Genomic DNA, 144,179 nt, shown 5'->3' with positions numbered 1-144,179 from the left:
GTTCAGTCAACGTTTGGACCCCCTCTACAAGGCCACAAAGCAATACCTTGTGCCTACCGATGGTGGCTCCCTGGGAAGAGATGGCGTTGCGCATTTGGCCCTGGTCTGCTGGGTCAGTAATGGCCAGCTCGTACTATCAGGAATCAAGGTAGGACCGAGATGCAGACATGTCGAATTGACAATGGTTTAATATTTCAACAGGGGTAGACAATAGACAGGTCAAGGCAGGCAGGGGTCAGTAGACCAGAGGTGGGGCAAAGGTACAGGTCGGGCAGGCTCAGGGTCAAGGTAGGCAGAGGTCAACAATCCAGAGGTGGGGCAAAGGTACAGGTCAGCAGGTAGGCAAGGGTCAAAACCAGTTTATGGTCCATCAGCATCACTTCAGATGTGTCCTTTTGGCAGGTAGCGTTGTCTTCTTTAGACATGGGAATGTTTTAGATAACACCATTCCTGCAAGCAAGCTAGAAAGGAATGCTCCATTTTTCTTTGGAAGAGCAAAAAACTGAAAGTACATTACAGATTAATTTCAATTAACATAAAATAGTCTGTTTTTTTATTGGATTGGTCAATAGCAACTTCAGAAGTACTTTTATCAAATCAGTCAGATGAATATAAAATATATGAAAGATCACTGCGTCATAGAAGTAGATTTTAAATTAAAACTCTCAAACTCTCCTCCCTTTGAGAGAAAATAGAAAATAAACAAAAGAACCATGCATTTTGAAATAATCAAGAACAATTCTTGAAGCTAAATCAAAACAACAATCGAACACATGTTTTAGATCTAGCATGTGTGTGAGAATTACAATGTAGGTTCAGAGTGGTTTCACAAGCTATTTGAAAATTAAATGTATCAGCGTCTCAGTTTACAGCACCCAACATTAGCATAGCAATGGTGAAAGTTCTAAGGCCATTTTCTAACGAATAATGACTTTTCACAGCACACAAACATTTTTACATTCAGATGGACTTAGCCATATGCACCACGTATAAGAAAACAAACTATTCTTTAATAATACAGAGAAGGATGAATTCCTGAGAAGACAATAAAACCTTTTGCATAGTTGTTGATAAGAAGAATCACTTTGGGGGCTGCCCAGCAGTATACAGTATGACACCCAAATTACTGATAGGCCTGTATCAGCCAATACTTTGCACTCACAGAATTATACACCTATTTTTTTATGTTAAAAAAAATTGATTTTAGAACTTTACTTTATCTGTCTTGTTGCTGTTTATTGCCATATAACGATGAATAACATGTACATAGGGTATAATAACACATCAATAGCCTCCACCTGCATTTTGAACTTTCTGACAATCATGTAAATTAATCGGTGGTCTGAATCAAAGAGTGAGACCAGATCAAGACAAAGGGCCCTGACAACTGCATGGGAATGGATCTGGCCCAGCCGGGTATTATGACAAATCTCCTTCAGAATGAGAGCTTACTGTGCAATGCATCAGAGAGGAAGATTAGTGGGCCACTTCAAGTCTGAATTTGATTCAAGTTACAGAGTTTCTCTCTCTCGCTATCTCTTCTTTCAAAGTTTCTGAGAAGATAAAAAGCCAAACACTAGTAAAAAGAGCATTAACCAAACCGTCTTATCTTTTGGATGGAACATTGTCAGTGAAGAAGTGCTATCCCACAGGCAATAATTGGTTTTGAGGAAAGGGGCCATTTATTGTTTTATTTTATTGTGTTACGTTATATTTTTTGTTGGTAAAAACAATAGTTTATTATCTAGTTTTCAATGTAGTTAGTGCAGAGAACACAAGCATATTAGGTTTGTGTATGCTACATGCATGTGCTCTTTCCCCTTGGATGCTCTAACAAGCTTTCTACCTCTCTCAACACGGATATTCCCACCCTGTCACCCATGTCATATCCTCTGATAGGTCACATGAACATTATATTGAGTAACTGTCAGAACCTGTCATCGTGGCATTAGCTATGTGAGTTTAGATTGACAGCTGTATGCAGTGAGACTCCATGTTCTCACTGTTCCTCTATATCCTTTTTGAAATAGTTAAATAACCTCATTGATTCATGGCCTGAGAATCTGATCTAGTGTATGTTCTTCTTATGAAAGGTGTCATTAAATAAGCATATGAATCCCAGCCTACTGGGAGGTGAGGGCTCTTGGAGTGGGGTGCCACAAAAATAACCTCACTCAACGTCAACAAAACAAAGGAGATGATCGTGGATTTCAGGAAACAGCAGAGGGAGCACCCCCTATCCACAGGACAGCAGTGGAGAAGGTGGAAAGTTTTAAGTTCCTCTGCGTACACATCACTGACAAACTGAAATGGTCTACCCACACAGACAGTGTGGTGAAGGGGCAACAGCGCCTCTTCAACCTCAAGAGGCTGAAGAAATTTGGCTTGTCACCTAAAACCCACAAACTTTTACAGATGCACAGTTAAGAGCATCCTGTCGGGCTGTTTCAAAGCCTGGTACGGCAACTGCACTGCCAACAATCGCAGGGCTCTCCAGAGGGTGGTGCGGTCTGCACAACGCATCACTGGGAGCAAACTACCTGCCCTCCAGGACACCTATAGCACCCGATGTCACAGGAAGGCCAAAAATATCATTAAGGACAACAACCACCTGAGCCACTATCTGTTCACCCCGCTATCATCCAGAAGGTGAGGTCAGTACAGGTGTATCAAAGCTGGGACGAGAGACTGAAAAACAATTTATATCTCAAGGGCATCAGACTGTTAAATAGCCATCACTAGCACAGAGAGGCTTCTGTCTATTTACACAGACTTGAAATCCTTGGCCAATTTAATAAATGGAACACTAGTCACTTTAATAACGTTTCAATATCTTGCATTGCTCATCTCATATGTATATACAGTAGAATAGTATAGAATACCCACACAGACATGGGTGACAGGGTGGTAATATCCGTAATAGTCTATGCCGCTCTGACATTGCTCGTCCATATATTTATATATTCTTAATTCCATTCCTTAGATTTGTGTGTATTTGCTACACTGTCGGAACTAGAAGCACAAGCATTTTTCTACACCCGCAATAACATCTGCTAAACACGTGTACAGTTGAAGTCGGAAGTTTACATACACTTAGGTTGGAGTCATTAAAACGCGTTTTTCAACCACTCCACAAATTTCTTGTTAACAAACTATAGTTTTGGCAAGTCGGTTAGGACATCTACTTTGTGCATGACACAAGTCATTTTTCCAACAATTGTTTACAGACAGATCATTTCACTTATAATTCACTGTATCACATTTCCAGTGGGTCAAACGTGTACATACACTAAGTCGACTGTGCCTTCAAACAGCTTGGAAAATTCCAGAAAATGATGTCATGGCTTTAGAAGCTTCTGATAGGCTAATTGACATCATTTGAGTCAATTGGAGGTGTACCTGTGGATGTATTTCAAGGACTACCTTCATACTCAGTGCCTCTGCTTGACATCATGGGAAAATCAAAAGAAATCAGCCAAGACCTCAGAAAAAAATTTGTAGACCTCCACAAGTCTAGTTCATCCTTGGGAACAATTTCCAAACTCCTGAAGGTACCACGTTCATCTGTACAAACAATAGTACGCAAGGATAAACACCATGGGACCATGGGACCACGCAGCTGTCATATCGCTCAGGAAGTGAGGGAAAAAGTATTTGATCCCCTGCTGATTTTGTATGTTTGCCCACTGACAAAGAAATGATCAGTCTATCATTTTAATGGTAGGTATATTTGAACAGTGAGAGACAAAATAACAACAAAAAAATCCAGAAAAACGCATGTCAAAAATGTTATAAATTGATTTGCATTTTAATGAGGGAAAGAAGTATTTGACCCCCTCTCAATCAGAAAGATTTCTGTCTCCCAGGTGTCTTTTATACAGGTAACGAGCTGAGATTAGGAGCACACTCTTAAAGGGAGTGCTCCCAATCTCAGCTTGTTACCTGTATAAAAGACACCTGTCCACAGAAGCAATCAATCAATCAGATTCCAAACTCTCCACCATGGCCAAGACCAAAGAGCGCTCCAAGGATGTCAGGGACAAGATTGTAGACCTAAACATGGCTGGAATGGGCTACAAGACCATCGCCAAGCAGCTTGGTGAGAAGGTGACAACATTTGGTGCGATTATTTGCAAATGGAAGAAACACTAAAGAACTGTCAATCTCCCTCGGCCTGGGGCTCCATGCAAGATCTCACCTCGTGGAGTTGCAATGATCATGAGAACGGTGAGGAATCAGCCCAGAACTACACGGGAGGATCTTGTCAATGATCTCAAGGCAGCTTAGACCATAGGTACCAAGAAAACAATTGGTAACACACTGTGCCGTGAAGGACTGAAATCCTGCAGCGCCCGCAAGGTCCCCCTGCTCAAGAAAGCACATATACATGCCCTTCTGAAGTTTGCCAATGAACATCTGACTGATTCAGAGGACAACTGGGTGAAAGTGTTGTGGTCAGATGAGACCAAAATGAAGCTCTTTGGCATCAACTCAACTCGCCATGTTTGGAGGAGGAGGAATGCTGCCTATGACCCCAAGAATACCATCCCCACTGTCAAACATGGAGGTGGAAACATTATGCTTTGGGGGTGTTTTTCTGCTAAGGGGACAGGACAACTTCAAGGACCTTCAAGGACCACGCATCAAAGGGACGATGGACGGGGACATGTACCGTCAAATCTTGGGTGAGAACCTCCTTCCCTCAGCCAGGGCATTGAAAATGGGTCGTGGATGGGTATTCCAGCATGACAATGACCCAAAACACACGGCCAAGGCAACAAAGGAGTGGCTCAAGAAGAAGCACATTAAGGTCCTGGAGTGGCCTAGCCAGTCTCTAGACCTTAATCCCACAGAAAATCTGTGGAGGGAGCTGAAGGTTCGAGTTGCCAAACGTCAGCCTCGAAACCTTAATGACTTGGAGAACATTTTTACATTTTACATTTTAGTCATTTAGCAGACGCTCTTATCCAGAGCGACTTACAGTAGTGAGTGCATACATTTCATACATTATTTTTTTTTTGTCTTTTTTTCCCCTCCGTACTGGTCCCCCATGGGAATTGAACCCACATCCCTGGCGTTGCAAACACCATGCTCTACCAACTGAGCCACACGGGACCAGAGAAGATCTGCAAAGAGGAGTGGGACAAAATCCCTCCTGAGATGTGGCTCAGTTGGTAGAGCATGGTGATTGCAATGCCAGTGTGGTGTGTGCAACGCCAGGGTTGTGGGTTCAATTCCCATGGGGGGCCAGTACAAAATATATATATTTTTAAATGCATGAGATGTATGAAATATATGCATTCACTACTGTAAGTCGCTCTGGATAAGAGCGTCTGCTAAATGACGTAAATGTAATGTGTGCAAACCTGGTGGCCAACTACAAGAAACGTCTAACCTCTGTGATTGCCAACAAGGGTTTTGCCACCAAGTACTAAGTCATGTTTTGCAGAGGGGTCAAATACTTATTTCCCTCATTAAAATGCAAATCATTTTATAACATTTTTGACATGGGTTTTTCTGGATTTTTTTTGTTGTTGTTCTGTCTCTCACTGTTTAAATAAACCAACCATTAAAATGATAGACTGATCATTTCTTTGTCAGTGGGCAAATGTACAAAATCAGCAGGGGATCAAATACTTTTTTCCCCTCACTGTATATCCACAGTAAAACGCGTCCTATATCGACATAACCTGAAAGGCCGCTCAGCAAGGAAGAAGCCACTGCTCCAAAACCACCACAAAAAAGCCAGACTACGGTTTGCAACTGCACACGGGGACAAAGATTGTTCTTTTTGGAGATATGTCCTCTGGTCTGATGAAACAGAAATAGAACTGTTTGGCCATAACAACCATCGTTATGTTTGGAGGAAAAAGGGGGAGGCTTGCAAGCCGAAGAACACCATCCCAACCGTGAAGCACGGGAGTGGCAGCATCATGTTGTGGGGATGCATTGCTACAGGAGGGACAGGTGCACTTCACAAAATAGATGGCATCATGAGGCAGGAAACTTATGTGGATATATTGAAGCAACATCTCAAGACATTAGTCAGAAAGTTAAACCTTGGTCGCAAATGGGTCTTCCAAATGGACATTGACCCCAAGCAGACTTCCAAAGTTGTGGCAAAATGGCTTAATGATAACAAAGTATTGGAGTGGCCATCACAAAGCCCTGACCTCAATCCTATAGAAAATGTGTGGGCAGAACTGAAAAGGCGTGTGTGAGCAAGGGGCCTACAAACCTGACTCAGTTACACCAGCTCTGTCAGGAGGAATGGGCCAAAATTCACCCAACTTATTGTGGGAAGCTTGTGGAAGGCTACCCAAAATGTTTGACCCAAGTTAAACAATTTAAAGGCAATGGTACCAAATACTAATTGAGTGTATGTGAACTTCTGACCCACTGGGAATGTGATTATTCTGACATTTCACATTCTTAAAATAAAGTGGTGATCCTAACTGACCTATGACAGAGAATTTTTACTAGGATTAAATGTCAGGAATTGTGAAAAACTGAGTTTAAATGTATTTGGCTAAGATGTATGTAATCTTCCGACTTCAAATTGTATTGGTCACATACAGTTCATTAGATGGATTCTGTTAAAATGTAACATGTTTTAAGTTAAACTGTAGTTTGTTTGTATCCTGTTTAGTGAATGATTACTGTGAGTATTAATGAGTTTAGGCCATGAAACTGTGTGTATGCTAGTTTGGACAGTTTGACCTAATCAGATAAGACGAAATTGCCTAGGATCAGAGAGCAGGATCAGACCTAGGACAATGAAGATGGACAGAGTGTGAGTCTGACATCTAGCTCAACAAAGTAAGGGCCATGGACATTCCACAGGGGAAATAAGGGAAACTCACTGGGGTCATAAAATGTATAGCTGGGGAGGTTACACCTACAAGAGTGTGACCAAAAGGAGGGAAGAGTATAAGATATGCTGTCAACTTTCTAAATGTATGCACACTGACCGTATCCTCGTTAATAAACACTTGAAACTTCTCTTGAGCTTTTGGTCTCAATACCTTATTGCAAAGAGGTTGCAATAGCATTTTTCTGTTTAACGGTTTGATTACATGATTCATACAGTACAATATCACACAGCAGTATTGAGGCCAACAAACAGAATGAGAAATACAACATCAAATCTACAGTAATCAAATAAAATGTTATGTGTCACATGCTTCATAAACAACAGGTGTTGACTAACAATGAAATGCTTACATATGGGTAATTTTCCAACATTGCAGAGTTAAAGATAATAAATAAATAAATACATTGAAATGGTGACACGTGGAACACATACACAGAGAATAACGAATCAATAACGAGTAAAAAATAACATGGCTATATACAAGGAGTACCAGTACAGAGTCAATGTGCAGGGGTAGGAAGTAATTGAGGTAGCTGTATAGATATAGGTATGGGAAAAGTGAGTAGGTAACAGGATAGAGAATATACGGTAGCAGCAGTGTATGTGGTGTGTGTGTGTGTGTGTGTGTGTGTGTGTGTGTGTGTGTGTGTGTGTGTGTGTGTGTGTGTGTGTGCGCGCGCGCGTGTGTGTGGCCATGCTTTGTCCAGCATTTTTCATTTCCTTCGTCACTGTTCTTTTAATCAGGCCCATTATGTTGTATTTATTTAGCCTACCCCACCACTAATGCGCTGAGATGTTGTCACGTTGTATAATGATAGGAGACAGGCGCAGGAATATGAAATAGGGTTTTTATTTCTCTACCCAAAATAGCGTACATCATGAACATGACGAGGACGAAGTCCAAAACAATTACGTATATATATATATATATATATATCACAGGGCTGTAACCCAAACAAAGAGCGAGGTGTAAACCTCTAGTAAATACATGGGATGAGACCCATAATAACAATACACGGGATGAGACCCATAATAACAATACACGGGATGAGACCCATAATAACAATACACGGGATGAGACCCATAATAACAATACACGGGATGAGACCCATAATAACAATACACGGGACGAGACCCGTAATAACAATACACTGGACGAGACCCGTAATAACAATACACGGGACGAGACCCATAATAACAATACATGGGACGAGACCCGTAATAACAATACACTGGACGAGACCCATAATAACAATACACGGGACGAGACCCATAATAACAATACACGGGACGAGACCCATAATAACAATACACGGGACGAGACCCGTAATAACAATACACGGGACGAGACCCGTAATAACAATACATGGGACGAGACCCGTAATAACAATACACGGGACGAGACCCGTAATAACAATACACGGGACGAGACCCATAATAACAATACACGGGACGAGACCCGTAATAACAATACATGGGACGAGACCCGTAATAACAATACATGGGACGAGACCCATAATAACAATACACGGGACGAGACCCGTAATAACAATACATGGGACGAGACCCGTAATAACAATACATGGGACGAGACCCGTAATAACAATACACGGGACGAGACCCGTAATAACAATACATGGGACGAGACCCATAATAACAATACACGGGACGAGACCCGTAATAACAATACACAGGACGAGACCCGTAATAACAATACACGGGACGAGACCCATAATAACAATACACGGGACGAGACCCGTAATAACAATACACAGGACGAGACCCATAATAACAATACATGGGACGAGACCCATAATAACAATACACTGGACGAGACCCGTAATAACAATACACAGGACGAGACCCATAATAACAATACACAGGACGAGACCCATAATAACAATACACAGGACGAGACCCATAATAACATTACACAGGACGAGACCCATAATAACAAGTGCACACTAACACGGTAACACCAAAGCAGATACAACAGAGCACATGTACTCACAAGACCAACGGACATGGAACAATAATCAACAAGGACAATGTGGAACAGAGGGCACATATATACACATACTAATCAGGGGGAATGGGAACCAGGTGGACGTAATGAGACAAGACAGTCCAGGGTTGGTGGTAATGATCCAGTTCAGTGATGCCTAGAAGGCCGGTGACTTAGACCTCCGGAGCTGGTGAACGGAATGAGCAGCAGTACCGGGGGAATCCGTGACTGATGTTGATATGAGTCCACCAAGAAATAGGTCACACAGCCTGTTTATTTGATGGCAAGACAACGAATGAGCCTATGAAGCAGCACCGGGGATGCTTTGATTTCTATATAGGCTATTGTTTAAAAAAGCGCAACATAACCAGTTACAACTTAAATATCTGATCATTAATAGATTAGAAAAAAGTTAAGCCTATCATCTGGTAGGTCCTTGTTTAATAGCCTATGACATGCTGTTTGTCACGCTCTGACCTTAGAGATCCTTTTATGTCTCTATTTTGGTTGGTCAGGGCGTGAGTTGGGGTGGGCATTCTATGTCCTTTTTTCTATGTTTGGTATTTCTTTGTTTCGGCCGGGTATGTCTCTCAATCAGGGACAGCTTTATATCGTTGTTGCTGATTGGGAGCCATACTTAGGCAGCCTGTTTTCCTTTGGGTTTTGTGGGTGGTTATTTTCTGTTTAGTCATTTGTTACCTGACAGAACTGTTTCGCTGTTGCACTTTGGTTTTTTGATTCAGTGTTCATTCAAATAAATTTCATGATGAGCACTAACCACGCTGCGCCTTGGTCTACTCTTTCAGACGGCCGTTACACTGTTGAAATGTTGAAGCTTCTTATGATAACCTACTTCAAAACAAAATGGTAAATAGTCACAAAAGTAGATAAAATAAAAAATAAAAAATAAAAAATGAATGGAGCAAATTTGGAGCAGCAGATTTGGTAGGCTCATGTCGCTGGGCAGCTCGCGGCTTCGTTTCCGTTTGTAATCCGTGATATTTTGCAAGCCCTGCCACATCCAGCGAGCGTCAGAGATGGTGTACTAGGATTCTATCTTAGTTCTGTATTGACTTTTTGCCAGTTTGAAATACAGAAAGAAGAGTAGCATACATAGTGTAATGTAGCTACAGCGGGTGAAGTAGAAATAGTCGTGCATTCCTTTACCAGAAAGGCCAGGCGTGAATTCTTTAGAAGAGTGTTTTTTTACGTTGGATATAAATTTCACAACACTGGTTGTTGAAATGGTAAACATTGATGCAGTTTTGCTGACTGGATCTGTAAAGGGACTCTGTTGCTGCAGCAAAAATGAATTAATGTAGGGAATTTGTTACCAGTGGTACAGTTTATAAAGTGCAGTAAATTGAGATTTCCCTATTCCCTTGCATTTGAATAGTTTTCCACTCATCCTGATTATGTAATAATACCAATATGTAGATTTTATATTGTTTCAAGCCTAGGTCGAATTATGAGTATCTCCATTGATATTGTCCACATTTAAAACAACGTAGATCTGCATTGTCAGAGCAATACAAAATGAGTATAAATTATTCCGAAATACAATGCTTTCTCTCTGTGTATACAGTATGTGTATTAGTCACTGTTGTTTTCTTTCCCAGCGCCATTGTCTATGTGGAGATCCCCCTGGATGTAGAGGCCAGGGTATTCAGGGATCTGCAATGGACCTGGGCCAGGGCTTGGCCAATGACATGGGAGGAATGAATATTCATCATATCTACCCTGTGGAAGACGTATGGAGAAATGTGATCCCCAGTCTCGTCAGTTCAGCTTACTGTTTTCCTCCCCATCCATCAGAATGACTGCAGCCCTCCCCCCTGGGCAACTCCATGCAGTGGCTCTGACTCTGCCCTCTCACTCCAGTGCAGAGAGACAGAGAGGATCCAGGCAGAATCCATAGCTACTCATCCCAGAGTGTGCCATGAACTGGGCCAATGTGATATGCTTTTATAGAGACTGCAAGCTCTTTTTCTATTGCTAGTGCCATCGGTTACACATTCCTGATACCATTGTAAAGCATAAGTTACTCTCGAGGACCTATGTTTCAGTGAGAAACATGTGCTTTTGTTAAGCTTTGTGCCTAAATGGAGCTCAGGTGCACACTCTGTGGCGAGTGCTACCTCTCCATTTTAGAATAACGCATTTGCATCCACTTATATTAGGAACTTCATGAATTCAACAAAAGCTATTATTTTTTCTGATCAAAGCAGTTGAAATATAAAATGAACACACTCCCATCCATCAGGCTTCATAAGCATCTGGCTGTGGTAGACAGGAGCATACCAAATCAGTTACTGACTTCCTCAGTAGGGTAATTAAGCTTTGGGTACTGCCAGATCCTGTCACCTGTTCGTCGGCTTTGTTTACCCTCTCTAGCTGCACAGATGATGAGTGGTCCTCAGACGAGACAGAAATCCAATCGGAAGTAGAGATACAGAGGCTGAGGGGTTTTCAGAGAAGACAGCAGCCAATTAGAAGCACAGATACAGAGGCTGAGTGGTTCTCTGAAAGGACAGTCAGCCAATCAGAAGTAGAGATACAGAGGCTGAGTGGTTCTCAGAGGAGACAGACAACCAATCAGAAGCACAGATACAGAGGCTGAGGGTCCTCAGAGGGGACAGAGAGACAATTATAAGCACAGATGCAGAGGCTGAGTGATCCTCAGAGGAGACAGAAAACAAATCAGAAACAGGTGTGCAGATTAGTTTAACTTCTGTCACAATCAAATGATTGAGTCCAAGACAAACAGAACTAGAGGTCATTCCAGTATATCTAGGTCAGGCGCAGGAGCAGTTGCCCCTCCCTTGCATGCCACCTGCCTAGGGTTGCAAAGCTATTGGTATTTTACTAAAGTTATTTACTAAAGTTACATTTAAAAAAATGTATTCATATATAGTATTCGTTTTTGACATCTGTGTTCATGAGTTTCCAGTCGATATACCATGTGGTTCAAGAGAAAATAGCCTAATTATTGAAGAAAAAAAAACATCTAATCAATAATGTCATTTTTTCAATGAACTCTGCAACTCTTCCAACTATTTACTTTTTTTCTAAACTGCCACCAGTTAGGCTCCAAAACATTTACAACAAAGACATAAAAATGTGTAAAAAAGTATATTTCATGCTGGAACCCTTATAGTAAACCCCAATGGTATTCACTTAGTTGATGCTTTGTATTTAGGATAATGTTTTACAAATATGTCATTACATTAATTAGACACATTATACTTTGATGTTCCCAAAAAGGCCAGTAGATGTCATCTTTTAAAATTAAAAATACAAAACTTGAAAGCTACCAAAATATTGGTAGTTTACTGGTCAACTTTGAACTTTGTCCCTGACCTGTTTGGAGAGCTCCTTGGTCTCCATAGTGCCGCTTGCTTGGTGGTGTTGCAGACTCTGGTGCCTTTCTGAACAGGTGTATATAAACTGAGATCATGTGACAGATCATGCGACACTTATATTGCACACAGGTGGACTTTATTTAACTAATTATGTGACTTCTGAAGGTAATTGGTTGCACCAGATCTTATTTAGGGGCTTCATAGAAAATATTAATGCACCACTTTTCCGCTTTTTTATTCTTTTGAATTTTTTGAAACAAGTCATTTTTTTTTATTTCACTTCACCAATTTGGACTATTTTGTGTATGTCCATTACATGAAATCCAAAATAAAATCAATTTAAATTGCAGGTTGTAATGCAACAACATAGGAAAAACACCAAGGGGGTGAATACTTTTGCAAGGCACTGTATAGTCATGGGTGCCTAAATGGTTTATGTATGGTCCCGGGAATCAAACCCACTATCTTGGCGTTACAAGCACCATGCTCTGCCAACTGAGCTAGATGTTGCTGTGTGAGCTATGTGGCGGAGAGCAACTACAGCGTGGACATTTTGCAAATGCCGGACGATGACTCCAATATGTGTGTGTAATGTAATGTTTTGGGACAACCGGGAAAAGAGTTCTTTTTCAGCTATGAACCCAGCGTGAACCTGCAGGAGATCGCCCATTGGTTGATGCAATGGGGAACACGACCCTAATTTGCTCTCAATGTGTATGATATATTACCAGGATATACACTATATTATAAGGACATAAGGATTTGGAAGGGTCTCTGAGATGGCAAAGACAATGAAGTCCTTTATAATAATGTTAAACAACAGCTGATTTTGGAGTGCAGTGTCAAATGTCCACCATAAAAGTAATGAATAATAATATGGTAAATTATCATGCGTGCAGGTGTCTGGTCATTGACAGTCAGTTTGAACGGTTCCTCTCTAGCGCAGAATGAAACACCAATGTCCTCATTATGATTGCATATAACGCACAGGCACCATCAATGTGGGAGTCGTGTAATGTTTCATTTGTGTGATGGAAACTAAACCACCCACTTCATCAGCCCACAGGCAGAAGATAGCAGTGAGAAGGAACCCTGACTCAGTACATCAACCATTACATTCATCCCCTGTTCTAATCCTTGGAGTGATGACTCGACGGTTCTAACAGCCTGCCAGGGCAAATGGGGGCTCCCATCCCAGTCAGCCGCAGTTAGTGCCTCCCATGTTGAAACTCAATAATAGCGCCTTCATCTCATTGGCTCCCGAGGGATGCGGTGCCAGGGTCTATTGGCTCATCAATTGTAGCTCTATTGACCCACCCCTGGGTTTTAAAGTGAACTTTTGGGCAACCCTCACCCCCACCTCTATCCCTCCAGTCCTCTCCCCTTCCAGTCAGAACTGGTTAGCTGTGGCGGTGGCACCCATGGCAGGCAGCTGTTACAGGATTGGCCTGGATATGCCTTTAGCCTGTCTGCAGACTGGCCTCCCTGGAGGAGCAGCGGTGGGTTCAGCGGAGAAACGAGTGGCTGCTTCCTCCATCACTGTTTTTATGGAAGCACCAGAAACCTCCCAGAGGTAAACAATTTGGCATGGTTATGGGTGAGGGATGAGGATTATCCCTTGCGTGTTAGTTAGGGATAAGAGTAATTTTCAATCGAATAACTAATCATTTCTACACCAACGCATTCAGAGAAAAACACTAAAAGGAACAGAAAACAGAAGTGTCCTTGATTCAAGGATTTACTCCTACAGCACTACATTTCTGTTTTCACGTGAAGCTGGCATACTGTCCCGGGGTACAACACTGACAAGAAATGAGGGATGCCCTCTCTTTGTGTGACCCAGTGATCACCTCTCCACTGACTGTGCATCAGAGCTGGAGACAGAACCGTTCAATACCCGTCAAGTGTCTCCCTGTCTCTGTCTGGCCCGCCTGAGCACTGTGACAGCCAGAGAGGAGATGAGAGGAATACAGACGAAGCCGAGGCTACAGCAGACTTCAAACAGACAAAACCAAACAGAACAGAGGACCTCTGCCAACAAAGACATATACAGTAAACTGCTGCAGTTGATAACAGCCCCAGGTGGATGCTATCTAGCTAGCTAAAGTAAGTTGTGTAGGCCAAAACGGAATCTGCAGTTTTTTTCTATTTTCTGCAGAGATTTCTGCTGAAAATCTGCAGAATTCTGCAGAAAGCCTTTTTTGTTTAACCTCTGGTGTAAGTGTACATCATGCAGTGTAATGGGACATTTCATTTTATACAAATAAAGGTCACCTGTTTCATGTAAAACGACATTAACCCACTTACTTTCGATTTCGAACATTTACTTTACTTTTCTTTAAGTACAATCTGTGTAAACAGATACGAAAACAGTAAGTTAATGAATAAATAAATAGATGTAAACAGTTTCATATAAAGTGTCATGAATTAGATACTTTTTTGTGTGAGAGAGAGTGTGAAAGAGCAAGAGGGAGAGAGAGAAATGTGCGGTGGAAAGAGTCAGCTCTTTTCTGCCTGGAGGATGTACATACTTCAAATTGAAACAAAAAACAATAATACATTCACGTAGCCTATACAACACAGACCGCAAACTTCAATTCAATAACATATTATGTTTTTGTATGAATTAAGATCCAAGAATTCCATTGACAAAATAGGTGTTTGACTATAATACCCTGAGCACTTAAATCTGAATTTGAATCACTTGAATCACTTGTGTTTGAAGAGTCAATCAGGCCATCAGATAAATAAACAAAACCTGGAGAGGTGTAGACAGGAATGTAAAAGCGCCAACCAACATAATTTCCTAAATACCTGTTCAACAAAATAAATTTCTGCTTATAACATTCCATAACTTCGCAACCTGTTAGACCAAGGGTTCCTCAGAAGGCTCACCTTCCAGGGTCCTTCAGAAGGCTCACCTTCCAGGTGAGCAAGATACTTAAGCAATAAGGCCCGAGGAGGTGAGGGATATGGCCAATATACCACAGCTAAGGACTGTTCTTAGCAAGATGCAACGCGGAGTGCCTGGATACAGGCATATTGGCCATATACCACAAACTCCTGAGGTGCCTTATTGCTATTATAAACTGGTTACCAACATAATTAGAGCAGTAAAAATAAATGTTTTGTCATACACGTGGTATACGTTCTGATATATCATGGCTGTCAGCTAATTAGCATTCAGGGCTCGAACCACCCAGTTTATAATATACAATACACTCTAAGAGCATGATGTAAGTCTGACCTACAGTAATTCTGACAGAAATAGAGAGCGAGAGAGAGAGAGAGAGAGAGAGAGAGAGAGAGAGAGAGAGAGAGAGAGAGAGAGGAAAGAGGGAGGTGTGATGTCCAATGTTTCGAGCAGGGCAGGGGGAGGAGTGAGACCGCGTGAGAGAGTTCATTCTTCACTGCTGTCGTTGAACTTGGCATTCTTCTGTTCTGAGTTAACAGGTTCTGGTGACGTGAGGCAAGACCTCTAAAACAAAGCTTAGGAGATGTGCAACTTATGTCACATGGGTTGTGTTGGGAAAGAGGCCCTTCGGGAGCTTCTTAAAGGCCTTTTTCATGTAGCTGGCTGAATTTGATACAACGGCCCACAACTGATTGAAGCTCACCCCATTGCTCCTCAGACTTATCCAAAAAGGTCCAGTCTGCCATTATGGGTCTCTCCTCTACTGACTGAAGTAGAATGACCAAGGCGCACTGTATCAGCATCTGAATTCTTGATTGACCTGTAGGATAATAATAACAACGTGTGTTAATATAAATGAAAAATTAAGGATAACTTAAAGTCATAATAAGGTTTTGGTAAAACAGACTCTCTCCCTCTCACACACATACAGCACACAGAGAGCACACAGAGAGCACACACACACACACACACACACACACACACACACACACACACACACACACACACACACACACACACAGAGACAGAGAGCGAGAGAGAGACGGTGATCCCAACACCCCTAAACCCACACACAGCGCACAAAAGGACGCCCCATCATTCATTTTATTTTCATAACCTAGGCCTATTTATTGTTCTGGTCATTATTTCCTCCAAGTTAACTCTAAACCTATTTAGGTGAGTAAATACAGGCTAGGAAATCTAGCAATATTGGCCACTGTTGCCTTTGATCAATGTGCCACGAAGCTGTGCATAGCACTCTCTCGCCCTCTCACACATGCGGGCAGTACCCAGCTAACCTCGTGGGGACACACAATTCAGTCCCATTAAAAATCCTATTTTCCCTAACCCCTAATCCTAACCCTAAACCTAACCCTAGCCCATACTCTTACCTTTACCCTAACCTTAACCGTAAACCTAACCCTTGCTCTTAACCCTAACCCTAAAACTAACCCTAGCTCCTAACCCTAACCCTTAATGTAATTCTAACCCTAACACTAATTCTAACATTAACCCTAAACCCCCTAGAAATAGCATTTGACCTTGTGGGGACTAACAAAATATCCCCAGTTGGTCAAATTTGTGTTAGTTTTCTATTCTTGTGGGGACTTCTGTTCCCCACAAGAATAACTAAACATGTCCACGCACACACGCACGCACGCACGCACGCACACACACACACACACACACACACACACACACACCACAGCTAGACACTGTAGCAGAAACAGTAGCCAACCACACAGTGTAGATCACATGATTTCATATGTGCCTGGACTGATTTAATGACCATCAATAAAAAAGACAAACAGACTCTCGAACATAAGTGAGAAGAGGAAATGGAGGAGAGCAGGCTCATTGTCTCAACATTAGCTCTTGGCTCAGCCAGTGAAGGACATTGTCACGTACACTCACACACACACACACACAGTCCCCCGTGGACCTAGGGTGATACATCAGAAGAGATGAGACGTGCCATTAAACCGAGCTAAAGTTATGCCCAGTCACACAGTAGGGCTGGGTGAGATGTCGAGTTATACAGCAAGTCATGAAGTCAAGGATCCTCATGACAACGTCATCATTTAAAATGGCAGCCGTCTTCCATGATTATTAACAAGCTTTATTAGCTTGTGGTTCCTAGTTAATTCCAGACGTACTGTATACGCATTTAGAATAAACTGGATTTGAAGTGAGAAAACAAGTGAGAAAATAAGTTATGGTGGAACAATCTCCAGGGGGTACAGCATCAATTCAGCAAGTGTTGTGGCTTAAGAATATGATAATGTCATATGTAGACTACAGAATATCTATCTGCCAACTCCTCCATCTTCCCACCATGAACAAACAAGTATACTAGAGGAATGTTTCTAATTTGTTATCCTGACAATCATTTTATATACATGATAGTACAGTACACGAAATTAGTATAATTAAGAGACTATATACATGACAAAATACTATTGTTTTTGAGCAAAAACATTTAGTTGTAAGTGGATCAAGCTGTGTAATGATATCAATGTCAAAGTCAGGACGTTCCCAATTTCACTCTCATCTGATAAGGCTGTCAGTTCTATTCTCTGTGTCTGGGTTGCTGGGAAGTTTGGCTTGACAAATCCAGTGCCATGGAAACGCACGCCCACCGTGAGCCCTGTCACTTATTGCCTTTGTAACAATATTACTTCAGCTGAGGGAGAGGACCAGAGCTAATATGAAAAGGCTAATGCAGCCATGATTAAAAGAAAAATCTGCCCTCCGTAGCTCATATTACCTTCATATCATTGCAAATACATCTAATGGTGAGAAATTAACGGTTATTGTATCACAGCAGCTAATATGACATTTTAAGAACTCTGTGACTCAGATCTCTCCTCCATATTTGTTTATTTTCTGTGTCCGGGTAAATGTAATTGAGATCAAAGGAAAGGAACACCGAGATGACAACAAATTGAACACAGACAACTGATAGAGCATTTGGGACACAGAAATGAGTAGCACTGTGGCCAAAGGGTTGGTGGATCCTTATGGCAGCATTCTTTAAAAAGCACTGCTTGAGTTTTTTTAATAAAGACATAGGCCTGTGGTGATTGAGAAACGCTCCAGGGCATCCTCATCAGAATCACTCAGCCCTAAATGTGAGAGTTCTTTGCATCTGAGATCTCAGCCTCATCCATCATCCATATGAGTGAAACTATAGGCAGCCTCTCAGTTTCCCAAATTAAATTCTCCACAGTGGCTGCATCTGAGGATGTCCACAGAAGAGTAATGTGGCGGAGAGGACAACCTGAGAATGCAGCAATCAGGGAGGTGTCGGAGATCTAGGTGATCTGTGAGTCCCAGAAGGACATTTATTTTTTTTGTCAGATGAAGGTATTCGCCTGATTATGCCAATGATTTTACACAAGTCTACATAGCGGTTTAATGCAAATGTCTATTTCAAGCATCTGTTGCTGCTGGTTATAGTATCTTGCCTCTGGAAGGAAAATCCATCATAGAGATACAGACAGGGGCCCAAAGTGATTTTGGCTGATAACCTGCCAAGTTATGTCATTCCACTTTGCCTTCTAAGATTTATTGGATTTTTGTTTCTTCCTGATCCTTCCTCCAACAAGCATGCACTTGATGCGATTGTTTACAATCACTATTGCTGATATTACCACTATATTGAACTCCCAATTGGCGCAGTGGTCAAAGGCACTGCATCTCAGTGATAGAGGCGTCACTACAGACACCCTGGTTTGAATCCAGGCTGTATCACAACCGGCCGTGATTGGGAGTCCCATAGGGCGGCGCACAATTGGCCCAGCGTCGTCCGGGTTTGGCCTGTGTAGGCCGTCATTGTAAATAAGAATTTGTTCTTAACTGACTTGCCTAGTTAAATAAAGGTTACATAAATTATCTGAATGAATACCACAGCCATGATACTAGCCACAGTATGTAGCTTGGGAGATCATCAACCCATAAATCAATTGTTTTTACTCCAGAATTCAAATGTTGAGGCTAGCATTTCTCTCTGGGTAAAACAATACACTATGGAGAATATAGTAGATGAAATAAGAGGAAAATCCATTAATATACAACAATAAATGTTCAATTATTGATCAGGAATAATATTTCAGCAGTTCTGTTTTGTTTCATCTGCATTTTTCTCTTTATATTTTCCTCTCATAAAATATTTAGGAGCTCAATCTACTTATCCACATTTTCATTATCTGCAGATTTCCTCAAGTGGGTCCATTACTGCAGTTTAACATTACACCTTGCCAACAATTTAGGTGGAGCATCTGGGAAGCTTAAGGTTATTGAGCAAACTTTAACGGTCAACGACCCTCTCTATTGACTAGTGCCGTAACATGATATTTTCAAACGAATAAAACGAACAAACTTGCCCTTTGTGAAATCAGTAAACTTGAACACTTTCTCCACCTGAGTTAGAAACCTTGACTTACCACTAAACAAAAATATAAACGCAACATGCAAAGTGTTGTTCCCATGTTTCATGAACTGACATAAAAGATCCCAGATATGTTCCATATGCATCAAATGGCTTATTTCGCTCAAATTTTGTGCACAAATCTGTTTACATCCCTGTTAGTGAGCATTTCTTCTTCCTCAAGATAAACCATCCACGTGACAGATGTGGCATATCAAGAAGCTGATTAAACAGCATGATCATTACACAGGTGCACCTTTTGCTGGGGACAATAAAAGGCCACTCTAAAATGTGCAGTTTTGTTACACAACACAATGCCACAGACGTCTCAAGTTTTGAGGGAGCGTGCAATTGGCCTGCTGACTGCAGGAATGTCCACCTGAGCTGTTGCCCAAGAATTTAATTTTAATTTCTCTACCAAAAGCTGCCTCCATTGTCATTTTTAAGAATTTGCCAGTACGGCCAACCGATCGCTGTGAGCGAGCGGTTTGCTGATGTCAACGTTGTGAACAGTGCCCCATGGTGGCGGTGGGGTTATGGTATGGGCAGGCATAAGCTACGTACAACAAACACATTTGCATTTTATTGATGGCAATTTGAATGCACAGCGATACCTTGACCAGATCCTGAGGCCCATTGTGAGGCACATTTTGTTTAAGGTATCTGTGACCAACAGATGCATATCTGTGTTCCCAGTCATGTGAAATCCATAGATTAGGGCCTAATGAAATTATTTCAATTGACATATTTCCTTATATGGATTGTAACTATTAATGAACTGTAGAATGTTGCGTTTATATTTTTGTTCAGTGTAGATTTATGGCAGATAGAATATTTAAAGCTAGCGTCTTTGTACTTTAACATCTCAAGTTAGGACAGTTTTACAAAACATCTTTAATGAAAAGGACTCTGTCTTTGCTAATGTACTGCACTCCTAATGCTGCTCGTAATGCTCTACCTTGTAACCACTGAAAGTGCCAATATCCATTATGGTGTACTCTAATCAGTGGAGGGGTAGCATTTAGGTGCATTTAGACACAGACTGTTTAAACAGGCTGCTAATGAAAGCTAGTAAATTGTACAATTCAGTGGACTTCCATTTAGCTATAATACATGTGCAAATAATACTGTCAATACATGGCTATTCCTATAGCTATGAAATATGGTCATCAATACTTACAGATGTATGATCTTAATGGAGACAGTTTTCTACAGCAGGAAAATAATCCTGCAGCAGCAGGAAATGTGAATTATTATGTGGATTATAATTAATGGACATTTTTGTAGGGGTTGATAGATTTTTCGTTAGGGCAAATCAAGTCTGAAATTTCAAAGTGGCAATTACAAACTATAGAAGCATTTTTTAAACTCAAATACACAACAAGTTTGCATTTCCTGCTGTGCAGGAAAATTCTCAGCCACAAAAGAATGATCAAATGAAGATCCTACATCTGTATGGCATCGAAGCTCACACCTTCATTGTTCAGTGGACAATCATCAACACTCCTTTCCACACTTGACACAACACCAGGAGATATGTTCTATAAATATCACCACACTAATACAGTGTGTCAAGAACATGTAGGACTTTTCGGCTAGCCTAGTCCTGATTCTGCATTGATTAGACCAGACTCAGGTGATCTGCAGCAAAGCGGTAAAGTGAGGTAGAAGGGAGCGGTGTAGGACAGGTGGGGGAGCAGCTGTTCCCAGTGGGTACAGAGACATCAGCAAGACAGGGCAGATGGAGCCCCTCGACACCTCCAACAACACCCATTGCTTCAAACCAGAGCAGGGCACAAATGATGAATGGGTTTATTAATGTGTGACTATTGTGAAAATCAAATTAAATTAGGTCCGTAGCCATCTCTCTGATTACTATATTCATTATATTCAGTATTAGGTTTTTTCAATTTCCTTTGCAGTAGAACAGTCATTCACTAATGACCATTACCGGCATAGTGAGACGAGTCACTGTCATTAGTTCTACACAGCTCTTCAACATCACCCTAGTTTTCTCTATCCATTAGTCAATGATCAACCAACAAATCACAATTAGTCAATCAACCACCCAATAGTCGATCAACCAGCATTTCAATAAATCAAAAAGTCAATCTAAAATAATCTAAAATAAAATAATCTTTTAACTCCTTGAGGCAAGCCATTTTGTTTTCAGATCAGCAAAGAATTGACTGAACACCGATGCCTGACTGTGTGGTAGAATGGACCTACAAATGTGGTGATTTTAGGGCTTTTTGGATGCATGTACTTTTTACTCTCTCATTCAATATTCAATTTGCCGCTACCTTGGAGATCTTAAAAGAAAGTATACATTTTTCATGGGGCACTTGTCAAGTGGAAATGGTGTTGAACCCGGTACCATATTTGTAGACCTTAAAAAGGTGACAAATATGGCCCTGTAATTTAATAGCACTTTAGTGTAGGCCTCATATCTTGACACCTGACAAGAACCCCAGGGTTATGCATTGAGGAATAGGGGTGTTAGATAAATGAATGCTGCATGCACTTATGCTAATGGTGAATTCTGCCAGAGTATTCAGGGTGATGTCAAAAAGAAGGCAGACGGAGCAGGTGGACGGTTATGTGAAGTAAATTACTCTGAAATGGCTGTTTTCCATGATTTCACAGGACAATAATGCACCATAACAATCAATACAATAGAGAGGAATGTCTTATTCTAAGTCCAAAAGGTGGCCAATATGATCTAAACTGTGATAATATAGCAGGTAATGTGTAGTGCGTATACAGTAGATAGATGTAAGGTGGGATTTTCAACAATATTGATGCATAGCTGAACAATTTGCATCTACAGTATAGGTCTGCGTGTGAAAAGCCCTGTTGTGTTGAAGGTATTTTTTTCACAATGTGTTACCATGAAATAAATTACAACGATCGAGCTGTCACCCTACCTACCATACCTGACGTGAATATTCGTTGCCCAAGGATCCCCATATATTTCTCAATTATCATCCGAAATGGTCATTTGTTTTTAGATCAAATAATAGAGGCAGTATAAGTCGAAATAGACGGTAATCACGGCGAGACTGGAGGTTATCCACCGCTCGGTTACCGCCTGTGGGCAGAAGCAAATAAAGAGAAACGCGTGTGTTTCTTTGTACCGTCTCTGTAGTCTATGTAGTCTCAACATCTAAAACATACAGCCTGTGGCACAATATCTGGAGGGAAACTTAGAGAAACTGCAAAATGAAGCCAAACAAGTTGAGAGAGGTATATATGAAGTATTCATTTGAGCCAGGCCTGCTTAGCAGCTTGGTATTGTTTTGACTGCTGGCTGTGCTTTGTGAAGAATGCAGCATGCGGATCTGTCTATTGCTGTGAATGCTGAAATAGTGTGAGCGGTAAATGAGAGCGCGGCTGTAGCTCACGTTAGCATCCACCGAAGCCCTCCCCAGTGCCCATTCCTCTTAAATAAGCCATATAACCTTCAAAAACTTCCATAACTAATGCAAAATATGTCAATATTGCTATACCATTGCTTAATCGTGCAGAATGTCCAAAAATAAACTCGAAATGATTAAAGGCGTTTTTGTGTGAGAGGGCGTAAGAGAGAGAGAGAGAGAGGAGAGAGAGAGAGACGCACCGATGTGACGGAGATTTGGGAGCAGCAGCAGAGTAGAGGGTGTTGTGTGCGCGCTAGCAGACCTGCCTCGTGATGGTTCTGCAGTGAATCGGTGAAGTCGAAGCAGCTGGAATTATAAGACACTGCTCGGAAGTACGCGTCATCGGAGGTATTTTCACTGAGGATATACAGAAACCTGGATATCTGTGGCAAGCAAGGTGGAAATGTCATCTCTGGCCATCGCCTTTATTCTCACGGTGCTTGGCGTTGTCAGTGCTGCGCTGGCGGCCAGTCACTGTAAGTAACTTGATAATAATACAACATACATTGTATCGAGATTGTTGATTCTGTTTTCTAAGTTTGTATGGCATGTTTTCTCTCTCGTAATCCTAAATCAGCAGAAATTGGAGCATGGAGTTCCATACATGCCACCTCTTCCGTCCCCAACATATGATAACCTCAACTCAGTCGGATAAACTACAGAGCAGTTTTGCAAAACCTGTCCTTGTCTCTACAATTGCAATGGATGTAAACGGATCTAATAATACTCAGATCAGTCAACACACTTCCTGTACTTGGGAGACACATTTTAGCACATGTCACTTGAGTAAACATCTGTCGCATAGATCCATCTTTCTCACATTGCAGTGTTCTGTATTAACAGTAGGAGCAAAAATCGAAATTAAGTTTTCAACATCACTTTCCTATCTCGGGATTTGTGTTGTCCTTGCGAAAACCTAGAGCTGTGTAGGTTTACATCCCACTGGGCACAGACGTCAATTCAACTTCTATTACACGTTTGTTCAGCGTAATTTCATTAAAATGATATGGAAACAACGTTGATTCAACCAGTGTTTTTCCCAATTTGGATAAGCTGTTTTTATTTTATTTAATTGCTATAGGCTGCTGTTTCTTTCAGAGACCACACTCAAACAGAATGCATGTGCATTATACCTACTACCTATGTGAACCCTATTCGACTAGAGGCCTATGCTGCTAGAGAAACACATCCTACCATGGTCATCAAACTTACTAAGAGGAATGACATTCTCAAGTGCAAATGCTTAGGCTACAATCTGTGTTACCATGTCTGCACTGTCACTAGAGGTCAGAATTATTCTACTTAGGTGCAGGAAGCTCTTCGATCAGAGAATATAACTGTTCGTTTTGAAGTGGAATGAGAGTTCTGAACACTATATTCTCATAGCTAAGAAAAATATGACATGGTTCCTCATCTGAACAGTAGATGCCAGATGTCACCCATGATTATCAGCATAAAAGGTTCAGTAATCAGTATAAATAATATACATTCATAAGTCAAAGCTTTTTTTCAAACTTAAATAACACAATGGAATTAGCAATCGATCTCTGATATTGATTTGATAGCACTGTAGTTCTGAATCCATTTACTGTTCGTATAATTCTTTGAAACCTTGTTTCAAACAGGGAGTCTAAATGGCATTACTGTATGCAACCTTGTTTAAGGTTGAGGCCAAAACTGTGCATTGCGGGCTTTGCTACTAATGTTAGTGCCTGGGACCCATTTAATCTGTGACTTGGTACCCATTTTTCACCTACAGTAATGTATTAATGTGGTTGGTGGCAGCTCAATGTCTCCCGTTGGACAGGCATTGTGTTGCCGTAGCTCTACCTGGTGCTGGAAGGCAGCCTGGCCGAGAGAGAGAAAGCAGGGGGAAACACTACAGTGTGTTTGTGCCTCACAGTTTGAACAGCCTGCTGCTCTTCTCTATTTGGATCAGAGTCTCATCAAATGAGGCTTCTGTTCAATGGTCCTCCCAGACAGTGCTCTGATCATTATGGTTCATTCTCCCATCCATTCCCCTATTTTTAAAGCTTCAATTTCAACTCGAGGAAATAAATGTACTCAGCACAGGATGCATAGAAGAGTGGTTGATCTGACATTAAAATGCATATCAATGTTTTGATCAATGATTTGTACAGTATTTTATCTTGACATGGTGTCTAACGGATGATTAAAGATAGCAAACTTTCACATGGCGGTTTACCCTTTCCTGTGTGTGTGTGTGTGTGTGTGTGTGTGTGTGTGTGTGTGTGTGTGTGTGTGTGTGTGTGTGTGTGTGTGTGTGTGTGTGTAACTGTAACTGGTTGCATGCATGAGTACTGGTGGTGTGCATATGTGTGTGGCTCATTTCATTTCATGGCCTAACAGTCCAATGACCTCATCTATCAGTTGTGATAGCTGCTCATCATCTCATCCTGTATTTATTCAAAGGATATGGACTTGAGTCAACAGTGTGCATTGACCTGAAGCCTGAAACATCAAATGTTAGAAGTCCCTTTTGTTCAAGCAATTCATGGTTTACTATTAATGTATATATTTTGTTTGTAAATAAGTAATACAAAGTTATAACAAACATCAAAAGGACATAAAAATTGTGCTTTACAACAAAGCACTCCTTTTGGTAGTGCTTTATAATAACTCAGTGTAAAATAGCATTCAGAATGGATTAGTACATCATTTATTCATTATTTATCAATCATAACTCACACTTGTAAATGTAAGTAGTTCTTCACACATGTATAAACAACTTGCAAAGTACTTAAAAACAATTAATATGATTACTCAAAAGAGGTTTAGTTAGTTAAGTCTTTTTGCGTGGCTTCATATAAAGTGTGGGCTATTTATATGGTCCCCTTTTGATTAGCTATTTCTACTTGATACATTATAAATGTAATTTCTCACAAAAAGATGGACATGCCATTGGTAGAAAATTCCAGCGCTACTTGATGCTCATTAAGGTCTCAAAATGGGTCCTAGAACATATCAATGGTTAAATAATAGGCACACAATATGGAGGATGTTTAAGAAAATATATTGAACATTTTATTCCAAAACAGTCACACTGTTGTAATAGTGGGATGTGTAACTTCAGACAGACTCTATGCTGAGAAAAATAATGTAAGTGTTACATTTCTACCAAAACCAAAGTGTGGATTGCAGAAGTCACTCCTTAGAGTCTAATATGTGAATACATTATTTCACTGAACTATCTCATTATGTTTAAAGAGAAGAACGAGAAAAGAAAACTATGCTGGATTCAAAACTTTTGAGTTTTTCAATTTACATTTTTATACAACATTTATGCAACCAATAGAATGCTATATATAAACTCAGCAAAAAAGAAACGTCCCTTTTTCAGCACCACGTCTTTCAAAGATCATTCGTAAAAATCCAAATAACTTCACAGATCTTCATTGTAAAGGGTTTAAACACTGTTTCCCATGTTTGTTCAATGAACCATAAACAATTAATGAACATGCACCTGTGGAACGGTCGTTAAGAAACTAACAGCTTACAGACGCTAGGCAATTAAGGTCACAGTTATAAAAACTTAGGACACTAAAGAGGCCTTTCTACTGACTCTGAGAAACACGAAAAGAAAGATGCCCAGGGTCCCTGCTCATCTGCGTGAGCGTGCCTTAGGCATGCTGCAAGGAGGCATGATGACTGCAGATGTGGCCAAGGGCAATAAAATGCAATGTATGTACTGTGAGATGCCTAAGACAGCGCTACAGGGAGACAGGACGGACAGCTGATCGTCCTCGCAGTAGCAGACCACGTGTAACAACACCTGCACAGGATCGGTACATCCGAACATCACACCTGCGGGACAGGTACAGGATGGCAACAACAACTGCCCGAGTTACACCAGGAATGCACAATCCCTCCATCAGTGCTCAGACTGTCCGCAATAGGCTAAGAGAGGCTGGACTGAGGGCTTGTAGGCCTGTTGTAAGGCAGGTCCTCACCTCACGATTTGGAGGTGGAGGGTCGTCATGGTCTGGGGCGGTATGTCACAGCATCATCGGACTGAGCTTGTTGTCATTGCAGGCAATCTCAACGCTTTGCGTTACAGGGAAGACATCCTCCTCCCTCATGTGGTAACCTTCCTGCAGGCTCATCCTGACATGACCCTCCAGCATGACAATACCACCAGCCATACTGCTCATTCTGTGCATGATTTCCTGCAAGACAGGAATGTCAGTGTTCTGCCATGGCCAGCGACGAGCCCGGATCTCAATCCCATTGAGCACGTCTGGGACCTGTTGGATCGGAGGGTGAGGGCTAGGGCCATTCCCCCCAGAAATGTCCGGGAACTTGCAGGTGCCTTGGTGGAAGAGTGGGGTAACATCTCACAGCAAGAACTGGCAAATCTGGTGCAGTCCATGAGGAGGAGATGCACTGCAGTACTTAATGCATGATGCTGACTGTTACTTTAGATTTTGACCCCCCCTTTGTTCAGGGACACATTTTTCCAATTCTGTTAGTCACATGTCTGTTGAACTTGTTCAGTTTATGTCTCAGTTGTTGAATCTTGTTATGTTCATACAAATATTTACACAAGTTAAGTTTGCTGAAAATGAACGCAGTTGACAGTGAGAGGACGTTTCTTTTTTTGCTGAGTTGATATGGGTGCTACAACCATCCCAGCTCTGCAAATTTTGCTATGAAGAGACATAATCATGAGATCAATATGGTCCATATGTAGCTTGTACGGCTAATGAATATCAACATTTACCTGGAGCTAACTCTGCAGATAGCACTGCTGGGCGATTTAAGAAGTCATAGTCAATCCATCGATAATGTATTAATACTTTTAACAAAAACGTATTTCTTTTAGATTACTATCTGTAGAAACTATGAAAATAGAAAGGTTCTGTACTTTTGTGAAACATCAGCGCACAGCTGAAAAGTAAATGGCAAATAGAAATCAAAACTGGATGGTGTTCAGAGATAGATGGGAGGGTTTGAGTGAAGTTGAAGGATGGGACTAAAAACAAACAAAATATAACTATTGTAAAATGTCTGTATCCGTAAAATGTATATAGTGTGTATAAGCTGGAAGTAGAATCCTAAGTGTTGTTGTCCATTAGTTTACTCCAATTATGGGAATGGTGGTAGAGTTAGGGGAAAATAATAAAGGAAAATATATAAACATTATAAAATATATATATATATATACACAGTACCAGTCAAAAGTTTGGACACACCTACTCATTCCAGGGTTTTTCTTTATTATTACTATTTTCTACATTGTAGAATAATAGTGAAGACATCAAAACTATGAAATAACACATATGGGATCATGTAGTAACCAAAAAAGTGTGCCTTGTTAAAAGTTAATTTGTGGAATTTCTTTCCTTCTTAATGTGTTTGTGCCAATCAGTTGTGTTGTGACAAGGTAGTGGTGATATATAGAAGATAACCCTATTTGGTAAAATACCAAGTCTATATTATGGCAAGAACAGCTCAAATAAGCAAAGAGAAACGACAGTCCATCATTACTTTAAGACTTGAAGGTAAGTCAATACGGAACATTTGAAAGTTTCTTCAAGTGCAGTTGCAACCATCAAGCTCTATGATGAAACTGGCTCTCAATTCCACTCTAAATAATGCCACTTTAATAATGTCTACATATCTTACATTACTCACACACTGTTTTGAGTCACTTTAAACAATGGCACTTTAATAATGTTTACATATCTTACTCATATCACATGTATATACTGTATTTTATACCATCTACTGCACCTTGCCTATGCCGCTCGGCCATCGCTCATCCATATATTTATATGCACATATTCTCATTCACCCCATTAGATTTGTGTGTATTAGGTAGTTATTGGGGAATTGTTAGATTACTTGTTAGATTTGTGTGTATTAGGTAGTTGTTGGGAATTGTTAGATTATTTGTTAGATATTACTGCACTGCTGGAACTAGAAGCACAAGCATTTCGCTACACTCACATTAACATCTGCTAACCATGTGTATGTGACCAATACAATTTGATTTGATTTGAGAACAGCCATAGGAAAGGAAGACCCAGAGTTACCTCCGCTGCAGAGGATAAGTTCATTAGAGTTACCAGCCTCAGAAATTGCAGCCCTTTTGACTGTTACTGTATATATATATATATATATATATATATATATATATATATATATATATATATATATATATATATATATATATATACACACACATATATATATATATATATATATATATATATATATACACACACATATATATATATACACACACACACATCGCCAACACTTTGGATGAGGCCACACAAAATACTTACATAATGATTATTAAATGGTTTGTAAGGACCTATATTAAACCTCTTATGATTGGAGTAATGATTAATAAATAACCAATAAACAATTTACTAATTCATTATAAATGCTTTATTACGCTGCGTTATTATGAAGTGCTACCCTTCGTTCACAATTAACCATTCAACACGGTACGGTTCAAAAGCGCCTACAAATTTTACAACGGCACCACACACGTATCGTGATTTGGCCCACTGCTACCATTCATGTGTTTTGGAGATTTATTTTACATCCTCCTCTTCATCTGTGAATTATTTCATCCAATGTCCATGAACTAATCCAATCTCCCCGAGAGGTAAATTCTTACTTTTGTTCTTACTTTTCAAACACAATTTTGGGCTAATGTATAAAAACAATGTTGATAGTCGCTCTTGCACATGTGGGATTTCAGATGGTAATAAACATATGCAAAACCTGACCGGTTGGGTCTTTTAGCAAGAATTTCATGCCGCAGTTCATAACAAAATATTGTTTAGCTTAGCCATCCAAAATGTTTTGGTGCATCCAGTTTTTGTAGTGTTTGGTCATGTAAAAAAAGGTGACCAAAACAGGTATGGGCAATGGACATAAATAGACATGTATTATAGTTTTGCTTAGTCTATAAGGGGGGAATCAAAACACAAGTCTGAACAATCATTCATGAACATTCTGTATTCATATCAAATTCACTCCGTGATCAAGATTGACAAGCTGCTCAGAGATAAAACATCTAGATTCTCCTAGAGGACAAGCAAATGATTGTTCTCATAATTACCTGAAAGAAACAAAAGGAGAAGCCAGATATCCATCATGGGTGGTTTGTGTGGCCCCTGTGTCAGGTGACAGAGATAATGGCAGCCACATCCTCTCAGAGGAGCATGTCCTCATGCACTCTTCGCAAAGAGAGAGAGAGATTTGTGACCTGTTGCCACAAGAAAAGGTTAACCAGTGAAGAACAAACACCGTTGTAAATACAACCCATATTTACAGTATGTTTATTTATATTCCATTTTGTACTTCAACTATTTGCAGATTGTAACAACACTGTAGACAGCCGTAATATAACATTTGAAATGTCTCTATTCTTTTGAAACTTTAGTGAGTGTAATGTTTACTGTTCATTTCTGATTGTTTATTTCACATTTCACTTGCTTTGGCATTGTAAACATATGTTTTCCATGCCAATAAAGCCATTTGAACTGAATTGAATTGAAATTGAGAGAGAGAAGTGTCTCTCCTACAGTAGCTGTGATGGAAGCAAGTTTATAATTGTGTGTAATGGGATTAATAGAGGCTCAACATAAGCTGTGTTGGGTTGACTAGGCCAGTATTAATATTGGGCCAATCTTGTTTTGGGCCGCCACACTAGCAGTGGAGTAAACAATCCTCTCATATGAACTTCTTTATGCTAGAACTTGTACTGTCTGATTGCAAATGGTGTAGCTAAAGAGTTAAAACCAGGAGAGGATTTTATTCTGATAATATACTGTAAGTGAGCACTCAAAAGGTTAAAACAGTATATGTAATATGTCACTATATTTGTGAAAGCAGTGGCTAATTTCCCATTTCCCAATACATCCCCACTCTCTGTGGGGGATTCTGGAATTTTGACCAAAGCATTAGTGTAATAGAGTCTTTACCTCAATTTCTTTATGAGGTCAAACATGTTAGGTGTTTTAAATGGAGTCACCCTGCTGGGAGGGAGAGTACGGTTGTGAAGGTTGCCTTGGGCAAGGAACAGCGGGGGGAGTTTCCATTTCAAAAACTCATACTGATAGTAGAACTTATGACATACTTCCCTAGGGTCTGGCTCCAGCATATTGCTCCAGATCCTGTCAATACCATGGGGAAATGGGTCTTGACAACCCACACAAAGTCAAAGGGATTTATACAAGAGCACATTAGACACACACCTACACACACACACACACACACACACACACACACACACACACACACACACACACACACACACACACACACACACACACACACACACACACACACATGCACACACGCACACATACACCTAAACATGCACACACCTACAGCCATGCACATAAGCGTGTGCATGTGGACACACAAAGACTGTCAGACATAGTGAGCCTGCCAACCTTTGAAACCCTCTAAAATGTAAATTAATACCTCTTATCGTAGATAGACCATATCACCACACACAGCGGGGGAAGTTACAGTATGAATGACCTTGCGAGGGAAGACAAATACAATAGCAGTGGTATGTGGCCGTAATTCCCTCTTTGCCCCATGCTAATTTATTTCAGGTGTTTCTATAGGGGTAATTTAAACCAGTGAGTGATTGGTCACTCTAGAGATGAATGAAACAACTTTGAGAGATAGCCGTGTTCTGAATTGCCCTCTAAAATGCCCCATCACTCACCCCTTCTCCCCTTCTCCAGATCTCCAAGACAGATGAGGATCCATTAAGTGATCATGGAGTTAGGAGGACAAAATGTCACTATAAATTATACAGAGGGATGTTGTTGTGGTGTTGTTTAATTACGATGGGGACATTCCTATCAGCTGAAGTGCTATATTTCCAAAATGATAATCAGCTGTTGACCTGGTGCTGAAGAAGACATTGTGATAAACCGTTATCATCATCAGGATCATGATCGTCTGCCTCACCATGGCTAGCCCTCTGCTAGGATCACAGATAATGCAGATTATGATATGCCTCGGGAGGCATTAAAATGTTTGCGTTGGCAAGACACAAAGAACAGGACAGTGATACAGTTGGCACAGGGAAAATAGAGCTGGCATTATCCTAAAGGGGTTTCTATCTAAATCCATTACAAACACAACTGTTCTGGATAAACCCACAGCCGTAACTGCCTCATTCTCACTGACTAGAGTTCATGTCTTCCTCTACCAGACTTATTCTGTTTGAACGGTTCAGCCCCCACTGTTCGAATTCATTGCTTTTTGTATTAATGAGAACGTGGCTATTATTTTTCTTGAGTGGCTGTTCTTATTGCAGCTGTTCCGGGTGAATTAAATACCAAAGTAAAGAGAGTCAGAGAGAAAAGCTTTTTCTTCCTCTCCCAGAGCTCATGATCAAATTAGAGTTCTCTTTTCTTTGATAGGTTTTTGCTAGTGCCTGGTCCACTTTGTATTACCCTAGGCTTTGGATTATGGTTTGATATTGTGTCAGATGACAATTCAAGTAAATTGTGCTTTCTTTTCAATAGGTCTGCAGGGCAGACTGTTATTGCTGTTCTGATTTATCACACTTGATGAAGTGTTAAGACTAAACTAAATGTGTCTGTAACCTAATGACCCGCACTCACAAAAGAGCATTTACATGTTCATTGCTATGAGCTAGTTTGTGATTAGTATAGTTTTGTTAAAACTAGTTTCCTTTTTATTAAATAGCTGTGTCTTCAAGTTGCCACAGTCTGAGTAATACACAGAGAGTGAGTGGGGGAGATGAGCTGTTTCCAGTTAAATTAGTACCCATATATGACAAGATCTTTTCATCTTCCAATGTGTGGAAGATGACGCTGTAGGCCAGCTCTTGTCAGCTGAGGGCATCTCACCCCACGGTTGTGTTTTCTCATTAAGCTGGCGTTTCATGTGATAACGTCAAATGATGAATCGCTACAAATTATGGCAGCCTGAAAATAAATGATCCACTTGCATCAACTTGAGCAATTTGCATGCATTGACTGTAATCACCACGCATGAGATAAGTTTCTCTCTTTTTGAGGGTACCCAAATTAATTAATACTACAGAATTACAGTTCAATTTAGCTATAATGGGGTCTCAGTTACACCACTTCTGAGTGTGCTCACACTCACACACACTGTGCAGACACACTTGTGCAGACACAAACATACACACACTATCTATTTGACAAATGTGGCGCCAGTGGAGGTCTTTGCATTTACAATCTAATCACTCCCACACTGATGGAACTCCACTTTCCATCTATTGAGTCTTATACATTAGCTGTAAATATTAGTCTATTAATTTGCTTTAAAATCGAATGAATTCATGGCATACAGTAACTAACCACAAAGTAAAAATTCACTCAAATCTGTTTTTAGACTTTGTAAATCCCCAAAATAGTAAGAGTTAATATTTGATCCATGAATCCATTTTTGTTTGAACATATTTGGGGACAGCTTCGCAGTCAAGATGACACTGCAGCGGTGGTGTAATCCCAACTGGCCAGGCCGTCCCAGATGCTCCTTCTGTATCCTTTGATCTTTAATTTGGGAGACTTAATCAAGTACTATAAAGTAGGGTTGGGGGGTATCCAGATTTTCATACCATCATACCGTTTCTGTACCATACTGGGGTATACGGTATTACCGGAAGTGCACACAAGGGGCGCTATTTTTATTTGATTATTTATAATGATAAAAAAATAAATAATTATGTACCCAGAAAACTATTTAGGCAACAGGGATCTTGATCCAGGAGGGGATTGAATGTTGCTGTGGGGTTGCGTGCTATGCCACTGCTTTATAATTGCTACATTTTTTTACAGTATTGAAAATCTTACCGTCGGTATTTCAAAATAACCAAGTATACGGTATATCGCTCAACCCTTCTGTAAAGTACACTTTTCACCGTATAAATTCACACAGTGCCCCTCCAATGTAACTTAAGCCCTCCATGCTCTCAACGTCAACAGTGAAGAGGCGACTCTGGGATGCTGGCCTTCTAGGCAGAGTTCCTCTGTCCAGTGTCTGTGATCTTTTGTCCATCTTAATCTTTTCTTTTTATTGGCCAGTCTGAGATATGGCTTTTTCTTTGCAACTCTCCCTAGAAGGCCAGCATCTCGGAGTCGCCTCTTCACTGTTGACGTTGAGACTGGTGTTTTGCAGGTACTATTTAATGAAGCTGCCAGTTGAGGACTTGAGGAGTTGAGGCGTCTGTTTCTCAAACTACACACTCTAATGTACTTGCACAGTTGTGCACCGGGGCCTCCCATTCCTCTTTCTATTCTGGTTAGAGACAGTTTGTGCTGTTCTGTGAAGGGAGTTGTACACAGCGTTGTACGAGATCTTCAGTTTCTTGGCAATTTCTCACATGGAATAGCCTTCATTTCTCAGAACAAGAATAGACTGACAAATTTCAGAAGAAAGTTCTTTGTTTCTGGCCATTTTGAGCCTGTAATCGAACCCACAAATGCTGATGAGTGGTTTCGTCGGATGTGGCAGGGCTTGCAAACTATTACAGACTACAAAGGGAAGCACAGCCGCGAGCTGCCCAGTGACACGAGCCTACCAGATGAGCTAAATCACTTCTATGCTTGCTTTGAGGCAAGCAACACTGAGGCATGCATGAGAGCATCAGCTGTTCCTGGATGACTGTGTGATCACGCTCTCCGTAGCCGACGTGAGTAAGACCTTTAAACAGGTCAACATACACAAGGCTGTGGGGCCAGACGGATTACCAGGACGTGTGCTCCGGGCATGTGCTGACCAACTGGCAGGTGTCTTCACTGACATTTTCAACATGTCATGTTGTCATGTAATACCAACATGTTTCAAGCAGACCACCATAGTCCCTGTGCCCAAGAACACAAAGGCAACCTGCCTAAATGACTACAGACCCGTAGCACTCACGTCCGTAGCCATGAAGTGCTTTGAAAGGCTGGTAATGGCTCACATCAGCACCATTATCCCAGAAACCCTAGACCCACTCCAATTTGCACACCGCCCAAACAGATCCACAGATGATGCAATCTCTATTGCACTCCACACTGCCCTTTCCCACCTGGACAAAAGGAACACCTATGTGAGAATGCTATTCATTGACTACAGCTCACTGTTCAACACCATAGTACCCTCAAAGCTCATCACTAAGCTAAGGAACCTGGGATTAAACACCTCCCTCTGTAACTGGATCCTGGACTTCCTGACGGGCCACCCCCAGGTGGTGAGGGTAGGTAGCAACACATCTGCCACACTGATCCTCAACACTCGAGCTCCCCAGGGGTGCGTGCTCAGTCCCCTCCTGTACTCCCTGTTCACCCACAACTGCATGGCCAGGCACGACTCCAACACCATCATTAACTTTGCAGACGACACAACGGTGGTAGGCCTGATCACCGACAACGACGAGACAGCCTATAGGGAGGTCAGAGACCTGGCCGGGTGGTGCCAGAATAACAACCTATCCCTCAACGTAATCAAGACTAAGGAGATGATTGTGGACTACAGGAAAAGGAGCACCGAGCATGCCCCCATTCTCATCGACGGGCCTGTAGTTGAGCAGGTTGAGAGCTTCAAGTTCCTTGGTGTCCACATCAACAACAAACTAGAATGGTCCAAACACACCAAGACAGTCGCGAAGAGGGCACGACAAAGCCTATTCCCCCTCAGGAAACTAAAAAGATTTGGCATGGGTCCTGAGATCCTCAAAAGGTTCTACAGCTGCAACATCGAGAACATCCTGACCGGTTGTATCACTGCCTGGTACAGCAATTGCTTGGCCTCTGACCGCAAGGCACTTCAGAGGGTAGTGCGTACGGCCCAGTACATTACTGGGGCAAAGCTGCCTGCCATCCAGGACCTCTACACCAGGCGGTGTCAGAGGAAGGCCCTAAAAATTGTCAAAGACCCCAGCAACCCCAGTTATAGACTGTTCTCTCTACTACCACATGGCAAGCGGGTTAGGGTTAGGGTTAAAAAGGAAAAAAAGGCTTCTCAACAGTTTTTACCCCCAAGCCATAAGACTCCTGAACAGGTAACCAAATGGTTACCGGGATTATTTGCATTGTGTGCCCCCACCCCCAACCCCTCTTTTACGCTGCTGCTAATCTCTGTTTATCATATATGCATAGTCACTTTAACTATACATTCAGGTACATACTACCTCAATTGGCCCGACCAACCAGTGCTCCCGCACAGTGGCTAACCGGGCTATCTGCATTGTGTACCACCACCCGCCAACCCCTCTTTTTACGCTACTGCTACTCTCTGTTCATCATATATGCATAATCACTTTAACCATACCTACATGTACATACTACCTCAATAAGCCTGACTAACCGGTGTCTGTATATTGCCTTGCTACTGTTATTTTCAAAATGTATTTTTACTGTTGTTTTATTTCTTTACCTACCTACACACACAACCTTTTTTTCGCACTATTGGTTAGAGCCTGTAAGTAAGCATTTCACTGTAAGGTCTACACCTGTTGTATTCGGCGCACGTGACAAATAAACTTTGATTTGATTTGATGCTCCAGATACTCAACTAGTCTAAAGAAGGCCAGTTTTATTGCTTTTTTAATCAGGACAGCAGTTTTCAGCTGTGCTAACATAATTGCAAAAGGGTTTTCTAATGATGAATTAGCCTTTTTAAATGATAAACTTGGATTAGCTAACATAACGTGACATTGGAAAACAGGAGTGATGGTTGCTGATAATGGGCCTCTATGCCTATGTAGATATTACATAAAAAATCTGCAGTTTCCAGCTACAGATAGTCATTTACAACATTAACAATGTCTACACTTGTCACTGCTGTTCGAAGGAGCGGACCAAGATGCAGCGTTTTCGTAGTTCCACATATTTATTAAAAGTGAAACTGAATGCAATACACTAAAAACTTGAAAATAGGACGACAACAACAAACCGTAACGCAGCGAGGACAACACACTACTCTAAAGACAATATAACCCACAAACCACAATGAGAAAACCCCCTAATTACATATGATCTTTAATCAGAGGCAAATGAGGATCAGCTGCCTCCAATTAGAGATCAACCCCAAACAATCCAACCTAGAAATAGAAAACTAGAATTTAAACATAGAACTAGAAAACATAGATCAGCCCAAAAACACCCCCTGTCACGCCCTGCCCTACACTACTATAGAAAATTACATCTTACTAGGGTCAGGACGTGACAACACTGTATTTCTGATCAATTTGATGTTATTTTAATGGACATAAAATGTGCTTTTCTTTCAAAAACAAGGACATTTCTAAGTGACCCCAAACCTTTGAACGGTAGTGTACGTCACAGAAGTCTGAAATGTAACAAAACCATTTGACATAGAAACACTGGATTTTCTGTGAGCTTTTACAGCTTCATATAGTATACATTCTATACATGATTTACAGTATACCTATTTAGATTTTGGGGTTGCCACACGATAGTAGCACCATGTATTCCAATATCTGTGATATTATTCCAGTGTATTTAAATGTTAGTGTGCTGGCAGACATTTTTACAGGAAACAGAGATTGCTGTAGTGTCAGATTCACCATCTGGGGCTGCTGGGATACATGATTCTCTTTGAATGGGAGTCCCTCTCCTTCAGTCTAGTATTCAGTGGGGGCTAATCAGCCAATAACCCCTGGTTGCTGACTTCCAGTGAGAGCTAATGTGTGGGGTCAAATGGGACCAACTAGGATCCATATTTTTTCCCAGCACTGGGGCTATTCAGTGGAGGTGAGGCAGGATCACCTGGAGTGTCAAATATGATTGGAATTATCACCCTGGAATCATTGGCTATGGTTGAGAAGGTTTGCTAAATTGAATGGTAAAAATATAACTTCTGTGATATTTTGTGATATTCGTTCTCCCATCCTGTCAACTCCTCGTGGATATCTGAGGCAGGTCTGAGTTTGGGTGAACTGATGTTAACATTTAGTATCAAAACCCAAGAAAACTTTGGCATATAGTCCGTGGAAGAAAGAAATAAGAGTTTGAACATCTGACTAACTAGAGAAAGAACCTTAGCTATCTTGTGAAAATAGGGCAATTTGTTACCGTAAATTAGTCTGGTTTCATTGTAGGGCAATATTTGTTTGGTGTCTGAGAAGCTTGCTAATGAGCAAAGAGAGTTGAGAGATATGTTGATAAGCACTGTCAAAAAGACCAATGGGCCCATGATATCAGGGGGAGATCAAAGCCGTCATCAGGACAGACAAAGAAGTTGGAGCCAAAGGCAAAAATTGGCACCACTGGTTAAAAAATAGGTCAATAACAATATTAATTTCAGCCTCTAAAAGTGCATAGTACTTTTCTCCTGGTTGAATTTAGGCCTACTAGTATTAAGCCCAGTTTAGTTGGCATATCATTGTTAGTCATCTGTATATATGAGACTGTGGCCCTTTTCTAATGTCCCAGTATGTACATTTTATACCACCTGGAATATCCCAATGGAACCAATATGCTGGGGCTGGAACATGATTTTGAGAGCTCTAGTGATAAAAACACAACTAGTTTCTCGCCATGTTACCAATCTTATGTAATGTGGTTATAAATACATATTGTTAGGGAGGGGATTGAGGATTCAACTGCAGAAGATACACTGTGTACAAAACATTAGGAACTCATTCCATGACATAGACTCACCAGGTGAATCCAGGTGAAAGTTATGATCCCTTATTGATGTCACTTGTTAAATTCACTTCAATCAGTGTAGATGAAGGGGAGGAGACAGGATGTTTAAGCCTTGAGACAATTGAGACGTGGATTGTGTATGTGAGAAAGGGAAAGGGGGATACCTAGTCAGTTACACAACTGAATGCATTCAACCGAAATGTGCCTTCTGCATTTAATCCAACCCCTATGAATCAGAGAGGTGCACGGGGCTGCCTTAATTGACGTCCATGTCATCGGCACCATTCAGAGGGTGAATGGGCAGACAAAAGATTTAAGTGCCTTTGAATGGGGTATGGTAGTATGTGCCAGGCAGACCGGTTAGAGTGTGTCAAGAACTGCAATGCTGCTGGGTTTTTCACGCTCAACAGTTTCCCGTGTATATCAAGAACGTTCTACCACCCAAAGGACATCCAGCCAACTTGACACAACTGTGGGAAGCATGGGCCAGCATCCCTGTGGAACGCTTTCGACACCTTGTAGAGTCCATGCCCCGACGAATTGAAGCAGTTCTGAGGCCAAAAGGGGGTACAACTCAATATAAGGAAGGTGTTTGTAATGTTATGCTTGTGTATCTCAATGATTCACGTACTGTAGGTGTTGCTGACTGTATATATATTTAGTATTCAGCTCACAAACTACCAGCAGCCTCTATGCCCTTCAGTCTGTGTTTGGTTCATTACTGGTGAGTTCATATGAAACCATGTCTTGTCCTCAGGAATATGTATACTATACTTCAGACAGCCCTCTCCACGCAAACAGACTGGATTTGGGATTATGTCTTCAGGGATTTGTTTAACTGCGTCAGACCTTGTCATGGATTCGGACAGAAGAAGCACTTGATTTGAGTATGTAACTACTGTAAGCTCACATCTCAGGTGGAGAAGTAGACTGCTTACATCTGAAGTTGGCAATTCCTAAATAATCCATCAAATTCCCCTTCAGGTATCAACCCATTTCATCTGTTTGCTTTTAGTATTGTGTCAACTCAACAAATCCCTTTCTGACTAAAATCCAACAGGCAAATCCCTTCATTAGCCTTTATTCAGAGAAGGGGTGGTCATTTTGGATTTGAATTAATACCAGCCCTTTTGTTCAGGTCTAACAGGCAGACGAGAATAGCACATCCCAGTGCTGCCCAGTCCAGCGCTGCTGCCTAAAACCTTCTATTACAGTACAATGCTCCAGCCTTCCTTCATCAGCCTCAATGTGCTGACTGCAGGGAAATGTAATTATGCGACCACCGACCGTTTGAGCTGAGTCACTGCTGCAGTTGGGGCTCTCTTCTAGTCCTGCCTAACGATTTAAGCCACAGGGGCCGGATAGAGTGTTTAACCATGTGCTTGGACACATGTTGTGCTGTATTGATGACGGGGATTGTATTGTTAACACTGCACAAGCGACTTATTAAGTTACTATAATACCTGTGTAGTAAAAATGTAATTATACTAACAACATGTTATAGTCTTCCCTGTGGCTCAGTTGGTAGAGCATGGTGTTTGCAACGCCAGCATGGTGTGTGCAACGCCAGGGTTGTGGGTTCGATTCCCACGGGGGGCCAGTACTAAAAAATAAATGAAATGTATGCATTCACTACTGTAAGTCGCTCTGGATAAGAGCGTCTGCTAAATGACTAAAATGTAAAATGTTATAAACAGCTGTTTTTGTTGTGGAAGTGCAATAGAAACTGTACCTTATTTCAGTTGTTTAATAATAAATGTAGTGTTACCAAAGATGTAAATTAGGTAATCTGACTGAACATGCGTCCATACTGTAGATGAACTGTATGTGCCGTCCCAAATCAGGTTGTTTACTTGGAACTTGACCGGTGAGAAAAACAAGTACTTATCTATTTAAAGTAAAATATGATGTGCTCCTGATCCTAAATCACTAAACTTTGATCCTCTTACATGATGTTGATGTGAAGATGTAAACCCTGCAGAGCTATGGCATGCATCTCAGCTCAGAGAGCAGCAGAGGGAGATGGAGGGGCAGAGAGTGAGATAGGCAGGGAGAGAAAGCAAACAGCCAACATGCACGGTAGCCTGCAGCATACCACAGAATAAAGAGGAGAGCGTCAACATCAAAATCCCTTCAGACCACATTGGCACTTGCTGTAGTGATGTGCGTAATGTACATTGGCAGATATCTCACTGCCCGACTGTCTCTGGGTCTTAAAAAATGGCTTGATCCACTCAGCATCAGAGGCATCTGCTGGCGAGTGATCTGAGTGCCGCCAAATCAGGTCAGATGAGATCCAGTGGGCCAAAGTATGCAAACAGACTTATTGCTGTCTGTTTTTTAACATGACATTGTTGTCTACTAGATGAGTGGTCATTAGCCAATGCAGATGTTTCCAGGAGGAGAGCTCCAACATGGAGACAGCATCCAAAACAAGAGAGAAATCGATGAATGAGACACTGATGGAGAGAGTACAGTGATCATTGTAATCAAGCTGTTGCCAGTTATTTTTATGTCCTGAGATTCTCTTTAGCAGCCACACAGTGATGCTCCAGAAGCCACACTGCTCAGTGGAAACAACAAAGGAGAGTTGTGGTGCAGTAGCTAGCTAAGTGAATGAGCTCCACCCCACTCACTGCTCTTATTGGGGCCCGGCAGGCAGGGCTGGATCAGTGGAAGATGAGGCCGACACGTTCAGATCACTGGACTCTTAATGTCCTTCTGCCTGGTGGAAGTGATCTAATCTCACACTGATGGATTAGGGGAACACGACAAGTGTTCGTGCAGGATGCCACCGGTTCCGTCTATAACTCAACTCAATTTGGATTTATGATTCAGTTAACGTGCACACCACAATCTGACTGAATGATACAATGAATGTCATGTTATCAGGTTTATCTTTGGCCGATATTGTCATTATCTAATCGCCATGGTAATTGGAGTTTTATTTCAGTTTTAATGAGCACTTTTAATCAGGCCCTGCTTCAGGTGTTAATCTCTAGATGATTTTCAGGCCTCAGAAAGCAGGTAATAGGCTAATCAAAGCCGGTGGGTGATTTGTAGAACCAGCGGAGAAAATCAATCTCAGGATTTAATGGGTGTAGAAAATAGTTTGATTTCATATAACCACTCATTGATTTTAAAGGTTAGATGTTGTTACCCATGAATCCACAAACTACTGTAACGTTACCTGGTTGCCTTGTATTTGCTTATAGTAGCCCACCGTGTACTAGAAAATGTGTATTCCCTCGCATATTTCTGTTGTTTTAAATACATGCTGGAGATATTCAGCTACTCCTGAAGGACAGTGGAAGTTCAGCAAAAGATTATTCATTTATTATTTAAAATCTCTTTGTATCTCCAAGTCATGCACCTTGGTTGGACTGTGTGGTAGCAGCAGCATTAATTTTCCTTTGTCTTAAATCTGTGCAGACAGGAAGATATAACAATGCTTTTTGGCAATGATATCAAAGCCACCGAAGGGTCAAGGAGATGTTATTAATCAGAAAAGTAATTGTTGCAAATGTAACCATCTTTGGGTGTTTTGTGGAGCTTTGCTATAGAAACTACTGTGTTAAAGGAAACATTTGACTATATTAAAATGAAAATGGGTTTCATGACCTGCATCAGCAGTGGGCTGGGTTGACTAAGAATTCCCTTGAGTAAATATTGATATTCTATTCCTTTCATCATTTAATTTTTTCCCTCTCAAGGCCATTGACTCCTGTGAGGCTCGTCGATGCAGAGGTAGCTGCCGCTGTGAGCTGCTGAGAGCTTAGTGGAAATGTGTTTGCAATTACATGCAAATTCCCCAGAAAGGTCAAGAAACGTCAAACCTTGCAGTAGTTAACGTCACTAGCTATATCTGCCTTTCATCTATGATACAATAGTAATATGCTAAGACAGAGAACTGAAAGTAAAACAAGGTATAGAGTAGTACACAACTCAGAAGAAAGATTCAAAAGAACACTGTATATTCTGATGCAGTTTAGTTGTTTCTTCTGAAAAAGCAATGGATCACTGAATCCCTGTTTGTTTTCTCCCTCCCCACAACCTTTGTTCAAAAGGGTCTGAGACCTTGAGAGAGAACTGCCTCGCTGCCAGTACCAGAATAGGCCTCATTTTAAAGATAGCTGATGATCCACAGTGTGTCAGAGCCTGCAAAGCCATGCTGTGCAGCTTGCCCCAAGTCTTTAGAGTCCACAGGCAGTCTCACATACTGCCATGGATGGTGTTTTAAAACTAACGGTTCTATTCCAAGTTGTGGAATGTTTTTGATAACTACAATATTCACATGCCAATCCAATCCTCAAATATCCTATACATGACCTGTCAAGGTGTAGAGGAGAGGTGCACAACAGATATTTGGGACATTTATGCTTAGATTGTTGACAACATGTGAGCTATATTTCGACTACAATGTTTATTGAAAATGTGACTGCATTTGCACAATGAGCACTTGTTGTCTCTCAGACACAACGTCACAGTTGTTGCTTAGCTAGATAGCGAATTTTTGGCATATCTGGGACATTGACATGAAATCAGTCAAAACACCTCAAAACAAGACATGGTATCAAGTACAAGATGCAACGAGACACTTACGATTCCCCACATGGCAGTTTCTTGTCATTCTTGCTAGCAATCACAACAACACGGTGACCTCTGCTCCATGGAAGCGCCTACATCACTTTTGTGATGTTGTCAGCTAACCCATCTACAGGATGTGTGTTTATGCTCCCCTGAAGTACTGTACAATATTACATTGGATAGACATGGCTGCAGTCACATTTGTGGACTGCACAGCATTGAAGGTCACGGGTGAGAATATGGTTGTATATCTTCATATCTTCTTTCCCTTTAGACCTATCCTCTTCTGCAACCCAAGCATTTCTCATGGATCCCACGCAAGTGACGATAGACTAGTGTTGTCACGATTCCCGAATTTTGACTTGATACCACTACCAGGTTTAGTATCACGATACACGATACCATCACAATACTCGATTCCAAAACGATACCACAACAACAAAAAAGTGAGGCGTTTAAGCCAAAGTTACAGAATGGCACTTGCTCCAGACATAAACTCAGCTACTGCTCTGTTCAATCGCTGGGCATCTTTTTTTTTGTATGCATGAATAAATCAATAAGACAATCATACAATCAATTTGACTTTGTTTTTAACAATCTAACTACAAATGTGACTACAAAACAACGTAATGGTAAACATTTATCTGAAAGGTAAATCTCTATTGTTAATCTGGGTAAATCAAGATGTAGACTAGGTCTATTCTAATACAGGTGGATGCATATTATTCAATAGTGTATGCATGCATTGTGTTATTGAGCTGGTTTTAGCTGATTTCATGGGGCTACAGATGACAAACAATCCCTTCCATTTAGGACTTGTTTTATTGGCAACTGCTAGCAAAACATACAGTTGAAGTTGGAAGTTTACATACACTTAGGTTGGAGTCATTAAAACTAGTTTTCAACTACTCCACAAATTTCTTGTTAACAAACCATAGTTTTGGCAAGTCAGTTAGGACATCTACTTTGTGCATGACACAAGTCATTTTTCCAACAATTGTTTACAGACAGATTATTTCACTTATAAGTCACTGTATCACAATTCCAGTGGGTCAGAAGTTTACATACACTAAGTTGACTGTGCCTTTAAACAGCTTGGAAGATTCCAGAAAAGATGTCATGGCTTTAGAAGCTTCTGTTAGGCTAATTGACATCATTTGAGTCAATTGGAGGTGAACCTGTGGATGTATTTCAAGGCCTACCTTCAAACTCGGTGCCTCTTTGCTTGACATCATGGGAAAATCAAAAGAAACCAGCCAAGACCTCAGAAAATTTTTTAGACCTCCACAAGTCTGGTTCATCCTTGGGAGCAATTTCCAATCGCCTGAAGGTACCACGTTCATTTGTACAAACAAAAGTATGCAAGTATAAACATCATGGGACCACGCAGCTGTCATTCCGCTCAGGAAGGAGACGCGTTCTGTGTCCTAGAGATGAACGTACTTTGGTGTGAAGTGCAAATCAATCCCAGAACAACAGCAAAGGACCTTGTGAAGTTGCTGGAGGAAACAGGTACAAAAGTATCTATATCCACAGTAAAACGAGTCCTATATCGACATAACCTGAAAGGCCGCTCAGCAAGGGAGAAGCCACTGCTCCAAAACCGCCATAAAAAAGCCCGACTACAGTTTGCAACTGCACATGGGGACAAAGATCGTACTTTTTGGATAAATGTCCTCTGGTTTGGTGAAACAAAAATAGAACTGTTTGGCCATAATGGCCATCATTATGTTTGTAGGAAAAAGGGGGATGCTTGCAAGCCGAAGAACACCATCCCAACCGTGAAGCACGGGGGTGGCAGCATCATGTTGTGGGGGTGCTTTGCTGCAGGAGGGACTGGTGCACTTCACAAAATAGATGGCATGAGGAAGGAAAATTATGTGGATATATTGAAGCAAAATCTCAAGACATCAGTCAGGAAGTTAAAGCTTGGTTGCAAATGGGTCTTCCAAATGGACAATAAACCCAAGCATACTTTCAAAAGTTATGGCAAATGGCTTAAGGACAACAAAGTCAAGGTATCAGAGTGGCCATCAATCCCATAGGCCTCAATCCCATAGAAAATATGTGGGCAGAACTGAAAAAGTGTGTGCGAGCAAGGAGGCCTACAAACCTGACTCAGTTACACCAGCTCTGTCAGGAGGAATGGGCCAAAATTCACCCAACTTATTATCGGAAGCTTGTGGAAGGCTTCCCGAAACGTTTGACCCAAGTTAAACAATTTAAAGGCAATGCTACCAAATACTAATTGAGTGTATGTAAACTTTTGACCCACAGGGAATGTGATGAAATAATTTAAAGCTGAAATAAATAATTCTCTCTACTATTATTCTGACATTTCACATTCTTAAAATAAAGTGGTGATCCTAACTGACCTTAGAAAGGGAATTTTTACTCGGATTAAATGTCAGGAATTGTGAGAAACTGAGTTTAAATGTATTTGACTAAGGTGTATTTAAACTTCCGACTTCAACTGTATTATTTTATTGTACTAATCAACAACATTGCATAGAAGAAGCAGTCTTTTATTTTATAAAAGTGTGCGTTGTCTCTTTAAGAAAGTAACGTCATTCAGGAGACAAAGAAGTAAATTAGTTGTTGGTGGCATGGGAGACGAAGTGAATTAATAAAGTTTTTGGTGACAATTAGCTTTGAAATCAGCATATTTTGCGTTATGGTTGGCATATTATTACAAACATGTACTAGGGTATTGAATTGATGTTGCTTCAGGTGTAACCTAGCAAGGAAATGTAGCCTACAAGTATAGCTGGAAGCTACCAGTATTGTCTGTTTATTACTGTTTTGTGAACAGTAATGAACAGTTTCAACATTTCTGCATGCCATGTTGCAGTATTCAAGTGTGTTAACCTTTGTGCATCATGAGTGGGGATCAAACAATGCAGCCCCGACAGCTCTAGTAATTAATGAGTAAGTGGAGCATGCACTTTGCTCTTCACACTGTAAAGGGGCTGCGCTGATAGACAGACTTGATCCTCTCAATCACGTGAGACACATTTAACAGAAGTACCGAACATAACAAAAAGTTTAGTGCCAAATGTTTTTTTGTGTAGAAAAAGTATCGAAGTTTTGGCATACCGTGCGACAACACGATGGACAGCAACTATTTCCCGGGACCCAGCAGTGTAATATACCAGTTTCGAGAGTTGTTTAGATTGTTCATTTAAATGGAATAGACATCCAAATCATTTGCATGTTAGGTACAATATTGTGTGAATTGATTTTGTTTAAAACTTGTTTTTGACAATGTATGGGAGGTAATGCATGAATGAAAAAGCTGATCAATGTAATGCAGTTTGGCATATGCCAAACACAAAGCAGGTGGTCCTGTTTTAATTACTTTGCATGACCAAACCTGACATCTCGGAAGTGGAAACAATTACTCACTTTTATTATCACAGTGCACGAGAGAGAGCGTGAGAGAGAGAGAGAAAGTGCTTATATAAACAAGGTATGACAACAGTGCAATATGCAGATCGATAAGAGGAGTCTATTGAATTGCACTCAAGGCCCTCCTTACTTTCAAAGACTGTGTAGTCCAATACTGTTGACGCCAACCTTAAGACTTATTGCAGATGTGACCGCCACCAAGGACGGTGCACTCTTAGAAAAAAAGGCACTATCTAGAACCTAAAAGGGTTCATCGGCTATCCCAATAGGAGAACCATTTGAAGAACCCTTTTTTGTTCCAGGTAGAACCCTTTTGGGTTCCATGTAGAACCCTTTCCACAGAGGGTTCTACATAGAACCCAAAAGGGTTTGACCTGGAACCAAAAAAGGTTCTAACTGGAACCTAAAAGGGGTTCTCCGATGGCAGGGTTCCCCAACTGGGGGCCCGTGTGCCGAATTTGGTCCGCGGGTGGTTTTCTGAGTTTTCTGAGCAAAAAATTATAATAAAACAAATATATTTTTGTTGTTGTTGAATTTTCATTGTTGGAAATAAAAGACTGTAAAAAGACCAAGTGATTTTCATTTTGGAAATCTGTTCCCAAATATTCCCACGCATAATAGAGAGACATATGTGATTGTATACAAATAATAATAATTGATTGGATTCATATAAAATAATTCTACCAACTGGCGTGCTCAAAGTGTTTTACATAGTAGGAGGAAACTCACCTCATCCACCATCAATGTGTAGCACCCACCTCAGTGATGCACAGCAACCATTTTTGTGCAAGAACTCTCACCACTCATCAGCTATCAGGTGGAGAGGTGAGGAGTGATATATGCCAATTAGGAATGAGGAGGATGATTAGGTGGCCATGATGGAATGTGGCCAGGTTGGGAATTTAGCCATGACACCGGGGTGAACATCCCTACTCTTACAATAAGTGAATGACCACAGAGAGTTAGGACACCCGATTAACGTCCCATCCGAAAGACGGCACCCTACGCTTAACAATGCTCCCAAATATAATCAAGGTTTGAAATTATTATGTTTTAGTGAAATATTATAATCGTTTAGGCTTCTTGTGGTCAATTTGCAGTCTACAAATATATTGTTTTATTATGTTCCGGCCCCTTAACCATACGCTCAAGAAAAAATTCCTATGGGGACAGCCGAAGAAACCTTTTGTAACCCTTTTCTATAAGAGTGTGTGTGAGGACATGGTAGGCAAACTGCTTGAGGTCTTTCAACAAAGAGAACTGGAAAGAGAGAAAGACAGAGAAGGCGACGGACACCTACCTCATTCTCACCTCATCTTTTATTTTTGTTGTTGTATTTTAGCACAGAAAGTAACACCACAAAATATGTGTGGTCGGTGTGAAGTTCTGAATGTTTTTCTCTCCAAATCGTGGAGGGTGAGGCTTGGGGCTATATCCCAGTGATACTACTGTACACCCTGTATGTCTCTGAGCAAATTGGAGCCTTCTTACACTCCATTTCTTTAGGTACTTAGAGCCCTCATTGAGAGATTACCATTGGGTATCATATAATTCTCTGGCCACTATAGCCTCACAGCTTAGAACTCCACAACCACATCTTCCAGCATTTCTTCTTCTTGTTTTATAACTGAATGTAAAGCCTACTTTGGGACTTAAAACCCTATCAGTCTCTGAAGTATCTTAGATCTGATGTTTAGTGGAAATGCAGCACACTGAGAGATAACAAGAGGGCCTCCACACACTCCTGGGCCCCTCTCCACCCTGCACCCTTTCTCCATGCTTTCATCACGTGTTTCTTCCTTCTGTCACCCTCGCCTCTCTTTCTCTCTCATGATGATGTTGGAAATCAATTCATAAAACCTGGAGCCATTATTTTTGATGTGGGGCTCATTGAGCAGACCTGTGAAAAGGTTAATTAGCTGAATAATCAGCTTAGCTACTGCTTGGCAACTTAAACTGTTGGCCTCTATGGAGTGTATCAGACATGGTTAGGGGCTCTTCCTCTGTGTTTAACCATACTGCTAGTACAGCTATAGGCGATCCCATGAATGGTCACCTAGGAAGAACATTGGGTTTTGCTCAGAGTACTCCCTGTCCCATGCTATTACATGTCAAATAAATCAGTAATCATGCATATGGGGGTGAGGCCAGGGTGAGCCCCCCAAAAAAGCCTGTCACTGCTTTGGTTGATGTTGGAGCCTGCTCAGCTCACCTGCAGATGCCTCATGGCATGAGATATGGTAGAGAGGGCTTGGCTGACAGCGGGGGAGGGAGGGAGGGGAGGAGGGGAGGAGGGAGGAGGGAGGGGAGGAGGTAGAGGGAGGGGAGGAGGGGGTCAGTGACAGGTCCCAGACTGCAGTCTGAGGGCAAAGCCTCATCCAGATGACGAGGGAAAAAGCTGTCCCCAGCAATCACAGAGGAGAGGAGATGAGAGGAAATATGCTCTAATGAGAAAAAGAGATAGACAGTAGAGCTGGGGGCAGGCAAGTGTGCAGAGAGGAGAGAAGAGGAGTAAGAAAGGGAAAAAAACTAGGAAATAGAAGAGGGAGTGGGAACAAGAAAAGAGAGCGAGAGAATACAGTACTATGAAAAGGAGATGATGTATTATAGATGTACTGCATACCACGCTTCTCTGTGGAGCTAAATCACATGCTGGCATTCACTCGTCTGTAAACAAACCGCTCTCAACGTACCCATGGTGAAGGCCAATAAGGTGCAATAGAAAGCAGCAGGTCAATGAGGTACTACTGAATCAGTGATGTAATGAAACCTCGGAATACTAATTGGCCTCAAGGAAAGAGAGAAAGTCTGAGAGATAGAGATAAGAATGGAGGGAAAAGAAGAATGTGAGAAGAGAGAACGAAGTGATATTTGCTCGGTATGCGAGATAAAAGCCATGCAGCGACACAATCAAATTCAGCGCAGATGCTTCAATAGAAGCCACAATTGAAAACAGGAACAATAATGGATTGTCTCTTGGGTTTTCTTGACATTATTCTAAACAGATAAATTAATGTGTCAATTGCTGGAGGAAGGGCAAGCAGCAAGCAGACAAAAGAAGAAAAAGCGCTTGTGGTCTTTTATGTGAACAAGGAGGCGATTGCTTGTTGATTTCCTCTGAACTGAAAATGACTCTGTCCCAACAATGAGAGATTAAAGAGACTTGTATCCCCTTTGAACCAGGACAGATCACGTCAAACACTTTCTAGGCGGTATGTTGTCGGTCATTTGAAGGGGCTCTGTTACTTTCTGCATAACCAATCCTCAAAGCATCCAAATCCTCTAAAGACAAACCTAAACAAAATGGTGCACAGTCCTAGGTGAAGGGAGCTAGCTTCAACATGTTGGAAGCCATGTATTATCCAATATGAATCAATGATATATGACACATATGACTGACTGATCATTTCTAATGAGAATACTGTTAGTTCCCATCATTCTTGTCTCAAGGATTATAGCAACAATGGGTTGTCTAGCAACAATGGGTAAATTAACTTTCACTGTAGTGCTCCATCACATGGCAAATATTTGACTGATTATGACACATGTAATTAGTTACATCTCCCAGTCAACATAGAACAGCAGAGCTTGGTTAAACGAAGAGAAAAGGTTACAAGAACTCATATTTCATCAGCCTGTGCATGACTTTGAAATGAAGCATTAGGCATAACCCTTCTCAGAACCGTTTGTCTTTCCCATCTTTTGTGTCTAACGCAATCAGAATTTAATGAGTTGGTTGTCACATTTGTCTGCATATACAATACACTGTCATTTGTCATACATTGGGGGCAGTGAACCTCACTTGAATGTTATCAATCATTCACTGGAGACAGTATAAGACATGCTCAAGGCGATCACAGGAAACAGGATCATTCAATGTTACAAAATGTATGTTGAAAGCATATTTGCTAAAGTTTTCAGAAGTGTTCAAGGCTGCTGTATTATCACGCTAACCTGATTGCTCTGGTTTTGATCTCTTTAGATAACTGTGATGGCCCTTTGGTATCAAATCTGCCCCAGGCCTCATTTCAGAGTTCCTCACAGTCCTCCATCAGTAACGTTCCACACTTCTCCAAGCTCAACAGAAGAGATGGTGAGTAAAGATTAAGGCCATGCTCAACGCTGTGTATAAGTACATATCCATCAGTAATAGCCTCTTGACACAGAGTCAACTTCCCATGAACATCCTGCGCAGAACATGTTGCTTTAACATTTCATTTACACATGTAGCGTAATAAACACAAATGATCTGTGTATAGCAGTAATTGATTTGTTTGATGGATTGTAAACAACAATTGCTTGTCATTTAATTCTATGGTTGTGAGCAGTTAATTGCCAGCTGTTTCCTTTAGAGTCCGCCATCTGCATTTGATCACTAAACATCAATGGCTTTCACTCACGTAAATGAGAACTTGTCAAAGTATTGATGAACTCCAAAGGCCAACCTAATTGTCCCAGACACACCATACTTCTCAGTCTGGCAAGTAGTCAATGTGGTAACAACAGAGTTGTTGAGGTTGCCTGACTTTAAAAAATGCCGTTTGGCCTTTAACATACAGTACTTATACATATATAACAACCAGAGGCCTTCCAGGGAAACATACTGTATATACACATATATTTTTCACACCCTGTCCATCAAACACTGACTGTACCCCAGGTTATTTTTAGCCACAGCCAACCTCCATTTATGAGTCTGTAAGAACCTGAATGATCCTTCTCTCCTGGGGGGGCTCCGTAAACGATGCTTCCTCTGTGGCTGAGACTCTCGTTTGATATTCAGAACTCATCTGCTCCCATGGTGTTGAGTCCCAGCCCACAGCAGCTGAGTAATGAACATCTCTGCCTGAGCTGACCTGTTTCTTCTTCTTGATAGCTGAGTAGCTGAGGGGCTTAAACACATCTTTAAGGAACATAACATACATTACAATTAGGACTACTCAAACGATTAACATAATGAATCAAGTTAATGGCATTAGTCCATTTTTTGTTGTTGAATTTGCTCAAATTTGTCCCTAAGGAAAAAAAGCAGTTCATTGAGTAACACGTATACTTTGCTTTGATTGTCAGATTTTTTAGGCAACATCAGAATGTTTTAATAGCATTTTCACTATAAACAACACAAAAGTCACTGCAACATACAGCTATTAATGCTCCCAATGTTTAAGTAGTTTAACACTTGCACACAGCACACACACACACATACACACACACACACACACACATATAATGAAAAAATATACTACTCACCTCACACTTTGAGAAGCTTCTCATAATGTACAGTCGTGGCCAAAAGTTTTGAGAATGACACAAATATTAATTTTCACAAAGTCTGTTGCCTCAGTTTGTATGATGGCAATTTGCATATACTCCAGAATGTTATAAAGAGTGATCAGATGAATTGCAATTAATTGCAAAGTCCCTCTTTGCCATGCAAATGAACTGAATCCCCCAAAAACATTTCCACTGCATTTCAGCCCTGCCACAAAAGGACCAGCTGACATCATGTCAGTGATTCTCTCGTGTTGACGAGGACAAGGCTGGAGATCACTCTGTCATGCTGATTGAGTTCGAATAACAGACTGGAAGCTTCAAAAGGAGGGTGGTGCTTGGAATCATTGTTCTTCCTCTGTCAGCCATGGTTACCTGCAAGGAAACAAATGCCGTCATCATTCCTTTGCACAAAAAGGGCTTCACAGGCAAGGATATTGCTGCCAGTAAGATTGCACCTAAATCAACCATTTATCGGGTCATCAAGAACTTCAAGGAGAGCGGTTCAATTGTTGTGAAGAAGGCTTCAGGGCACCCAAGAAAGTCCAGCAAGCGCCAGGACCGTCTCCTAAAGTTTATTCAGCTGTGGGATCGGGGCACCACCAGTACAGAGCTTGCTCAGGAATGGCAGCAGGCAGGTGTGAGTGCATCTGCACGCACAGTGAGGCGAAGACTTTTGGAGGATGGCCTGGTGTCAAGAAGGGCAGCAAAGAAGCCACTTCTCTCCAGGAAAAACATCAGGGACAGACTGATATTCTGCAAAAGGTACAGGGATTGGACTGCTGAGGACTGGGGTAAAGTCATTTTCTCTGATGAATCCCCTTTCCGATTGTTTGGGGCATCCAGAAAAAAGCTTGTCCGGAGAAGACAAGGTGAGCGCTACCATCAGTCCTGTGTCATGCCAACACTAAAGCATCCTGAGACCATTCATGTGTGGAGTTGCTTCTCAGCCAAGGGAGTGGGCTCACTCACAATTTTGCCTAAGAACACAGCCATGAATAAAGAATGGTACCAACACATCCTCCGAGAGCAACTTCTCCCAACCATCCAGGAACAGTTTGGTGATGAGCAATGCCTTTTCCAGCATGATGGAGCACCTTGCCATAAGGCAAAAGTGATAACTAAGTGCCTCGGGGAACAAAACATCGATATTTTGGGTCCATGGCCAGGAAACTCCCCAGACCTTAATCCCATTGAGAACTTGTGGTCAATCCTCAAGAGGTGGGTGGACAATCAAAAACCCACACATTCTGACAAACTCCAAGCATTGATTATGCAAGAATGGGCTGCCATCAGTCAGGATGTGGCCCAGAAGTTAATTGACAGCATGCCAGGGCGGATTGCAGAGGTCTTGAAAAAGAAGGGTCAACACTGCAAATATTGACTCTTTGCATCAACTTCATGTAATTGTCAATAAAAGCCTTTGACACTTATGAAATGCTTGTAATTATACGTCAGTATTCCATAGTAACATCTGACAAAAATATCTAAAGACACTGAAGCAGCAAACTTGGTGAAAATTAATATTTGTGTCATTCTCAAAGCTTTTGGCCACGACAGTATACTGGAAATAAATAGCTTAAAGTCAGATTAATATACTTTCTACCCTGTATGTCATTTCAGGCTTTGGGAAAAACATACTACGGTGTCAGATTCTCAATGCAGTCGGAGGATAGGCTATTAATCCATCTCTGCTAGCATGTCTGTTTCTCTGTTAGTTTCTCTGGGAGACTAGGTCCACAGGCTAAGGGTTATCAAGACTGTGTCCATATTTTAGAGTAACGGCTATGTGTAATAGAATGCTGAATACCAGACCAGAATCAAAGTTAGTTGCTTTTGTTTCATGTTTCTTTTCTAAGGCACAACTACATTATTGAAGCCATTCATGGTTCACTACTACAAAGACAAGAAAGAAAAACCCTTGGTTCAAATTGTTTCCGATCCAGCTCAAAGGACTGACTAGTCTAAGGGTGCTAAGGCACTACCAAAACTGATAAATAAGAGATAGCCTTTTACCACTGTCTGAATCACCTCCAATAATGCTACATTAAACTGCTTTTAGACAGGGTTTAGACAATCGTGCAGTGCTCATGAACACATATTGTAGAGTACAGCCATTGAGTCTGTATGAGTTAACCCAAATGCCAAATCTGAAAAATTCTCTATTATTTCTGTCTGACTCACAGCCCTACAGACATAATAACTGCAACAGTGACCAGTGACCAAACACAATCCCACTCTCTCCCACACTCTATATTCTCTCTGGCTGGAGCTTTAAGGAAAATAATATTTCTCACTGGAGATAGCTGTCTGGACTTCCTATCTGTTTGGGGTTGTGTGTCTGTCTGTCTGTCTGTCTGTCTGTCTGTCTGTCTGTCTGTCTGTCTGTCTGTCTGTCTGTCTGTCTGTCTGTCTGTCTGTCTGTCTGTCTGTCTGTCTGTCTACTCATGCTATGTCACACGTAGCCATGCTAGGTCACTCTTTGCTGTCCTGAAATGTTTTTTCTTTCTCTGGTCTCAGGAGCGGGAGGCTGGTCTCCCCAGGTGACAGACAGACAGCCGTGGCTGCAGCTGGACCTCAGGGACAGGATGGAGGTGACGGCCGTTGCCACACAGGGGCGCTACGGCAGCTCAGACTGGGTCAGCGGCTACCTGCTGCTCTTCAGTGACACCGGCCTAGCCTGGAAGCAATACCGACAGGAGGATGGGGTTGGGGTGAGTGTCTTCGCTAATGATTTCTGTACCATGAAAGGCTCTGTTCTCTATTTGAATTCTTTAAACATTTTTGCAGGCTGTGTTCAATAATATGTGAGAGCTTCAGTTCTATAACTGTCATTCTCATTCCCCATGACAACGCCTGGAAGAGACGTCAAATAAAGCTGTATCTGACAGTAACGTCAGACATCCTTGGGAAGATACATAGCTAGCTAGTTTGCCTCCTACCTGTCAACTCAGAAGCACTACATGCTGACTGCAATGTTTGGGTTTGCTGAAGTAGATTTGAGTCAGACTAAAAGTATGAAAGAATGACAAAAAGTCTATGGAAGAGTGACACTGCTAAATAAGACTCTTGGATAAGAAACATATGACTCAGTGTCTGAGCTCTCTCTATCTTCACTCTGCCAGATACAAGGGAGTTTTAATCCGCTCTTTCAAGTCTTTACTTCATTTTAGCATTGCCATGAGGGACAGAGTAACGGTTGATCAAGATTTTTTGAGTCTGACCGTTTTTTGTTCCTGTGGTTTGAAATCCCAACTTGGATTTGAAATCCTAACAAAGGAGGTCTTTTGCAGATGCACGTACTCATCAGGCAACTATACCCCATGGACAAACATACACACATGTTCCTCTATCACACCCTTCCAGAGTGTGGAATAAGAATTGTTATTCATGTCCCCTCATGATTTATAAATATTGCACTTGCACTTGGCTCTGTTCAGTGTGTGAGCAGAGAGTAGAGGAAAAACATGCACCTGTATGGCCAATGCAAAGTCACATTACAGGAGAAAAGATTGATTGACTTATCTTGTCCATTTTTTTGGCCTCATCAAAATGGATGCAGTGTCTCGACCTGGAGGTGTGAACCTTTCATCACTCACACGCTCAGAAACACATGGATGAAAGAACACCTTTTCTTCTTCTGGTACAGTATGACTGAGCTCAGCTGCTGCTCATGTAGCAGTCATATAGGGTAGGCCCAGCTATAGACCCACAACACTCCTATATCATTGAGGCGTTGCAGATGGTGCCACGGCAATTCCAGTGACCTCTCTATTAGTTGGTGTCACTCGAAACCAAGCAGTCATAAACCTTGCAGTATTGTTTTTGGTGTGAGAGGTGTAGGATCCATTAGATTCAGAGTAGTGGCCATAACTGTGCTTGTGCTGACAAGCCAGCTTAGGGCTCTTATAGAGCTGACATTGACACATATCTCTCCTCACCCTCATCTCTCTTCATCTCCTAGCCTTTGTCACTTAACGGCAGGTGAACCTTGATTCCTCGTAGTGGAAAGTGCTGAGTGCAGGGGCTTTCTGAGTGCTTGTTGCTACACAGTTATTACTGTCATCGCATGTCTTCCCCAAAGACATGCATTTTAGATACTTTCATGCCTCATAGGTTGTCATCTCAATAATAGTTTTCAAGGGCATAGTCTATACTCAGTGGTTCTTTGCTTGACATAAATGCATGTACTTTGTCTGTCATGAAAGTATTGCCATTCAAAGAAAGGAATGGAAATTGCCAAAATAATGTCAACAGCCTTGTTAATAAAAAGAAAAGCTATAACTTTGAGAGAGCATCATATATTTCTGACAGATTAACAAATAAAAAAACTAGACCAAGGCAATGATGGTTATTTTTGGTTAACCATTACATAGCAGTTGAAAATGAAATATTTCTCACAAAATGAACTACAATTCTGCTACGCAAGTTACATCGGAATTGTTAAATGGTTATGTATTTGACATTGAGATGATAAATGATGAACTCTGTCTCTAAATGATAACCTTATAGCAGAGGTCATAGGCTAATTCTGCCTACAGGGCATGTATGAAAGGGTTAACGCAACATTAATTATGTTGCATACCATAATGTTCTAAAAGGTGCTGATAACCATAAGAATGAAAATGTATTTTTCATTGAACCTTTATACCACCAGCAAATCTCATTAGGTTTGTGCTTCTATTCTCCGAGAGACTTTGCCCTTGACAAAAAAGCAGCGGATGTCACTCATTCAAACCATTGTGCTGAAAAGGTTTCCCAGGTTCAACCCACTCTTCATTTTCTATGAAGGGTTTCAGTGATTCTTTTGATGTAGGAGTACAGCATTTTCAGAAACATTATATATATTTTTTTAAATTGACAGGGGCACCTTTTTTAGAAAATGGTATTCATTGACATGCTGCTGGTAATTTTCACCAGGTTTCCAAGATCAAAGACTGTGAAAGGCCAGAGCAGCTACAAAGTTGGCCTTTCTGCATACAAATGTTGAGAAAACGGAGCCTTCGATATAAACAGGTTGTGCTTTGTTAAAGGCTATGCTTATTGAAGCCATCTTTTACCTTACATTTTATGTCTCATGTATGTTTTGAACCTTGAGAAAAGGGTCACATAAGGACATTTACATACATGATTTGTCATGCAATCATGTAGGCATTATAAAGGGCTTATGGAGGCTTCATTAAACATTCAAAGTGTGACCGATAAACAGATTAACAGACCTCCCATTAGTGCTGAGTGCTGCTCCCAGGCTCTCATTACCCCTGATTGACCACATGACCAGATACATCAGATCAGGTGCTCTCCATACTTTCGGTTCATTTCTAATATCCAGCTCTCAAGTCTTCCATTACAGGGAGGTTTGAGCAGCCCACAGGCCAATCAATATGGAGTCTATTACCATGTGAAGATTGGGTGCAAGAGCAAGGTCTGGTGGTCAGTGTAGATCTTCTCCGGGTCTAATTGATGGAAGGTTCGTTGGGATTGTTGAGGGGATCGGAAGCTCCAAACTGATGTAATTGGCGAGAAGAAGACACGTTTACCTCCATGGGTTGATATCTCACTTGTTTAACACACAGCTTAATATTAAACAAAGATCGGTGACGCTGATGATGAGTGAAAGTTAACTTCCAAGAAACAGAGGTTAACGGTTAGCTTGGATTACATTTGAATGACAACGTACACAAACATTTATACATTTCAGAAAAATATGAACATGAATATTTCAAAAATTCCTTTTTTGGTTTTGGTAATGATTTATTCATTCACTTTTGTACTACATCGTAAATGTATTGTCTTTTTTTCTAGCGCATAAAAATTCCAGGAAATGAAACAGAATTTTCTGTTACATAGTGCAGTTGAGATGGGAATTCCGTCTGCAGCTGTTTGTCTAAGGATGTGTTCATAAATTGCCTCCAGTGTGTCAGAGTGCGCTCTGGGCCGTTCGTAAATTCAGAGTGTTTCGCTCTGGAGCGTTCAGAGCGCACTGGACGCTCTGGCCAAGTATTAGGGTTGATCTGAGCCTTCTGACCTCACAATATCAGTCAATGTCACGTCCTGACCAGTATAGAGGATATTTTGTTATTGTAGTTTGGTCAGGACGTGGCAGAGGGTAGTTGATTTATGTATTACGGGGTTTTTTGGTCACTGGTTTATGTTTGTATTTCTATGGGTATGTTCTAGGTTAGTTTTTCTATGTGTAGGTTGGGTGCTGGACTCTCAATTGGAGGCAGGTGTTTCTAGTTGCCTCTGATTGGGAGTCCTATAAGTAGGTGTGTGTTTTGTTTGTCACTTGTGGGTAGTTATTTGTTAGCACTGCTTTTGTTGAGCCTGCTACTCTGTTCCTGTCGTTAGTTTGTTTATTGTTTTTTGTTATAATTTATTGTTTTTTTTTTGTTTATTGTTTTTTGTTCTCATTGTTATAATAAAGATGTTGAGCACGCAACCCACTGCGCCTTGGTCCCATTCTATCTTCCACGACAGCTGTGACAGTCAAGCACCAAAAACTGTCTAAAGTTGGCCAGCTTGCTAGCTACTTCCAGAAACAAATAAGAGAACACCTAACTCTGATCATTTTACTCGCCCTAGCAGAGCTGGTTAGACTGTTTTCATGTTATCAAGAGGGTCAGTGACTGTAACTGTGCTGTGCTGTAACTGTAACTGTGCTGTGTTTTTTGCCGAGTTCATAAATTAATAAATTATTTTGCGTTCTGGCATACTCAAATCGGAGTACCCAGAATAAATATACAAACGCACCCCATATCAACATCTGGCAAGTATTTGTGAAGAAGTAGAGATGATGATATTGCTCCCTATCTGGTACTTTAACTAGACCCATAATGTCACATACTGGCCCATTAGTTGTCCTCAAACAGGAATTAGTTGGTCCCATTTCACACATGCAGAATATTTTTCAGCAGCAGAATTAGCAATGATTATGGTCCATAGTCTCTGCAATGTAGTAGCTTTCTAGTTTAGCTAACAACAAACTAAAAGTCTTTCTGACTTCAGAGTCTGGGAAGGCTGCGTGATTGTAGGCACGATGCAATCTTACTCAAACACCTGCATGTACAACCACACACAGCCCTCGAGCTCCGCCCCTTTACAATACAACTGTTTGATTTTCAAATCCAAACAACCTGAGGTCTCAACCCGCCAGGAAATATATATATATTTTGAGACACAACCAATCAAACAACAGCACATTTCTGCACGAATACTCCATTTACAACGGACTCCTGTCCAGACAAGTGTGTCACATCTCTCCCTTGCTGTGTTGCTGTGTACCACGTGAGTCAGCCAGGCTAGTTACTTCCCTGCATTTGACTAGTTTTCTAATTTTCAAATGATGACGTCAGGAAATTGTAATTGCATTCACTGGGGATCTTTTCAGGAGCTTTATCGTTTTTTCCTTAGATCCTAAGAAATATGCTTTTCTTGAGTAGCAGTAGTACATGTTTGGTTAATGCATCAATGTGCTTACTGTCTCCATTGTTGTTGTGAGTCAGTATTGTTTCAATGGTGGTTCTGAGGATAGCAAGTGCTTGATTCTGTAGATATCAATATGGGAGACAGCATCCTTTCAAATAAATAAAGATTTACTTATTTAAACAAAGTATACCAACATCTTATCAGATCACAGCATCTGTGATTATTAACTCATATTTATTCCATATCAGAGAATGGCTAATCATATATCAGTATTTACAAATATGTTTTTGTTACATTTTTATCTTCAGTTTCTGATGCCTCAGACAGAAGCGATGCAACATGTAGACGTACTGTGATGAATAATGAACTCCTCTTTTCTCAAAGTTTCTGTCCCAGGTGCTATTCTGTGTTTTCTTCCTCATTGAACAGAGTAAATAATAGATTGTCTCTGATGTTTGCCTATGTGCAAGTGTAGCAGAGCATCAGAGACAGTGGAATGAAGAAGCGCTTGGCGTAACCCCCTGGGAGAACTTGGCTGCCTTTGCCTCCCCTGTAAGCCCGGTAACCATGGCACTCAGGTGCTCTTTGTGTTTGACACATAGCTAAGTCCGCCCGGCTCAAGGGACCATATAACGCATCTTTCTGCAAGGGGAAGGAAGATATGTTAAAGCTTGTACTGTAGCTAAAAGAAACACTGGGGCATTCTTTTCTAAAACTCGATACATCTTCCTTTGTTTAATGTACTGTTTGTATGTTTGTTTTGCGTCGAGTGAACAATGCTTCAAAATAGTAGAAACTATTCTCAGAGAGCTTTCATATCCTTTCAAATGTCTACATGACACGAGGAGACGTGCCCTTTGCCTATGTTGTTACATTATATTGTCTTAGAATTTTGTTATCCTAAATTGTCGTAAGGCAGGTGAGTGAATATTTTACCTAGAGCTAGTGTGCATTCAGCTGACGTGCATGACTTTAGGGACCTCGTCACAGTAGAGGAAGAGTAAAGAGTCCTAATGAATGGGAGGGAGGCCGTTGGTTCAAGAGTTGATACAGGAATAGAAATAATGAAGTCACTGTGGGGTTAGTAGCTGTTTATGTGGACAGTGACGAACATAAAGCCCTGTGGTCCAATGGGAGGTATTCTGTCCCCTCAGGGTTCCAGCCAAAGACTCTGGTTCACATCTGCACGGTAATTGGGCGGATGTGTTGTCGCCATTTTTTTCCAATCTGGAATAACAAGGGTTGTTCTGGGACAGGGTTTAGTTTCCATTGTGCTTTAAAATAGATCACTCTTGCGGGAGACTGATGTTCCTGATATGACGCAAGATGACTGCTGGGACTTTTGTAAAGCAAGCTGCAAAGCTTAAGGTCACTGTCCCTGCTGAATCACTTGTTGTACATGTGTTTCCAAGGTCACACACACCATGCACTCATCCATTTCGGTCCAAACACCAAACAAAAAATGTGTCTTAGGTCTGCTGTATATGACCAATTTGAGAGAAAGAGATGCCACTCATGATGACAATTTGTATGACCTTCGAGGGCCTGTCTGTGTTTCAACTGTAAGTATATTGCACAGTATGTTATATAAAAGTGAAACAATCGTTGTTTAACCATGATTCTTGCAGCCAACAGGGAGACATGCAGATACTGCCTCTGGGTCTTACCCAGATCAACACAAACTTTTGGGTTTGACAGTATGATTGAATCATTATAAGTCATTTCAGTGCTGATTCCCTTACTTCATTTTCAAGAGACAGAAATGTTACAAAGAGAAAATGACTGATCAGTATTGCATGCCTATACTGTTGATTTAAAGATTTAATGAAGATTATCATTGACCCAAACAACGCTAGATAACGCTGATAGATCTATTCTATTGAATTATTATCTACGTTCTAGGTAAGGCATTTTCTTGTATGCTATTGATGAGATGATTATGAAATGCTAAGATATCCTGGACATATAGGAGAGATTTTAATATCAAGAAATTAGATGGCAATATAGTATTGCATTTGTATATTATAGTCATTAGGGGGAAAAACATTTTTTGGGGGGAGTGCCTTGAAAATATATATATATAAATAAACAAATCCTGCTATATAAATCCTAATGAAAGGGGGGGGGGGAATCCAATATTATGAAAGCTGACACTTGGAAAAGAGAAAAAGGAAAACAATGATGAAATTGCACCATGCAGTGTATAGTATATGTTTCCAGGCCATTCTAATTCAAACAGAATCCTAATGACTTCATGCAAATTGAATTGTAAATAGCTTTTGCCATGTTGTTATTCATATTGTGGTATCAAAGTGTTTTCATTAAGTAAAACAGTATGCACAGAAGCCACAGTACAACATCGCAACATGCAGGACAGAATCGGCATGATTATGAATTCACTGTATGGGTGTCCTTAGTCCGTATCTAGTGACCATGATATTTTGCATACTGTGTGCGTGTGGGTGTAGGCCTATGTGTCTAAAGACACTACGACAAGTGTGTGGAAGGTGTTGATATGTACTGGCACTTGTTAACAAAATATGTAACAAAACATTTATTGTACAGTTGAGAACTACCATCTGTACAATGGATGGAGAACAAAGAGAGTTTGTCCATTTGTGTTGCCCTCAATGTTTCCTTTGAGAATGGATGAATGTTCAGTCATGGCTTACACAGTAGAGTCGATGATGTGATTAAGATGATAAATATGATGAGTATCTTCATTAAATTTGCATTTTACTTTTCCACCTCTCAAGGTGCGTTTAAGGTTACTGTAGTGACGCTGCACGAACGATGAAAGATACTTAATGCATCTTATGTAACCCTTCTGCCTGTTCTCCTTCCTCTCTGTGTGTCTCCAGAGGTTTGTGGGGAACGTGAACGCTGATGGTGTCGTCCACCACAAGTTGTTCCACTCTATCAGAAGCCGCTTCCTGCGCTTCGTCCCGCTGGACTGGAACCCCAGTGGCTGGGTGGGACTCAGAGTGGAGGTGTACGGCTGTGCCTACAGTGAGTGACCAGCCCACCAACCTTACAGAAAACAACTGTGTTCAGCTAATATCATAATAACTCCATACACATTGAGCTAATATCATAATGTTCTGGCATCTGTGATTCTAACCCATTTGGTATTCACTCTGTGGGACTCCTGGACTGCATTGGACATTGCTCTAACAAGAGCATGTTCAGACCTGTCCAGACTCTAACACTTGTCATTGGGGCTTGTCATCTATCATGGGGCTGATTGTATCCCCATGTTGACGGTTGAATCCATGAGAAAATAGCATTATGCTAGCCAGTAATGTCATTGTAACCATCGTGTACATTTTTGCCCACTATTTAATAAGATATACAGTATCTGCTAACTGAAGAGACATTTCCTTCTGGCATGCCTTCCTTCATACAAGATCAAAGCAAATACTGACGGAACACAGTCCTCACCAGTTAATAGAGGCAGACAGTGACAGCCAGCCAGGCGTGCCAGTTGAGAGCCAGTCTCTGCCTGGGTAATGCTAAATAAATAAAGGGGAGTCACTGGGACGCCTCTCACACACATTCTGAAGCAGCATTAACTGGATCAGCCAGTGAATTACTGCTCTGTGAAAGACAGTTACAATTAACCCTGAGTGAGCACTTTCATAATGCCGAACTGTTCCACAGCATGATCCCTGTATTAATGTTGGATGAATGTGTGCTCTGCTAATAAATGCTGCGTGACATGCACCTCAATGTTAAAATTAAACTCCGGAGTGCTCTAACAACGAGCAAATACAGAGGGGAAGAGAAAAATCTTGGAGCCACGCATTACCATTGAAGATGTCATAGATGACAAAGTTGCACTTATAGGTAAGCCCTTGGAATCTGTATTGGGCTCATCATAGTCATTATGGAAATCTTGCTGATAGGAAGGTCTGACTTTTATACATCCTCTAAAATGATTTACAGACATGCATAGGGTCCGGACACAATCAATGAAAAATGCTTAGCTGTGGTCGCTGCTGCCCAAATTAGCATGATTCAAACATAGCATGTCTACTTTAATTACACCAACAGAATAAATATTTCAACATTAGAATGCAGATTTCATTTGTTAATGTTCACACACTTATTGCACATCTTGTTAATGTCAACTGAAGGGCCGTCCTTTGCCTGTAGACTGAGTCATGTCTATGTCTCTCCATCTCATTTTGTTTTTCATTCACTAGACCCTCAGACTTCAGATCTATAAAGGGTAAAAACGATTTTACTTATTTTCACAGCTAATCACGTGAATAATTCTTTCTTTTGTTCTGAATATTCCCCATAATTGCCATAATGCCTTATCGTAATTGACAGGGTTGGGTAGGTTACTTTCTAAATGTAATCTGTTACAGTTACTAGTTACCTGTCCAAAATTGTAATCCGTAACGTAACTTTTGGATTACATAAACTCAGTAGCGTAATCTGATTACATTCAGTTAAGAGGCATTAGAAGAAGACAAAAATGTATGTTACCAATTTAACGACATCTATTGCAGGATAACATTTTACTTGATGGGTTGGTTATGTAGATTTCTTCTAACCCATCGCTTTCTACTACATATAATAATATGATTTAATTATATATTTACAGTCCAAAAATTGATGTAGCAACTGCAAATTGCCCCTTTAAGTCTAATAAAAGTGTGCGAGTTTGAGCATGTGTCCATTAGGCCTCTGGATTTTTTAGTTTTTTATCAGCATGAATTAGATTTAGCAATAAAAGCCTGACTTTTAGGCAGGAATCCGCACTATGCAGCTGTTGCAAAAGTGCATTTTTCACTGGTTGTCCACTGGTTTCAAAACAATGATTGATAGGCAGTTTAGACTTCTTGAATTCAACCATTATTGGGTTCAAATACACATTTAGATTTGTGAACAGCCAACCACGTAAGGCGCAAATAGCTAAATGAGAGAGCAACAGTGTGATTCACATCAATGTGCGATGTAGATATCAATATTACAGTTGCAAGAAAAAGTTTGTGAACCCTTTGGAATTGCCTGGACTTCTGCATAAATTGGTCATAAAATTGTATCTGATCTTCATCTAAGTCACAACATTAGACAAACACAGTCTGCTTAAACTAATAACACACAAACAATTATACGTTTTCATGTCATTATTGAACACACCGTGTAAACATTCACAGTGCAGGGTGGAAAAAGTTTGTCAACCCTTGGATTTAATAACTGGTTGACCCTCCTTTGGCAGCAATAACCTCAACTAAATATTTACTGTAGTTGTGGATCAGTCTTGTCTCAATCAGGTGTCAGGTCAGGACTGGGCCACTCCAGAAGGCATATTTTCTTCTGTTGAAGCCATTCTATCGTTGATTTACTTCAGTGTTTTGGATAGTTGTCCTGTTGCATCACCCAACTTCTGTTGAGCTTCAATTAGCGGACAGATAGCCTTACATTCTCCTGCAAAATGTCTTGATGAACTTGGGAATTCATTTTTCCATCGATGATAGCAAGCTGTCCAGGCCCTGAGGCAGAAAAGCGACTGCTGTAAAAAAAAAAAAGAAGATCTGTGCCTCGACACAATCCTGTATCGGAGCTCTACGGACAATTCCTTCGACTTCATGGCTTGGTATTTGCTCTGACATGCACTGTCAAATGTGGGACCTTATATAGACAGGTGTGTGCCTTTCTAAATGATCAATCTAATTTAATTTACCACATGTGGACTCCAAACAAGTTTTAGAAACATCTCAAGAATGATCAATGGAAACAGGATGCACCTGAGTTAAATATTGAGTCTCATAGCAAAGGGTCTGAATACTTACGTAAATAAGGTATTGATTTAATTTCTATGGGGTATTGTGTGTAGATTGATGAGGATTTTTTTTATCCATTCTAGTATGAGGCTGTAACATAACAAAATGTGAAAAAAGGTAAGGGATCTGAATACTTTCCCAATGCAATGAATAAATATATACTGTACCAGTCAAAAGTTTGGACATACCTACTCATTCCAGGGTTTTTCTTTATTATTACTATTTTCTACATTTTAGAATAGTAGTGAAGACTTAAAAACTTTGAAATTACACATATGGAATCATGTAGTAACCAAAAAAGTGCTAAACAAATTAAAATATATTTTATATGAGATTCTTCAAAGTAGCCACCCTTTGCCTTGATGACAGCTTTGCACACTCTTGGCATTGTCTCAACCAGCTTCATGCAATGCATTTCAATTAACAGGTGTGCCTTGTTAGAAGTGAATTTGTGGAATTTCTTTCTTTCTTAATGCGTTTGAACCAATCAGTTGTGTTGTGAGAAGGTAGGGGTGGTATACAGAAGATAGCCCTATTTGGTAAAAGACAAAGATATTATGGCAAGAATAGCTCAAATAAGCAAAGAGAAACGACAGTCCATCATTGGTGCTATAATGAAACTGGTTCTCATGAGGACTACCACAGGAAAGGAAGACCCAGAGTTACCCCTGCTGCAGAGGATAAGTTCATTAGAGTTACCGGCCTCAGAAATTGCAGGCCAAATAAACGCTTCACAGAGTTCAGGTAACGGACACATCTCAACAACAGCTGTTCAGAGGAGACTGTGTGAATAAGGCCTTCATAGTCGTATTTCTGTAAAGAAACCACTACTAAAGGACACCAATAAGAATTAGAAACTTAGCTTGGGCCAAAAAACACGAGCAATGGATGTTAGCCCGATGAAAATCTGTCCTTTGGTCTGATGAGTCCAAATTTGAGATTTTTGGTTCCAACCGCCATGTCTTTGTGAGACGCGGAGTTGGCGAACAGATGATCTTCGCATGTGTGGTACCCACCGTGAAGCATGGAGGAGGAGGTGTGATGGTGTGGGGGTGCTTTGCTGATGACATTGTCTGATTTATTTAGAATTTAAGGCACACTTAACCAGCATGGCTACCACAGCATTCTGCAGCGATACTCAATCCCATCTGGTTTGCACTTAGTGGGCCTATCATTTGTTTTTCAACAGGACAATAACCCAACACACCTCCAGGCTGTGTAAGGGCTATTTGACCAAGAAGGAGAATGATGGAGTGCTACATCAGATGACCTGGCCTCCACAATCACCTGATCTCAACCCAATTGAGATGGTTAGGATGAGTTGGTGCACAGAGTGAAGGAAAAGCAGCCAACAAGTGCTTAGCATATGTGGGAACTCCTTCAAGACTGTTGGAAAAGCGTTCCAGGTGAAGCTGGTTGAGAGAATGCCAAGAGTGTGCAAAGCTGTCACCAAGGCAAAGGGTGGCTACTTTGAAGAATCTCAAATATAAAATACATTTTAATTTGTTTAACACTTTTTTGGTTACTATGTGTTATTTCATAGTTTTAATATCTTCACTATTATTCTACAATGTAGAAAATAGTAAAACATTAAGAAAAACCCTGGAATGAGCAGGTGTGTCCAAATGTTTGACTGGTACTGTATATATATATTTATATTCCGGACTAATTTCTTTATTCTTTACTTTTGGAGTATGTGTGTCTTGTTTTTTATTGCTCGGTATTACTGCACTTTTGGAGCTTGAAACGCAAGCATTTCGTTGCACCTGAGATAACATCTGCAAATCTGTGTACGTGACCAATAAACATAGATTTTGTTATTATTTTTACTCATTCGATTGAGTAAACAATTCTAAGAGGTAGGGGGATTCTAGAATTGTGTTTGTGTGTTTACGAATGTGTTAAACATTCTTTAAATACACGATAGCAAAGTCATGTCTTTGATACAATGTACTGTAAACGTTATTTGAACAGCTTGCCCAATCACGTCAAGTTTTCTCCTACTCATTGCTGATTCCCTTGTTTCTCTAGGCACATCACCCTCCCTCAGTTCTGTGTTGGAATAGCAGGTGCATGTTAGAGATTGCATTATTTATTCAGACAGCTTTGCCTACAGAAACTGAATCCCATCAGAAAATATAATGTATTCAGGCTTTAAAAAGAGGAATTCAACATTTCTCCTGCTGCTGAAGCTCACTACAGTATATCTTTAGTTCAGGCCCATCCACATGAACTGAGCATGGAGCAGAGGCGCAGTGTTAGATAATGTATTAGACAGAGCTAGAGAGTTGTGATAAAAGTACCTCAGAATATATAGAAAAAGTTTGACGTATACTTCCAATCAGAATTTGTGGTGAAAAGTCAATTCTGTAAAAAGAAATGTAACTTGCCACTTCAATTCCTCTCAAAAGTACTGGCAACAGAAAACACACAGCTCAGATGTGACAAAGAGTGCCATAACTGAGGACATTTTCTAAAAAGCAATGATTCTTTGATCTTCTTTCAATCCTCATCTAGAATCGTACGTGGCAGACTTTGATGGCAGAAGCTCCCTGCTCTACCGGTTTAACCAGAAGTCCATGAGCACGGTGAAGGATGTGATCTCGCTGCGATTCAAGAGCCGCCAAGCTGAGGGGGTGCTGCTCCACGGAGAGGGTCAGAGGGGCGACTACATCACTCTGGAGCTGCACCGGGGCAGGCTGGCCCTCTACCTCAACCTGGGTGAGTTTGTCACACTGGGGCAGGCTGGCCCTCTACCTCAACCTGAGTGAGTTTGTCACATTAAGGCATGCTGGCTCTCTACTTCAACCTAGGAAAGTTGCTGGCCCTGCACCTCAACCTTGCTCACATAGGTCAGGGGTTAGAGGTCAGAGATTAGAGATCATGGGTAGCAGGACACAAGGCACTCTGGGTAAGGATGGAGGAGTCCTTTGAACCTTAAAAGTAGTCTGGGAAGCAGTCTGGAAAGGGTAACTAGATGTTTGTATTCTACTCCCCTTCCAATTACCACTGCACCTGAGCTCCATTTACTAGCTGGACTCAGACTGTTAAGGATCCACATTGTGAGCAGTTGAGCTGGGAAAGAGAATTCTTAAAGGACAACTGCACTTCCTGATTTGGCCTCATTTTTGTCAATGCTCATTAAGAAAAGCTTGCTGCCATCACTGAATGCAAATGAGAGTTCTCTTAAGGGGTGTGGTTTGATGTGGGTGTTTCTTGGGTCTTTGCCATTCTATCAGAACAAACAAGGACAGTAGCTAGCCAGTTCTATTTGAAATATCACTGAAAGCAACCTGGCAACATTCATAAAAAATGTTGTCAGGTTTACTTGATTATGAGCTTGTCATAATCAAGCAAAAACATTAGCTAGCAAGGATAAAATAAAATAAATGTAATTCGTCACATGCTTCGTAAACAACAGGTGTGGACTAACAACGAAATGCTTAATTATGGGCCCTTATATTGAACAAGAAGGCCCACACTGTAACGGCCGTCAGAAGAGAGAGTAGACCAAGGTGCAGCGGAGTTAGTGTTCATCTTCAGGAATTTATTAAACAACGTGAACTTTACAAAAACAAGAAAACCGACAGCCAAACAGTACTGTCAGGTGCAAACACGAAACAGAAACAAACCCCCACAAAACCCAAAGGAAAAACAGGCTCGTTATGTGTGACTCCCAATCAGCAACAACGAACTACAGCTGTGCCTGATTGGGAGCCACACACGGCCCAAAACAAAGAAATACAAAAACATAGAAAAATTAACATAGAACGCCCACCCAATGTAACACCCTGGCCTAACCAAAATAAAGAACAAAAACCCCTCTCTATGGCCAGGGCGTAACACGCACACTGTTAAAGCTCCCAATTCACCGCTTTATTGACAACATTTCGATCCGAAATTGATCTTTGTCAGGGCCCTTCCCCACAATGCAGATAGAACGAAAATAGAGAAATAATAGAAAAGTAAAAAAAATATGTTTTAACCTTTACTTAACTAGGCAAGTCAGTTAAGAACAAATTCTTATTTACAATGACTGCCTACCCCGGCCAAACCCGGGCCAATTGTACACCGCCCTATGGGACTCCCAATCATGGCTGGATGTGAGTGACACCTCTTGCACTGAGATGCAGTGCCTTAGACAGCTGCGCCACTCGGGAGCCCAACATAACAATAAAAGTAATAACAATATAAGTAATTATAGATAAACAATGAGTAACGCTAGCTTTGCTATATACAAGGGGTTCCAGTACCGAGTCGATGTGCATGTGTCCTAGGTAATTGAGGTAGATAAGTTCAGTTGAAGTCGGAAGTTTACATACACTTAGGTTGGAGTCATAAAAACTCGTTTTTAAACCACTCCACAAATGTCTTGTTAACAAACTATAGTTTGGCAAGTCGGTTAGGACATCTACTTTGTGCATGACACAAGTAATTTTTCCAACAATTGTTTACAGACAGATTATTTCACTTATAATTCACTGTATCACATTTCCAGTGGGTCAGAAGTTTACATACACTAAGTTGACTGTGTCTTTAAACAGCTTGGAAGATTCCAGAAAATTATGTCATGACTTCAGAAGCTTCTGATAGGCTAATTGACATAATTTGAGTCAATTGGAGGTGAACCTGTGGATGTATTTCAAGGCCTACCTTCAAACTCAGTGCCTCTTTGCTTGACATTATGGGAAAATCAAAAGAAATCAGCCAAGACTTCAGAAAAAAATTGTAGACCTCCACAAGTCTGGTTCATCCTTCGGCGCAATTTCAAAATGCCTGAAGGTACCACATTCATCTGTACAAACAATAATACGCAAGTATAAAAACCATGGGACCACGTAGCCATCATACCGCTCAGGAAGGAGATGTGTTCTGTCGCCTAGAGATGAACATACTTTGGTGCGAAAAGTGCAAATCAATCCCAGAACAACAGCAAAGGACCTTGTGAAGATGCTGGAGGAAACAGGTACAAAAGTATCTATATCCACAGTAAAACGAGTCCTATATCGACATAACCTGAAAGGCCGCTCAGCAAGGAAGAAGCCACTGCTCCAAAACTACCTTAAAAAAGCCAGACTATGGTTTGCAACTGCACATGGGGACAAAGATCGTACCTTTTGGGGAAATGTCCTCTGGTCTGATGAAACAAAAATAGAACTGTTTGGCCATAATGACCATCGTTATGTTTGGAGGAAAAAGGGGGAGGCTTGCAAGCCGAAGAACACCATCCCAACCGTGAAGCACGGGGGTGGCAGCATCATGTTATGGGGGTGCTTTGCTGCAAGAGGGACTGGTGAACTTCACAAAATAGATGGCATCATGTGGAAGAAAAATGATGTGCATATATTGAAGCAACATCTCAAGACATCAGTCAGGAAGTTAAAGCTTGGTTGCAAATGGGTCTTCCAAATGGACAATGACCCCAAGCATACTTCCAAATTTGTGGCAAAATGGCTTAAGGACAACAAAGTCAAGGTATTCGATTGGCCATCACAAAGCCAAGGAGGCCTACAAATAGGTTCAGGTTTGAGCCCGGGAGTCCGCACCTTTGGGGGGGGGGGGGGGTACTGTCACGCTCTGACCTAGGAGAGCTGGGTTTTCTCTGTTTAGCTAGGCCAGGGTGTGATAGGTGGGTGGGCATTCTATGTTTTGTTTTCTATGTTTTGGCCAGGTATGGTTTCCAATCAGAGGCAGGTGTCTATCGTTGTCTCTGATTTGGAAGCCATACTTAGGCAGCCTGTTTTTCCTTTGTGTTTTGTGGGTAGTTATTTTCCGTTTAGTTGTAAAGTACCTGACGGAACTGTCTGCTGTCATTTTTTGGTTTAATTTGTAAGTGTTCATTCTTCTTTCATTAAAACTACAAGATGAACATATTCCACGCTGCACCTTGGTCTACTCATTATGACGCCTGTGACACACATATACAACCACAAAGACCAGGGAGGTTTCCAATGGCTCACAAAGAAGCACCTACTGGTAAATGGGTAAAACATGTAAAAGCAGACATTGAATATCCCTTTGAGCATGGTGAAGTTATTCATTACAATTTGAATGGTGTATCAATACACCAAGTTACTACAAAGATACAGGCATCCTTCCTAACTCAGTTGCCGGAGAGGAAGGAAACCGCTCAGAGATTTCACCATGAAGCCAATAGTGACTTTAAAACAATTGCAGAGTTTAATGGCTGTGATAGGAGAAAACTGAGGATGGATCATCAAGATTGTAGTTACTCCACAATACTAATCTAATTGACATAGTGAAAAGAAGGAAGTCTGTACAGAATAAAGCCTGTACTTTTTGTCCTGAATACAACGTGTTATGTTTGTGTCAAATCTAATACAACACATTACTGAGTACCACTCTCCATATTTTCAAGCATAGTGGTGGCTGCATCATGTTATGTGTATGCTTGTAATTGTTAAGGACGGTGGAGTTTGTCAGGATAAAAAAATTAATGGAATGGAGCTAAGCACAGTCAAAATCCTATTGGAAAACCTGCTTCAGTCTGCTTTCCAACAGACACTGTGAGATGAATTCCCCTTTCAGCAGTACAATAACCTAAAACACAAAGCCAAATATACACTGGAGTTGCTACCAAAAAGACAGTGAATGTTGCTAAGTGGCCAATTTACAGTTTTGACATAAATCTACTTAAAAAGGTTTGGCAACAACTGAGAGGTTGTCTAGCAAAGATCAACAACCAATTTGACTGAGCTTGAAGAATTTTAAAAAGAATAATGGGCAAATGTTGCACAATCCAGGTGTGGAAAGCTCTTGGAAAGACTTACCCAGAAAGACTCACAGCTGTAATTGTTGCCAAAGGTGCATCTACAAAGAATTGACTCAGGACTGTGAATACTTATGTCAATTAGATATTTCTGTATTCCATTTTCAATTCATATGCAAAAATTTCCAAAACATGTTTTCACTTTGTCATTATTGGGAATTGTGTGTTACAACATATTTTGGAATATTTTTTATTCTGTACAGGCTTCCTTCACAATGTCTACAAACATGCCCTACCAAGCAAAAAAGGCTTGCACATAGTGTGGAACTGAGAAAAATGGCTTTTATTTACCTTTGTTTCACAGTACCTTTATGCAGTTACTGCTAACATGACCCCCATTTTCTCCAAAACACAATACAATAGAGGCAGGATACTTGTCCACATGATTAAGCATGTATTTAATGTAGCAAAAATTACATTCATTTTCGACCAAATGAGCAGTTACTGCCTTTTTGCTTGGTAGGGCAGTGTAGATGGGTGAGAAAAACAATGATTTAATCCATTTTAAATTTAGGCAATAACACAAGAAAATGTGGAATACAGTGGCTTGTGAAATAATTCACCCCCCTTGGCATTTTTCCTATTTTGTTGCCGTACAACCTGGAATTAAAATAGATTTTTTGGGGGGGTTTGTATCATTTGATTTACACAACATGCCTACCACTTTGAAGATGCAAAATATTTTGTATTGTGAAACAAATAAGAAATAAGAAAAAAAAGAAAACTTGTGCGTGCATAACTATTCACCCCCCAAAGTCAATACTTTGTAGAGCCACCTTTTGCAGGAATTGTAGCTGCAAGTCTCTTGGGGTATGTCTTTATATGCTTGGAACATCTAGCCATTGGGAATTTTGCCCATTCTTCCAGGCAAAACTGTTCCAGCTCCTTCAAGTTGGATGGGTTCCGCTGGTGTACAGTAATCTTTAAGTCATACCACAGATTCTCAATTGGATTGAAGTCTGGGCTTTGACTAGGCCATTCCAAGACATTTAAATGTTTCCCCTTAAACCACTCGAGTGTTGCTTTAGCAGTATGCTTAGGCTCATTGTCCTGCTGGAAGGTGAACCTCCGTCCCTGTCTCAAATCTCTGGAAGACTGAAACAGGTTTGCCTCAAGAATTTCCCTGTATTTAGCGCCATCCATCATTCCTTCAATTCTGACCAGTTTCCCAGTCCCTGCCGATGAAAATCATCCCCACAGCATGATGCTGCCACCACCGTGCTTCAATGTGGGGATGGTGTTCTCGGGGTGATGAGAGGTGTTGGGTTTGCGCTAGACATAGCATTTTCCTTGATGGCCAAAAAGCAACATTTTAGTCTCATCTGACCAGAGTACCTTCTTCCATATGTTTGGGGAGTCTCCCACATTCCTTTTGGCGAACACCAAATGTGTTGGCTTATTTTTTTCTTTAAGCAAGGGCTTTTTTCTGGCCACTCTCCTGTAAAGCCCAGCTCTGTGGAGTTAACGGCTTAAAGTGGTTCTATGGACAGATACTCCAATCTCCGCTGTGGAGCTTTGCAGCTCCTTCAGGGTTATCTTTGGTCTCTTTGTTGCCTCTCTGATTAATGCCCTCCTTGCCTGGTCCATGAGTTTTGGTGGGAGGCCCTCTTGGCAGGTTTGTTGTGGTGTTTTTTCATTTTTTTTATAATGGATTTAACGGTGCTCAGTGAGATGTTCAAAGTTTCGGATATTCTTTTATAACCCAACCCTGATCTGTACTTCTCCACAACTTTGTCCCTGACCTGTTTGGAGAGCTCCTTGGTCTTCATTGTGCCGCTTGCTTGGTGGTGCCCCTTGCTTAGTGGTGTTGCAGACACTGGGGCCTTTCAGAACAGGTGTATATTTGCTGAGATCATGTGACAGATCATGTGACACTTAGATTGCACACAGGTGGACTTTATTTAACTAGGTAATTGGTTGCACCAGATCTCATTTAGGGGCTTCATAGCAAAGAGGGTGAATACATATGCACGCACCACTTTTCCGTTAAATATTATTACACATTTTTTAAACAAGTTATTTTTTTCACTTCACCGATTTGGACTATTTTGTGTATGTCCATTACATGAAATCCGAATAAAAATCAATTTAAATTATAGGTTGTAATGCAACAACATAGGAAAAATGCCAAGGAGGATGAATACATTCGCAAGCCACTTAAGTCAAGGGATATGAATACATTCTAAAGCACTATACTGTTGGTTCCTTTTGTCCAAATGGGAAAGGGCAGTGTAAAGTGCAATAGAGATTGCATCATCTGTGGAGCTGTTGGGGCGGTATGTGGATTCAGTGTGTCTGGGATGAGGGTGTTGATGTGAGCCATGACCAGCCTTTCAAAGCATTTGATGGCTATAGTTGTGAGTGCTACGGGGTGATAGTCATTAGGCAGGTTACCTTGGCATTCTTGGGCACAGAGACTATGGTGATCTGCTTGAAACATGTAGGTATAACAATCTGGGTCAGGGAGAGTTTAAAAATGTCAGTGAAGTCACTTGCCAGCTGGTCAGCGCATGCTCTGAGTACACGTCCTGGTAAACCCTCTGGCCCTGCGGCCTTGTGAATGTTAACCTGTTTCACAGTAGAACCGCTGGGCCTTGACGAACCCCCCTTCAAGCTAATTATATTCTCACAGTGTAATTAATACATTTCATTTATGCTAATATAAAAATAATCATTTGGTTGTGTTTATGAATGCCTTGGGTAACATTAGAATTAGGGTTGGGCAGTATTCAGATTTTCGTATCGTCACAACATCCTTCTCTCATACCGGGATATACAGTATTACTGGCTTAGTACAAAAGGGTGTGCCAAAAAACACAAAAAAGCCCATTGTGTGTCTTTTATCTGCTAACAAAATGAGCATAAGTAATAGCGAATTTCAATGGAGGCTGCTAGCTAAATATGCTAGGGAGCTACCAAATGTCATTTTGGTGAGTTTGTACATTTACAAGTGAATGTGAGAGAGACATTTTATAACTGAACAAATTTTTTAGGCATGCTTGTCTGAAAGAACAGTACTGGCTCAGGAGCAGCATGTGTAGGCTACACGCTCAATCTGTGTGGAGTCATTAGGGCGACAGGCCTGCCTTCTCTGCTTAGAGAAGAGGGGAGAGCTGAAGATGCACCCTGCTCAGAGAAGAGGGGAGAGGAGAAGATGGGCCAAGAACGGAGAGGAGAAAATACGCAAGGAAATCAAGATAGCATTGGCAGCTGTACAAATAACTAATCCAAAGGGGCTTTGACTTCTCAAACACGGCAGAAAGCTAACACAATATGATGCCCTGTCACCTTATTAATTCAGCAACTTACTTAGATTAACTAGCAAATAAAATGTAGGGGTCGGGCTAATACAGAATTCTGCGTTTTTCACGTAGGAAAAAAATATAAAACGCATAAGAAATACTTGCTGCATTTTGTAAACACAAATGTAAATAGCTTCTTATTGTAATGTCTGCATGGCAACAGACACATTTCGTGCTTCACTTGCACTTCTCAACTCAGATGATAATTCAATAACAGGCATTCTATCAGCATACCTGGCTCTGACTGATGTGTAGATAATTTTCAACTTTTTTTCTTGGTGTAGCCAGCCTAATTTTCTCTGGTAAAATGCAAAATTGACTGTAGCTGGCTACATTCTTTCTATGATAAACATGAGACATATGGTGGCCATGCATCATTTTTGCAAAAAATACCTTGCTTTTTCATTGTAAGTTAATTGACCTGTGTGACTACCAGCCAAACAGCGTTACAGTTCTGTTGTCATCTGACAAAAACGAAGCTGCCAAATGTGTTGAACTAAGGGATTTTCTGTGAAGGAAAACTATAGCTGTATGTCCCTGATCACTCTATTGAAGCAAAAAGAAAACAATGTTGACTTTCAATATAAAACGTGACCCCTGTCAATACACAGCTGGACTCACCTGCTCCTTCTTTCTCCCGTTGTGCTATTTACAAATACATACAAATGACAAATTATGTGGATATGTTGAAGCAACATCTCAAGACATCAGTCAGGAAGTTAAAGCTTGGTCGCAAATGGGTCTTCCAAATGGACAATGACCCCAAGCATACTTCCAAAGTTGTGGCAAAATAGCTTAAGGACAACAAAGTCAAGGTATTGGATTGGCCATCACAAAGCCCTGACTTCAATCCTACAGAACATTTGTGGGCAGAACTGAAAAAGTGTGTGCGTGCAAGGAGGCCTACACATCTGACTCAGTTACACCAGCTCTGTTAGGAGGAATGGGCCAAAATTCACCCAACTTATTGTGGGAAGGTTGTGGAAGGCTACCCGAAACGTTTGACCCAAGTTAAACAATTTAATGGCAATGCTACCAAATACTAATTGAATGTATGTGAACTTCTGACCCACTGGGAATGTGATGAAAGAAATAAAAGCTGAAATACATTTTATTTTTTATATGACCTTTATTTAACCAGGTAGGCTAGTTGAGAACAAGTTCTCATTTACAATTGCGACCTGGCCAAGATAAAGCAAAGCAGTGCGACACAAACAACAACACAGAGTTACACATGGAATAAACAAACATACAGTCAAAATACAGTGTGTGCAAATGAGGTAGGATAAGGGAGGTAAGGCAATAAATAGGCCATAGTGGCGAAATAATTACAATATAGAAATTAAACACTGGAGTGATAGATGTGCAGAAGATGAGTGTGCAAGTAGAGATACTGGAGTGCAAATGAGCAAAATAAATAAAATAAATATCAGTATAGGGATGAGGTAGATGGATGGGCTATTTACAGATGCGCTATGTACAGGTGCAGTGATCTGTGAGCTGCTCTGACAGCTGGTGCTTAAATATAGTGAGGGAGATATGAGTCTCCAGCTTCAGTGATTTTTGCAGTTCATTCCAGTCATTGGCAGCAGAGAACTAGAAGGAAAGGCGGCCAAAGAGGAATTGGCTTTGGGGGTGACCAGTGAAATATACCTTCTGGAGCGCGTGCTATGGGTGGGTGCTGCTATGGTGACCAGTGAGCTGAGATAAGGCGGGGCTTTACCTAGCAAGGACTTATAGATGATCTGGAGCCAGTGGGTTTGGCGACGAATATGAAGCGAGGGCCAGCCAACGAGAGCATACAGGTCGCAGTGGTAGGTAGTATGTGGGGCTTTGGTGACAAAACGGATGGCACTGTGATAGACTGCATCCAATTTGCTGAGTAGAGTGTTGGAGGCTATTTTGTAAATTACATCGCCGAAGTCAAGGATCGGTAGGATAGTCAGTTTTACGAGGGTATGTTTGGCAGCATGAGTGAAGGATGCTTTGTTACGAAATAGGAAGCCAATATTAGATTTAATTTTGGATTGGAGATGCTTAATGTGAGTCTGGAAGGAGAGTTTACTGTCTAACCAGACATCTAGGTTTTTATAGTTGTCCACATTTTCGAAGTCAGAACCGTCCAGAGTAGTGATGCTGGACGGGCGGGCAGGTGTGGGTAGCGATCGGTTGAAGAGCATGCATTTAGTTTGACTTGCATTTTAGAGCAGTTGGAGGCCACGGAAGGAGAGTTGTATGGCATTGAAGCTCGTCTGGAGGTTTGTTAACACAGTGTCCAAAGAAGGGCCAGAAGTATACAGAATGGTGTCGTCTGCGTAGAGGTGGATCAGAGAATCACCAGCAGCAAGAGTGACATCATTGATGTATACAGAGAAAAGAGTCGGCCTGAGAATTGAACCCTGTGGCACCCCCATAGAGACTGCCAGAGGTCTGGACAACTACCCTCCGATTTGACACACTGAAATCTGTCTGAGAAGTAGTTGGTGAACCAGGCGTGGCAGTCATTTGAGAAACCAAGTCTGTTGAGTCAGCCGATAAGAATGTGGTGATTGACAGAGTCGATAGCCTTGGCCAGGTCAATTAAAACAGCTGCACAGTATTGTCTCTTATCAATGGCGGTTATGATATCGTTTAGGACCTTGAGCGTGGCTGAGGTGCACCCATGACCAGCTCGGAAACCAGATTGCATAGCGGAGAAGGTACGGTGGGATTCTAAATGGTCGGTGATCTGTTTGTTAACTTGGCGTTTGAATACCTTAGAAAGGCAGGGTAGGATAGATATAGGTCTGTAGCAGTTTGGGTCTAGAGTGTCTCCCCCTTTGAAGAGGGGGATGACCGCGGCAGCTTTCCAATCTTTGGGGATCTCAGATGATACTAAAGAGAGGTTGAACAGCCTAGTAATAGGGGTTGCAACAATTTCGGTGGATAATTTTAGAAAGAGATGGTCCAGATTTTCTAGCCCAGCTGATTTGTAGGGGTATAGATTTTACAGCTCTTTCAGAACATCAGCTATCTGGATTTGGGTGAAGGAGAAATGGGGGAGTCTTGGGCATGTTGCTGTGGGGGGGCGGGGCTGTTGACCGGGGTAGGGGTAGCCAGGTGGAAAGCATGGCCAGCTGTAGAAAAATGCTTATTGAAATGATCGTGGATTTATCGGTGGTGACAGTGTTTCCTAGCCTCAGTGCAGTGGGCAGCTGGGAGGAGGTGCTCAAATTCTCCATGGAGTTTACATTGTCCCAGAACTATTTGGAGTTTGTGCTACAGGATGCAAATTTCTGTTTGAAAATGCTAGCCTTTGCTTTCCTAACTTCCCTGAAAAGTTGCATATCACGGGGGCTATTCGATGCTAATGCAGTATGCCACAGGATGTTTTTGTGCTGGTTAAGGGCAGTCAGGTCTGGAGTGAACCTAGGGCTATATCTGTTCCTGGTTCAACATTTTTTTAATGGGGCATGCTTATTTAAGATGGTGAGGAAAGCACTTTTAAAGAATAACCAGGCATCCTCTACTGACGGAATGAGGTCAATATCCTTCCAGGATACCCGGGCCAGGTCAATTAGAAAGGCTTGCTCGCTGAAGTGTTTTAGGGAGCATTTGACAGTGATGAGTGGTGGTCATTAGACCCCAAACCCATTACGGACACAGGCAATGAGGCAGTGATCGCTGAGATCCTGGTTGAAGACAGCAGAGGTGTATTTGGAGGGCAGGTTGGTTAGGATGATATCTATGACGGTGCCCGTGTTTACGGATTTGGGGTTGCACCTGGTAGGTTCATTGATCATTTTTGTGAGATTGAGGGCATCAAACTTAGATTGTAGGATGGCCGGGGTGTTAAGCATGTCCCAGTTTAGGTCACCTAACAGCATGAGTTCTGAAGATAGATGGGGGGCAATCAATTCACATACGGTGTCCTGGGGGCACAGCTGGGGGCAGAAGGTGGTCTATAGCAAGCGGCAATGGTGAGAGACTTGTTTCTGAGAAGGTGGATTATAAGGTCAAATTGTTTGGGCACAGACCTGGATAGGACGGAAAAAAAAAGAAATGTGTGCATTCACTACTGTAAGTCGCTCTGGATAAGAGTGTCTGCTAAATGACTAAAATGTCAATGTAAATGATAGTAAGACAGAACTCTGCAGGCTATCTCTGCAGATAGCAACCCCCTTTGACAGTTCTATCTTGTCGGAAAATGTTATAGTTAGGGATGGAAATGTCAGGGTTTTTGGTGGTCTTCTTAAGCCAGGATTCAGACACGGCTAGGACATCTGGCTTGGCAGAATAAATAAAACAAACTTAGGGAGGAGGCTTCTAATGTTAACATGCATGAAACCACAAGGCTTTTATGGTTACAGAAGTCAACAAATGAGAGCGCCTGGGGAATGGGAGTGGAGCTAGGCACTGCAGGGCCTGGATTAACCTCTACATCACCAGAGGGACAGAGGAGGAGTAGGATAAAGGTACGGCTAAAGGCTATAAGAACTGGTCGTCTAGTACGTTCGGAACAGAGAGTAAAATGAGCAGGTTTCTGGGCACGGTAGAATAGATTCAAGGCATAATGTACAGACAAAGGTATGGTAGGATGTGTATACAGTGTAGGTAAACCTATGAATTGAGTGACGATGAGAGAGATATTGTCTCTAGAAACATCATTTAAACCAGGTGAGGTCACTGCATGTGTGGGAGAGGTTAGCTAAGGCGTATTATGCAGGGCTAGAGGCTCTACAGTGAAATAAGGCAATAATCACTAACCAAAACAGCAATGGACAAGGCATATTGACATTAGGGAGAGAGAGGCATGCATAGCCGAGTGATCATAGGGGTCCAGTGAGTAGCTCGGTGGGCTGGAGACATGGCGATTCAGACAGCTAGCGGGCCGGGACTAGCAAGCTAGCAGAAGGGCCTTAGAGGGACGTCACGACGGAAGAAGTCTGTTGTAGCCCCCTTGTGCTGTTACGTCGGCAGACCAGTCGTGATGGATCAGCAGAACTCCGTGTGGTAAAAGGGTCCAGGCCAATTGGCAAAATAGGTATAGTGGCCAAAGAAATTGTCCGATGGGCCTCTTCAGCTAACAGTCCGATATGCTCTAGACAGCTAGCGGGCCGCGGCTAGCAGGCTAGCAGATGGGCATTCAGGGGATTTTGCAATGGAGGAGCCATTTGAAAAACCCTCTCGGGCAGATTATGTCGGTAGTCCAGTCGTGGTGGATCGGCGGGGTTCCGTGTCGGCAGTAAAAGGGGTCCAGGCCAATTGGCAAAATAGGTATTGTAGCCCAAGGAGTGGCTGATAGATCTCTTCGGCTAGCCGGGAGATGGGCCTAGCAAAGGCTAGCTCCAAGCTAATTGGTTCTTGCTTCGGGACAGAGACGTTAGCCAGGAGTGGCCACTCAGATAGCTAGCTAGCTAGCTGCGATGATCCAGGTTAAAAGGTTCAGGGCTTGCAGTAGGAATCCGGAGATATGGAGAAAAATACGTCCGATATGCTCTGGTTTGAATCGCACTGTGCAAACTGGCAAGATTTGTCCGGGCTAAAGGTTAGCTGATGACCACTAGTAGTGGCTAGCTGACTACTAGCTAGTTAGCTGGCTAGATTCTGTTGGGGGTTCCAGTTCAAAAGTAAAGAAAATAGCAGATCCATACCCCATTGGGATTGCAGGAGAGTATGTTGAAGTTGAGGTTAAGAAAAATATTTTAAAAAATATATGCGAAGAAAAAGATATAAAAAGATATATACACGGGACACGACAAGACGAAGACAAAGACGTCTGACTGCTACGCCATCTTGGAAGAAGTCTCTCTACCAATCATTCTCTCTACCATTATTCTGACATTTCACATTCTTAAAATCAAGTGGTGATCCTAACTGACCTAAGACAGGGAATTTTTACTAGGACTAAATGTCAGTAATTGTGAAAAACTGAGTTTAAATGTATTTATCTAAGGTGTATGTAAACTTCCGACTTCAACTGTAGGTGAAATGAAGAACACAATCTGCTTCATCTCCTAACGTATTGCACAAGTTGACTGCAGGTATTTACTTAAAATGTAGTTACACATATTATGATCATGTAAAGTGTAGGGCGCATGTTCCATGAGCTGAAATATAAGATCCCAGATATGTTCCAAATGCACAAAAAGCCTATTCTAATTTTTTTGGCATGCTGACTGCAGGAATGTTGCCATGTTGCCATGGAATTTAATGTTCATTTCTCTACCATAAGCCGCCTCCAATGTCATTTTAGATCATTTGGCAGTCTGGCCTCACGACCACAGACCACGTGTATGGCATCATGTGGGCGAGTGGTTTGCTGATGTCAACGTTGTGAACAGAGTGCCCCATGGTGGCGGTGGCGTTATGGTATGGGCAGTTATAAGCTACTGACAACAAACACAAGTGCATTTTAATGATGGCAATTTGAATGCACAGAGATACCGTGATGAGATCCTGAGGCCCATTGTCGTGCCATTTATCTGCCGCCATCACCTCATGTTTCAGCATGATAATGCACGGCCCCATGTCGCAGGGATCTGTACACAATTCCTGGAAGCTGAAAATGTCCCAGTTCCTCCATGGTCCACATCCTCACAGCATGCTCACAGCATGTTTGGGATGTTCTGGATCGACGTGTACCGCAGCATGTTCCAGTTCCCACCAATATCCAGAAACTTTGCACAGCCATTGAAGAAGAGTGGGACAACATTCCACAGACCACAATCAACAGCCTGATCAACACAGCCTGATTATGCACAGAAAATGTGTCGCGCTGCATGAGGAAAATGGTGGTCACACCAGATACTTACTTACTTGTTTTCTGATCCACGCCCCTACCTTTTTTGTAAGGTACAGTATCTGTGACTATCAGATGTATATCTGTATTCCCAGTCGTGTGAAATCCATAGATTAGGGCCTACTTTATTTATTTCAGTTGACTGATTTCCTTATGTGCGACTCGGTAAAATCTTTTATATTGATTTCCCAGTTCCCAGTTTCCAGTTTTGAAAGCGGCAGAAGTCATGCGAGATTGACAGCATGGCCAATGTTGAATGTTTATCCTTTTAAGCTTGGAAAAGAGACCCTTAAACCCAGACTTGGACCACACATCCACTCCACTGAATAGCAGGCTAGTGATTGCTTTGCAATGTTTGCAGTTAGCCACTGATTCCTTCCAAACCACTCATTGTTGGATTTGCGATTTCCAACCTGTTGTGTAATGTTTATGTCCAATGGCCGAGGAGCACCAATACATTTTATCTCTAACTTCTATTCATAATTTCTCTTCATATGACAAGAATTGAACATGATTTGCCAGTAGATTGCCGACTTGATTCATGATGATGACTGCTAGCTTGCTAGCTAAGATTTTGAAAGTATGGTGTTGACATGATCAGTCCAATCAAAGTTACTGTAGATATAACGTGGTTTGTCGTCATTTAATCTGTGGGCAATGACCTTGAGCCTTCTAGGATGGGCACTTATAATGTAACCCTATGGCAGCACCCAAGTGGCTTGAATTTTCGAGCTCTCCCTGTAGATTTTGCAATGACGTAGTGTCCCCAGGAGTGACAGAACACTGAGCCAGTCACGGCGCAACTAGAGAACATTACCAACCCCTATGCTCCGTATTTTCCGCTGGCTGCCCCACCACCACAGGAAGCTCTGAGATAGGCTGAAACACCTGCATTTTAGAGCTGCCAAACTAGCCAGACAGGTGGGGCTCAAAACAGAATGAATGATGGGTCGCCACTGGGACTGATATAGGGTTTATGCCATTTTCAGTAGCGGTGCGTGGGTAAAATCTCTCAGGAAGCCATGCAAAGCCAGTAAAAAATACATTTTATGACCGTTGTTGTGATAATTGCGTTGTTTGCTCTATACCCCATTCGTTCAAATGCCACGGTGATATACAGTAAGTCCGTGACAACAAAAAGACACCAGTCTCACAGTGGCGGAATAAATTCAAATCAAAGGTTTGGACACAACTACTCATTCAAGGATTTTTCTTTATTTTTACTATATTCTACATTGTAGAATTATAGTGAAGACATCAAAGCTATGAAATAACACATGGAATCATGTAGTAACCAAAAAAGTGTTTAACAAAATATATTTTAGATTCTTAAAAGTAGCCACCCTTTGCCTTGATGACAGCTTTGCCCACTCTTGGCCTTAACCAGCTTCATGAGGAATGCGGAATGCTTTTCCAACAGTCTTAAAGGAGTTCCCACATATGCTGAACACTTGTTGGCTGCTTCTTTAGTACAGAATGCTCGGATCAAACCCGAACAACACTGGGCCAATTGTGCACCGCCTTATGGGACTCCCAATCACAGCCAGTTGTGATACAGCCTGGAATCAAACCAGGGTCTGTAGTGACACCTCTAGCACTGAGATGCAGTGCCTTAGACCGCTGCGCCACTTGGGAGCCTGAAGACTGAATCAAGGCGGTCGATCACATATTAAACTTTAATCGTCTCAGGCCTGTGGCACAACATATTAATTTATGGTTAGATCAGAATTGTGTTCATAATCATTGGCCTGTACAGAGAATTAAGTCAAAACCACAAGTCCAAATCCCCATCTCCATCCATGGATTAGGAAAGGGCTGATTTAGCAAGCTAGCTACTGCAGGACATCAACATAAGCAGACCAGGAAGAGACACGTTTTTCTGAAAATTATGTTTTGCTTAGGAAGTGATTTGATTGGTGTGAAGCCAAATTCAAACTGGCTGTAACGGCTGTCTTTAGAGAGAGTGGACCAAAATGCAGCGGAGTTAGTGTTCATCATATATTTAATGATCAAACGGACACTATACAATACAAAACAATAAACAGACAACCAAAACAGTCCTTGCACATTTAACACAGTAACAAGAACAATTACCCACAACCACAAGGAAAAACACACACTACTATATAGGACTCCCAATCAAAGGCAACTCAACACACCTGCCTTCAATTGGGTGTCCAACAACCAACTCACACGTAACATAAACATCCCTGCCACGTCCTGACCAAAACTACTACAATTGCTCCCTCTGCTGGTCAGGACGTGACACTGGCCTCCCTTGGGGGACGTTTTGCTGCTCCAGGACAACCCACAGTTGAGCTTAGCTCAACGTTGATTGGCTAATTATTTGATTTTTTATCAAGGGAGACCAAGTGCTTGCTGGCATCAATCAATCAAATACTACGGTGACAACATGTTATACACTTTTGGTACAGACAGCATCAGATACAAGGGCTTCACATACTGAGACAGAGGGGCTCTGTTTCCCTCGCTCAGATGATTTCTCCGATGAGAGTCAGCCACTTCAAATAAAATAAAATAAAATTGTACTAGCTGCATACACATATTTAGCAGATCATTTTGCGGATATAGCGAAATGCTTGTGTTCCTAGCTCCAACAGTGCAGTAATATCGAACAATACACAACAATACACACATCTAAAAGTAAACGATGGCTACAAGGCCCTCCCCCACCCTCCCATCTGCAAATCAGATCATGACTCCATTCTGCTCCTCCCTTCCTATAGGCAGAAACTCAAACAGGAAGTACCCGTGCTAAGGTCTGTTCAACGCTGGTCTGACCAATCGGAATCCATGCTTCAAGACTGTTTTAATCACACGGGCTGGAATATGTTCCGGGTTTCCTCTGAAAATAACACTGACGTATACACTGACACAGTGACTGAGTTCACCAGGAAGTGTATAGGGGATATTGTTCCCACTGTGACAATTAAAACCTATTAAAACCAAAAAACGTGGATAGATGGCAGCATTTGCGCAAAACTGAAAGCGTGAACCTGAACACGATGATGAACACGATGGGAGACAGAGAACTGGTTTCAAGCGCAGTGCGCAGCAGGTGTTTATTTGTAAGGGACCACAGGAGGAAGCAGGTAGCTGGGTCCAGTGGCAGGCAGAAGGTCATACACAGGAGGTCCAAAAGGGCAACAGTACAGGCAGGGAAAAGGCTAGTAAGGTAGTCTGGGATATCAGGCAATAGGTAGATAACAGGAAATCCGATAGGATTAAGTACAGGCAGGGTATAGGCAAAAGGCGTCGTTAGTGAGGCAGGCAAAAACTATCATACATGGGAGGAGTAAATCACAGGAAAAGACAGAGCTCCGAAAGATGTGTGTCACAAAACAAACAATACCTCACAGTGATGGGGTGCAAAGAACTGAATTAAATAGTGTGTGATAATGATATACAGGTGTGTGAACAGGTGATTAGAATTCAGGTGATTGAGATCTGGAGAGTGAGCTGCATTCAGGGGATCTAGGTGTTTGAGAGTGGGAGCTGGAAAGTGGGCTGGAAAGTTCAGGGGATCTACGTATTTGAGGGTGTGAGTTGGAAGCAGATATTACAGAACCACCGCATTTAACCACGGCAAGGTGACTGGAAATATGGTCAACTACAAACAGTCTAGTTATGCCCTCCGTAAGGCAATCAAACAGGCAAAATGTCAGTACAGAGACTAAGTGGAGTCGCAATTTAATGGCTCAGACATGAGACTCCAGACAATCCCATATTTTAAAGGGAAAATCAGCCACGTCGCGAACACAGACGTCCTGCTCCCGGACAAGCTAAACACCTTCTTCGCCCACTTTGAGGATAACAGTGCCGCCGACGCGGGCCTCTCCCAAGTACTGTCAGCTCTCGTTCTTTGTGGCCAACGTGAGTAAGACATTTAAGTGTGTTAACCCGCCTGCCCAGACGGCATCCCTGGCCGCGTCCTGAGAGCATGCGCAGACCAGCTGGCTGCAGTGTTTACGGACAAATTCAATCTCTACCTATCCCAGTCTGCTGTCGCCACTTGCTTCAAGATGTCCACCATTGTTCATGTACCCAAGAAAGCGAAGGTACCTGAACTAAATGACTATCGCCCCATAGCACTCACTACAATCATCATGAAGTGCTTTGAGAGGCTAGTTAAGGATCATATCATACCTTGGCATCCATGAATACACACCACTGACCATTTTAAGATTATAAATAAAGTAATAGATCAATGCAATAGATTAGCCCAACCTGTTCTTCATTCACAATTGGTGATTACATAATTATACATCGTTTGCTTCCCCTCACTCATCAACTCATCCATTCTCTCCTTTCTCCACATCATACTTTACTTTCACTGGTCACCCCCAAAGCCAACTCCTCATTTGGCTGCCTTTCCTTCCAGTTCTCTGCTGTCAATGACGGGAACGAATTGCAAAAATCACTGAAGCTGGAGACTTATATCTCCCTCACTAACTTTAAACATCAGCTGTCAGAGCAGCTTACTGATCATTGCACCTGTGCATAGCCCATCTGTAAATAGCCCACCTGTCACGTCCTGACCAGTAAAGGGGTCATTTGTAATTGTAGTATGGTCAGGGCGTGGCAGGGGGTGTTTGTTTTGTGTGTTTTGGGGTTTTGGGATTTTGGTTCTAGTTTTCTATTTCTATGTTTCTTTTTCTATGTGTGGCCAAGTATGGCTTCCAATCAGAGGCAGGTGTCTTTCGTTGTCTCTGATTGGAAGCCATACTTAGGCAGCATGTTTTTCCTGTGTTTTTGTGGGTGGTTATTTTCTGTATAGCCTGTGTGCCTTATGGAACTGTTTCATCGGCTGTTTATTTTGTTTTGAGTGTGCTTTCAATAAAGAAGGAAGATGAGCACTATACCCGCTGCATTTTGATCACCGTTCATCGATGCCTATGACACCACCCAACTACTTCATCCCCATATTGTTTTTTTGTTTTGCTCCTTTGCACCCCAGTATCTCCACTTGCACATTCACCTTCTGCACATCCATCACTCCAGTGTTTAATTGCTAAATTGTAATTATTCGCCACTATGGCCTATGTATTGCCTTACCTCCCTAATATTACTACATTTTCACACACTGTATATAGACTTTTCTGTTGTGTTATTGACTGTACGTTTGTTTATCCAATGTGTAACTCTGTGTTTGTGTCGCACTGCTTTGCTCTGTCTTGGCCAGGTCGCAGTTGTAAATGAGAACTTGTTCTCAACTGGCCTACCTGGTTAAAAAGGTGAAATAAGAAAATTAAAAATTCATTTACTTAATCCGTTGCTCAATGTGTGAAAATAGTTTCGGTATAGTTTAAGTTCAGTTTCAAGGCAGTTATCGGGGTGATTGTCGGCTGGGTACTGCACTTTCAACTGTCGGAAGAAGGAGCGGAGCAGGCCCTTGGGAGATGGAGGGACCAAAGGGGAAAACCATAAAAAAATGACCCTCCTTAAACTGGTTATATCTCAAGTTCTGTTGGTGATATTAACATTCTAACATCAACAGTGTGTTATATAGACTTATTTAGGAAAAGTCAAGGACAGAGGGGAGCATGACAACAAAAGAATGGCAGAGTAATAATAATAAAAAAACAGCAATCAAAATGACTTTTTTAGCGTTTCTATTGTTAAAGGTCTTGTTCACATCGGTTACGGAGAGTGTGATCAGACAGTCATCCGGAAGAGCTGGTGCTCTCACACATGGTTCAATGTTGCTTGCCTCGAAGCGAACATAGAAGGTATTTTGCTCGTTTTGTAGGCTCGCGTCACTGGGCAGCTCGCACCTGGGTTTCCCTTCGTAATCTGTGATAGTTTGTAAGCCCTGCCACATCCATGAGTGTCAGAGCCGGTGTATTAGGATTCGATCATAGTTCTGTATTGTCGCTTTGTCTGTTTGATGGTTCTTAGTGCCCTTATCGGTTTGTGGTGGTAGATAACTGGTAATAGAAAGCTACGAAAAATATAGATGAAAACTTTTGTTAAAAAGTATGGTTTACAGCTTATCATGAGATATTCTATCAGGCGAACAGAACCAAGAGACTTCCTTACTATTAAAGATTGCGCACCAGCTGTTGTTAACAAAGAGACATACACCACCCCCCTTGAGCTTACCCGACACTGCCGTTCTTTCCTGCCGCCGATACGTAGAAAAACCAGCTAGTTTTATATTATCCATATCCTTGTTCAGCCAAATTTCTGAGAAACATAGGATAATACATTTCTTCAGGTCCCATTGATAGGGTAGTCTCGAACGAAGCTTGTCCAGTTTGTTCTCCAGTGATTGTAAATGTGCCAATAGAAGAGAGGGTAGTTTCATCAGGGTGCCCGCATGTCGGCCTCTATATTGCTGTCTATTTCTCTTCCGATTGTCGGGTATTAGGGCCTGGTCCGGAGTGATCAGTATGTCCTGCGCCGCCAACCCTTTGAAGTAGAGATCTTCATTCAAATTTAGAGTAGTGATGGCTGTTCTGATGTCCAGACGCTCTTTTCGTCATAGGAAATGGCAGAAACATTATGTACAAAAAAACACACATAATGGCAGAATTGGTCAGGAGCCCATAAAACGGCCACTATACTTTTCAGCGCCATTCTTCAGACCTGTCTTCAGGTGCAACGTTAGCTATGCAAATCTTCCTCTTACATTACACGTCAGGTAGAGGCTATTTATTTAGCTAGTTACATCACAGCATAATAGCCTAGTTTCATTGCAGCATAGCCTGTCAAGTAATGACATAGCTATAAGCCAAATTGAGCTACTTACCAACAACACACCTGTCTCTGGTTTGACGGTTGACAGACCAAGTAGAAAGTAGTCGGATGTAATCCATATCCTGGCCATCTGCTCAAGATTGTTGAACAACTTTATGGAAGCCCATTTTCACTACAGCAGCTATTTTCTGAGCAAGGGTAAGTACTAGCCACACGTCTTATCTGGGGAAGAGGTTCCATTGGGCGAGTTCATTTTGCTTGACCCAGTGCCCCAGGTGGGCAGGGTTTGCTCATTTTTTACATTCTATGTATGAAAATACCCTCAAATTAAAGCTGACTGTTTGCACTTTAACTTCATAGTCATTGTTTGATTTCAAATCCAAACCTTTGGAGTATGGAGCCAAAAGAAGAAAACATTCTTCACTGTCCTATAAATATGGAGGACACTGTAATTCATATCACAGGCCTAATAGTACTGTAGAGCTGTTTTTACTTGCACAATATAGCTGGATTGTCCCGTCCTGCCCCTAGGGGTCCACTGCCCTGCAGCGCCCAAATCCAACACACCCCGCTCAGCTTTAGGGTTTTAGTGAAACATTCATTATTGGTTTTAGGTGTGTTTGTCTAAGGCCAGAGTGACAACCAACAGTATGGCAGACCCCCAGGGCCAGGACTGAGCAGCCCAGCAGCTAGGGATTTCTTAAATAATTATCTCCCCTGACGTGGGCATGTTTTCAATACAGATTCCTTTTTGTCACACATTATTCCATATAAGGCATCCAGACCTTATGAAAGTTGCACAGTATACCTTTAGTCATGTAATAAATCAATTCGAGTGATATATAACTTCACATTTCTGCCATCCATTGTGACTTTGTGGAATGATAATCAACCTTCCAGTTAATGGCAATTGTAACGGCTGTCAAATGGAATAGACCAAGGCGCTGCGTGGTTAGTGCTCATCATGTGTTTATTTGATCTGAACACTGAAACAAAGAAACAGAAACTGACAGCCCAAACAGTTCTGTCAGGTAAGTAATACATAAACAGAAATTAACCACCCACAAAACACAATGTGAAAATCCCTACATAAATATGATCTCTAATCAGAGGCAATGAGATTCAGCTGCCTCCAATTAGAGACCAACCCCAAACAATTCCAACATAGAAACAGAAAAACAAGATATTTAAACATAGAAATAGAATAACATAGATCAACCCAAAAAACACAACACAAACACCCCCTGCCACGCCCTGACCAACTATCATAACAAAAATGACCCCTTACTGGTCAGGATGTGACAGCAATGCATTTCTTAGCCGCTATAAATGCTAGGTTACACAGTTTCAACAGACTTCAGTATCAACATTTCCAAGCAAACAAAAACAGGGAGAAGGGAGAATCTGTAGACATGCTGAGATAAAAGCACATACTCCAGAATTCAGCCAGCCTTCACAAGAGCGTAACATAAGCAAATATGCCCCCTTTTGTGTTTTACACCTTCAGCAGTGGAATTACATTTCTGTGTGCATTATATTCATGTTTACTGGTATATAATACGTTCTATGGATGGTATTAAACTACAGTAATTTATGTGGTCTCTATATCAGCCCATAATACAGTTTGGAACTCATCTTTAGAGGTTTGTCAGACTGTCTTAAAATTGTTTAAATCTTTGAAGCTTCTGGCTTGTCCAGTGTTTACTGCACAGACAAAGTATTGCATCTGCAAATGTTCACCTCCACGCCATCACAGACTGCTCTTCCCTGGTTGCCTGATCCTGCTGAGACCCCTGTCGCCATCTGATCCTGCTCAGATTAGGCATGACAAAGAAGTACCTTGCTGTACATTTATACATTATATTATCCAAGAATAGAGTCAATGGTTCAATAATTGAAATGAAAATTATTCCCAGATCCCAGACTGTAGCCTTCCCATCAACTCAAGATTTAAACAAAGGCTACAAAACATTCCCATACACACAAGAACTGTTAAATCAACTGCTACCTGACAGATACTGTAGCTGAACTGGCTTTGGTAGCTAATAGCTAGCTAGCTAGTTCATTCACTTCAGACAGCACTTCCATTGAGAGGGGATGAAACATGTAATGCATTGGATAACATTACATGTCAGTTACACTACTAACTCAGCACTGGGGGAATAAATATATATATTTTTCCGTTGAGCCAAACAGCAGTTATCTTGCCAGCGACATCAGTCAAATAAAGAATAGCCAGTTTCTGGTCTGCTTGCTTTGACAACTCGGAAAAAAGGAACAAACACACAGACAACAGCTGCCTCTGTTCGCACACTGTGGTGTCCGACCAGTCCTAAATCCTAAAAAGGCCATGCTTCTATTATCAATTTGTTTTTTTGTCTTCAGATGACACCCGGCTGCGGTTCAGCAGTGGTCGTGTTGCGGTAACTCTGGGCAGTCTTCTGGATGACCAGCACTGGCACTCTGTCCTCATCGAGCGCTTCAACAAGCAGGTCAACCTCACCGTGGACACCCACACGCAACACTTCAGGACCAAGGGGGAAGGAGACTCTCTGGAGGTGGACTATGAGGTGTGTCTATCCAAACATCCATAATATTTCCTTACAGTAGGTCTGAGTAGATTACACCACCAGCATCCAGTCAGAAAAACACATTAACCCAATACCAGGGTGAGAATAAAAATAATACTTGGTCTATCTCGTTAGAATCTGACATCTCGTTTCAACCTGACACTATACTTTCGTAGGACTTTTCTTCTATCTCTTTACATATTTCCCCTTCTTTCCTCATCAAAGCTCAGCTTCGGGGGCATCCCACTACCAGGTAAGCCTGGTACCTTCCTGAGGAAGAACTTCCATGGCTGCATCGAGAACCTCTACTACAACGGGATCAACATCATTGACCTAGCCAAGCGACGCAAGCCTCAGATCTACAGTGTGGTAAAAGCTTTTCAGCTACTCATTTTTAATGCATAAACTGTAGGCCAGGGCCACGTTTATTTTGCTCTGAATTACCAATATATTAACTTATGTAAGTGATAATGCTCCATTGTGTTAGAAGTGGAGGTTAACAACACCTAACCTTAGAGAACTAGTGAACCATAACAGTTGTTGCATAACAAATTACAGACTGCGGATAGGTATCCATGGGAATACAGGGTGCATGGCAAGAACCACTTAGAGCTGAGAGAATAGTCTTCTATTTTCTTCTCTTGTTCTTATTTTGGAAAGAGATCAGGGCTCAGTGATGAGTTGGAGCAGGAGCTGTATTCAGTGATCCATTCAATATAGAGGTATTATTACCTCCTGTAGCCCGAGGTAAATTGCATAATTTAAGGTAGTCCTCTCGGAGATGTCAGGGCCTTGTGCAGCCCCTAAATGATACATCTTAATGGATATTAACCTTGAGAAACCTTCTGTCTCAGTGGTCTTACAGCCCCAAACACAAGAGGTGTGATACACAACCGGTGTCACCCAACCTTTAACAACAAATCCGCTAACACTGAAATAGCATTAGCATAAATAAGTTATAAATGATTCACTGTGAGTTAGTGTCAGCCTATTGAAATAGAAGGATACTGAAATCAAGTTTGGTTGATTTGATGGAAGAGTCCCTGTGGAGGGTTTAGTTAACGTGCTCCATGTCGCTGCCACTCCATGTCACCAGGATCGATGATGTGTTCATCCCCACACTGCTCTGACCTTTTCCTGTGTACAGGAACTCATGTCCTCTGTACTGGCTCTTCCTGTCCCTAGGAGTCATAGTGGGGTTGGCAGTGGCATGTAACCCAGCTCCCTGCAGAGTTGATTTTATCTCATTCCACTGTTCTCTCTATTGTTCTCTCTCTCTCTCTTTTTTTTTGGTCTCGTACTATACCCTCCATTTTCTTTCTCTCTTTCTAGAAGGGGGCCAGTAAGGATTTTTAATTAACCCCTAAATGTTGAAAGTTGATCTTGATCGGGGCAAGGTGACTGTAAGACTGTGTGTTCCATGTGGTGTCACCAGGGCAACGTGACCTTCTCGTGCTCGCAGCCCCAGCTGGTGTCCACCACTTTCCTGAGCTCCAGCAGCAGCTTCCTGTCGCTCCCGGCCACGCCGTCTGCTTCAGGAGGCTTCACGGTGCGTTTCCAGTTCAGAACATGGAACCCAGATGGGCTACTGCTCTCCACCCAGCTGTCCCTGGAGCCCCAGAGACTGGAGCTGCAGATAAGCAACAGCCGGCTGCGCCTGACCCATCACACATCAGCCCAGCAGAAAGAAGAGGTCTCCACCGGTGAGGGCCAGGCCAACAGCCCCTAGCCTAGCTGACCCACAGTATGGGCTGGAATCAGTGGTTCTGCCTATGGGGACTCAGATTATAAAAGGCTATTGTATTCTAGTGAAGCAGGCAGACAATGAGAAACCCATTTTATTACTGCAGAGAATGTTTGTGGTTTTACACACAGATAGTCTGATAGTGATAGTAAAGATTATGAGTAAAGCTTATAAGAGGAGAGAATCCATTCAATTGGACCTGTGCTTATCTCTTCTGAGTTCACAAAACCAGACCTGTGTTCAAATACATGTTTTTGAGTATTACATATTTGAATGTTTTTTTCTGTGTGTTTCATTATTTTCAAATACACAGCCCAAAACAATACCAAATAGTCGACCAAATTGTATTTGAATGTATTTAAAAAAAATACTTATTTAAAATACAATTGTCAAATACCTGAGTTAATGCAACGTAATGTATTTGAGTAAGTGTATTTGAGTATTTTCAAGTACTTACAAAGTTTATTTCCAAATTCATTACAATATTCAACTTCTTGTATACATGATATCATAGGAAAATGTCATCCTGTCACGTTTTTTGCAAAAGGTAAAATGTCACAGTAGCGGACGTTTTTCTCAATACATTGCCATCCATGGTAAAATGTCAGCGTTACAGGGTAGTGATGCGCAGGTTGGCTCACAACCCGATGTCCCCGCAGTTACAGTGTCTTCGGAAAGTATTCAGACCCGTTGACTTTTTCCAAATTTTGTTATGTTACACCCTTATTCTAAAATGTACTGAATTAAGTAAATCCCTCAGCAATCTACACACACGCAATCTACCCCATAAAGACAAAGCGAAAAACAGGTTTTTAGAAAAGTTTGCAAATTTGTTACAAATAAAAAACAGAAATACCTTATTTACATAAGTATTCAGACCCTTTGCTATGAGACTCAAAATTGAGCTCAGGTGCATCCGTGAGATGATCATCCGTGAGATGTTTCTACAAATTGATTATAATCCACCTGTGGTAAATTCAATTGATTGGACATGATTTGGAAAGGTACACACCTGTCTATATAAAGGTCCCACAGTTGACAGTGCATGTCAGAGCACAAACCAAGCCATGGGGTTGAAGGAATTGTCTGTTGAGCTCAGAGACAGGATTGTGTTGAGGCACAAATCTGGGGAAGGGTACCAAAACATTTCTGCATGCGTGCCAAATAGCCTACACGCCAATCGCCAAATGCCAATCGCCAAATGCTTTTGGGAACTGGTCCAAAAGGTTAGTCGATCCACTGAGGCAAAAAGGATAATGTCGGAGTTTAATTCAATAAGAAAAAAGCTGCGAAATTGAGAGTTTGGGAAGTGGTAAAAGAATACACATTTGACAGTCACAAGACGGGGACTTCGAATACGCCTATGGCACGTCAATGGAACTTTAGCCTACTGTTCAGATGGGTTAAATGGAAAATTAAATCTGGAGACTGACTGTAGGTCTATATCCTCTCACATAGGCTTAATCTTCTTGCAGTAAATTATATATCAAATGTACAGTTGAAGTCGGAAGTTTACATACACTTAGGTTGGAGTCATTAAAACTCGTTTTTCAACCACTCCCCAAATGTCTTGTTAATAACAAACTATAGTTTTTGCAAGTCGGTTAGGACATCTACTTTGTGCATGACACAAGTCATTTTTCCAACAATTGTTTACGGACAGATTATTCTAATTATTCTAATTCACTGTATCACAATTCCAGTGGGTCAGAAGTTTACATACTCTAGTTGACTGTGCCTTTAAACAGTTTTTACAGCTTTATAATTCCTTACAACTGGTCAAACTCATGTCATTTGGAAATTTTACACAGAAAATATTTCAATTTGTTTTGTGTTATTGCATTTTCTCCCCGGTCCTTAAATGGCTTTGCTCTGCAAACGAAGCAGGGATGACAGAGAAAACTTTACCGATGTCAACTTGATTGAAGCATTTATTCTATAAATTTATGATATTATTCTGGTGAGCAAAGGTTTATTTCAGTATTCTAGGGCAACATATAATGACAGATGAGAAGCTGCGTGTATCTAATTATAGACAAGTTGACTATCAAATACCAAATATCAAATACATGTACCCCGCTGTCAAAAAAATGGTTATGTCGTCTCTGACTGCAGCCAACAGCACATTTTCTATATTAGCGGGTTAGGGTCGGATGCGAGCCTCAGATATTTAGCTAGCTCAATCGCAGTCAATGGGCCGTCATAGTTATGTGGGGGCTGTAGGTAATGTTTTTCTTTGAAAGAAAAGCCTTGCTCACTGTGGACCAAGTTTTCACTGTGAATAATTAATTGCACATGGTCATATGTAGGCTTGCGTTCATCGGGAGCGTCTGTTCAACAAATTTTGTTTCTAGTCTCAACCGTTCTCCCGATGTCACTCAAAAGCGCATTAACTCGATGTCACATTAACTCTAAGCCTTAACCCTAACCCTAGCTTCATCTCCACTCCCAGCTCAACCCTTACCCTATCCTAACCGCAGTGGCGGTCGGTGCCGTTTAAGATCAGGGAGGGCAATATGAGCACAGCCTTATTTCTATTACAGCATATTGGATGACTGTCATTCATATTCCACCCAGCTCAGTGTAACATTGGCTACTACATGATACTTACATTTTCCCTAAATCAACCATGAAGTTGCTACAACCTAGCCTATGAATGAAAGTTTACAACATAGGTGCACAGGTTGAGAGAAAAATGAGAGTAATCAAGGTGATAGACAGTGACACATTCAATACCGCCTTGCACACTCCCGCCTGCATCTAGCTGATCTAGGGTGTAATCATTAGTCCAACAGTTTGAAATGATAGTTTCTATTGTAAAAAGTCAGATATGTTTATCCACGTTCCTTTTGCTTCCACTTAAGAAACATTTTTCAACAGAATCTGCTAGGGCTGACCCCATTTAGTCGACTGGTCGATTGTTTGATCGATAGGCTGTTGGTCGACCAAGATTCTTTTAGTGAAGCAGTTGCAAATATTAAAAAAATATAGATATGGCACACGAGACACTTGTTGGATTCAGGCCTGTCTGAGAGGACTAATCCATTGTGGAGGCCGCGGGGGTGGCTCACCAGTATTACCAGTGGTACATTTACCATTATTTACCATCATTTCTAATCTACAATGTTTGTTTGGTTACGGTAATTTCTGTTAATGCATTCAATATATTGTTATTGCAGTCTTACCGTTGTGTTTGTAGGAGTGGACACATTATTTGCGGAGCGCACAACCTAGGCTACACTTGTGAGAAAAAAGTTTTGGTTTATTTCATTCCATTTACAAGTATTAATTGTCTTTTGTTTGGAGCGTTCCTGTCAGTCTTGAGTAAGAACACGCACCTGTTTACGCATAGAAATAGGCCTAGGCTACCTGGCCTGCGCGCAAATGTAGGCTTATAAATGTGCCCATTTGGGGATCTGATACTATTTCAGATTGTCTTAACTCACCATTTTTCTTCCCCTCAAACAGCAAGTAAACAAGTCTGTTTTTACATCCATTGAGAATGAGAATTATTCCTCAACCTAGCATATTTGAAAAGTCTTTCCAGCTCTCTCCCTTTCAATAATTACTCAGCATGAAAGGGGAAAAAAATGTAATGCTCTGATCCGGTGAAACGTCATAAAAAAAGGCCTACCTGATTACTTCTTATCCCTTGGGCAAATAGCCTACAGCTGTGTCTGTCTTTCCGGGAGCTCACTGGTACCTGAAACTCTGAGGGCCCAGAATATTTTATACAATGTTGCAAGTTTGCTAGCAGGAGCTTTGGGGCAGACCAAGTTAATGGCTGATGCAATGTTTCAAGTTCCTTGCAGACAGGCCATGCATATCCAATGTGATTTATAGGATATTCATTTTTATCAGGATATTTTCTACCTGCAATGTTTTTATTTGTTGGCTTCATGTAGGCCATTTTTTACATACTGGCAATGGCAATAGAAGTTACTTTTAGATCTGGATAATTTTCATTTAGAAATCATTTTGAATAACCACATGACACATGAAATTAATCTGTTCCATGAAAATGTGAATATGAAAATCATAACTGGCACGCAGAGCAATAGAAATGGTATGATAACTTGCCACTCCAAATGTGAAAGGTTGCCGACCGCTGGTGTAGCTTATTACCGGCAACTTCAGGAGCATAAGGCCAGCAGCAGCATGCAGCAGAAGCAGGAGGGTCGGGAACAGGTTTTTGTCTTCTGGTGGAATTGATCTCTCTGAATTGATCTCTGGCTCACTCTAGTAATTTGTGTCTTAATTTTTAAATCGCAGTGCTTAAAGCATTAGACATGCTCAGGTAACATACATATAGTTAATTCTATTCAAACATAGGGTGGGTCTATATATGGAAAAATACACATAATTGATTTTGACCAAAAACAGACGACTCCCGGTCGACCAAGATTTGTTTTAGTCAGGGACAGCCCTAGAATCGGCGGAATGAATACACCGCTGATCACACGCAAACACAATTCATAGCAGCCACATACAAACAGCATGATCACTTGCTCAATGTATAATTCCTTCTTGCATCTACACGCTCTCCTCCTCTCACCTTTTCCCTTCACTTGTGGACTTCAGTGCAGTGAAAGAAGGAGGGAGATAGAGGGAGAGGGTGAAAGAGAGAGGGTGGAAAGAGAGAGATAGACAGAGGGGAGGGAGAAAGAGATAAGAGAGAGAGAGAGAAGGAGACAGAGAGAGGAGGGTTCATGTCTGTGATGCCTTTCTCTATGCTTCCATGTTGTGATGTTAATCTTCCCCCATTGAGTGGAATGTATTCACTTAGGAATCAACCCTGTGACCCTCATCATTTCCCATTGACTGCAATGTATTGACATAAAATTCAACCCTGTGACACTAATCTTTTCCCGTTGACATAAGCGTCAACACTGTGTCACTAATTGTTCCACATTGACTCCAATGTATTGATATACACGTCAAACCTGTGACACTCATCTTTTCCCATTGAATGCAATGTATGTCATAAACATCCACCCTGTGACACTCGTCTTTTTCCCATTGAATGCAATGTATTGAGAAAAATGTCTGTTTTTCAAATCAAGGTTATCTGAATCCTTGTTTTGAAATGTATTGACAAGTAATTGAAATGCCTGAAATAGTATTTGAACCCAGGTCTGTCACACACAAAGATGAGCATTTGGTTTTGTCCATTTTTTAATAACAATGGGGAGATGAAATATGCATGGAGGTGGGATTCCATATAGTTGGATTTAGTTATTTTTACATGCTTAGCAAGACATAGCAGACAGACAGAGTTATGTTTGACCCGTCTCTGTGTCTGTGTCTGTGTGCTCATTTGACACTGATCTCACTCACTGCAACATAATCAAGATGTTATCAGTAACAATCCGAGGTCGTCCTCCATCTGTTGCATGTTGGAGGCTTTTCAGAGTCAATGTTTGAACCAGGTGTGCTTTTTTGTTTGTTTCAAACAATTTACTGCCTGAAATCTAGCACATTTAATTACATTCCATTGTAATTCTCCTAGCCTGCAACCGTGCAAGCAGATGGCAAGCACAGAGGGGATTGTAGACAGAGCAGACACACACAGAGCTTGGATGCCCTTCACTGTAAACGCCTGAGCTTAATTAAATCAAAAACCAAAGATTATACCACTGAGGTTTACCATTGGTTCCTTCTCAAAATGGAACTACAAACACAACAGATGGGGGTTGTGGGTGATCCTTTGTTTATTTGATAATGTAAGGGAAACTATATGAAATGTGTGTGTAGTGTGGAGGGAGATCCATAAAGTCAACATCTGCGAGAGCAACAGAGTGAATGCAGAGGTTTGTTGCAGACAAACAGATTGTATATCTAAATATAAAACTGTACTGGACATTGTTTTCATAAATTGTTTTTATAACAGTGTAGTTGCTATGGTAAAATAACAGTGATGTGCAGAGATTGATAGTGTATTTTAAAGTCTCCAAATCACCCAGAACCTACACCCTGCTGTCTCCACAGGTCACAGAGTGAATGATGGACTGTGGCACTCCGTGAGTCTCAGCTCCCGAAGTCTCCAGGTCACCATGACTCTGGACAATGAGCCGTCCTCAACCATTGAGCTGGCGGACCACATGGACGCAGGAGACAACCTCTACTTTGGAGGTAAGAGGACAGATAATATGACCAATAGTTCATTAGGTTTGAGAATATGTTCTGGTATTTACAGTAGAAACGCAATGACTTGATTAAACTGGGGACTGTAATACCTAAGAAGCCTCACTCTTTGGCATCGTCACTCAAGTGCCTTAGTGGCTCTTAATTACATTGGCTTGTAAGCAGAGATTTACTTAATACATCCCTGTACAAACTTTAGCTTCCCAAAACTTGCCATGTACTGTACATCTCAAATCTGATAGCTGGCGTTTTACTAAGCTGCTTTTAAAAGGCTTCAACTTGTATAATGGCATGTCTTGGCAGGTTTAACTCTGCTCTCTTTTTTTACATGATTGTCACTAAATCACAAATGTTGTATTTTCTGCTTGCATGTCTCCAGTCAATAAGTCAGTCAGCACAATTAGCAACTTAACATGCAGTGCCTTTGGAAAGTATTCAGACCCCTTGACATTTTCCACATTTTGTTACGTTACAGCCTTATTCTCATCAATCTACACACAATACCCAATAATAACAAAGAAAAAACAAGTTTTTAGATTTTTTTGCTAATTTATTCAACAACTAAAAAACGGAAATGTCACATTTACATAAGTATTCAGACCCTTTACTCAGTACTTTGTTGAAGCACCTTTGGCAGCGATTACAACATTGAGTCTTCTTGGGTATGACGCTACAAGCTTGGCACACCTGTATTTGGGGAGTTTCTCCCATTCTTCTCGGCAGATCCTCTCAAGAGGTTGGGAGGTTGGATGGGGAGTGTTGTGGCACACCTATTTTCAAGTCTCTCCAGAGATATTCGATCGGGTTCAAGTCCAGGTTCTGGCTGGGCAACTCAAGGACATACAGAGACTTGTCCCGAAGCCACTCCTGTGTTATCTTGGCTGTGTGCTTAGGGTCATTGTCCTGTTGGAAGGTGAAAAGGTTTTCATCCACTGAAAAACATCCCCACAGCATGATGCTGCCACCACCATGCTTCTCCGTAGGGATGGTGCCAGGTTTCCTCCAGACGTGAAGCTTGGCATTCAGGCCAAATAGTTTAATCTTGGTTTCATCAGACCAGAGAATTCCCAAGTGGGCTGTCATGTGCCTTTTACTGAGAAGTGACTTCCGTCTTACTACGCTACCATAAAGGTCTGATTGGTGTAATGCTGCAGAGGGAGTTGTCCTTCTGGAAGGTTCTCCCACCTCCAAGGAGGAACTGTAGAGTTCTGTCAGAGGGATCATTACATTCTTGGTCACCTCCCTGACCAAGGCCCCTCTCCCCCAATTGCTCAGTTTGGCCGGGTGGACAGCTCTAGGAATAGTTTTGGTGGTTCCAAACTTCTTCCATGTAAGAATGATGGAGGCCACTGTGTTTTTGGGGACTTTCAATGCTGCAGAGATGTTTTGGTACCTGTCCCCAGATCTGTGCCTCTATACAATCCTGTCTCGGATCTCCATGGACAATTCCTTCGACCTCATGGCTTGGTTTTTGCTCTGACATGCACTGTCAACTATGGGACCTTATATAGACAGGTGTGTGCCTTTCTAAATCATGTCCAATAAATGTAATTTACTCTGGATCATCCTTTAGAAGTTGCGTCATACTGCAGCACAGCTTGTGTTCTGCCACAGAATACAATACATGTTATTTAAGTGTCAGCCATTGTTACCATTAATGCTAGTTAGTGCTAGTTTGACCACCAGAGGGCATCTTTGAGAAGCATTTGACTGTTTTCAATATTGGCTGTACGAGAGAATTTAAAACCTTTTTTGTAAGATCATAGTATATGGGATTGATTTTAAGAAATGTAACTTAATTCATTTCATTAATATTATGGTGTTTCTATTCCAAGAAAAACTCAAACTAAACCCTCAGAGTTCCGTAAAATAATCCTAATATTTCCACACCATAATTGTAAGCTAACCAATACCCAAATGGAGATTCAGTGAAAATAAAATCTCATTGATTTATCAAGACCAGTCCCCATGCTTTTCTCAGAGCAGCATGAAACTGTGCTGGAATAGTTGACCACACGCGGGTAGGCTATTGCTTCAAATCCTATTATAACAGTTGGATGACTTTGGGTGTTCCAGTAAGCAACCATTTGTTGCCTTCATTAGCCTACTTTATTCTTAAAATAACTCCAGCACAGAGAAGAGAAAGGAGCCTTAGATAATTCAACAATAAAGCGATTGAATTCAGAAATTCGATTTAAAACATAAAACTATTTCAAAATGCACATGTTTATTAGGCTACTGTGCAGTCTGACAAAACCAACAGGACAATGAGAATAGCCAAAAATAACACACCATAATTCCTCTCAAGAGAATTAACATTACAGTTACACCAACTGGTAGGTTGGTGTAAATAACACAATTGTACAAAATGGTAAGAGAACTGGTGAAGAAAGTTACCCCTCTACATACACATTTATTGTGTTTATGTATAACAATAGCAACAGGAATATAATAAAAGTGAAATAAGTATTTGTTCTGACTTACATTTGGTCAAAAACGCACAAATATCAAATGAAAACAGTCTGATCTCCACAAAAGCCATCCTAACTAAGAAATACATTGTCATGACGTTGGCCTGTGGGTAAGGTTTATGACCCCCCCCATAAATACCTTTCTCCCTTCCCCTCTCTTTCTGACCCTACTGAAGGACTGCTGAATAGCCTGTGTTAAATATAGAGAGTCTGGGAACATCAAACAAATGGGGAAAGGAACCATATTTTGGTAATAAAACCAGTTGGAAATATGCTTTGGAACGTAATGAGTATGGATGTCAGTTCAGTTGTCATCTGAGACATTATGATTGATGACAGGACAACATAAACTGTACCTGGGAAAGTATACACCCTCTAGTTAACAGAGTCACATGGAATTGTTATGCAATTGAAATGTTTGATATTGAAATTGTTTGTTAGGAGATTAAATGTAATTTTAGCTTCCAAATGAGAGAATTGGGTTTTCATAAGGAAAGTGCCCTGCTTGATCAGTGGCCCACCCCTGTGAAGAGACGGGTTATAAACGATGAAACACATCCTTCCCCCTCTCCACTATATAAGCCTTTGACGAAAAGATAACCACATGTTCCAGTACGTGAGGTCTGCAGCCTCTACGTTAAAAGGACACACATCAAGTACAGAACTAAGCCAACCTCAGCGTGAGCTTTGGTGGCGAATGGTATGAACTTTGCGCTTATTCACTACAGAAGTGATACTTCCTAGCCGTTGAGTTAGCAGCGGCCGCTGTAGACGTGGGCTAGGAAAGGACGGACGACGGATCCAGTCTAACAAACAGACGAAGATACCACCACGTATCCAATTTACCACCAGAGACATTCTTTCGAGGACAGGAAGATCTGTTGGCCAACCCGGCCAGCATCTACGACCAATATACCGAAGCGCAGCTCAGAGTAAATATTTATTGCATTTTCCTTTTCCAAATGGGCGGTAATTTAGTAATGCAGAAGATAATGTATTTACGATAGCATAGCTGCTGTTTCTTTGTTCCTAAGTCTTCCCGCTCTTTCATTCAAGCCCAACCCCCTTTCCTTTGTGTAACCAGCCATCATACAGGTTCCGTCCACCAGGGACGTTTTCTGTATGACATCATTTGTATTCTGTGTATTTGTAATTCTGTGTAAATAGTTTAGGTATTTAGTAAATAAATAATTAAACCCAATTTTGTATTGCTGATTCAACTTGTTAGCCAGGGTTCGTGAAGATAGCCAAGAATTTACAACTTTCATTATGAGACTGAAAATAAGATAAGGGTTAATATTGACTGCTATCGATGTAAAATATAAATAGGTCTTTAAGAGTTTATTCGGAAGATAACAGCTCTATAAACACTCTTCAGTGGTGTCCCGACTTTCTAGTTAGTTACATTTACATGATTAGCTTAATCAGGTAATATTAATTACAGAGAAAGAATTTTATAGGTTAGCATGTCATATCACTTAATCCGGCATAGCCAAAGACACGACAACATGTTGTTGGTTGCCATGGTGAATAATCCAATAATAATTGGTAGGACACATAAAAGGAAACATCAAAGAGTTTACCGGAATCTCTAAACGAAAATACTGGCAAATCAATAAAATATCCTTGTACAGTAGTAAATCTAATTAAATATAGAGGATTCTAAATTAATATCTAAGGGGCTTTTAAACAATTATAATGCAGGGTTAATAATAAATTAATATATAGGGTATATTGTATGCATTTTTTTGTTCGGGCAAATCTGGTTTTAGAGTACTTAACCATCGAATACATTGCAAGTTTGCCCATTTTGGCCTTTGGGCTACACTTTACAATAGGACTCAACTCTGACTGACCACAGCATCTATAGTGCTACAAATATATTATTGAATTCGATAAAAAAAAAACTGTTTTAATAAGTAGTCTTGTTTGTCTCAGAGCAGCGCGAAACAGTGCTGAAATAGTTGACCACATTCAAGTAGGCTATTGCTTCAAATCCTATTATAACAATTGGATGACTTTGGGAGTTTCAGTAAGCAACAATTTGTTGCCTTCATTAGTCTACTTTATTCTTAAATGAACTTTTTTTGATAAAAAAAAATACTATTTCAAAATGCATATGTTTATTAAGCTACTGTGCAGTCTGACAAGTTAACATACCCTTCATTACATAGTAAACATGGTAATGTGCCTAATTCCTTACATAAGGGAGAGCAGGCCATGTCCAGACTTTCTCGATGACCTGAAGTACTCATTTACTCTGTCTTTAATGCCTTTTCGGGTTGCATCAGTTATGGACAGAAACTTCTGAAAGTCAGCATTAATGATGAACACCCGGAGGATCACTGGTAAGCCACATTTGCCTTGGTATCCATCCCAGTTGGTATTCTGTGTCAACTCGTGTTATCTCTCTTCGGTTACACATCCTTGGAATAGCAGAACAGCATAACAGTCTGGACAGACTTTGCTGTGCCTGGTGAGCAGTTCATCAAGTTTTGTTGTCAGAAGAGGAATGGAAATGTCAGGGTGAACCGACGACCTGACGAACCCGCCACATATGGTGACTCTGCCAGTCGGAGGTGGAGTTCCAGAGCTCACAGGTGTGCCTGGCATGGATTGTGACTCCATTTCGTTCCTCGCCCAATTCATCGCGTCATTCTCCGCCTGAATCTCCGCCAAATCCTATTATAACAATTGGATGACTTAGGGTGTTCCAGTAAACAACTATTTGTTGCCTTCATTAGCCTACTTTCTTCCAATATTTCTTTCATTCAGTGATATTTATTCCCATAGTAATTCGTCATGGATCAATCCAGATGTGGTTATAAAACAATGCATTTGGTGGACCCGGTAAGAGTCTATTGTCCTGCTGATAGCCCATCAAGTGTGCATGGCTTCTTTTGTATTCTTAAAAGAACTCCAGCACATAGAAGAGAAAGGAGCCTTGAATAATTAAACATGTTGGTAAAATACTGTTAGACTTGGGGAATATGGTCACGGACAGTGCTATTCGCCTGTGTTACACCGAACGCGAAAGCCCAGGAAAAGGAACAGGTACAGTAGGCTACAATACTGTATAGTTGGCCTAATAATGCTAAAAATAATGCTTAAATAAATTGACTGCTGGTCTTTACTGTATGCTGCACATTTTTACATTGTTTTCCATTTCCAACAAGACTATTCAAGCCATCGACTCACTGATAGTTGAAGATAATGAGTGATTGGCAAAGGAAATCTGGAATCTGCTGGCATCACAGCACAACATCAACATCGCTCTAATCTCAGTCAGAAGACAGTTGAAGAAACTTGAGTGGACTTATGGAAAGGCTCTGTTACACATTTTATAGACAGTTGAAGTTGGAAGTTTACATTCACTTAGGTTGGAGTCTTTAAAACTCGTTTTTCAACCACTCCACAAATGTCTTGTTAACAAACTATAGTTTTGGCAAGTCGGTTAGGACATGTACTTTGTGCATGACCCAAGCAATTGTTCCAACAGTTGTTTACAGACAGATAATTTCACTTATAATTCACTGTATCACAATTCCAGTGGGTCAGAAGTTTACATACTCTAAGGTGACTGTGCCTTTAAACAGCTTGGAAAATTCCAGAAAATGATGTCATGGCTTTAGAAGCTTCTGATAGGCTAATTGACATAATTTGAGTTAATTGGAGGTGTACCTGTGGATGTATTTCAAGGCCTATCTTCAAACTCAGTGCCTCTTTGCTTGACATCATGGGAAAATCAAAAGAAATCAGCCAAGACTTCAGAAAAAAATTGTAGACCTTCACAAGTCTGGTTCATCCTTGGGAGCAATTTCCAAATGCCTGACGGTACTACATGCATCTGTACAAACAATAGTACGTAAGTATAAACACCATGGGACCACGCAGCCATCATACCAGTCAGGAAGTAGACGCAGTCTGTCTCCTAGAGATGAACGTATTTTGGTGAGAAAAGTGCAAATCAATTCCAGAACAACAGCAAAGGACCTTGTGAAGATGCTGGAGTAAACAGGTACAAAATTATCTATATCCAGAGTAAAATAAGTCCTCTATCGACATAACCTGAAAGGCCGCTCAGCAAGGAAGAAGCCACTGCTCCAAAACTGCCATAAAAAAGCCAGACTACGGTTTGCAACTGCACATGGGGACAAAGATCGTACATTTTTACAAAATGTCCTCTGATCTGATGAAACAAAAATATAACTATTATGTTATGTTATGTTTGGAGGAGAAAGGGGAAGGCTTGCAAGCCGAAGAACACCATCCCAACCGTGAAGCACGGGGGTGGCAGCTTCATGTTGTGGGGGTGCTTTGCTGCAGGAGGGACTGGTGCACTTCCCAAAATAGATGGCTTCATGAGGTAGGAAAATTATGTGGATATGTTGAAGCAACATCTCAAGACATCAGTCAGGAAGTTAAAGCTTGGTCACAAATGGGTCTTCCAAATGGACAATGACCGCAAGCATACTTCCAAAGTTTTGGCAAAAAGTCAAGGTATTGGAGTGGCCATCACAAAGCCCTGACCTCAAACCTATTGAAAATGTGTGGGCAGAACTGAAAAAGTGTGTGCGAGCAAGGAGGCCTACAAACCTCTCTCAGATACACCAGCTCTGTCAGGAGGAATGGGCCAAAATTCACCTGACTTATTGTGGGAAGCTTGTGGAAGGCTACCCGAAACGTTTGACCCAAGTTAAACAATTTAAAGGCAATGCTACCAAATACTAATTGAGTGTATGTAAACTTCTGACCCACTGGGAATGTGATGAAAGAAATAAAAGCTGAAATAAATTATTCTCTCTACTATTATTCTGACATTTCACATTCCTAAAATAAAGTGGTGATCCTAACTGACCTAAGACAGGGAATTTTTACTAGGATTAAATGTCAGGAATTGTGAAAAACTGAGTTTAAATGTATTTGGCTAAGGTGTATGTAAACTTCTGACTTCAACTGTATGTATAAATATATAAAAAAATTCAGAACATTAACCATGTGTGTTCTCTTGTTTTGTACTTTTCTGTAGTTTTGTCCCAATGATTCATCTGACAAACAGGGAACTTTGCGTGCTGCAGGCCAAGGCATGGATCAAAGCTGGCGAGACGTTCAATGACATCATCAAGAGTTATGCTGGACCCTATGTCAGCGAGGTGTTTTTGTGACCACATTGTGTCCTGCTAATAACCCTTGTGAAAAACAAGTGTTTGAGAACATGTTTTCAAAATACCTCCAGGGCCGATAGACAAGTTCCTTACTTTCTCCCCCTTCCACTTACTTCCCTCTTCCATTTTTGCAGTAATTTTGGGTAGAGCAGACATTTCCATGTTAGCTGCATGTGTGACATAACTCTACCAGTCCTATTTATGATATCATTTACAAAGATTTTACCTTTTTTAAACATTTTATTGAAAATGAATGTTTTTTTATCAATTAGTATATTTGAGTTTAACTACAATATTTATTGTATTATTTCATTTTCAAATAACCGAACGTGAGCAGTTGTAATCTGAATAAAGGTAAAAAGGCCATTCTTGAACATGGGGTGAGACATTCTTACTAATTTGATAGAAAATCAGTACGGATTTAAGTATAACTTTTGTATGACTGACACCTTTAGTGAGAGGTCTAATGCTTTAATATTTAATCATTTCTGCCCTCTGAATTCATATTCATTATATAAATAGGCCCATGTGCACCTTCATCAGATGAACCGCAACATGTCAGCTAAAGCGATTTAATTCATGAATGCATTTGAAAGTTTTTAATATTGTGATAATGAAGAGCAAAATAATCATAACATTTCCAAATAAAAATCGGATTGATTATCAAGACCAGTCCCCATGCTATGTAATTCAGTGATATTTATTCCCATAGTAAATCGATATGGATCCATTAATATATTTAAAGTCCCTAATCTTGGCAAGAGTCTATTGTCCTGCTGATAGTTGAAATAAACATTTTGAAATAGTTTTTTTATCATTATTTTTTATTAACTAAAGCATGAAGATGTTGATGAAGAAATACTGTACAGTGTATGCTTTATCCGACATTTTGCGGTTGCATGAGGTTTGGAGTTTGAAATGTAAAACTTTAGAGTACTTAATACATTGCAAGTTGGGGGGGATTTTTTTTTTGCACCTAGCCAAGCTATCCTTTTGTAAAGGTTGAAGAGTCTGTTGTCCTGCTAATAGCCCATCATGGAAATGTTGTTTGCACCCATAGATTTTAGGCCTACAAGTAGGTTATAATAATCCATGCCTTCTGGGAATGTTTAAATGTCCAAAAGTTATGGGTGGAGTTAGAATTGTGGCTGTCAGAAGTATTAAAATCAACCAATTTAAATATGATTTATTATCCAAATGTTTAAAGTGCAACACGCATCTGATTATTCAATATGAATAGGATTTATTTTGTTTACATTATTTATTGTAACCACAATGTCACAATTAATTGAATACACACAACATGAGCAGATTAACTTGGTCAAAACAGTCAAAACATGTATTTATTAAAGACTATCAGACTGAAAACACCTCCATTAATTTACCAACAGATAGTCAATTTGTGCCACAGTTTAGACTACTGATAGATCAGCGATATGTTCGAGATTATTTTGTTTTCAAATAACTGAAAGTGAGCGGTTGTAATTTGAATAAAGGGAAAAAGGCCATTCTTGAACATGGGGTGAGACAATAGGTTCTTAAATGGAATATTATTTGCTCATATAATTTAAACAGGTCGCTAGGTATAGTCAAAACCATAAGCAAATATATGAACTGTGATATGACTAAAGAGTTAATCAGGGTGATTTTTTCACAAATAGACAGGTATTTTCATCAATGGCACGTTGTTTGAAGAGTCCACAAACAGGAGGTGGAGTTCCAGAGCTCACTGCTGTGCCTGGCATGGATTGTGACTCCATCTCGTTCTTCGCCCTCTTCAACTCGTTATTCTCCGCCTGACTCTCCACCAATGCCACCTGACTCTCCGCCAATGACGTGACCTCCTGGCTCTGGACCAATGCATCAGCTGATTCATTTTACTATCACAATCAGATTAATTTTACAATCATAATCCTAACATTTCCAAATAAAAATCTGATTGATTTATCAAGACCAGCTCTGGCATTCAGTAATAATAATACTAATAATCGTTGGATAATAGTAAGTCTCTCAGAACTCATTAAGAGCTGGCTTCTATCTTCAATTTAATAATTAATTCAGAAGGTCAAACCCAGAAGTGGCCTGCAGTAGGTTATCATTAATGGAAAATTACATGTCAATTCATAAACCATGTGCCATGGAATCGGTACATCTAAAATCTCTTCCCAACTATTTTGCAATCTATATGGCACAGCTGTCATTTTTTGGGGTCCTGAAATGAAACTGGTATATATTTTTATTTATCACAATTTTCTTTAACCAATTTTGTTCTTTAATGCAGGGCCGACAGACGTGTTCCTTACTTTCTCCCCCTTCCACTTGATAAAGGTTCCAATTGCTATTTTTTTGTTAATCAAATAGTATATTTGAGTTTAACCACAATATTTGATGTATTATTTTTTCTGTCTTTTCTGGTGGATTAAACTGAAATTGCAACCAACTTTCTATGGCTTGTTAAAAAAATTACGATATTTTGGAGATGATTTCGTTTTCAAATAACCGAAAGAGAGCGGTTGTAATCTGAATAAAGGGGAAAAGGCCATACTTGAACATGGGGTGAGACATTCTTACTAATATGTAAATAAAGCCAGTTTGTTATTTAGAACAATTTATTTATGTTTTTAGAGGGAGAAAAAACAAAAGCCCACTGTGCCTATTTTTCGAAAATCCTCAGTCCACATGTCAAATGAAATTCCCCAATTGTATTTACCCAAGTTCTCTCTTAACTCCAGGACCACCGACAGTTTTTTGTTGTTGTTGCCTGATGCAGGACTCTAGTGCCAGAGAAGAGAGACTCAGACTGAAAACACTTCCATTAATTTACGAAAAGATTGTAAATTTGTGCCACAGTTTAGACTACCAATAGTTCTGCGTTCTAACTCCCCCTTGTGATGACAGAATGCCACCATCTACCACTAACGGTCGCGGCATAAGCTCGTAACTTTTTGGCAGATGTTTTGTTACGTAAACATCCTTCTGCTGTGTGTTCCATTAGGCTGTCCCTCCTTGTCCCCAGCTGACCCAGGCTGTGAGAACCCCACATTGGCATTCCAGGGTTGCATGCGTCTCATTTCCATCAACAGCCAGCCCATGGACCTGAACCAGGTGCAACAAGGACGACTGGGAAACTACAAGGAGCTGCAGTTTGACACATGTGGCATCCATGACAGGTATCACAATTGCTGTATACAATATTACAATTTTGAAATTATGTGCCAAGGTGACAACCTTCAACTCAAAGCATATGCATGGGACTTTTGTTTTTTGCTTATGCAACTAACACAAAACTTAACACTTGATTATTGTCAGACCTTGTTTGATATAGTATGTTCCAGCAACTCTGTTTGGATTGTGCAAGCACATAATTGCTGTCTCCTCATTTGATTTTATGGCGCTGGTATAAAACATTGTAGTTTATTTTGGACCTGAAGCTTGTGAAATCCTTTTCGCACAGCTGAAGTGTGAGCAAATTAACATTAACACACATTCTAAGGCAGGGGACCTTTGAAGTCAGCAGCCTTTACAGGGTCTACAGTAATTACTGAGGAGGGTTGAGTAATTATAGAAACGTGGTAGGTTCCTATGTTGCGCAATATAAAAAGAAGCTGATTGGGACTGCTTTCGACTGTGTCTCTAATTAACTGTGACTGGAGTCAGAGTGCCGATTGACTGATTGCCAGACTGGCAGTTTACTGTACAATTTTTACTGGGATGCCATGAAACCCAGTTAACTTAAGAGACAAGATCCCCTGAGAAGTGATGATGAGGAGAGGAGCTTATTTTTCTTTAGTGTTTCTAAAAGTGTCGGGAGTAAAATGTCTCATGTTATGACACCTCACCGAACATATTTTAATTGGGAACCCAGCATGAGAAACAGTAAGCAAAAATAATTATGTGGCAAAGCTCAAAAGGGCAACTTGTTTCTTAGTGTTAAAATCTTGAACATTGTCTTGCTATTTTTATGTATAGAACCAGCGCCCAGTACATTAGTCAAAGCACAATATGAATAATCCGATCTCTACATGCAGAGCTATACTGTAATTAGACTATACACTATTTCAGGATCTGCAACATGGAGTGTTTTTGGAGAACTGGTGATTTAAACAGCACCCATTTCTGAATGACTTTGTATTTCGTTCCTGTGGTGAGGATTAAGCACTGTGTTTATGCTTGTGGGGTTCCAATAATCAACACAATAAAAAAAGGCTTCCGTCTTCAACCTTTTCAATATAATGACAACCTACTTATAATTGCGTAACCTCCACTGAAACGGACAAATCACTGCAATCAAACAAGATTACTACATACCCTGGGAGTTGTTCTTTCTATCGCCTTACATTTTTAGAAACAGTGTTGATTTATCCTTCCCCCTGCTCAACACTGCCTGTATAAATAAGAGTATAACATAGCAAAGCTAGGCCTCCCTCTGTCTCTCTCCATCACCAATTCTCCAGCTTTAAATCATTCATGAGCAGTTGTCATCCTCCAGGACCCTGCCAGGCTCAGGGTGGCAGTCCCCTAACAGCCAGCGCAGGTTGACTGGAAGACTGCGGCCTCCGCAAGCCACCGTGGAGGTGGGGGCCATGGGTTCCTAGAAATGTTCTATAAAGCCATTGAGGGACATGCCCAACCTAACTCAGCACTTTGGCTTGTGACATACTTTAAAGAAAAGCAATTCATTTCTTTGTCAGCGAGGGAACTAATTACATAACACAAAAAAACTCGAAGAGATTATAGTACCTTTTGTTGAAGAGCTTTCCTTGCCATTCACTCCGACCACTAAAACTTTATTGTCCGGTTTATTGCGGAGGAACAGTTCTGCAAGTTGAGCAGCATAATTTTATGGTCCACGAAAGCCTTTTCTGTGTGCATGAATAAAAATAGCACAGCAGTAATTAAACCATCACCTGAACATTATCCGGAGAACAGTTGACTCCTTTTGTAGTGCTAAATAGGTAAATGGGTATTGTAATAGCTGTGTTGTATGTACAACCCCCACTAAACCAGAGCTCCCCTGGGACAGGTTTCACAATTGAAGCGGAATTAAATAATATATGCAAGCTTAAAAGGCAGGTAATTTTAGAAGGTACAGAGGCATGAGGAAGGCACTATTAATCAGAGTGTCTTTCCATAGCCAGTTTCACTGGTACTTTTTCTGCATATTGTTAACATTTACAGAGACCTCAGACAATTTGCAAAAATGTCATTGTCGTGTGGGAGAGGGGTGAGGAGAGTGGAGTTGGGTTGGGTTGCTTGCACCTGCCATAGCCATGCATGTTTACAAACAACTGCCGGCACAAACACCTGCTTTACTTGAATTTGAGCCCCACACAAAAATCAACAATAACAAAATTGTTATGAAAATCTAAACTCAATATTCTGTTTGCTAAATCTATTGTCACTGGAGAGTTTTGTATGCAGATGCTCATCTTTAAACCGCTCCCTGTGAAATTAGAATGAATAATTAAAATGTTAAGTCTTACAGTCGTTTTGTTGTTAAGAAGATGTCACAGATATCAAAACACCTGCCATCGTCATTCAAGCATATTTTATAATGTCATCAAAACCATTATCTCCAGCTAGTTCAGTTCAGTCAGAGAGTGGGAACAACCACATTGTTTTAGCATTGCTGTCTCCATGACTTTGCCTCTCTAGACCCAGGATACTTGGATTCCTTCCCACTGTCTGATCTTCCCTGTCTCTCCAGATGTCTGCCCAACTTCTGTGAACATGGAGGGCAGTGTTCCCAGTCCTGGAACACCTTCTACTGTGACTGCTCTGGAACAGGATACGCTGGAGCCACCTGCCACAACTGTGAGTCCCCGTCTGCTCTCCAGCTGCATGGGACATGACTGGGCTGACCTCTGTACCCATTGTGTTTTATTGTGTAAATACACTAGATGACCAAAAGTATGTGGACACCTGCTTGTCAAACATCTCATTCCAAAATCATGGGCATTAATATGGAGTTGATCCCCCTTTGGTGCTATAACAGCCTCCACTCTTCTGGGAAGGCTTTCCACTAGATGTTGGAACATTGCTGCAGGGACTTGCTTCTATTCATCCACAAGAGCATTAGTGACGTCGGGCACTGATGTTGGGTGATTAGGCCTGGCTCGCAGTCGGTGTTCCAATTCATCCCAAAGGTGTTCGATGAGTTGAGGTCAGTGCTCTGTGCACTGGGGGCATTGTCATGCTGAAGCAGGAAAGGGCCTTCCCCAAACTGTTGCCGCAAAGTTGGAAGCACAGAATAATCTAGAATGTCATTGTATGATGTAGTGTTAAGATTTCCCTTCACTGGAACTAAGGGGCCTAGCCCGAACCATGAAAAAAAGCCCCAGACCATTATTCCTCCTCCACCAAACTTTAAAATTGGCACTATGCATTGGGGTTGGTAGCGTTCTCCTGGCATCTGCCAAACCTAAATTCGTCCCTCGGACTGCTAGATGGTGAAACATGATTCATCACTTCAGAGAAAGCGTTTCCATTGCTCCAGAGTCCAATGGCGCGAGCTTTACACAACTCCAGCCGATGCTTGGCATTGCGCATGGTGATCTTAGACTTGTGTGCGGCTGCTCGGCCTTGGAAACTCATTTCATGAATCTCCCAAATAACAGTTATTGTGCTGACGTTGATTCCAGAGGCAGCTTGGAACTCGGTAGTGAGTGTTGCAACCAAGGACAGAAGATCCGCTACGCCCTTCAGCACCCCGTTTTGTGGTCCCGTTTTGTGAGCTTGTGTGGCCTACCACTTCACGGCTGAGCCGTTGTTGCTCCTAGACGTTTCCATTTGACTGGGGCAGCTCTAGCAGGGCAGAAATTTTACAAACTGACTTGTTGGAAAGCTGGCATCCTATCAAAGTTACTGAGCTCTTCAGTAAGGCTATTCTACTGCCAATCTATGTCTATGGAGATTGCATGGTTGTGTGCTCGATTTTCTACACCTGTCAGCAACGAGTGAGGTTGAAATAGCCGAATCCACTAATTTGAAGGGTTGTCCACATACTTTTGTATATATAGTGTATACTAATCAGCAAAAAAAGAAACGTCCCTTTGTCAGGACCCTGTCTTTCAAAGAAAATTTCTAAAAATCCAAATAACTTCACAGATCTTCATTGTAAAGGGTTTAAACACTGTTTCCCATGCTTGTTCAATGAACCATAAACAATTAATGAACATGCACCTGTGGAACGGTCGTTAAGACTCTAACAGCTTATAGACGGTAGGCAATTAAGGTCACAGTTATGAAAACTTAGGACACTAAAGAGGCCTTTCTACTGACTCTGAAAACCACCAAAAGAAAGATGCCCAGGGTCCCTACTCATCTGCGTAAACGTGACTTAGACATGCTGCAAGGAGGCATGAGGACTGCAGATGTGGCCAAGGCAATAAATTGCAATGTCCGTACTGTGAGATGCCTAAGACAGCGCTACAGGGAGGCAGGACGGACAGCTGACCGTCCGCGCAGTGGCAGACCACGTGTAACAACACCTGCACAGGATCGGTACATCCGAACATCACACCTGCAGGACAGGTACAGGATGGCAACAAGAACTGCCCGAGTTACACCAGGAACGCACTCTCTCTCCATCAGTGCTCAGACTGTCCGCAATAGGCTGAGAGAGGCTGGGCTGAGGGCTTGTAGGCCTGTTGTAAGGCAGGTTCTCACCAGACATCACCGGCAACAACGTCACTGGACCAGACAGGTCTGGCAAAAAGTGCTCTTCACTGATGAGTCGTGGTTTTGTCTCACCAGGGGTGATGGTCGGAATCGCGTTTATTGTCGAAGGAATGAGCGTTACACCGAGGCCTGTACTCTGGAGCGGGATCGATTTTGTAGTGGAGGGTCCGTCATGGTCTGGGGCGGTGTGTCACAGCATCATCAGACTGAGCTTATTGTCATTGCATGCAATCTGAAGGCTGTGCATTACAGGGAAGATATCCTCCTCCCTCATGTGGTACCCTACCTGCAGGCTCATCCTGGCATGACCCTCCAGTATGACAATGCCACCAGCCATACTGATCGTTCTGTGCATGATTTCCTGCAAGACAGGAATGTCAGTGTACTGCCATGGCCAGCGAAGAGCCCAGATCTCAATCCCATTGAGCACGTCTGGGACCTGTTGGATTGGAGGGTGAGGGCGAGGGCTATTCCCCCCAGAAATGTCTGGGAACTTGCAGGTGCCTTGGTGGAAGAGTGGGGTAACATCTCACAGCAAGAACTGACAAATCTGGTGCAGTCCATGAGGGGGAGATGCACTGCAGTACTTAATGCAGCTGGTGGCCATACCAGATACTGACTGTTACTTTTGATCCCCCCCCCCCCCACGCCTTTGTTCAGGGACACATTATTCCATATCTGTTAGTCACATATCTGTGAAACTTGTTCAGTTTATGTCTCAGTTGTTGAATCTTGTTATGTTCATACAAATATTTACACATGTTAAGTTTGCTGAAAATAAATGCAGTTGACTGTTAGAAGACGTTTCTTTTTTTGCTGAGTTTGTATGCGACAGGGTTGATCACTATTCCCATTCTGTTTCACTATGTAAATTAACAATCTAGTCTCACTATTTCCATATCTAATATGTTGTTTTATGGTTTAGCCATAGATTGTTTTGCGTACTTAGAGGGTGTTTGATGAGATCGAGACACTATAGTTATTGCTAGGCCACCATCACATTTTAAATGGAAACATATAAAAATATACACAACCCCATAATAAAACTGTTTCTGCAAGCATTTTTCTTTTTGTAACAGCCTGTGACTATTTTATTACATTTACCCTACTCAAATTGTATTTTCATTCTCTACTCCCGTGTGTTCCTCTGTAGCCATCTATGAGGCATCATGTGAGGCCTACAGGTTGACTGGCAGCTCCTCAGGCTACTTCTCCATTGATCCAGATGGCAGTGGACCTCTGGGGGCGACACAGGTCTACTGCAACATGACAGGTGAGCTGCCATCCTGGCCCTCAACCCTACATAGACATTTAGACTGATGGCCTTTATGATCTTGTTGTCAGACTAATCTAGATTTTCAGCCAGAATTATACTTTAGATCGGATTACCATTGATCATAATCCAACAATATTATGATGATTCAGATCAATCTCAGTCTATTTCATTGATCTTCATGGGCTTTATTTAAGACAGGTACATTCTGGATTAAATGCGTTTTTCTTTTCCCTTTATCCATTTATTTGGGAAGCAGCCACATTAGACCATTTCATATCTGTAAAATCAGAATGCACTCTAGCGAGGTTGACAGAGACTGACTGGTAATTAGGGGGACTGTCAGATATGTAAATACCTCCCAGTTTGGTACAGGATCATGAATAATCATACATCATATTCAAATCACTCCCCGAAATGAAACTTAACGTACAATCAGTACTGTGCTCTCAGATTCTGACTCTGACTTTCTGACTTGTCATCCTCAATTATTCTATTTATGCATGTGCCTTTTACATGTGTTTTTAAAAGTGTCAAAATAAACTAAACTAAAACCTGTTTATTTTCTCAATATTGTGCGTGTAGAGGACAAGGTGTGGACAGTGGTGACCCACAACAGCACAGATCCAGTCAGGGTCCAGGGTTCTACTCTCCAAAAGCCCTACGTTATGAAGTTCAACTACAGCGCCTCAACTGAACAACTGATGGCCCTCGTGGCCGGGTCAGAGCAGTGTCAACAGGAAGTAGTATACAGCTGCAGGAAGTCCCGCCTCTTTAACACTTGGGGTGAGCATTTCCAGTATTGGCTTGTAACGTGATTGAAACTTTATCTCTTCAAAACAGTTCAGTTACAGATATTTAGCACATTTCAGTTAGCAGGCAACTGAAGCACAACCCATTTATTACCCATTGTTTGTCCATGTAGAGTTTGTCTATTCCCAGCTGTATAAATTCTATTGAACATTGTTTGTGTGCCGTCGCATGGGGAGTTGAAGAATTCATCTAGCTAGTGAGACCCCTTTATTCCCTCAGTTTTCTCATCGCTTGGGGAGAACCCAACTATAGGTTAATCATTTATGAAAAATGTATGTAGTCAGATCTCTATGAGGTGAATACAATGTCACCGCAGACAATAAACAACTTTATTATGCCCAAACAACAAGATCATTAAAGGAAGAAAATACTTTTATTTTCGGGCCCAGTAGATATGAAACAAAACATAATTGCTTTCATTGTTTACTTGAATGCTTCAGAAACCGTTGTTGTCTAAAAAATAAGAGATTTAAAACCACAGCTCACTGTAATTGGACTTGCAAACAAAAGATGCTCCTTATATTACCACTGTAACCATGTTTCCATCCAGTTTTTTATGCAAGTAAAGTCATAAAGTACAAAAAACATCATGACAGCTGTAATGGAAACAGGAAGATTCGGTGTAATTTTATAAATGCAGACAGATCATTTGTTCATTCAACATGTTGGGATCTTTTTGTGTCGGTAAAATGTATAATGTAGGAAAGGGTGGTGGAAACGCCTTTAATGTGCAAATATTGATATAATAACCTACAGATAATAGGCTACAGATAAAATAAGTTGTGATGAACTTCACAGGGTGGTGAAAGTGCGCGGTGATGAGCTTGATGCTGCTTTCCATTAAATATCACGGCTCTTATTCTGGTGACATGATGATCGATGCTTGACTACCGTTTGACAAATAAAAACATTCTCGCTCTTACCCATAATAATCTCATCATGTAGACTAGCCTACCCTCACAGCCTACCCGCACTGTATCTGTGAGCTGTTGGCTAGAGCGCGGGTACCAAGACCAGAGTAGGCACATTTGCTATTTAACGCAACAGTTTTTGTGACAAAACTGTCGGTAAAGTTGAAAATGCAATGGAAACACATTGAACTTTCGGTTTGTATTCAGTACATGAAAACTTAAGCGAAAATGTACATTTCGTCTTGACTACGTCATCACACACTGGTTTTTATCCTCAAAAAGTCACTTTCGCGGAAACATAGCACTGGTGGGAAATATTAATATTTAGTTTATGCAGATTCTAGAATATTTGCATGAAAATCTGTCGCCAATTGGATGGAAACCTAGCTAGTGATGCACTTTCTATCCTGCTGTATAAAAGATGGCTTTTTTCATGCTACATCATAAGAAGCTTTACAGAAAGGTTATCATTATGGCCAGGCGTACACTTCATTTGCCAGAGACAGAAATAGATCCGTATGCTAAATATAAGCTGCATAATGTGCAAAACTAAAAGAGGTTGAACTGAAGCAAACAAGAAGGGATTTGTAAAAAGCGGATTATCATAACATGATAACTTCTACTTCATATGTACATGTTTCATCTGCGTGAAAAAGGGAAACTTTATATTGCTCACCTTTTCACGATAATGACAGGAAGATCATACATAACATCATATTTGAGTAACAGGAAACATTTACCCTCACCATTTATCTAGATGAAAGCATCACCTTGTCTCTTCTGTCATTGAAAATTCCAAGTAATTTATTCTCTGGAAGGGTCTTGATAAATAAGTTATTCCTAACTCCTTGAGACGGTAGCGCATATCCCTATACGGAAATATAGATTTAATCAGATCTTCCCCTTTGTTTGAGCACGTTTGGAAACCAATTTCCTCGTGATTACTTTGATTTAACTGGAAAACAAGACACGGACACCACTTCCATTAAGCTGATCTATGGAAGTGTATGCCCTGCATTTTGTTGAATTATTAACCTGGCTCTTATCCCAGACTCCGCAAAACCATAATTATATCCTCAAACTATATCTGACGCTAATGGAAAGCAAACAACTGATTTATTGCGATTCATCATGATGGTTGAACTTTTTTGAAAGAATCTTGATGCAAATATTAAAATCAGGCTATATATATTTTAACTAAGCAATGCAGTTAGGAACAAATTGTTATTTATAATGATGGGAACAGGGTGTTAACTGCCTTGTTCAGGGTCAGAACGACAGACTTTTACCTTGTCAGCTCAGGGATTTGATCCAGCAACCTTCCGGTTACTGACCCAACGCTCTAACCACTAGGTTACCTGCTACCTTCTATATCAAACATAATTTTAGCATCAAATGCATGAATATGGGCAAATCCTCTGGTGTAGAATTACCACCCCTCCAAACTCAAATTATAGTACAGTTGAAGTTGGAAGTTTACATACACTTAGGTTGGAGTCATTAAAACTCGTTTTTCAACCACTCCGCAAATTTCTTGTTAACAAACTATAGTTTTGGCAAGTCGGTTAGTACATGTACTTTGCGCATGACACAAGTAATTTTTCCAACAATTGTTTACAGACAGATTATTTCACTTAAAATTCACCGTATCACAATTCCAGTGGGTCAGAAGTTTACATACTCTAAGTTGACTGTGCCTTTAAAAAGCTTGGAAAATTCCAGAAAATGATCTTATGGCTTTAGAAGCTTCTAATAGGCAAATGTATACCATTTGAGGTGTACCTGTGGATGTATTTCCAGGCCTACCTTCAAACTCAGTGCCTCTTTGCTTGACATCATGGGAAAATCAAAAGAAATCAGCCAAGACCTCAGAAAAACAATTGTCGAACTCCACAAATCTGGTTCATCCTTGGGAACAATTTCCAAATGCCTGAAGGTACCACATTCATCTGTACAAACAATAGTACGCAAGTTTAAACACCATGGGACCACGCAGCCGTCATACCGCTCAAGAAGGAGACGCGTTCTGTCTCCTAGAGATGAACGTACTTTGGGCGAAAAGTGCAAATCAATCCCACAACAACAGCAAAGGACCTTGTGAAGATGCTGGAGGAAACAGGCACAAATGTATCTATATCCACAGTAAAACGAGTCCTATATCGACATAACCTGAAAGGCCGCTCAGCAAGGAAGAAGCCACTACTCCAAAACCGCCATAAAAAATCCCAGACTACGGTTTGCAACTGCACATGGGGACAAAGATCGTACTTTTTGGAGAAATGTCCTCTGGTCTGATGAAACAAATATAGAACTGTTTGGCCATAATGACCATCATTATGTTTGGAGGAAAAAGGGGGAGGCTTGCAAGCCGAAGAACACCATAACAACTGTGAAGGACGGGGGTGGCAGCATCATGTTGTGGGGTTCTTTGCTGCAGGAGGGACTGGTGCACTTCATAAAATAGATGGCATCATGAGGTAAGAAAATGATGTGGATATTTTGAAGCAACATCTCAAGACATCAGTCAGGAAGTTAAAGCTTGGCTGCAAATGGGTCTTCCAAATGTACAATGACCCCAAGCATACTTCAAAAGTTGTGGCAAAATAGCTTAAGGACATCAATGTCAAGGTATTGGAGTGGACATCACAAAGCCCTGACCTCAATCCTATAGAAAATTTGTGGGCAGAACTGAAAAAGCGTGTGCGAGCAAGGAGGCCTACAAACCTGACTCAGTTACACCATCTCTGTCAGGAGGAATGGGCCAAAATTCACCCAACTTATTGTGGGAAGCTTGTGGAAGGCTACCCGAAATGTTTGACCCAAGTTAAACAATTTAAAGGCAATGCTACCAAATACTAATTTAGTGTATGTAAACTTCTGACCCACTGGGAATGTGATGAAAGAAATAAAAGCTGAAATAAATCATTTCCTCTTCTATTATTCTGACATTTCAAATTCTTAAAATATATTGGTGATCCTAAATGACCTAAGACAGGGAATTTTTACCAGGATTAAATGTCAGGAATTGTGAAAAACTGAGTTTAAATGTATTTGGCTAAGGCGTATGTAAACTTCCGACTTCAACTGTATATACTAATCTTATTTCCATATAATTTGTTATTCCTAAACCATTTCTGTATTCGGTGGTCTATTCTGCTTTGTTTCAATTGAGTAACAATGTCAATTTGACATGATGACCAAAGGCAGAAGAATATTGGATAACATACGTTGGTACACTGTAATCCGTTATCCCACAACATACACTGTCAATGTCTGTCAGTGTGACTTGACCAGTACCGCTGTTACAAACCCCCATGCCCACACTTATCAAATTACTCTCAATGTAATGTTCCTATTATACGGTCCCCACTCTCACACCACTCTCCTGTCTTAAGAGTACAGTCTGAGAGCTAAGGGGCTGCTCCCTACAGGCCTGGAGTGTCTCTAATGCAGAGTCATATTGTCTGATGGATGGCTGTAGCAGGGACACTTACAGATGCTCCAGGAAATGAGCCCTGCCTCTCTGACTGGCATCACTGAGGGTTCATTGACACAATGTCATGGGATGCCAACAGATGCTGTACAGATGATGCTACTCTATATGTGGACCTAATTGTAATACTGTGGTTGGTGCAGATGGCAGCCCCCTGTCCTGGTGGGTGGACCAGGGTGGAGAGAGACGGACTTACTGGGGAGGCTTCCTGCCAGGGGTTCAGCAGTGCTCCTGCAGCCTGGAGGAAAACTGCATGGACATGAACTACTTCTGCAACTGTGATGCTGACACAGACTCATGGTAACAATGCAAATGGCTCTCTGTGTATCTACTGCCCTGTCCATCAATATGATTTATCTATGAATCTGTGTGCATATCTTCTAATTCTTGTCTCATCTTATATTTCCACATTTGTACAGTATTCAGTATATTACCTTGTGTCAAATATTGAGATTAAGTGGGTCACGACAGGGGAGGCGAGGGTTCCATCATTGTTTGATTCCTTCCACAGAGAGCATGCTCTCCTCTCTGTATTGCAGGGCTAATGACACAGGAGTCCTCTCCTACAAAGAGCACTTACCAGTGAGTGAGATCGTGATTGGAGACACCAACAGAACAGGCTCTGAGGCGATCTACAGAATCGGCCCACTGCGTTGTTATGGTGACAGTAGGTGAACTCTTCTGTTTTGTTACATTTTTATCCTACAGATGGTCCCTTTAAACATCCTTGTTTTTCCAGGCCAAATGCTGATGAAATATTGAGTATGTTCAAACGCTCCACTCAGTCCCAAGATATTCATCCTCATCTCTGTATCTTTCTTATGTGAGTCAAGACTTTCCTCTTCGAAGAAATGTGTATTTCCTGTTTTCTAGAGTCTGTGTGGAATGCGGCGTCCTTCTACCAGGAGTCATCCTACCTGCACTTCCCGACCCTCCAGGCAGAGCTCAGCGCTGACATCTCCTTCTACTTCAAGACCAGCGTCCCATCAGGAGTCTTTCTGGAGGACCTGGGCCTCAAGGACTTCATCAGAGTGGAGCTTAGCTGTGAGTTTGTGGGCCACACACGCACGCACAAACACACACATGCTCAGAAATAATATGCACTTCATTTCATGAGAGCATTACATGTGACATAAAATCACAAATCTAATCAAATTTTATTGGTCGCGTACACATATTTTGCGGATGCTATCGCAGGTGCAGCGAAATGCTTATGTTTATGTTTCTAGCTCTAACAGTGCAGTAACAGCTAAGAATACAAAACAATACACACAAATCCCCCCCCCCAAAAAAATAAAGGAATTAAGAAATATCTGGTTGAGCAATGTCTGAGTCTGTAATATAAATATACTTTACGTATATAATGGTGTATATAGACATTATGGACAATATATTATTATAAAACGTGTGTACAGCAGTAGTTATATAGGATGACGTGCTTCAAAAAGCTCTCCAAGCTGTCCATCCAGATATAAACTTCATAATGTAATCTAAATTATAAGATGTATTATAAAGCACAATTACAGCGCTATATCATCAAGCTGTAAACTTAGCTTTGAGTAGATGCAGAAAATGACCCATGTGCCTGGAGAAAGAAAAAGCATGAAAGAGGGTTAGAGGGGTGGCAGGGGGTGGGAAAGGAAATTCTCAGAACTCATTGTGCGGATGTACTTCTATTGAAGGGAAAATGTGAGAAACCGTTGACAGGAAAATGGAAGTACAAAATGTGAACGATGAGTTCTCTGTGACCTGACTATCAGCTATTCTCATCCTGTTCTGCTCCCTCAGCTCCGTCCGTGGTGACGTTCTCCTTTGACGTGGGAAACGGGGGGATGGTCCTTGCCGTCAAGTCCCATGTGCCCCTGAATGACAGGCAGTGGCACTATGTGAGGGCAGAGCGCAATGTGAAGGAGGCCTCTCTGCAGGTGGACCAGCTGCCCCTGCGCTTCCTGGAAGCTCCATCTGATGGACACCTCCGCCTCCGGCTCAACAGCCAGCTGTTTGTGGGTAGGGCTGGCTTGTCCTCATAGCCTTCGTCTCAGTCTGAACAGCCAGCTGTTTGTGGGTAGGGCTGGCTTGTCCTCATAGCCTTAGTCTCAGTCTGAACAGCCAGCTGTTTGTGGGTAGGGCTGGCTTGTCCTCATAGCCTTAGTCTCAGTCTGAACAGCCAGCTGTTTGTGGGTAGGACTGGCTTGTCCTCATAGCCTTAGTCTCAGTCTGAACAGCCAGCTGTTTGTGGGTAGGGCTGGCTTGTCCTCATAGCCTTAGTCTCAGTCTGAACAGCCAGCTGTTTGTGGGTAGGGCTGGCTTGTCCTCATAGCCTTAGTCTCAGTCTGAACAGCCAGCTGTTTGTGTGTAGGACTGGCTTGTCCTCATAGCCTTAGTCTCAGTCTGAACAGCCAGCTGTTTGTGGGTAGGGCTGGCTTGTCCTCATAGCCTTAGTCTCAGTCTGAACAGCCAGCTGTTTGTGGGTAGGGCTGGCTTGTCCTCATAGCCTTAGATGTTTGTGGATAGGCTGGTCTGCTCTTAGTCTCAACAACCAGCTGTGTGTTGGTAGGGCTGGCCTTGGCCTCAGTAGATTATAATATATTTTATTTCATTAGGCAGCCTTTAATTGTGGCCTTTCCCCCTCAAGTTCCACCAGAGATATACTGTATTGTCTCAGTACAGTTGCTATCTCAGGATTTACAGTGTTCTCAAATTTGACAGAAGGTCATGGTATGAATTATAATGCTATTAGAGATTCTTTTTCATATTCATTATCATTATTTCACTGTAACTTTCTGGTTATGCCAAGGCATTACACACATGAATGGGTTCCCTATAAGAAATTCCCAATGAGCTTTTCCTGAGATTAAACCTTTATTTGGCCATAAATCTTGATTTGTCATTCGGGAGCTATACTGTTTCTTCTGCTCATAATGGCTTGAAAGGTCTGCCCAACACTTCATCGTTATAGATATTCTTTCATATTTGCATATAGTTAGGCTTAATGAGGCCTCTCACACATGAATAGTTCCAGAGATGTCTTAGATGCTTACTGGAATTAAATCAAGGGTTGCAGTAAATCAGTGGGATGCTTTCATATGTATAAAGACTAGTTAGAAATGTTTTCTAATGTATATAACGTGTCATCTCCTCCTCTAGGGAGAACAGCAGCCAGGCAGAGGGGTTTCCTGGACTGTATTATGTATATAGAGTAGTTATAAATCTGTTATAACATTCTATTAGGCGTTATTAACTAGCTATAAACTGCAGTCTCACCTCTAGTAGGAACAGCAGATAGTACTCTGTGGAATATTATGCATAATATACTAATTAGAAATGTGTTATAACACTGTAAAAGCCATATCAAGTCATTATAACCTATGGTCCCTCCTCCAGGGGGAACAGCGGCCAGGCAGAGGGGCTTCATGGGATGCATCAGAACTCTGAATATAAATGGCATGACCTTTAACCTGGAGGAGCGGGCTAAGATGACCCCGGGCGTAAGTGCGGGCTGCCCCGGCCACTGCAGCGGCTCCAGCAGTCTCTGCCACAACAGAGGGAGGTGCATCGAGAAGAACAGCGGCTATGTCTGTGACTGCTCCCAGTCTGCTTACGGGGGACCCTCCTGCAAGGAAGGTCTGTGAGGATATGCCCCCAAAAAACTAGATGTAAATGGGATCACTCATGAGATTGTCTATGATGAATTATTAAATGGAAAAACACTTAAAACACAATGATTAAGACATAAGAATAGGCTTACACTTTGAAATTATTAATAATTTATCTAAGACAGTTGGTACTTGGAACATGCTCCAGGTCCTCATCACACTGCATGTATTATACAATAGAGTGATGACATCCATATGCAACTGGTATTGTACAGCTAGGGGTGTAACAGTACACATATTCATGCCGAACGGTTCGGTGGCCGATCCTCCGTCATCGTTTAAATCTACAACTTGGGAACATTTTGGCTTCCCAGTAAATTACAACGATGATGGACAGAGAGTTGTGGATAAAACGTTAACAGTATGTCGCCACACTCAATGAGAATAGCCTATGCAGCCAGAGCAAGATGGAAACGCAAAGAAAAAAACAACACAATATCTTCTCCCCTCTGCATTCAAGCATTCCTTGCCAGCTGATTCTGACCGGGCCAAAAAAAAGAGCGATTGGTAGGCTGTGTTTACATTTTGTAGTCTTTGGTTTATAGACACGGATATGCGCCCATTCATGGTGGTTCAGAATGGGGGTTTCAGCACCTCGTGAAAGTGCTCGAGTCCCGTTATGACCTTCCCACCAGCACCCATTTCAGCAAACACTTAATACCTGCTCTATAGATGGGTTTGTTGTTTAGCAACAAAACCAAGACATGCGTAAATATGGGGCAAAACATACGGGGTTGGCTTAGATTCTTGACACCATGTAAACAATATTTAGTCTTCAATGTTTATTGAAAACATAAATAAATGTGCACAATGAGCACTTATTGTCTCTTAAATACATCGTTACAGTTGTTGGTTAGCTAGCTAACCATATTAGCATTGACATGAAATCAGTCAAAACACCTCAAACAAGAACAAGATGAAACTGGCTGAAACTAGACACTCACGATTCGCCACATGGCAGTCTTGTCATTGTTGCTAGCCATCTGGCCATTCAGAGTCATAACAACTCACGGACTTCTGCCCCATTGAAGCATGCGCATTGTGTTAGTGACGTTGTCAGCTAACCCAGCTATATAAACAAGCCAAAGGCAAACTTTTCAATGAATTGGCCAATTCACCCTGTGTTGCGCTTACTTAACAGTGACAGCCCATCACATTACCCCAGAGTGGGAAAGGTACAGTGCTACAGACTTTATGAGAGTCACAACTGCGCATCTGGCACTCAAGGAGGCAGTGTCACGGTGCGTTCCTAACTAAGTGGGAATTTACCACATACGACTGGGAAAAATCCACTTGAACGGCCCTCCAAATGGTAATTACTAGTGGGAAACTCATCTATCATCCTGAGCACCCACTTCTCCCACATGGTGACCTCTGACGTCACCTACTAAGGAAACAGACTATAGAACAGCATTTCCAGAAGTTAAATGCAACAGCAAAACATTATTTATAAAAACCAATATATTATTGTTTGTTTTTTAGCTCTATACAATTTTGTAAGCATGATAGCTGTACTTTATGCAGCTTGTTGGCCATTAGCCAATTTGCGTTTCTCAACGACTTCAAATCACATAAACGCATCTAACTGGTATTTACAACTGATACACTTCCACCTTTTTTTAATTTATTTAAGTAGGCAAGTCAGTTAAGAACAAATTATTATTTACAATGACTGCCTAGGAACCGTGTGTTATCAGCTTTGTTCAGGGGCAGAACAGCAGATTATTAGAATTGTTTTACCTTGTCAGCTCAGGGATTTGATCTAGCAACCTATCAGTTGCTGGCCCAACACTCTAACCACTAGGCTACCTGGCACTCCACCTGCCTCATGGCTACAAACACAGCATCAGAGTGGAAACTTGAGATGCCCAACATAACAACCCTGTCACAACAGACAATGCCAGGAACATTCTGAATGGCATTTCATTTTCCCGCTGTACCGAACCGAACCGTGACTCCAAAACAACAATAGGTACCGAACCATGGGTTTGGTGAACCTTTACACTCATATGTACACTTCTCCACTCCCCTGTGGAAACTCTTTTTTTACCTTGCCAGGTTTTGAACAGTCATACTTTACAACAGAAGCCCTGTTAATACTTGGCTCTAACATGCGTCCTTTGTCCTGATCTTTTCCACATTCTGATTGTGCCCACATTTTTTTGACAAGTGTAGATGATTAAAGATCTGACTGTGATCTGATCTTCCTCAACACCTACGTCAGATGCATTGTGTCTGGATATCTTACAACTGTAGATGGATCACCACAGTGAAACCATTTAAATCATCATCCCGCCCTATAAAATCATTCACACATATTTATGCCATTGATTTATGGCATCAATATGTGTCTTAAAATAAATAAATATTATTTTGAAAGAATATCTGTCAAAAAATTAGCATAGAGGGAGGGACCAGGATATCTGATCACAATGCAGAGACAGTGGATGGATAAGAGACACATTTTACTACCATGTGTTGATGCAACAGTTACAATGTGGGCACAATCAGAAAGTAAATAAGATCAGGACAAAGGACACATTGGATGCGTTTACACAGGCAGCCCAATTCTGATATTATTTTCACTAATTCTATTTTTTCACTATTTTCACTAAGTCTTTTGGCAATCAGATCATCTCTGAAAAATTATGAGAAAACATCTGATGTGATTGGTGAAAATACTAATTAGTGAAAAAAAAGACCTGAATCCGGCTGCCTGTGTAAACACAGCCATGTTAGCCACAGGTATGAACGAGGCTAGAAAGAGCAGTTTTAAGCAAAAAAGCATGATGTAGCGACTGCCGCATGTGTGGGATTCTTGCATATTTTGAGATAGCTTGTTTTTCTCTGAAGCACTGGATATACTTGTTCCTGAGCCTCTTTCCAGTTAAGCAATCCTTGCCTTCAATCATGTTTAAGAAAAAAAGCAATATTGACTTATCATAACCCTGTTCTGTCTTTGTAGATTCTTCTTTATTTCCACCGTCTGCTCTTGTGTGGGTGGAGCGCTTTTCATTCTCTTTCCACTAAGTCATGACTTGTTATGAAACTTAGTTATGAAAACATAAAACTCGCTGAGAATGTGCTTAGACAAAGCAATAATAATGCAATATCTGTCTTTGTCCATGAATAATTTTGAAGAGAACAGGGGAAGAGAAAAGAACGGAATGTTTTGAGAGGTGTTCACTTTGCTCTTAAAGTGGAGGTGTTGAGATCAGTGGCATTCAGAGTGCAGATTGGAGTCCATCTGAAAAAGACATCAAAGAGGGAGAAGATGAGATGACAAATCCTTGCTGCTCTGCTTTCTCTGGTCTGTCTGAGAGGATCTGGCTCTCACATTCACACTAATTTAGGCCTCCATTATCACGGAGCAGACACTTCCTTAACAAAGGGTGCTCTGTTTCTTATAGGAGGTACATGTCGTTCTATTTCGTCCGATGACATTGACAGAACATGTGTATTTGTCAGGAGTGTTGGTCATTTGTTTTATTCTGACTGGTGATTAGGTTCAGCTAAGTGCAGCTACAACTTATAAAATGTGATCAACAATTGATGTAATGAATTCAGTGTATAATAGCATGACTCCCCTAATGATACATCCTCTCTCTCTGTGTCCATGCAGAGGTGTCTGTGTCATTTGACAGAGAGTCGTCGGTGACCTACACCTTCCAGGAGCCTTTCTCTGTGATGCAGAACAGGAGCTCCCTGGCGTCCAGAGTCTACAGAGAGAGCACTAGGGCCAGAGAGAACATGGCTTTCAGCTTCATGACCACACAAAGCCCTGCCATGCTGCTCACTGTCAGCACCTTCAGCCAGCAGTACATAGCAGTCATCCTGGCACTCAATGGTAGGGACACCTCTACCAGTCATTTGTTTGTAACAGTGGAGGCTGCTGAGGGGAGGATGGCTTATAATAATGGCTGGAATGGAGTGCAATGGCTAGAATGGAGTGAAGGGAATGGTATCACGTGTTTGATACCATTCCATTTACTCCAGTCCAGCCATTATTATAAGCCGTCCTCCCCTCAGGAGCCTCCACTGGTCTGTAGTACGTACAATAATTGAATCATTTCTAATGTGTCCTGTCCATGCTTTGAACATATTTCTGCAAAAGGTTGGCACTCCACCAAGGCTTTAGCAAAAAGGGGGTTATAATGCCTCAATTAGCTAGCAGAGTGCAACTCTAAATTCAGAATTTAATCTCATTATATGGAGGAGTGTTTTCTCCCATTGTACCTCACAGCAAAAGGCTGAAAGAACCAAGTTGCCTTGCACAACCTTCAACACAAAAAATGCAATCTGTTTTTTTTTATAGAATGATGGAATTATAGTCCCTTCACAAATATGGAAGAAGTAATATGTCATGTTGAGAATATTTCCATCCATTACATAATGGAATAAAAAAAGAATTGAACCTTGACAGATCAGGTTCAGCAATATGTCTAAGCCTATTCAGCCTCATCCATAACGAAGCCATGAACACTCCAGATCACGCACCTTAGACCTCTAATCTGACATCCTTCCAAGTAGAACAGAAAGCCCGCCAGCATCGTGTTGAGTTACACCCGTTTTTCTTTAAGTCATTGCTCCTTTATGCTCGTTTGTGTTCATCGAGGCATGTGGAAGAGTCACGCCTTTGTAAATATTGGAGGATCAGGAGGACATTTCATCCACGGTAATCTCCGACACTCGGGCACTGTCAGGGGTTTCTCAAACACAAGATAAAACCATTCGCCGAACTGAGCTGGAATTGTAGTATTGACCCATCTTCACTTGATAATGCAAAGCTCTCTGCCTCTCTGATCTAGTGCCGTGTGTGTGGGAGGAAGATTGAGGCTGTTCGAGGATAACTATTTATACATCTACAAATGTAGGATCTTAATTTCATCACTCTTTTGTTGACGGGCATCAATAGAGAAGCACACTGGTGTGTACAAAACATTAGGAACACCTTCCTAATATTGAGTTGCATGCCCTTTCACCCTCAGAACAGCCTCAATTTGTCAGTGCATGGACTCTATAAGGTTTTGAATGTATTCCAAAGGGATGCTGGCCCATGTTGACTCCAATGCTTCCCACAGTTGTGTCAAGTTGGTTGGATGTCCTTTGGGTGGTGGACCATTCTAGGTACACACGGGAAACTGTTGAGCATGAAAAACCCAGCAGCGTTGCAGTTCTTGACACACTCAAAGCGGTGCGACTGGCATCTACTACCATACCCCGTTCAAAGGCACTTAAATCTTTTGTCTTACCCATTCACCCTCTGAATGGCACACATACACAATCCATGTCTCAATTGTCTCAAGGCTTAAAATCCTTCTTTAACCTGTCTCCTTTCTTTCATTCAGTCATAATGCTATTTTCATTTATATAGTTCTTGGCATTCCAAACTAATTTAGATTGATAGATGTGCGTGGGGCATTGAATAGGTTAAGGTGAGGTGATCCTCATGAGATAAGTTTATCTATTTAAATTAAAGGTTATTGTCAAGCCTCTGGCGTTTTAATGAATAAACAACTCTTGGGACAATCTCATCGGCACAGCTCATGGAAAATTGCCAAATTCGAAGAAACAAGGCAATAACATTTCCAAAGCACCAAAAGGGCAAATTAATGGATATTTCAAAATACGCTTTCATTTTGGTGCATACTTTAGCCCGAATGATAATTAGAGATATTTGCATAGTCCTCACATTGACTTCGATGCAAGGTTTAAACAAGTCCAATAGTCCCACACATCAAGGTACAGTGCCTTCAGAAAGTATTCAGACCCCTTGAATTTCCACATTTTATTACATCACAGCCTAATTCTAAAATGTATTTAAACAAAAATAATAATTCTCATCAATCTACACACAATACCCCATGACAGAGCAAAAATAGGTTTTTATAAATGTTTGTGAATGTATTACATATAAAAAAAGGAAATATCACATTTGCATAAGTATTCAGACCCTTTGGCAGCGATTACAGCATTGAGTCTTCTTGGGTATGATGCTACAAGCTTGGCACACCTGTATTTGGGGAGTTTCTCCATTCTTCTCTGCAGATCCTCTCAAGCTCTGTCAGGTTGGATGGGGAGCTTTGCTGTACAGCTATTTTCAGGTCTCTCCAGAGATGTTCGATCGGGTTCTAGTCCGGGCTCTGGCTGGGCCACTAAAGGACATTCAGAGACTTGTCCCAAAGCCACTCCTGTGTTGTCTTGGCTGTGTGCTTAGGGTTGTTGTCCTGTAGGAAGGTGCACCTTGCCCCAGTCTGAGGTCCTGAGTGCTCTAGAGCAGGTTTTTATCAAGGATCTCTCTGTACATTGCTCCATTCAGCTTTGACTCAATCCTGACTAGTCTACCAGTCCCTGCTGCTGAAAAACATCCCCACAGCATGATGCTACCACCACCATGCTTCACCATAGGGATGGTACCAGGTTTCCTCCAGACGTGACGCATGGCATTCAGGCCAAAGAGTTCAATCTCGGTTTCATCAGACCAGAGAATCTTGTTTGTCATGGTCTGAGAGTCTTTAGATGCCGTTTGGAAAATTCCAAGCAGGCTGTCATGTGCCTTTTACTGAGGAGTGACTTCCGTCTGGCCACTCTACCATAAAGGCCTGATTGGTGGAGTGCTGCATAGATTGTTGTCCTTCTGGAAGTTTCTCCCATCTCCAGAGAGGAACTCTGGAGCTCTGTCAGAGTGACCATCGAGTTCTTGGTCCCTGACCAGGGCCCTTCTACCCCGATTGCTCATTTTGGCCGGGCAGCCAGGTCTAGGAAGAGCCTTGGTGGTTCCAAACTTCTTCCATTAAAGAATGATAGAGGCCACCCTTCCCTAGATCTGTGCCTCAACACAATCCTGTCTCGGAGCTCTACGGACAATTCCTTCGACCTCATGGCTTGGTTTTTGCTATGACATGCACTGTCAACTGTGGGCCAGGTGTGTGCCTTTCCAAATCATGTCCAATCATCTGAATTTATCACAGGTGGACTCCAATCAAGTTGTAGAAACACCTCAAGGATTATCAACGGAAACAGAATGCACCTGAGTTAAATTTTGAGTCTCATAGCAAAGGGTCTGAATACTTACGCAGATAATACATTTGCAATTTTATTTTATTTTTTTAACTGTTTTCGCTTTCTCATTATGGGCATATTGTGCGTAGATTGCTGATTTTTTTAAATGTAATTTAATCGATTTTAGAACAAGGCTGTAACCGAACAAAATTTGCAAAAAGTCAAGTAGTCTGAATACTTTCCGAAGGCACTGTGAGTTTTTGATCTTTCAATGCATGGTTTTTACCCAGTTTGTGTTGTGTTCTGCAGGGAGTCTCCAGATCTGGTACCGTCTCCATGTGTACAGGAAGCCAGATGTGTTCAGCCCCAGCCCTAGCAGCCTGGCAGACGGACGCCTCCACCGTATCAGAATCCACCGTCAGGGAAAAGATGTCTTCCTACAGGTGAGCAATGGATACATGTACAAGAGGTGTAGATCCTGTGCAGTGTAATTCCTTCGCAGCATCTGGCCAATATTGTATACTGTTATGAAAGTGCTTTAGTTCCCAATCAATTTAGCTGGACTACAGCAATCTGCAGCCATTTAGATGAATCAGTATTTCCTGTAATCCTCGTTTTTATTACTTGATTGCTTTCCACATTCCCCCAGATCGATCAGGACATCCACAGAAAGTACACCCTGTCATCTGATGCGGAGTTGATCTTAATCAGATCCTTGACTTTGGGCAAAGTCATTGGTAAGCCCGCCTATGAAATGATACTGCCATGTGTAACTGATGTGAAATGGCTAGTTAGTTAGCGGTGGTGCGCGCTAATAGCATTTCAATCAGTGACGTCACTCGCTCTGAGACTTGAAGTAGGGTTTCCCCTTGCGTTGCAAGGGCCGCGGCTTTTGTGGCGCGATGGGTAACGATGCTTCGTGGGGTGTCAGTTGTTGATGTGTGCAAGGGTCCCTGGTTCGAGCCCAGGTTGGGGTGAAGAGAGGGACGGAACCTACACTGTTACATTGATGCTGTTGACCCGGATCATTGGTTGCTGCGGAAAAAGGAGGAGGTCAAAGGGGGGGTGAGTGTAACTGATGTGAAATGGCTAGTTAGTTAGCGGTGGTGCGCGCTAATAGCATTTCAATCAGTGACGTCACTCGCTCTGAGACTTGAAGTAGGGTTTCCCCTTGCGTTGCAAGGGCCGCGGCTTTTGTGGCGCGATGGGTAACGATGCTTCGTGGGGTGTCAGTTGTTGATGTGTGCAAGGGTCCCTGGTTCGAGCCCGGGTTGGGGCGAAGAGAGGGACGGAACCTACACTGTTACGCATGCATGGTGCTATTTTGAATAATGAAATGAGGACCATGCGCACACGTGTGTTGTTTCATGACTTTATGTGATGCTGTTCACACCTATTTCTCCACATTTTCAAACCCGTTCTCAGAATAGCTTTTGTAAAACCGGACATGCAGATTTAAAGATTTTACCATCAATGCTGTAGCATAATTATTTGTATATCCCTCACTGCTGTTGCCATAGAAACCTTTATCTTTAATTCAGGAGGCAAAGGAGGCTGAATCTAATAAAGGCTGTATAAAGATTAATTGATGGGGAGGCTGAATCTAATAAAGGCTGAATAAAGATTCATTGATGGGGACTAAAAGGGTTTTGACAGAGAGCAAATAAAAGTTGTATACAATAACCTAAGCAGAAAGCCAACTCTCTCTCTCTCTCTCGCTCTGTATCCTACTCACTCATTCCTCTAATCAAAAGCATACAAATGAAGATCTATTAAATATGCTCTGCATACATATCTTCCACAATGACTAATTTGTACATCATAAAAGCAGAAATTGCTAGCACAGACTGGAATATGTTCTGGGATTCTTCTGATGGCATTGAGGAGTTCACCACATCAGTCACTGGCTTCATCAATTATTTTATTTTTTTGTTACCTTTATTTAACCAGGTGAGCTAGTTGAGAACAAGTTCTCATTTACAACTGCAACCTGGCCAAGATAAAGCAAAGCAGTGCGACACAAACAACAGCACAGAGTTACACATGGAATAAACAAGCGTACAGTCAATAACACAACAGAAAAAAAAGAAAAAAGAAAGTCTATATACAGTGTGTGCAAATGACGTGAGGAGGTAAGGCAATAAATAGGCCATAGTAGCGAAGTAATTACAATTTAGCAGATTAACACTGGAGTGATAGATGAGCAGATGATGATGTGCAAGTAGTGATACTGGTGTGATAAGTGCATCGATGACGTCGTCACCACAGTGACCGTACGTACATACCCCAACCAGAAGCCATGGATTACAGGCAACATCTGTACTGAGCAAAAGGCTATTCATTGACTACAGCTTAGCGTTCCACATCATAGTGCCCTCAAAGCTCACCACTAAGCTAAGGACCCTGGGACTAAACATCTCCCTCTGCAACTGGATCCTGGACTTCCTGACGTGGTGAGGGTAGGTAACAACACATCCGCCACGCTGATCCTCAACACGGGGGCCCCTCAGGGGTGCGTGCTCAGTCCCCTCCTGTACTCCCTGTTCACTCATGACTGCATAACATAGCACGACTCCAACACAATCATCAAGTTTGCCGATGACACAACAGTGACAGCCTATAGGGAGGAGGTCAGAGACCTGGTTGCATCACTGCCTGGTATGGCAACTGCTCGGCCTCCGACCGCAAGAACTATGGGGGTAGTGCGTCCGGCCCAGTACATCACTGGGGCCAAGCTTCCTGCCATCCAGGACCTCTATATCAGGCGGTGTCAGAGGAAGGCCCTAAAAATTGTCAAAGACTCCAGTCACCCTAGTCATAGACTGTTCTCTATGCTACCGCACGGCAAGTGGTACCAGAGTGCCAAGTCTAGGTCTAAAAGGCTTCTAAACAGCTTCTACCCCCAAGCCATAAGACTCCTGAACAGCTGATCAAAGGGCTACCCAGACCCCTCTTTTACACTGCTGCTACTCTCTGTTTATAATCTATGCAATCACTTTAACTCTACCTACATATTACCTCAATTACCTCAACTAACCGGTGTCCCCGCACATTGACTCTGTACCGGTACCCCCTGTATATAGCCTTGCTTGTTATTGTACTGCTGCTGTTTAATTATTTGTTATTATTTGTTATTTTTTTATTATCTATTTTTTACTTAACACTTTTTTTATTTTTATTTACTTCTTAAAGCATTGTTGGTTAAGGGCTTGTAAGTAAGCAACACCTGTTGTATTCAGCGCATGTGACAAATAAAATTGGATTTGATTTGATATATGTTTTGTTTGTTTTAGCTCACAAGAAACTTGTTCTCTTGTGGGATAACTTCCTTTCCAGTGACAGACTATACTGCTTTAACAGCTCAATGTTAATTCTGAATTACAGGAGGAGAGAATTTTGATGAGGAGGTGATGCAGGCAGGATCTAAGGGCTTCATTGGCTGCCTCTCATCAGTCCAGTTCAATCACGTGGCTCCACTGAAGGCAGCGCTACTAAACCGTGGCAGCTCATTGGTCAGCGTACGGGGTCACCTGGTGGAGTCTAACTGTGGGGTGCTGGCTGACTCAACAACCTCACACCCACTCTCAGGTAAGCTATTGTAAAACACAGTCTCCACTCAGCTAACTGGATAAAACTCAGGTCGAACAAATATATTTGTTGGTTTACTATGCCACAGCTGTTCAGCTTTCATACTGGAAGCCATTTGAAGGTGTGTGGAATCAACTGTGGATGTTCAGTTTTTTCTCCGGCTTAAAGCATCATTATTACATTTTAGGGATAAATCAGGAACGAATCGACACCACAATGAGCTGATGCCTGAAAGCCTAATGGAAGTTTTGTTATCATTGTTTACACAGTTACAAAAATACGTTATCTTCTGCCACATACACCCTGTTGAGGAACATCCATTGGCTGCACAGCTCATTCACTCATTACTGAAAGTTAATTAATTAGCCGGCTTCTCTTTTCTTCTCTGCCAGATCAAGCTGCGAAAGCAAACAAAGATAAGGAGCAGCAAGGCAATGACACCCGGCATGATTCAGCAGTAATAGGAGGTTTGTTTCTCTATTTTGTCTTAATTTATTGTTCCTGTCTTAATATGAAATTAGCCTATTTTTCTTTCTTCCTTTCTCTCGCTCTCTTACCTTACACTAGTTTTTGTGGTTGTCTCCTTGATAACCTAACCCTTGATGTCATAACTAACCCTTGCTCGTCTACAGGAGTGGTGTCAGCGGTGATCTTCATCACTCTGTGTGTGGTGGCGGTGATGACCCGTTTCCTGTACCAACACCGGCAAGCCCAGAGAGATGCCAGCATCAAGGAGAAGGAGCACCGACACAACCTGGAAACAGCCTACCGGAGAGAAGCAGCCTACCAGGCCGAACCGGTATACCGGGCCGAATCAGCCTACCGGACAGAGCTCCACCTCCACGACAGCGCCACCCTCAGGGACAACAGGGAGTACTACATCTGACCACAGCATCCAGCCAAGCCTTTTAGCCATTGCTGCTTACCTTTATTCTGTTTTGTCCAGCTGTCTGCACGGGAGGAGACACCCAGACTTTTTCCTCGCTCCTCTGCAGTAGAAATGAGGAATTCATTCTCCTTTAGGGAACTGTGGGAATATCCTGGTGGGGAACGTCTTCCCATTTCTGTCTAGATATTTCGTAGGACAGGACTTGTAGCTGCAACGATGTTGACCGGTCGGCTTACGGATGCTGGTGATGGGACAGGGAAATGGTGCCATAAGAGATTGAAGCATATGGGTATGGTGCAATGGATTTATCCAATGATAGAAATACAAAGAGCCTGGAAGGGTTAGAATAGGCAGGCAATGTTGTAGGATGTGTAGGCAATGTTATGGTATAAAGCCACATAGAGGAAAACATGGACAGTGGCACTGTTTTGGTGGCTCAATGTATGTAGATGGCCAAGATTAAACTCCCCCACTGTCATGTGGGGAAGAAATCTCATGTTCTGACGCAGAGAATCTACGCCCAGATGCAATGAATCTATTTCAAATTCTTAAGAAAATGGTTAGATGTTCAACAGAATGGAATGGTTGAAAAGACTAAACGCAAAGGCCATCTTAGATAATATACTATTGAAAAACACAGAGTAAGATAAGTATTGTTTTACTGATCTTGATAATGCAGTGATTAATTAAGATTAAATTAATTCCACAAAGAACTGATATTAAAATTAAATCTCCATTTAAATTAATCCTTAAATAAAGCCAATTAAAAATGAGGTGCCCCGGACCGGTTTCCTGCATTATAATTATTTGAAAGTTTGATTTAAAATTCTTCTTTCTCCACAATGTTCTTGAGGTTTCTAAGATACATGCTGGGCTGGATTGTATTGCTTCAAGAAAGGGAATTTAAAAATAACCCAGCTAACTGGAACATCTGCTAGCGGTCCCCTAGCAAGAAAACCAAACCATCATATACCACAGAAGTGGCTGCCGGCCAAGGGTTTAGAGGAGTCTTCAAAGAGCTGCCATATACAAAGCTTTAGTTGTTCACCCAAGCTTTTTAGAATTTTTTGGGGGTATTTTTATTGTTTTGTTTGTTTCCTTCAGTAAACATTTTGTTCTGTCACACCTTTGATCTGTTCATGCATTTGCTACCATTTTATATTGTATTTTTTATTAAAAGTTTTTAATTCATTGCTACTGCTTGACGTCAACAGTATCCCTGTGTTAGATCTACAGTATAAAGTGATTAGTATATACTGGTATTTAATGCTGGATATTGATGCTTAGTTTAGTGTAATTTTTCTCTGAAAATTAAGTGGGAAAGGATAATCGGCACTAAGTGCAAAATAACACAGTTTGACAGTTTATCAATAATAAAACAGAGAATGAGAATGAAAATCGTATACGCAAACATCTTTGATGAGCAACAGTTCATAAACACACCATCACCAAAATAATGAAATTGGCAGAAGTATTGCCTGAAAACATTTTTTCTTTCATATTAAAGTGTCCTTGACAGCAAGTTATGGTTAACCTCTGAGACTCTGAAATCCTTTTTGTACTCATGTTGATATTGTGGTTATTTTGAGGCCCATTTTGTATGGCTATAATTGTACAGGTATATTATGAATATATGTTTAATAAAACCAAACATTCTTTTTGAAAAATAATGATCTCTTTCAGAGAAGTTTAATGCTACATAACCTGTATCTCAATCTTTAACTTTCTTATTTTCTTTATATGTGTGATTGTGTTGTTTTTACATGTGTGTAGAAGCATACACAGACCAAGGATGGTAAGAGCCAAGAGGTGGTCCTTTGTATTCTGATATAGTAGAAACATTCATTATGCGCTGTGAAACTACATCCTCCTTCCTACAAATGTTGTTATGGTAAATGTGCAAAATGGAATCTGACCTAATTCAATCACAAAGCCACAGTATTTAATTACTTTAATGGGTGGAACATTGTATTGTCTGTAAATTAATTGTGCTTTCTGCAGTATTTTATCCTTACCAGTCTAGTCAAATTTTACAACACCGGGATATATTCTTATTCATCCAATTAAGTGTCCAATTAAAAAATGAATTCCTGCTATTTTATTTAATTAATTGCATCATAAATGTATTATAGTGGAGTACCCATTTATATTCCCCTTTTTCTATTATATCCTGGTCTAACCCATGGTTTTGTCAATCATAAGTTAACATGGTGTCTCCATGAGTGGCTTTAGTAGTGTGGCAATGGGCAAGGCCAAGGAAGTTTACTTTCAGCTAAAATACTTTGCATATTGCTAGGTGTGTTTTCTTCTCAAAATGTAAATGAGTGGAAAGCCACCTGAGAAAACCCCTTTTGTGTGCATGCAAACTGGATTGCTCCAGATCTATTATGGTTGCTCAAGGTACGGTTATAAAATATGTGTCCAGTGAAAGGGAGTATTTTCAAAGATGGATAATGCTGTGTTTACTGGTCTTTGGGGAGACATTTATTTTACCACCACTGTGTTTAACATAATTTTTGTTTTTATTTGAGATTCCCCCCATATCTAGAACACGGTATACTGTAGCACCAATTCACTTGGTATATCTATTCCTGGATTTCGGCATCATGATATTGTCCTGGGGAAGGACCTTTGTGTACCTGTGAAGGCACATGAAGAAGATGGAAGAACGCAACAGGCCTTTCTCCCAGCCTTAAGCACTGCAGAGCCAGTTAATACTGTGACATACATGATGCAGACACTGTAGATCACTGTAATATGCATCTATAGAAAATACTTATATGGTGACATGGATCCCTGTGGACACACACTGTGATTTATCTGTTAATAATAATATATGCCATTTAGCAGACACTTTTATCCAAACCGAAATACAGTTATGCGGGCATACATTTTAAGTATGGGTGGCCCGCCAACCCTGGTGGTACAAGTGCCATGCTCTACCAACTGAGCCATGCAGGACCAGTTCTCCCTCTGTATCTCCCTGTGCTTCAGCTTCTCTCACTCTGTTTACAGCCAGCATGGAGCTACTTTGTATTAGTATACTGTGTACATGTTGCGATATGTGTTAGAGGTAGGTGAAGGAGTCAAGCGCAGGAGAGCAGAGATGTCCAAGTAGGGTCTTTAATAGGCAAGTCCACAAAAAAGGACAGGTACAATACCAAACCCCAAAAAACGCCCACGACACAAGAGAACACAGTACTCACGGAAGGAGGAAAAACAACGCTCCTAAACTTATACACACTCAGTATAAACGTGAATAAACCTGAGGCACAACCTCAACGAGCAACATAACACGAATAATCCCACACAAACCTAAGCAGGCAACAAGGGTAATTATACACACAGAAATTAAAGCAAATGAACCCAGGTGTGAAAGAACCAAAGACAAAACAAACGGAAAAGGAAAAAAAGGATCGGTGATGGCTAGTAGTAGCGACGCCAACCACCGAGCACCGCCCAAACAGGAAGAGGAACCACCTTTGGTGGAAGTCGTGACAGTACCCCCCCCCCCCCCCCCCCCCCCCGTGATGCCGGCCTCGAGGACGACCCGGAGGACGAGGCGCAGGGCGATCCGGATGGAGGCGGTGAAACTCCCTCAGCAGAGATGGGTCTAATACGTCCTCCACCGGCACCCAGCATCTCTCCTCCGGGCCGTACCCCTCCCAATCCACGAGGTACTGAAGGCCCCTCACCCGACGCCTTGAGTCCAGTATGGACCGAACTGCATACGTCGGGGCCCCCTCGATGTCCAGGGGGGACGGAGGGACCTCCCGCACCTCAGCTTCTTGAAGCGGACCAGCCACCACCGGCCTGAGGAGAGACACATGAAACGAGGGGTTAATACGGTAATAAGGGGGGAGCTGTAACCTATAACACACCTCGTTTATTCTCCTCAGGACTTTAAATGGCCCCACCAACCGCGGACCCAGCTTCTGGCAGGGCAGGCGGAGGGGCAGGTTTCGGGTTGACAGCCAGACCCGGTACCCCGGTGCGAACACGGGGGCCTCACTGCGGTGGCGGTCAGCGCTTGCCTTCTGCCGCCCTTCGGCCCATTTAAGGTACCCGTGGGCGGCCTCCCAGGTCTCCCTCGAGCGCCTCACCCATTCGTCCACCACCGGAGCCTCGGTCTGACTCTGATGCCACGGGACCAGGACCGGCTGATAACCCAACACGCACTGGAAGGGCGATAGGTTTGTAGAGGAGTGGCAGAGTGAGTTCTGGGCCATCTCTGCCTATGGGATGAACTTCGCCCACTCCCCGGGCCGGTCTTGGCAATACGACCGCAGAAACCTACCCACATCCCGGTTCACTCTCTCCACCTGCCCATTACTCTTGGGGTGAATACCAGAGGTAAGGCTGACCGAGACCCCCAGACATTCCATGAACGCCTTCCAAACCCTGGACGTGAACTGGGGACCCCGATCAGAAACTATGTTCTCAGGCACCCCGTAGTGCTGGAAGACGTGTGTAAACAGGGAATCCGCAGTCTGTAGGGCCGTAGGGAGACCGGGCAAAGGAAGGAGACGACAGGACTTAGAAAACCGATCCACAACGACCAGGATCGTGGTGTTGCCCTGTGATGGAGGCAGATCGGTCAGGAAGTCCACCGACAGGTGTGACCAAGGCCTCTGTGGAACGGGAAGGGTTTGTAACTTCCCTCTGGGCAGGTGCCTAGGAGCCTTGCACTGAGTGCACACCAAGCAGGAGGACACATAAACCCTCACGTCCTTGGCCAAAGTGGACCACAAGTACTTCCCACTAAGACATCGCACCGTCCTACCAATGCCCGGATAACCAGTGGAGGGTGACGTGTGAGCCCACCAGATCAACCTGTCGCGAACCTCAAGTGGAACGTACACCCGTCCAGCTGGACACTGTGGTGGAGTAGGCTCTAAACGCGATGCCCGCTCGATGTCCGCGTCCACCTCCCATACCACCGGTGCCACCAGATAAGAGGCCGGAAGTATGGAAGTAGGATCGATGGGCCACTCCTCCATATCATACAGTCGGGACAGTGCGTCTGCCTTAGTGTTCTGGGAACCTGGTCTATACAATATAGTGAACCTAAATCGGGTGAAAAACATAGCCCACCTTGCCCGGCGAGGGCTCAGTCTCCTCGCCGCCCGGATGTACTTCGGATTACGGTGGTCAGTTCAGATGAGGGGTGTTGAGCCCCCTCAAGCCAATGTCTCCACACCTTCAGAGCTCTGACGACAGCCAACAACTCCCGATCGCCCACTTCATAGTTTCGCTCCGCCGGGCTGAGCTTCCTCGAAAAGAAAGCGCAGGGGCGGAGCTTCGGTGGCGTACCCGAGCGCTGTGAGAGCACGGCTCCAATCCCAGCCTCGGACGCGTCCACCTCCACTATGAATGCCAAAGAGGGATCCGGATGAGCCAGCATGGGAGCCGAGGTAAACAGAGCCTTCAGGCAACCAAAAGCTCTGTCCGCCTCAGCCGACCACCGCAGACACACCGGTCCCCCCTTCAGCAGTGAAGTAATGGGAGCAGCCACCTGCCCAAAACCCCGGATAAACCTCCAGTCGTAGTTGGAAAAACCTAAAAACCGCTGCACCTCCTTTACCGTGGTTGGAGTCGGCCAATTACACACGGCTGTAATGCGGTCACACTCCATCACCAACCCTGATGTGGAAAGCGAACAAGCATTTCTCAGCCTTGACGTACAGGTCATGCTCCAACAGTCACCCAAGTACCTTGCGCACCAGAGACACATGCGCGGCGCGTGTAGCGGAATATACCAGGATGTCATCGATATAAACCACCACACCCTACCCGTGCAGGTCCCTGAGAATCTCGTCTACAACGGATTGGAAGACCGCAGGAGCATTCTTCAACCCGTACGGCATGACGAGGTACTCATAATGGCCGGATGTGGTACTAAACGCTGTCTTCCACTCATCTCCCTCCCGGATATGCACCAAGTTATATGCGCTCCTGAGATCCAGTTTTGTGAAGAAGCGTGCCCCGTGAAATGACTCAATCGCCGTGGCGATGAGCGGTAGCGGGTAACTGTACCCCACCGTGATGGAATTTAGACCTCTATAGTCAGTGCACGGACGCAGACCTCCCTCCTTCTTCTTCACAACAAAGAAACTCGAGGAGGCAGGTGACGTGGAAGGCCGAATGTACCCATGCCCCAGAGATTCAGAGACATATGTCTCCATAGCCACCGTCTCCGGGATACACGTGACACCTGGGAAGTGCAGCGTCTACCAGGAGATTTATCGCACAATCCCCTCGTCGATGAGGTGGTAATTGGGTTGCCTTCTTTTTACAGAAGGCGATAGCCAAATCGGCATATTCTGAAGGAATGCGCACGGTGGAGATTTGGTCTGGACTCTCCACCGTCGTTGCACCGATGGAAACTCCTACACACCTGACTGAGCACTCCTCTGACCACCCCTTTAGAGCCCTCTGTTGCCACAAAATCTTGGGGTTGTGACAGGCCAACCAGGGAATCCCCAGCACCACTGGAAACGCAGGAGAATCAATGAGGAAGAGACTAATTCTCTCCTCATGACCCTCCTGCGTAACCATGTCCATTGGAGCTGTGGCCTCCCTGACTAGCCCTGACCCTAATGGTCGACTATCTAAAGCGTGCACTGGGAAGGGTTTATCAATCCAAACAAGGTGAATCCCTAAACTATGCGCAAAACTGCGGTCAATAAAATTCCCCGCTACGCCTGAATCTACTAGCGCCTTATGCCGGGAATGAGGGGAAAACTCAGGAAAGGAAATCAACACATACATGTGACCAACAGGGGACTCTGGGTGAGCCTGGTGCCGACTCACCTGGGGTGTCCGAACAGTGCTCGGCCTGCCGTCTCGACTCCCTGAAGAGCCCCTCCAGCACCGGTCAGCAGTGTGCCTGCGACCACAGCTGGTACAGGAAAGGGCTCCTCCTCCGGTCGCCCTCGCTGCAGCCCCTCCTAGCTCCATGGGTGTTGGAGCGGGGGGACTGGGGGATGAAACTGACAGGGCCTGATCCAGACGTCCGCGGGTAGCCAGCAAGTTGTTCAGCCGAATGGACATGTCCACCAGCTGGTCCAAGGTGAGGGTGGTGTCTCTACAGGCTAGCTCCCTACGGACGTCCTCGCGCAAACTGCACCTATAGTGATCAATCAGGGCCCTGTCGTTCCATCCCACGCCGGCGGCCAAGGTCCGGAACTCTAGGGCGAAGTCCTGTGCGCTCCTCGTCTCCTGCCTTAGATGGAACAGACGTTCACCCGCCGCTTGGCCCTCAGGTGGGTGGTCGAACACTGCCCGGAAGCGGCGGTGAACTCTGGGTAGTGGTCCCTCGCCGAGTCTGGCTCATTCCACACCGCGTTAGCCCACTCCAGGGCTTTGCCTGAGAGGCAGGAGACGAGGGCGTTTACGCTCTCACTTCCCGAAGGAGCCGGGTGAACGGTTGCCAGGTATAGCTCCAGCTGGAGTAAGAACCCCTGGCACCCGGCAGCCGTCCCATCGTACTCCCCCGGGAGCGCGAGCCGAATTCCACTGGAACCCGGCAATGAAGGAAATGGTTGTGGGACTGGTTGGACTGTGGCTGGTGGAGGAAGGCCACCTCTCTCCCATCTTTTCATTGTCGCCATCACCTGATCCATCGCGGTCCCCAGACGGTGTAATGCTGCCGTGTTGTATTGAAGGCCACAAGCAAAGGGACAAGGTGAGAGGAGAGCGCATAGAAGGAATACAACATGGCTCCTATGAAAGTGAACTGTTTTTACACATGATCAGGGGTGTACTCATTCCACCGATTCTGTTGAAAAACATTTCTTAAACAGAAGCAAACGGAACAAAACGGGGATAAACAAACCAGAATTTGTCCAATAGAAATTATAGTTTGCAACTGTTGGACTAACGATTACACCCTATATCATCTAGATGCAGGCAAGAGTGTGCAAGGCAGTGTTGAATGTCACTGTCTGTCAATGTGTCACTGTCTATCACCTCAAATTTGTCTCTCAACCTGTGTGCACCTACATTGTAAACTTTCATTCATAGGCTAGGTTGTAGCA

General features: G+C 41.8%; 1 protein-coding gene across 2 annotated transcripts; it reads left to right on the top strand.

Annotated features, from left to right (window-relative positions):
* Positions 1-23,035: 23,035 nt before the first annotated feature.
* LOC115160831 (contactin-associated protein-like 5) lies at positions 23,036-137,810 on the top strand. Of its 2 annotated transcripts, none has more exons than XM_029711297.1 (24): positions 23,036-23,479; positions 50,637-50,747; positions 54,446-54,639; positions 62,215-62,362; positions 67,666-67,869; positions 91,127-91,311; positions 91,537-91,680; positions 92,747-93,014; positions 99,044-99,187; positions 109,852-110,005; positions 112,543-112,649; positions 115,669-115,788; positions 116,374-116,574; positions 121,149-121,305; positions 121,545-121,672; positions 121,879-122,049; positions 122,794-123,012; positions 124,390-124,629; positions 128,284-128,508; positions 131,973-132,106; positions 132,313-132,400; positions 135,048-135,251; positions 135,644-135,718; positions 135,884-137,810. In XM_029711297.1, the coding sequence occupies exons 1-24, from the start codon at positions 23,407-23,409 to the stop codon at positions 136,135-136,137; spliced, it is 3,948 nt and encodes a 1,315-aa protein (XP_029567157.1). In that variant the 5' UTR covers positions 23,036-23,406; the 3' UTR covers positions 136,138-137,810. The 2 variants fall into 2 exon arrangements, with proteins under 2 accessions (XP_029567157.1, XP_029567156.1); XM_029711296.1 differs by having other exon boundaries at positions 109,831-110,005.
* The last annotated feature ends 6,369 nt before the right edge of the window (positions 137,811-144,179 follow it).

The sequence above is a fragment of the Salmo trutta genome, chromosome 24 (assembly GCF_901001165.1).
Source record: "Salmo trutta chromosome 24, fSalTru1.1, whole genome shotgun sequence".
NCBI classification, from domain to species: Eukaryota; Metazoa; Chordata; class Actinopteri; order Salmoniformes; family Salmonidae; genus Salmo; species Salmo trutta.
Note: the sequence above shows the minus strand (reverse complement) of the source record. Positions and strands in the feature narration are given on the sequence as shown.

Coding starts and splice junctions, on each gene's coding strand:
- LOC115160831 (XM_029711296.1), top strand. CDS start 23,407: ATGTCATCTCTGGCCATCGCCTTTATTCTCACGGTGCTTGGCGTTGTC. Junction 121,673..121,878: donor ACTGCGTTGTTATGGTGACA/GTAGGTGAACTC, acceptor CCTGTTTTCTAG/AGTCTGTGTGGAATGCGGCG. Junction 122,050..122,793: donor CATCAGAGTGGAGCTTAGCT/GTGAGTTTGTGG, acceptor CTGCTCCCTCAG/CTCCGTCCGTGGTGACGTTC.